General features: G+C 45.6%; 3 protein-coding genes, 1 long non-coding RNA gene and 1 pseudogene across 14 annotated transcripts; 1 reads left to right on the top strand and 4 right to left on the bottom strand.

The window, feature by feature from the left end:
- Positions 1–10,547: 10,547 nt before the first annotated feature.
- On the bottom strand, positions 10,548–11,917 carry LOC148182493 (syncytin-A-like). Its single transcript, XM_088067907.1, has 2 exons — positions 11,868–11,917; positions 10,548–11,382 (listed from the first exon to the last, which is right to left on the bottom strand). Exons 1-2 carry the CDS (start codon positions 11,915–11,917, stop codon positions 10,548–10,550), a joined length of 885 nt encoding a protein of 294 aa, XP_087924033.1.
- Positions 11,918–15,768: 3,851 nt separating this feature from the next.
- On the bottom strand, positions 15,769–16,562 carry LOC148182492 (endogenous retrovirus group K member 8 Gag polyprotein-like; annotated as a pseudogene).
- A 40,735-nt stretch (positions 16,563–57,297) lies between these two features.
- MRC2 (mannose receptor C-type 2) lies at positions 57,298–87,485 on the bottom strand. Of its 3 annotated transcripts, none has more exons than XM_014261107.2 (30): positions 87,319–87,485; positions 74,680–75,078; positions 74,229–74,402; positions 73,878–74,042; positions 73,591–73,704; positions 72,779–72,922; positions 72,075–72,263; positions 71,153–71,307; positions 70,779–70,886; positions 68,349–68,464; positions 68,081–68,229; positions 67,753–67,970; positions 67,393–67,535; positions 66,878–66,980; positions 66,650–66,788; positions 66,375–66,410; positions 65,757–65,917; positions 65,378–65,445; positions 64,997–65,097; positions 64,755–64,897; positions 64,247–64,361; positions 64,003–64,166; positions 63,682–63,790; positions 62,989–63,227; positions 62,734–62,902; positions 62,411–62,560; positions 62,018–62,137; positions 61,360–61,539; positions 60,928–60,954; positions 57,298–60,057 (listed from the first exon to the last, which is right to left on the bottom strand). In XM_014261107.2, the coding sequence occupies exons 1-30, from the start codon at positions 87,431–87,433 to the stop codon at positions 59,837–59,839; spliced, it is 4,434 nt and encodes a 1,477-aa protein (XP_014116582.2). In that variant the 5' UTR covers positions 87,434–87,485; the 3' UTR covers positions 57,298–59,836. The 3 variants fall into 3 exon arrangements, with proteins under 3 accessions (XP_014116582.2, XP_014116581.2, XP_087924051.1); XM_014261106.2 differs by having other exon boundaries at positions 57,299–60,057; positions 64,755–64,900; XM_088067925.1 differs by having other exon boundaries at positions 59,755–60,057; positions 61,394–61,539; positions 64,755–64,900.
- A 6,592-nt stretch (positions 87,486–94,077) lies between these two features.
- On the bottom strand, positions 94,078–137,057 carry TLK2 (tousled like kinase 2). 7 transcript variants are annotated; one of them, XM_014261096.2, is made up of 23 exons: positions 136,756–137,056; positions 134,805–134,890; positions 132,989–133,054; positions 126,289–126,360; positions 123,857–123,926; positions 122,785–122,828; positions 121,605–121,700; positions 118,790–118,957; positions 118,135–118,230; positions 115,195–115,287; positions 113,542–113,652; positions 112,254–112,390; positions 110,691–110,843; positions 106,858–106,924; positions 104,932–105,029; positions 104,467–104,548; positions 102,714–102,805; positions 101,578–101,667; positions 100,934–101,103; positions 99,390–99,528; positions 98,222–98,333; positions 97,194–97,301; positions 94,078–96,718 (listed from the first exon to the last, which is right to left on the bottom strand). In XM_014261096.2, the coding sequence occupies exons 2-23, from the start codon at positions 134,883–134,885 to the stop codon at positions 96,545–96,547; spliced, it is 2,319 nt and encodes a 772-aa protein (XP_014116571.1). In that variant the 5' UTR covers positions 134,886–134,890; positions 136,756–137,056; the 3' UTR covers positions 94,078–96,544. The 7 variants fall into 7 exon arrangements, with proteins under 7 accessions (XP_014116571.1, XP_014116570.1, XP_014116572.1 ...); XM_014261095.2 differs by having other exon boundaries at positions 134,805–134,893; positions 136,756–137,055; XM_014261097.2 differs by lacking the exon at positions 136,756–137,056 and adding an exon at positions 135,290–135,309 and having other exon boundaries at positions 134,805–134,893.
- LOC106628687 (uncharacterized) lies at positions 137,010–142,048 on the top strand. 3 transcript variants are annotated; one of them, XR_015774658.1, is made up of 6 exons: positions 137,010–137,108; positions 138,721–138,864; positions 139,898–140,071; positions 140,159–140,525; positions 140,639–140,751; positions 140,990–141,125. It is a non-coding gene; the product is annotated as an uncharacterized LOC106628687 (long non-coding RNA). The 3 variants fall into 3 exon arrangements; XR_015774660.1 differs by lacking the exon at positions 137,010–137,108 and adding an exon at positions 141,913–142,048 and having other exon boundaries at positions 137,954–138,864; positions 140,990–141,144; XR_015774659.1 differs by lacking the exon at positions 137,010–137,108 and adding an exon at positions 141,913–142,004 and having other exon boundaries at positions 137,954–138,864; positions 140,990–141,757.
- The last annotated feature ends 1,225 nt before the right edge of the window (positions 142,049–143,273 follow it).

Here is a 143,273-nt window from a genome sequence, read left to right as displayed (position 1 = left end):
TAGAATTCCACGTAGGAAATCCCCTAAACTTCGATGCTTGATTAGTCCATGTGACTCAACTTTCCCCCACTACCTCCCTCATTGGATGATGACTTTGTGAAACCTGCCCTTTACCCTCCCCAGGACATCTCTGATTAGCTGATGCTTTGTACCCTCCCTTTGAACCGCCTCCCTATTTCAGCTGTTGCACGCTCGCATTTTCTGTCTTTCGCCCCCAATATACCCCAGAGCAATAAATCCTTTGTTATCCCATGCGAAAGACCTCCCTCTCGTCCTTGTCTCCTCAGAGCACAGACAGAGAGCCAAAAAGTTGTAGAGCAAGTGCTCTAGTCACACCTCGGGTCATCCTGCTCCTGGGGTGTGACCCACTCCTGTCGCAGGCCGAAGTGATAGAGCCAGATAAGCTCTGGCAAGATGCGATACGCCTCCATCTCAACAACCATAAGCACTTTAAAGATACATAAAGTCCCTCTTGAGGCCCAGGGGCCCATCAGGAGGGGATTGAGTGCACCACTGATCGGGAGATCCACTTTACAAGGTAACTTCATACACCCAAGAGTTATAGATGCTGATTTTACAGGACAATTAGGTGTCATGGTATCAGCCCTTACTCCACTCATGACTATCCATGCTAAAACCTGAAGTGCTGAACTCATCCCTTTTAAGTCTTCTGTCCCAAAAACGGATCTTAAGGTGTGAGGAGACCAAGGCTTCAGGTCGACAAGAGAACCCCAGGTACATTGGACCCAGGTCATGTGTGATCAAAGACCTAATATGCTGTGTACCATCACAATGCCTCGGGCAAAGCCCTTGCAAATACAAGTCAGTGGGATGATTGACACAGGGGCAGACGTCACTATCATCTCTGCCAACACTTGGCCTTCATCGTGGCCCACCACTACTGCGGGATCTGCTGTTGCTGGCCTCAGAGTAGCAGATCTGTGTTGGTCAGAAATACGGAGGGTCAGATAGCCACGATTTGGCCATATATATGACTGCTGCACCACTTAACCTATGGGGGAGAGATGTTCTATCAGCATTGGGAGTCCACGTACGGACAGCTTTTTAACGGGCACCACTCTACTGAAGGACATAAAATAAATAACCTATGCTAGCCCTAAAATGGTTTTACAATTCAGCTTGTGTGGGTACCACAGTGGTCCCTAGAGAAAGAGAAAATTCACACCCTTAAATCCTTAGTAAACAAACAACTAACTCAAGGGCACATAAAAACCATCCACAAGCTCTTGGAACACTGTGCTGGTTTTGCATTAATTGATATTTGGTAAGGTGTCAGGAAAATTAATCCATAAACACCAGAGGTTTATGTCCAAAAAGGAGACAGAGGAGTCCTTTTTCTTTATTCGAATAAAGGGAGAGGCCATGGGGCATTCCCCTAGCATCTCTCAAATTTTTGGAGGGCGCAGCCTCCTTTTTATCCTAACTCCCTGCCGCTTGTCCCTTCTCTCTTTCCCCATAGGCTGAAGTACTTGAGAGGTACAGGCTTCCCGGAACGCTTGATACCTGGGAGATCTTTCGCCCCTCCATGCATAATCCCTTCTTAATTCTTTGGGGAATTCATGGTGCTCTTTCAGTGCATCTTTGATCTTTTAGTGGAATCCATGCCATTGTTTCTGTTGTCTCTCACTGATAGCTGCATCTTATCAGCAGACCCACAGCTTGTTTGTAAAGACAAACCCATCATTCCTCTCAGAGGGAAGAAGCCACCCATGGAAATGATTTTTCTGAGAGAAACTGCTAAGAGCTTCCTCTATGCCTGGCAGAAACCAATAGCTGGCTAGCTCTGAGAATTGGCAACTTATTGAACTATGAAGAAGCTAGGTCTCCCTCTGTGACATTCACCTTTTAAAGACAGGCAAGCCTGGGAAATCTTTCTCTTGCTTCTGGGTTTTTAAGAGGTAACTGGCCATCCTGGCCCTGAGCGGCTTGCACAGCTGGGCCAGACCAGCCCCTTGCAGCTGAGATTTTCTGCCCTCTGAAGGGTGCTGAGAGGGCTGCTGAGCACCTTCAGCAGGGAATATACTGGGCCCCGTCCCGGCAGGCAGTTGGGGCCCTTCCCAGCTGGGCCAGATCCCTTCCAGTGGAACCCACCAGTACTTTCTTTCATGGGACTGCTGGGCCATGCTGGGCAGAGGCTCTGTCAGCACTGGGATTGGCCCCGAGGTTAGGACCAGTTAAGGGCTAGGAGTGGCCACCATCAGCTTGGTCCAAGAGTGGCCACGTTGCTGGGACTGCATGGCCAAAAAAATCAGTGCTACCGGGACAATGGCGTGCAGCTGTTGCTGCTTCAGCATGGCTCACAATGAACTTTTGAGTGTTTAGCTGCTTTTGGCCAGCTGCAGAGAGGACAGAAGTGGAAGTAGCAGCTTTTCTTATTTTTGGCGCTCAACATGAAGAAAAGTGTTGAGTAGAGCAGGCATCGTGTTGGCGAACACTATGTGACCAGCAGCGAGAAGAACAGCAAGCAATCTCCCTGATGCACAGCCTGGATGAGATCAAATTTTCAGCGTTGCAGAACTCTATAGAAACTGTTTCAATTGATAAAGATTGAGAGCAAATGAACCTATGAATACCAATTATCTCCCAAATCAGGAAAAGGAAAGGGTGAAGACAAGTAAGGAAAATAACATGGGACACTGAGGTCAGTAAAGGAGTCAAATTCTAGTTAGGAGGGAATTGAGGAGATGCCTTGGTCTTGGGCTGAAATTCTCTTTGTAAGGCTATGGCGAAGGTATATTTTTGATCTATCAGACCTCTTTTTTTCTTTGTAATTAATGAACTGCATGAAGGTGTCAGGAAAATTAATCCACAAACACCAGAGGTTTATGTCTAAAAAGGAGACAGAGGAGTCCTTTTACTTTATTCGAATAAAGGGAGAGGCCATGGGGCATTCCCTTGGTATCTCTCAAATTTTTGGAGGGCGCAGCCTCCTTTTTATTCTAATTCCCGGCCGCTTGTCCCTTCTCTCTTTCCCCATAGACTGCGGTACTTGAGAGGTACAGGCTTCCCGGAACGCCTGATACCTGGGATACCTTCCCCCCCCCACCCCCAATGCATAATCCCTTCTTAACTTTTATGGAATTCATAGAGTTCTTTCAGTGCCTCTTTGATCTTCTACTGGAATCCATCTCATTGTTTCTGTTGTCTCTCACTGATAGCTACATCTTATCAACTGACCCACAGCTTGTTTGTAAAGACAAGCTCATCATTCCTCTCAATCCCTCCTCTTTTAATTTTTGTTAATAATTGTCTTTACAAACTTTAGTTATCATTGCAAACAGCAGTTCGAGTCATTAAATTTTCCACACACTCTCCCTTCTTCTGCTAATAAATAGTCTAACACCATCCGATGTTGAAATATTGCATTTCTCATCTGAGTAGACTAGTCAGCAAGAAGGTCAAGAGCTGTAGTTGTCTGGTTGACTATTATACCCAGATAATATCCCAAAATTTGCTTTCACAGTGCCATCCATTAATAACGCTGCACCAGTAAAACATTATCAATGGAAAGTTTTGCCACAAAGTATGAAAAACAGCCCCACAATTTATCAATGGTATGTCACAGAGCCAGTATCATCAGTAAGAGAACAATTTCCAGGGGCGTACTGTTACCATTACACAGATGATATCTTAATAGCAACCCCAACTGAAAAGACCTTTCACAGATTCAGCCAAACCTGATGCAAACATTAAAAACGTTTGGGCTGCAAGTAGCATTGGGAAATGTGCAACAGCAATGACCCTGGAAATGATAGTAAAAGGTCTTAAAATCCTAGAAAATTTGAGGAGTTAGAAAGAAAGTTAGGTTTGGAAAGCCCTGGGAAAGGTAGGCCCTGAGAAATGTTAGGCCTTGTGCTTGCTAAAGATCAGGTCAAACTGCACCTGTGTAATCAGTATATGATAAATTATACAATTGTTAGATGTGATTAGATATAATTATAGATAAAAGAACATGAGGAACAATGTTAGGGGGCTAGGGGTGATCGTGAGAAATCCATGCTTGGGTAAAAACAATGCTTACAATAGAACAATGTAAGTTTAATAATTAATATGTAAGTTGTATAACGATAGAGTATACGATATGTTCAACTCAAAACCAAATCGGGTCAGATTTGGGTCTGTGTACCCCTGACACCCAGAGCTCTTTAAATAAAGAACTTTTATATAATCATTCGTGATTGTGTTCCTGAACTCTAAAATTTTGGCGACCCAGATGGGACCTTGTGAATGCTGCTGAGCCAGCTCGCGACCCGATCCTGCTCCAGTCGGCACCCAGGGATTCTCGGGGAGCCCATCCGGCTGCAACCGTCTCCGCTGCTCACAACGTCCCCAGGAGAGAAAGGTAAGGCGCTTTATTTTGGTTTGGGTGCCTCCCAGTTAGACGCAGCAAAAGCTGCGCGTGGTTGGGCTAAAGGAATTCCTGTTGGTAATGCCTAGGCGCCGTCCGTCAGATGACTGCTGATCGCAGGTTCGGCATTTGGTGTGTTGCAGTTGCAACATGGAGAAAGGTTTTGGGCTGCTATGCTCCCATACCGGGTACTTCTCTTTTGGGGTGCTTATTAGCACATTGGAAACAAGGTAACTTTGGGGAAGAATTACATAATTTCAGCCAGATCTCCCACAGAAGAAGACCCCAGTGACCCCGTCTCGTCTGTTGGTAGCTATAACCTCTTCTCTCTTTCTTTACTTTGTTTTCCTTATCTCTCTCTCTCTCTCTAATAATGTTACATTATTGTTGTTATGATTTAAACTGAAATCCCTTTGTGTCCTTTTGCACCCTGAGATCAAACGAACCTCTCACGAGTCCCATTCGTGTTATTGAATCATGACATCTAAATTGGAATCACGGATGGGATTTCTGACAGACAGAAGGGGCTGCAGGTTTGTTGTGCAGTCTGTATTAGGGGAAAGACGTTTTGCTCCAGCCGCACCCAGCCTGACACTCCCAAAAGAGTGAGCGGTGTCTAGAAAGCAAGGGGGGCGACTCGAATTTCCCACAAACTGCACACGCCGAGGTGAAAAGCACCCCACACTCACTTGAGGGCTCTGTCTGCATAATTTTGCAAAAGATCTCTTAGTGCAAAAGGGCGGGAATATTTTTGTTGTTGTGTGTATGAATTTTGACTGCTTGGTGTAGCAGAGACAAACAGAATTTTAAACTGAAGGAGTGACTCCCAAGCAGATTTGGTCTTTTTACCCATACAGGGAAGCAAAAAGTTGTGTTTGTGTGTATAATTTAAGTATATACCTCCCTGTAGTGGTTTTTCCCTTTGTAAAAATGACTGAAAACGGCAGTGCAGAAGTTAAAGCTGCATTTTATGCATGTTATGCTCTGTTAGCAAAACACAATGCCAGACCTTGTCCAGGAGGGAAAAGTCGGTGCTTAATAATTGGTTTAGTTTGGAAAATGTGATTGATAGAGTATGTTCTTTACAACATGAAACAAAATTTAAACTGGGCAAAAATAAACTATACTCTGCTCAGTTTTGGGAGCTTATCTTACAGCAGCTATAGAAACTCGCTGTAAGTAAAGAAGTGAGGAAAAAACTACAATAGACTCCCTCCAAAACCTAGTTAAAACTTTGCAAAAACAATTGGATGAAGAAAGAAGTAAGATCAATCTGTTGCAAGCAGCTCTCCATGATAAAAATTCAAAAAGGCTGACTTGCTAGAAGAGACAAGAGAGGGAAACCCCTCTCATTAATCAAATTTACCCTCAAAAAGAGCTAACTTGGATAAAATTGTGGGGAACACTGCTGTCCTAGTTTGAAACCGCTAATTAAAACAGAATATATCAATGATAAGGATCTTGATCCACACATAACCACTAAAAATAGAAAAAAATTAAAAAAAAAAAGAAAAAAAAAGAAAAAAGAGAAAGGAAAAAAAAGAGAAAAGAAAAAGAGAGTATGGGCATCTCCCTCACGAGTCAGAGACAGAATACGTATCCCGAGTGTCTGACTGGAGGTGATCAAATTCGATTGAGAGACCAGGAATCCAGTGGGTACTGAGAACATGGAAGAAACAGACATAACCCATGGTCCCTAACTCAGCACGCAGCTTACTGGGCAGAGGAGCTTAACCCCTTGGAATGGGGGGACTTTATTGCTATAGTTTGTACCCCCAACCAACTACTGAAAAATATTTAGAAATCTGCCTGCTTACAAATGATACACAAAAGGAAATTAATTGCTGGTTATGAATCACCAATGTTGTTACCTGTGAAAACAGAAATTATGACCCCTTTAATTCAAGGCCTTCCAAAATCACTTAAACCTACAGCATTTCCTCCAAAAACATAGCGACTATAACCCCTGTGGATACACTAAATGGATTTCTTGGGAACCCAACTAATCGACTGGGTTCCACTGGTCCTGGGTTTACTCCCTTCACCACCCCCACTCAGCCAACAGTTTCACAACTGCATTCTCCCACTAGAAACCATAAAATTTAGACATGGAGCAAAGTTGCAAAAGAGCTAATTAACTACAGTAGTGTCGTGGTTTTAAACCAATAACTAAGAAAATTACTTATTTCTTGCTGTGAGATATGGATTAGAACAAGAGCAAAACAAGCACAAAACTTAAAAGGAAAAAAAAGAAAGTTTATTGACAAACTACAAGAATTTGAACACCAGAACAACTTCCAGAAAAACCTTTTCATCCCCTGTCTACCCAGTATTCCCTTGTTCACATGACAAAAGAGACAAAAACTTTGGAACTTTGATGGTTAAAACAGTCCCAATTCTTGCTACAGTCTTTTCACAAGTCTTTGTAGAGAAACAGAAGTTTCTTCCTGTTAATTTATGGAGTTTCTCACAAGAAAAACTATGTTTGTTATACTTTTCCATTGCTCTAATGTTAGCTGCCCAGAGCTGCTGTTATTAGAGCCCACTCCTCCCATTTTCACACCACTCTCAAGTGTGTATGGGCCATGAGTCTAGGGATGGGATTTTTAAGGATAAGTTATTCAAAGGCAAAAAGTCTTCATCATCTGTTTCTGTGAGATTCACTAGAATACATAGGTATTTGTAGGGTTTTGTTGGGATTTTGAAAAGATGTAGTGTTTTTTTGGGATTTTTTTTGGAATTTGTGTGGTTTTTCTGGCATTTTGTTGGATATTGAGGAGAATTTGTGACATGTTTCTGAAATTTTTTGTTGTTATTGTGGAATTTGTATGGTTAGTGAGGGACTTTGAGGTATCTTCTAGTGTTTTGTGGGATTTTTCTCAGATTTTGTGGAAATTGGTGGAGATTTTGTGAGACGCTGCCGGAAAATTGTTGGGTTTTGAGAAGATTTCGGGAATTTTGTGAAATTTTTCTGGAATTTTCTGGTGCTTTTCCAGAATTTTGTGGGATTTGGAGGAGACTTGAAGGAGGGATTGTTATTGAATTTAGTGGAAATCTGTGGATATTTTGTGAGATGTTTCAGGAATTGGGTCAGGTTTTGAGAAGATTTCAGGAATTTTGTGGCATTTTTTGGAAATTTGTGGAATTTTCCTGGAATTTTGAGGGAATTTCTCTAGAATTTTATGATATTTGGGGGAGACTTGAAAAAATTTGAGGGATTTTTCTTTGTTTTTGTGGAAACTGGTGGAGATATTGTGAGATGTTGCCAGAAAATGGTTGGGTTTTGAGAAGATTTCGGGAATTTTGTGGGATGTTTCTGGAATGTTGGGGGATATTGAGAAAATATCTTTTATTTTAATATTTTTAATATAACAATATAAATACTAAAAAATAATTAATATAAATTTAATAAATTTAATAAAAATAAATATTTTTATTATCTATTTCTACAATGTTGATCTTCTATATTTATACACATAGATATATTGCATAATAAATATTAAAATTTATTATATTAACATTTATCCGTATAGTCTCCATACGGAATATTAATCTATTTGTCTAGATTAGATTACTTGGATTTATTTGTTTTTTATAGCTATATATAAGTATATGTATATCTCCCCATATTTATTTCTTTATTATAGATGTGTATATTTTCTTTTCTATATTATTTATTCAAAAGACCTGCTTCTAACAAAATAAAAAAAAAAATTCCACTTGATTTCAATATTTTTAATATCTATTTCTATCATATTGAACTTCTTTATTTATACACATAGATATACAACATAACAAATATTAAAATATATTATATTAGCATCCATCATTATATTTTTCATACTGAATATAAATCTACTTGTCTAGATTTGTACTACTTGTATTTATTTCTTTTTTATGGCTATATATATATATATATGTCCTTATATATTTTTCTTTATTATAGATTTCTATATTTTCATTTCTATAGCGATCATTTAAAAGCCCTGCCTTTTAGCCTCTAACCGAATGAAAAACAAAAAGCACCTTCATTAAAAGCACTTTCACACTGCTTCTAACAAAATAAAAAACAAAAAAATCCTCTTGACTTCAATATTTTTAATATCCATTACTGTCATATGGAACTTCTTTATTTACACACAGATATAATAGAGAACAGATATTAAATTATGATATTAGCATCTATCCATATAGTTTTCATCCTGAATTGTCGGGATTTACCGGAGTCGCGGAAGACAAGCCTCATGCTCTCATGATCAGCAAGTCTCGTTTATTAGCAACTCTAAAACCACTTATATAGCGTCAGTAATTAGGCTCATACATAGTGCAAAAGAAAGCTCATTATTGGATAATTCATTTAAGGTCAACTCCACTTAATTCTACATTCCTGTGATCGCTCATCTATGCTGAATTCACATTCTTCTGATCACAGCATCCTGTTCTCAGTTAACAGTTATCATTAAGGCCTTCCTGACTTTGCAACATCTCACACCAGCTGTACTCCATTGTCTAACTCTTTCCCAGCTAACTGCTGCATGGGAATATGACCTTTGCTCTCTAGCCATTCTTCCACAGCTCCTTGGTTCCATGAGCTTCCATCTTATCCCAATGGTCTCCTTGGTTTCAAGAGGTACCGCTGTGTCACAATGTGCTCTCAGTTACATGAGGTTCTGGACTGTCACAATGGCCCCTGGCTTCCACGAGCTACTGCAATGTCCCAGTGGCCCCTTGGCTGTAGGAGCGGGTGGCTGAGAGCTCCTTTCCCCTTATCACCTGGAGGAGAGGCCACAGGGAAAGTGTGCAGATGGTGCCATGGCCTCTTCTGTCACCACACCCAGTCCAGCCCCATCCATGTCCCTGTCCCTGCCACATACTTGGTGGTAAACGCCCCAATTGCTTACATGTGCAGGTGGTGTCATGCCACCCTGAAAACTCAGCTTCTGAGCTTGCTGACATAGTTTTCTAGAGACTTTCCCGGGACAGTAACTGTAAACATAGATATGTGTACATATTTTTCTGATATATATCTTTTGATGGACACCTCTCACAGCCAGTGCGGTTGGGAAAGTGTTATCCTGACCATCCAAGCCCTGGCTGTGATCAGAAACTTATAAATTCTGGAAGAATAAATAAAGCTCTCTTCCTTTCACCACACCTCGAGCTGGGTTAGTGTGTTCCTGTTCATCTCCAGCAGCAACATCTGGTGGCCCCTGATGTGTATTGCAGGTGACACTCTCTGGCCCTGGGCTATGGCTGCTTTTAGAATTTCTCCTGCAGAGGCCCTGGTTGTGGTTGTGTGGCGTGCTCTTTTTGGTCAGAAATGGATTGATGGCACAGATGCTGACTTTCGGCAATTGTATACTTATGGAAGAGCTGAGGGACTTTCCCTGTTGTTGAAGTGGTTTTTTAGAAACCAGCTTGGGACGCATTAGGCAATTGCCTGATCGGGGCTATGGTGGTAGCTTACCACCCACACCTGGCTCAGTTGCTGAAGATCTGGCAGGAGTGTGATCATGTTCTGAACACCTGTGCATCCACTTGTGCCCAATCAATAGCTGCTTTCTCTGCCCTGGATGAGAGGTCTGGCTCTGACTCCAACTCCAGATGTGGGAGCAGGGCTGAGCTCTCCCTCTCCCCCGGCGGAGCCGGGGGGCAGCTCTGTCTCGGGTCCCGAGGCTGGCTCCCCCGGGATCGCCAGGGCCCCCAGTGGGTTGAACGGGGGTGCCACGGAACCTGTAGGCGTAACCTGTGCCCCGGCGGCGTTAGCCGAGGGCAGGGTCGCCTCCTTCGTGTGCCCTCCTGGCACAGACCAATGAGGGGCTGCCTGAACAGGGGGCAGCACCGCCCCTGGGGGATGCCTCAAGGATAGTCCCATGTCCCTGTTGTAGCTGGGCTGTGCTGTACTGATGAGTACGGTGGGAGAAAATGCAGCACTCAATATGAATGATCAGCAAGTCTCATTTTTTAGCAACTCTAAAGCCACTTATATAGCGTCAGTAATTAGGCTCATACGTAGTGCAAAAGAAAGCTCATTATTGGACATTTCATTTAAGGTTAACTCCACCTAATTCTACATTCCTGTGATCGCTCATCTATGCTGAATTCACATTCTTCTGATCACAGCATCCTGTTCTCAGTTAACAGTTATCACTAAGGCCTTCCTGAACTTTGCAACATCTCACACCAGCTGTACTCCATTTTCTAACTCTTTCCCAGCTAACTGCTGCATGGGAATATGACCTTTGCTCTCTAGCCATTCCTCCACAATTCCTCTGTTTTCTTTTTGTACTAACAAAACTGTAGAAGTAGCTTTTTTTACCATGTTTTGCAAGCATTGCAGTATGCAAGGAATAAACAGTAACACAATTACAATGATCAATATAACAACAATTGCCATTTGTGCTAAATTTTTTAACCATCCTGTGAGACCAAGGGATTGAAACCACTCTTCTAATAGATTTGTTTCCATGGTTAATTTTTTCATATTATTCTGTATTTGTTGAAGACGAGCATGAATAGACACTGAATGGTCAGAGAGATTCATGCAACACATCTCATCAAACTCTTCACAGCTATGGCCCTGTGCTAATAGCAAAAAATCAATAGCAGCTCTATTTTGCAATACAGCATGCCTAACACTATTCATATCCAAAAGCAAGTCAGATAAAACCTTTGATGTAATGTTAAACTGTTTTCCTGTCCAACATGCCAGTCGTCGTAACTGTGTTAAGGCTTGAGCACTAGATACTCCGGGTGTAAAAATAGATGACACAATCACTGTAGGATGTTCCCAAAGCTCAACCTGATCTTTGCATTCTGGTCCCAACTGAAACGCACTTCTCCTTTTTCGTAACCTGGTTCTATTGGCTCCTAATAGTTGTTGAATAGTGGGTGCAAACAATGTCAATTTCCCAAAATAACAAGGTCCTCCATTAATGTTTGCTGGCAGTCCTTGCCATGCACGATCTCCACAAATTAGAAAAATACCAGGTGGTAATTGTAGAACTGTACTGCTAGAATTTAATTTACGAGTCCAATTGCCACAATATACATTATTATTTTGCAAGTATAACAAATTTTGTGGAGAAACATTTGTGCCATTTGGCCCATGAGACTTTTCTGCATAATTATTCCTAGCCCAATTGACAAAAGTTAAACAGTAACTGCTAGGGGCTGGACATAATAGTCTTAACTCTTGTGGTTCTGACCCAGTAACATTTAAACCTGTAGCAATGTACCGATTTTGAGCTCCAATGGGATTTGCCTGAATTAAGCCTCTGTCACAGATATTGATTCTGAATCTACCTGATGGAATTTCACATAATGTTTTGTTTGCTTCCTTGGGGGTTTTCAATTGTTTGTCCAGTTTTTAAACATTGTGGCCTTGAGTGAATCATCTAAAGGTGCACCAACTAAACAAGTTCGAAAAGGATCCGAAGGGGTAGCCATTGAAAGGTAAAAATTATTTTGTCCAGTTTGATTAGCCCATGTTACCCACATATTTTGTCTCTCATCCATGTCAATCAAAAACCCTTCATTTTCCCTCATCATGGTAAACCACAACAACAACCTGATCAGGGGTAGTCCCTTAAGGACTTAAAAAGGATTGCAGCAGTTCAGCCAGCATCTTGGCTGGATCCCATGTGAGATCTTGCTTCCCTTTTCTTTTACCCCTCTGCCTCGCCCGTCGATTCGGTTGTTTCGAACAACGGGGTGTTCCATCTTCTCAGCAGCAGGGATAACTTTCAAGGAAAGACCTTTTCTCTCGAGACTGCCGTTTTAAAAATTGCCCCCAATTTTTATTTTTTACCCCTGGGATATCACACCTGATTTGTGTAAGTGTCTTACGACAACGTATTGTGGTTATTTCAAGAATATATGGTAAAGGGATATTGGGATGATAACAATAATATTCTGGATTTATCCCAGAAACAAAAATCTCTCACCATTTATCAGATCCTTTCTCAAATTGTCTCGTTTGTACACCTTCCTGTAATACAATCTCAGTTAAAGTTCTTTCAAAATTGTAACACTCTGTACAAATCCCTCTTGGGGACCGACCCCACTTAGAATGTATCCACCACTTTTCCTTACACACATTACAAATGTAACATACAAAAGATAACATTCACAATTTGGTATTGTACACAAAATTTTCATGTGAGACTTCATCAGATCCTGTCTCTATGTTGATGATAGAGAACAAGAAGTATCTGCTAAATTTTCTGGATCAGCTGAAGGTAAATCACTGGGATCAGCAGGTTTAGTCCATCGGCTCAGCACCCAGACAGGCCCTGTGGGGGTAGACACACAAAGATAACTACGTCCACAGTACAGTACCTTGCTAGGTCCTCCCCACAGTCCTGTTTTTGGATCCCTATAGCCAACCCATATTGGACTTTGAGTTTTCTCTGCTTCAGGCGCACTATGACGTACTGCTGCAGGCAAATCACTGTTTCCAAAAATATATAAAAAGTTTAGAACAAATAAACAACGCAATAATCGTTCTTGTGTATCTTTAATCTCCCTAAATTTGTTCAGATATTGTTTTAAGGTACCATTAGTTCGTTCTACTATTGCCTGACTCGTGGGGGAATGTGGAATCCCTGTTATGTGTTTGATTCCCCATGATTGCATCACCTGCTTAATTCTACTACTACAATAAGCAGGCCCATTGTCTGTTTTAATAGATCGTGGAACTCCCATAACTGCAAAACAACTTACTAAATGTCGCTCAACATTCCGTGCTTTCTTACCAGACTGAGCTGCAGCCAAGATGTAATGACTGTAAGTACCAATGGTGACATGAGTAATATCCATTTGCCACAACTCATTAGCCTGTAATCCTCTAGGGTTTACCCCAAGACGCAATCCACTGCCTTGATTGTGAAAACTACAAATAGGACATGGTTTGACAATAGCCCGAGCCTCTTCTAAAGGTATCTGAAACTCCCTATGGAGACCTTTTGCATTTTGGAGAAAGATGGTATGAGCTTCTCTAGCTAATGTCTGTGGTGGGACAGGACTATTTTGTGTCAATGAAACCAATCGATCTGCCCTAGCATTTCCGTCTCCTAGACCCACATCCCATTTATGGCTACGAATATGGATAATAGCAAAGGCAGAAGTCCTCAGCTTTACTGCTCTTTGAAGCTGCAAAAACAGTTCATATAAACGAGGGTTTTTTACTTCTTTAATGTCTGCATTTTCAATACGTTCACTCACTCCTGCAACATATAAAGAATCAGTTACCACATTAACAGGACCCTTAAACTACACCAAAACCCAAACAACAGCAACTAATTCCAGAGTCTATAATGTATCCTCCTTTTCAAGCTGGAATAATATGAAGATTCCATTGTCCTTCTGAATTTTGACATGTAGCAGCAGCTGTACAAGATTTCTTTCCAGCATCAGTGAACACACAACAACCACTCTAATACCCATATCTCCCCTGTTTTCTTTTATTGCTGCGTTAAGGCACTGATGAGATGTTGAGGTCCAAACCATACAGTAAGATTAATGTCCAAGTCTGGATCTCGTCTATGAACAACACCTGTCTGGATACAGTCCATTATTTTATTGAGAGCTTCTTGTTGTTCACTGGTAACATGTATAGGTGCTGTAGGATCAGTACCTTTTAACAAAGGTCGTAAGGATTGTAAGAGTTCATTAGGAATACCCACAACAGGTTTAAGCCATGGGTAAATCTCCCAGCAATCGCTGAGCATCATGAACAGTATGAAGTGACATGTTTAATGACAGTTTCTGAGGGGCAACATATTCCTCTGTTAAAGTCCACCCGAGATCTTTCCATGGAGATGACTGCTGTATTTCCTTAGGTGCAACAACCAGTCCATTCTGAAATAGTTGTGTTTGAATGTCCTTAACTTGTTTATCTGCAAAAGGTTGTGACTGAGCAAAAAGAATATCATCCATATAGTGATAAATAATAGTTGTAGGCCATCGAAGACTTAGTGGCTGCAAAGCATTATCAACATAAAGCTGGCACAACGTAGGAGAATTATGTATACCTTGTAGTAATACTGTCCAAATCTTTTGTCTGGTTCTGCTCGATTTAATGAAGGCAAGGTAAAAGCAAATGTGCAAGTATCCTGTTCATGCAGTGAGATAGTGAAAAAACAGTTTTTACATCAATTATTAACAAGGGCCAGTCTTTAGGCAACATTGCAGGATTGGGCAAACCAGGTTGTAGCGCCCCCATTGGCTCCATTTGTTCATTTACTGCACGTAAGTCATGCAGCAATCGATATTTTCCAGATTTCTTTTTAATAACAAAAATAGGAGTATTCCAAGGGCTTGTTGACAACTTTAAATGCCCTTGTTGATATTGTTCCAGCACTAATTGGTGAGCTTGTTGGAGACTTTCCCTTTTTAAAGGCCACTGTTCACCCCATACTGGTTCCTGAATTATCCATTTAAGTGGGAGTGGGAAAGTCCAAACAATGGCCTCTATTCTAAAGGGTGCTCATTGGTCAAAACATCACCAAGTTGTGACAAAATATCTCGTCCAATTAGACATTGAACCTTGTCTGGTAATGGAACAATTGACAAAACAGGATTGATGACCTTTCCATCTAATTGAATCTGGACTTGTGGAGACCTTTTTGCTAAAGTTAAGCCTCCCACCCCCGTTACAGTAACCATACTAGGCAACAAAGGCCATTCTTGGGACCAATATTGTGGAGCAACAATACTTGAGTCCGCCCCAGTATCTAATAGTCCTTCTAATTGGTGGGATTCTCAATTATAATTGAGAAAAACTGTTCGCTTGGGTCGAGTGTTTAAGTCCAGGGTAAGCAATGTAAGTCCTCCTGTAGAACCAAATCCACTCGTTCCCCGTGATTGATTTTTCAATGGTGTCAATTGATGGGTATATTGTGGCAGCGGCACCAATTGTGCAATTCGCTGTCCCTTATCAATTCTGGCTGGTGGTGCCAGTGTATATGCAATGATATATATTTCACCAGAATAGTCCACATCAATTACTCCAGGTAAAATAAATAGTCCCATTAGACTAGCAGATGAACGTCCCAACACTATTGCACCCATAGCTTTTCCATTTATTATCACTGGTCCAATAATTCCAGTAGGAATCTTGTAGGGCTGTGATGTTAATAAATCCACAGTCACTGAGGCTGCCAGGTCCAGGCCAAGGCTCTCCGATGTAGCAGGCTGGAGGGAAGTTGCACTGATGTTCCAGCAGCTGCTATTTGTGTCCTGGCGCGGCAGCTTCTCGCGCTGGCCTTCCCGTTTCCCGATCTCCGGCGGCAGACATTATCAGCGTGGGTATTGGACCGACACTGATTGCACGAAACAAATGGTACAATACATTCCTTCCGAATGTGTCCAAGGTTGCCACAGCGAAAACATTTGAATCAGAAGGCTGGAATCCTGCCATGGTTAGTTGTAGCCGCTTGTAGGGGTGCAAGAGCTGCTAAAACTTGACTCTGATTAGATGCAGCCTGCTTTTCTAACCCTCGTGCTAGTTCTTTAATTGCTTGGACTAACATTGCCTATGAGCCCACCGGTATATTAGACATTCTCTCTAATGCTTCCTCAATAGTCCAATTAGCATTTAGGGAATTTAAAATTGACCTGGTTGCTGGATTACAATTTTGTAATGCACATTGTTTTAATAATGCTCCCCTCATATATTCAGGAACACCTGCTCTCTCTATAGCATTAGCCACTTTATCAATAAATGTTATATATATGGCTCATCTTGCCCCTGTTTAATGCCCATATAAGATGGAATACCTCCTGGCTCCTTGATCCCATCAAACGCAGGTCGCGCCAACGGCATACCTTCTCTCAACTTATCTGGTCCCAAAATAGCTTGTGCTTCCGCTTGACTATATGCTCCTAAGCCCATAAGTTCTTCCAAAGTTAATCCATACAGTGGATCACCTGCCTGCCTTTGCACATTTACACTTTCTTGACAATAAGCTTGCCAGTGTGCATTAAACTATATCTGCTGATGCTGACTAAGAATCAATTTCATAATAATCCTACAATCTCCAGGCAACAAAATCTGTGTACCCCACAAATAATCAATCATCCGTCTAACCAGTTCACTGGTCACTCCAAACTGACTGACTGTAGCTCTCAACTGTGATAACCACTTCCAATCCAAAGCTGTAATTTGAGCTTGTATTCCTCCCCCTTGCATAGGTGCAAACGTTACGGGACATGCTACTTCCAATACAGCGTCTACTAATTCCTGATCTCCCTCTTGCAAAATATTCCGTGCTAACGTAGCCCATGTCTCTCTTCTTTCCCGGTGCAATAACTTCACCTAACTCACGCCCTACCTCTTGGACAGATTTATTTCCCATAGGGGAGGATGGTAACGGTGCCGAAGGCTCTGTTCCAGAATAAACGTTAGTAGGTGAAGGAATTTGAGATGACACAAAAGGATTAGCAGCTGCAGCAAGGGTCAGTGACTGCGTGGTGGGGTTTAAGATTACTGTGTTCGTGGTTGGTGGCAGCGGACACTCATTAATTCCCTCTAATAATCTATTTTTTGACATAGCTGCAGATGCCTTTGTGGCAGCTCCCTGTTCAGCCTGATACTGCAAAAGAACATTATGAACTGTCCGCCACAGTTTTCCTAATTTTTTAGCAGTTTTATCGTCATCTAAAGTAGCTTCCCACAATTTATCTCCAAATTTTCGCCACTCACTTAATTCATAGACTGTATGGGGATTCTGAAAAAAACCCTGAGCATACCCATAAGCAAGAAGTACGGGAAGCTCCTTGCGCAAATAAAAATCTTTAACCTGTCGCTTTTCTAAAAAGCAGGTAAATAAATCATATGCTGCTTGCCTTTCCATCTTACCGTCAGCGCGCGCTGTTGCAGCCCCTACAAGGTTTCGGCAGCACGTTACGGCAGGACTCTCTTCTGAGGTCGCCTGGGCGCGGCAACCCTACTGTGCGATCAGGACCTTCCTCCGAGGTTGCCTGGAATGCAGCACAGCCGTTGCTTTTTTGCCGTCCTTTCTGCAAAGGACCCGTCCCCTGTCGCCGACTCCCTTGGCCAACTCCGACTGCTATTAAAAGTCCTTAAGGTTCCAAAGGTTCCAAAGGTCTCTAAGGTCCCAAAGGTCTCTAGTGTCCCAAAAGTCTCAAAGGTCCCTGTTGATCGGGCGCCATTTGATGAGTTCGGCGGGAGAAAATGCAGCACTCAATATGAATGATCAGCAAGTCTCGTTTATTAGCAACTCTAAAACCACTTATATAGCGTCAGTAATTAGGCTCATACATAGTGCAAAAGAAAGCTCATTATTGGACATTTCATTTAAGGTCAACCCCACCTAATTCTACATTCCTGTGATCGCTCATCTATGCTGAATTCAAATTCTTCTGATCACAGCATCCTGTTCTCAGTTAACAGTTATCATTAAGGCCCTCCTGAACTTTGCGACATCTCGCACCAACTGTACTCCATTGTCTAACTCTTTCCCAGCTAACTGCTGCATGGGAATATGATCTTTGCTCTCTAGCCATTCCTCTACACTGTACCCCACAATGGGGGGCCACGCATGCGCACACTGTTCCTGTGGAGGAGTGGCAGGTGCCATTTTTGGACCTTTCACCCCTGAAGAAACGCTGTTAGGGGTGATTCCGAGTGCTGCTCCTCCCACGCCGCATTCATTGGGCGTGGGGACGGGTGCTGCTAGTGGTGTGGACGCCGGGCCGGGTTCTGCCAGCCCCATGCTGCGGGTTTCCCCTCCTGCGAGCCTGGGATGTCCCCTGAGAGTGGAGAGTGACGGTGCTGCAGCTCCGCAGGTCCTGCCTCTACCAGTACCATGGTCCCCACCAGGAGGTGAAGGCGGACTATGCCGAGCTGGCTGCACCCCACCCCGCCTCGGGTTCCCGGGCATCGCCCGAGCCTGTGACTGGGCAAGAGACTCCCCTGCTGCTTCCTACAGCTACGGCGGATCGGGGTCCTGAGCTGGTTATTGTTGGCTCGGGTGGTGATGCCGCAAGGGCGAAGCCGGTGGTCTCCACGGACGAAGGGTCCCAGGCTGCTGGAGCCTCTTTGACTGGCCTGTGGACTTTGCCCCCATCAGATGACTGTGCAGCCATGGTATCAGACATTCCCTGTGCTTCAGGATGCTTTTGGCCCATTGGGTGAGGGCATGAGTGCTGTTCTTGTGGGGGAGTCGAGTTCCACTGCTCAAGGCATCATTGTTGTACACCTAGGGAATATTGATTAAGATTTCCTGGGGCACATTTATGCCATGGGTTCCATGCTCAGCCCTCCTGTTCCTATTCCTGCGAGACTCAGACTTGCTCAACTTGTGCCTTTTGAGTCCTGTGTTCACAGAGCAGAAGATCAGATGCGGGGAGATGGTGGCTTCGGGTTCCCTGTGCCACCCTGGGTTCACTGGACTGCTGCTCTGATGACCAAGGATCGTCCTAAATGGGTCTGCACCCTGTCCATCCTTGGTGAGATGCCGTCAGAAGTTAGCCTCTGCAGGCTTCTTGACACTGGCATGGATATCACGATTGTCTGGTTTGCCGACTGGCCCCCAGAGTGACCCTTGGACCCTATGCTGACACATTCAACACAAAGAAGAAATTGAAACTGATTCTTTGTTCAGCAGTTTCTGTAGCCCTCCCTCATGATAAATTAGTCATCCTCCATGAATTGGTGCAGCAACAGTTCGACCAGGGGCATCTGGAGCCTTTGACCAGTCCTTGGAACACTCCTGTTTTCTGTATCAAGAAGAAGTCTGGGAAATGGAGGTTGCTACAAGACCTCCAGAAAGTTACTGCTATGATGGAAAGCATGGCACATTGCAGGCTAGCATGCCTTCACCTACCATGCTTCCTGCTGATTGGCTAGTCCTCATAGTGGATCTAAAGGATTGTTTCTTAACTATTCCTTTGCATCTCAATGACACACCCAAATTTGCCTTCTCGGTGCCAGCTGTCAATAATGCTGAGCCTGCACAGAGATATCAATGGAGGGTTTTGCCGCAAGGCATGCGAAATTCACTGGCCATTTGTCGATGGTATGGGGCTCTAGCCCTATCTGGAGTTTGCAAGCAGTTTCCTGATGCTTGTCTCTATCTATATATGGATGACAATTTGGTGGCTGCACCCACCCAGGATGAGCTGCAGCGGATACAGCCTCAGCTGTTCCCTGTCTTGCCTTCTCATGGGCTGCAAGTGGCTTCAGATAAGGTTCAACAACAACCTCCCTGGAAGTATTTGAGGGTCAAAAAATTTTGGGACGGACAGTCCAACGTCAGGAGGTGCGATTTTGTGCATTCAGTGAAGACACTGAATGATGTCGAGAAATTGGTGGGTGCTGTCACATGGTTATGTCCCTATTTGGGACTGACCACGACACAATTGTCTCTCTTGTTTGGTCTGTTAAATGGGGACTCTGATTTAAAGTCACCTTGGACACTGACCCCAGAGACACAGCAGGTGCTGGAGGAGGTTTGGCAAGCAGTTTCTGCTTGTCAGATTTATCGCATTGATCCTTCCATTGATGTCGTTATTTTTATTACCACTGCATATTTGCATCCCACAAGTATCATTGGCCAATGAAATGATGTCTGGTCCGACCCCTTGCATGTCCTAGAATGGGTTTTTCCTGTCCCATCAGCCGCAGAAGACAGCAACTGCACTGCTTGAGCTGATAACTCATTTTGATAATCAACTGTCAGCAATGGTGTTGCAATTGATGAGTGCAGATCCTGTAAAGATTGTGCTGCCGGTAACACAGGAGGACTTTGACTGGAGATTTGTGAACAATATTTCCATGAAATGTGCTCTGGAAATTTTTCTGGGCCGATCACCTATCATCTGCCCAGTCACAAGCTATTGCAAGTGGCGAACTTCACTGAACTTTCTTTGCGGCCCAAACATAGTCAGGAGCCTATGCAAGGATCTTTACTGACAGTTCGGGGAGGACTTGGAAAGGTCATTGCTACCTGGAAGGATGGATCTGAGTGGCAGGTTTTCGAGAGTCGTGAGGCTGGGTCAGCCCAATTGGTGGAATTACAGGCTGCTGTCATGGCATTTCAGAAGTTTTCCCAGGCACCTTTCAATTTGGTCACGGATTCTGCCTCTGTGACCAAATTGAAATTCATCGAACGGATGGGCCATCGGATGATGACTCAGATGCAGATGACGTAGGTGATCATCCCAATGGCCCATCCACAAGCAGGTGTTGATGTTAGACACACTTTCACTTTTATTTTTTTTTTGTAATAACAAAAGGGAGAGATTTCACCCTGAAATTTCAGCCTTCTGATTGTATGGAGCATTGTTTATTTTTCCTATTATTTTTCTTTTTGATTGTTTAGAATGTTGTTAGCTTCTTTGTTCATTTTCTTTTCTTTTTCTTTTTTTAAAAACAAAAAGGGTGAGATGTCGTCCTGAAAACTTAGTTTTTCGATCCCGTTGACATAGTTTCTAAAGACTTTCCCAGGACAGTGACTGTAAACATAGATATGTATACATTCTTTCTGATACATGTCTTTTGATGGACATCTCTCATGGCCAGTGTGGTTGGGAAGGTGTTAACCTGACTATCCAATCCCTGGCCGTGGTCAGAAAGTTATAAATATTGAGAAAAGAAAATAAAGGTCTCTTCTTTTCACCACTCCTCGAGCTGTGTCGATGTAACTCATTTAGTGTCCAGCAGCAACAGACAGGCTCAGCTCCAATACTGCATCTAAGACTTAGCCTCTGTTGGGCATGCCCACTTGCCACCACGATTTGTGGGCAGACCCTGGAGACATGTCATCACAGATGCTCGAGTGCCAAGCCAACATTACACGTGGGAGTAGCGGCAAGATGGAGAATCCCCAAGTTGCAGTGCTATGAGCATTGTCACCACCACTACCATGGTCAGAGTAGCCCCTGGGAAATATATTGACTAGGGATTTGAAGGACACACATGGAGAAAACTGGGGCCATTGCCCCTCTGCAGAACCCTAAGAGAATGCTGCTGCTGTGCTGCCGACAACTATGCCCGACCCAACCAGTGTCTCAGAACAGGAAAAGTGACCTGCGGTTGCAGGCAAGGTTTTCAAGGGAGCAGACAAAATTGACATGCTGGGATACTTGAAGTATACCCAGTACTAAGGCAGTAGAACTGCGCCTGATAAATATACACCCTTCTAGTGTCCAGTTCTTTCCAAACTATGACAGCTTATTGCCAAGCATAGACTAGGGTCTCCTGCCATTGCTAACATACTGAAATTTTTAACCACTGAAGAAGTTAACACTTTTTGATATGTAGCAGCTGGCAAAATTGATCTATATCCCAGTTCAATACATGGTTTTTGAATCAACATGGCTACACAGTGCAGAACAGTAGGAGCTAAGAAACCTATAGGTCTCACAACAAGACCTACACTTTGGGGCAGGGGTTCCTCAATTCCTAGGACTACCACCATTGGAGGACCCACAACTTCAAGCGTTGTTAAATCCATTGCTGCTGGCACTCATAAAAGATTTGGAGATGCAGGCATTATTCGAGATGGCAAACATGGCTAACTTGACCCAAAGGTATTCAAAGATAAGACAGGGGGTCAAAGAACCATAATTACAATTCATGGAGAGACTGCAGGATGCCATGGAAAAACAAATCGTGAATACTGAGGCCAGAAACCAATTATTTTTACAATTGGCAAGGGACAATGCTAATGAAGATTGCCGGAAAACCATAGAACTGCTGCCAAATGAAAATCCATTGTTAGATGAGATGAAAAATGCCACTGCCAAGGTTGGATCTGATTGATGTCCCCATCATGTCCTTACTAGCAGATTTCATTGCAGCTGATATAAAACTGACATCCCAGTGTTGCAGATGTTGACAAAAAGGCCCCCTGACAGCAAACTGTCCCCACAAGCCCGCTCTAATGGAGAAATTTCAAGGACAGAGGCATGTAAACATCAATAGTAACTGGTGTTACAGACTGGGGGAAACCAAATCATACAGTCATACAATGCAAATACAATGTTATATTAACAGATAATCTTATAAGGACCAGGGAAATGGAAGACCAAGCAGGAGGGTGAGATGCGCGACAGCACAAGCATCTTCCCACCTTCCTGTGCAAGCCTATGTGACCAGCTTACAGGAAGAACTAGAGGATCAGCTGGAATGGAAGTTTCCACCTCTGTTGTAGTGTGTTTCTTGTTAATGGTATGTTCTGTTATTACTTAAGTTGATGGTTTGGTCCAAATGAGACCATCCCACCCAATGTTGTCAATCTACCCTGAGTCTCCTGTCAATCTGTCTTAGGCCCACAACATGCTTAGAATTCCACGTAGGAAATCCCCTAAACTTCGATGCTTGATTAGTCCATGTGACTCAACTTTCCCCCACTACCTCCCTCATTGGATGATGACTTTGTGAAACCTGCCCTTTACCCTCCCCAGGACATCTCTGATTAGCTGATGCTTTGTACCCTCCCTTTGAACCGCCTCCCTATTTCAGCTGTTGCACGCTCGCATTTTCTGTCTTTCGCCCCCAATATACCCCAGAGCAATAAATCCTTTGTTATCCCATGCGAAAGACCTCCCTCTCGTCCTTGTCTCCTCAGAGCACAGACAGAGAGCCAAAAAGTTGTAGAGCAAGTGCTCTAGTCACACCTCGGGTCATCCTGCTCCTGGGGTGTGACCCACTCCTGTCGCAGGCCGAAGTGATAGAGCCAGATAAGCTCTGGCAAGATGCGATACGCCTCCATCTCAACAACCATAAGCACTTTAAAGATACATAAAGTCCCTCTTGAGGCCCAGGGGCCCATCAGGAGGGGATTGAGTGCACCACTGATCGGGAGATCCACTTTACAAGGTAACTTCATACACCCAAGAGTTATAGATGCTGATTTTACAGGACAATTAGGTGTCATGGTATCAGCCCTTACTCCACTCATGACTATCCATGCTAAAACCTGAAGTGCTGAACTCATCCCTTTTAAGTCTTCTGTCCCAAAAACGGATCTTAAGGTGTGAGGAGACCAAGGCTTCAGGTCGACAAGAGAACCCCAGGTACATTGGACCCAGGTCATGTGTGATCAAAGACCTAATATGCTGTGTACCATCACAATGCCTCGGGCAAAGCCCTTGCAAATACAAGTCAGTGGGATGATTGACACAGGGGCAGACGTCACTATCATCTCTGCCAACACTTGGCCTTCATCGTGGCCCACCACTACTGCGGGATCTGCTGTTGCTGGCCTCAGAGTAGCAGATCTGTGTTGGTCAGAAATACGGAGGGTCAGATAGCCACGATTTGGCCATATATATGACTGCTGCACCACTTAACCTATGGGGGAGAGATGTTCTATCAGCATTGGGAGTCCACGTACGGACAGCTTTTTAACGGGCACCACTCTACTGAAGGACATAAAATAAATAACCTATGCTAGCCCTAAAATGGTTTACAATTCAGCTTGTGTGGGTACCACAGTGGTCCCTAGAGAAAGAGAAAATTCACACCCTTAAATCCTTAGTAAACAAACAACTAACTCAAGGGCACATAAAAACCATCCACAAGCTCTTGGAACACTGTGCTGGTTTTGCATTAATTGATATTTGGTAAGGTGTCAGGAAAATTAATCCATAAACACCAGAGGTTTATGTCCAAAAAGGAGACAGAGGAGTCCTTTTTCTTTATTCGAATAAAGGGAGAGGCCATGGGGCATTCCCCTAGCATCTCTCAAATTTTTGGAGGGCGCAGCCTCCTTTTTATCCTAACTCCCTGCCGCTTGTCCCTTCTCTCTTTCCCCATAGGCTGAAGTACTTGAGAGGTACAGGCTTCCCGGAACGCTTGATACCTGGGAGATCTTTCGCCCCTCCATGCATAATCCCTTCTTAATTCTTTGGGGAATTCATGGTGCTCTTTCAGTGCATCTTTGATCTTTTAGTGGAATCCATGCCATTGTTTCTGTTGTCTCTCACTGATAGCTGCATCTTATCAGCAGACCCACAGCTTGTTTGTAAAGACAAACCCATCATTCCTCTCAGAGGGAAGAAGCCACCCATGGAAATGATTTTTCTGAGAGAAACTGCTAAGAGCTTCCTCTATGCCTGGCAGAAACCAATAGCTGGCTAGCTCTGAGAATTGGCAACTTATTGAACTATGAAGAAGCTAGGTCTCCCTCTGTGACATTCACCTTTTAAAGACAGGCAAGCCTGGGAAATCTTTCTCTTGCTTCTGGGTTTTTAAGAGGTAACTGGCCATCCTGGCCCTGAGCGGCTTGCACAGCTGGGCCAGACCAGCCCCTTGCAGCTGAGATTTTCTGCCCTCTGAAGGGTGCTGAGAGGGCTGCTGAGCACCTTCAGCAGGGAATATACTGGGCCCCGTCCCGGCAGGCAGTTGGGGCCCTTCCCAGCTGGGCCAGATCCCTTCCAGTGGAACCCACCAGTACTTTCTTTCATGGGACTGCTGGGCCATGCTGGGCAGAGGCTCTGTCAGCACTGGGATTGGCCCCGAGGTTAGGACCAGTTAAGGGCTAGGAGTGGCCACCATCAGCTTGGTCCAAGAGTGGCCACGTTGCTGGGACTGCATGGCCAAAAAAATCAGTGCTACCGGGACAATGGCGTGCAGCTGTTGCTGCTTCAGCATGGCTCACAATGAACTTTTGAGTGTTTAGCTGCTTTTGGCCAGCTGCAGAGAGGACAGAAGTGGAAGTAGCAGCTTTTCTTATTTTTGGCGCTCAACATGAAGAAAAGTGTTGAGTAGAGCAGGCATCGTGTTGGCGAACACTATGTGACCAGCAGCGAGAAGAACAGCAAGCAATCTCCCTGATGCACAGCCTGGATGAGATCAAATTTTCAGCGTTGCAGAACTCTATAGAAACTGTTTCAATTGATAAAGATTGAGAGCAAATGAACCTATGAATACCAATTATCTCCCAAATCAGGAAAAGGAAAGGGTGAAGACAAGTAAGGAAAATAACATGGGACACTGAGGTCAGTAAAGGAGTCAAATTCTAGTTAGGAGGGAATTGAGGAGATGCCTTGGTCTTGGGCTGAAATTCTCTTTGTAAGGCTATGGCGAAGGTATATTTTTGATCTATCAGACCTCTTTTTTTCTTTGTAATTAATGAACTGCATGAAGGTGTCAGGAAAATTAATCCACAAACACCAGAGGTTTATGTCTAAAAAGGAGACAGAGGAGTCCTTTTACTTTATTCGAATAAAGGGAGAGGCCATGGGGCATTCCCTTGGTATCTCTCAAATTTTTGGAGGGCGCAGCCTCCTTTTTATTCTAATTCCCGGCCGCTTGTCCCTTCTCTCTTTCCCCATAGACTGCGGTACTTGAGAGGTACAGGCTTCCCGGAACGCCTGATACCTGGGATACCTTCCCCCCCCCACCCCCAATGCATAATCCCTTCTTAACTTTTATGGAATTCATAGAGTTCTTTCAGTGCCTCTTTGATCTTCTACTGGAATCCATCTCATTGTTTCTGTTGTCTCTCACTGATAGCTACATCTTATCAACTGACCCACAGCTTGTTTGTAAAGACAAGCTCATCATTCCTCTCAATCCCTCCTCTTTTAATTTTTGTTAATAATTGTCTTTACAAACTTTAGTTATCATTGCAAACAGCAGTTCGAGTCATTAAATTTTCCACACACTCTCCCTTCTTCTGCTAATAAATAGTCTAACACCATCCGATGTTGAAATATTGCATTTCTCATCTGAGTAGACTAGTCAGCAAGAAGGTCAAGAGCTGTAGTTGTCTGGTTGACTATTATACCCAGATAATATCCCAAAATTTGCTTTCACAGTGCCATCCATTAATAACGCTGCACCAGTAAAACATTATCAATGGAAAGTTTTGCCACAAAGTATGAAAAACAGCCCCACAATTTATCAATGGTATGTCACAGAGCCAGTATCATCAGTAAGAGAACAATTTCCAGGGGCGTACTGTTACCATTACACAGATGATATCTTAATAGCAACCCCAACTGAAAAGACCTTTCACAGATTCAGCCAAACCTGATGCAAACATTAAAAACGTTTGGGCTGCAAGTAGCATTGGGAAATGTGCAACAGCAATGACCCTGGAAATGATAGTAAAAGGTCTTAAAATCCTAGAAAATTTGAGGAGTTAGAAAGAAAGTTAGGTTTGGAAAGCCCTGGGAAAGGTAGGCCCTGAGAAATGTTAGGCCTTGTGCTTGCTAAAGATCAGGTCAAACTGCACCTGTGTAATCAGTATATGATAAATTATACAATTGTTAGATGTGATTAGATATAATTATAGATAAAAGAACATGAGGAACAATGTTAGGGGGCTAGGGGTGATCGTGAGAAATCCATGCTTGGGTAAAAACAATGCTTACAATAGAACAATGTAAGTTTAATAATTAATATGTAAGTTGTATAACGATAGAGTATACGATATGTTCAACTCAAAACCAAATCGGGTCAGATTTGGGTCTGTGTACCCCTGACACCCAGAGCTCTTTAAATAAAGAACTTTTATATAATCATTCGTGATTGTGTTCCTGAACTCTAAAATTTTGGCGACCCAGATGGGACCTTGTGAATGCTGCTGAGCCAGCTCGCGACCCGATCCTGCTCCAGTCGGCACCCAGGGATTCTCGGGGAGCCCATCCGGCTGCAACCGTCTCCGCTGCTCACAACGTCCCCAGGAGAGAAAGGTAAGGCGCTTTATTTTGGTTTGGGTGCCTCCCAGTTAGACGCAGCAAAAGCTGCGCGTGGTTGGGCTAAAGGAATTCCTGTTGGTAATGCCTAGGCGCCGTCCGTCAGATGACTGCTGATCGCAGGTTCGGCATTTGGTGTGTTGCAGTTGCAACATGGAGAAAGGTTTTGGGCTGCTATGCTCCCATACCGGGTACTTCTCTTTTGGGGTGCTTATTAGCACATTGGAAACAAGGTAACTTTGGGGAAGAATTACATAATTTCAGCCAGATCTCCCACAGAAGAAGACCCCAGTGACCCCGTCTCGTCTGTTGGTAGCTATAACCTCTTCTCTCTTTCTTTACTTTGTTTTCCTTATCTCTCTCTCTCTCTCTAATAATGTTACATTATTGTTGTTATGATTTAAACTGAAATCCCTTTGTGTCCTTTTGCACCCTGAGATCAAACGAACCTCTCACGAGTCCCATTCGTGTTATTGAATCATGACATCTAAATTGGAATCACGGATGGGATTTCTGACAGACAGAAGGGGCTGCAGGTTTGTTGTGCAGTCTGTATTAGGGGAAAGACGTTTTGCTCCAGCCGCACCCAGCCTGACACTCCCAAAAGAGTGAGCGGTGTCTAGAAAGCAAGGGGGGCGACTCGAATTTCCCACAAACTGCACACGCCGAGGTGAAAAGCACCCCACACTCACTTGAGGGCTCTGTCTGCATAATTTTGCAAAAGATCTCTTAGTGCAAAAGGGCGGGAATATTTTTGTTGTTGTGTGTATGAATTTTGACTGCTTGGTGTAGCAGAGACAAACAGAATTTTAAACTGAAGGAGTGACTCCCAAGCAGATTTGGTCTTTTTACCCATACAGGGAAGCAAAAAGTTGTGTTTGTGTGTATAATTTAAGTATATACCTCCCTGTAGTTGTTTTTCCCTTTGTAAAAATGACTGAAAACGGCAGTGCAGAAGTTAAAGCTGCATTTTATGCATGTTATGCTCTGTTAGCAAAACACAATGCCAGACCTTGTCCAGGAGGGAAAAGTCGGTGCTTAATAATTGGTTTAGTTTGGAAAATGTGATTGATAGAGTATGTTCTTTACAACATGAAACAAAATTTAAACTGGGCAAAAATAAACTATACTCTGCTCAGTTTTGGGAGCTTATCTTACAGCAGCTATAGAAACTCGCTGTAAGTAAAGAAGTGAGGAAAAAACTACAATAGACTCCCTCCAAAACCTAGTTAAAACTTTGCAAAAACAATTGGATGAAGAAAGAAGTAAGATCAATCTGTTGCAAGCAGCTCTCCATGATAAAAATTCAAAAAGGCTGACTTGCTAGAAGAGACAAGAGAGGGAAACCCCTCTCATTAATCAAATTTACCCTCAAAAAGAGCTAACTTGGATAAAATTGTGGGGAACACTGCTGTCCTAGTTTGAAACCGCTAATTAAAACAGAATATATCAATGATAAGGATCTTGATCCACACATAACCACTAAAAATAGAAAAAAATTAAAAAAAAAAAAGAAAAAAAAAGAAAAAAGAGAAAGGAAAAAAAAGAGAAAAGAAAAAGAGAGTATGGGCGTCTCCCTCACGAGTCAGAGACAGAATACGTATCCCGAGTGTCTGACTGGAGGTGATCAAATTCGATTGAGAGACCAGGAATCCAGTGGGTACTGAGAACATGGAAGAAACAGACATAACCCATGGTCCCTAACTCAGCACGCAGCTTACTGGGCAGAGGAGCTTAACCCCTTGGAATGGGGGGACTTTATTGCTATAGTTTGTACCCCCAACCAACTACTGAAAAATATTTAGAAATCTGCCTGCTTACAAATGATACACAAAAGGAAATTAATTGCTGGTTATGAATCACCAATGTTGTTACCTGTGAAAACAGAAATTATGACCCCTTTAATTCAAGGCCTTCCAAAATCACTTAAACCTACAGCATTTCCTCCAAAAACATAGCGACTATAACCCCTGTGGATACACTAAATGGATTTCTTGGGAACCCAACTAATCGACTGGGTTCCACTGGTCCTGGGTTTACTCCCTTCACCACCCCCACTCAGCCAACAGTTTCACAACTGCATTCTCCCACTAGAAACCATAAAATTTAGACATGGAGCAAAGTTGCAAAAGAGCTAATTAACTACAGTAGTGTCGTGGTTTTAAACCAATAACTAAGAAAATTACTTATTTCTTGCTGTGAGATATGGATTAGAACAAGAGCAAAACAAGCACAAAACTTAAAAGGAAAAAAAAGAAAGTTTATTGACAAACTACAAGAATTTGAACACCAGAACAACTTCCAGAAAAACCTTTTCATCCCCTGTCTACCCAGTATTCCCTTGTTCACATGACAAAAGAGACAAAAACTTTGGAACTTTGATGGTTAAAACAGTCCCAATTCTTGCTACAGTCTTTTCACAAGTCTTTGTAGAGAAACAGAAGTTTCTTCCTGTTAATTTATGGAGTTTCTCACAAGAAAAACTATGTTTGTTATACTTTTCCATTGCTCTAATGTTAGCTGCCCAGAGCTGCTGTTATTAGAGCCCACTCCTCCCATTTTCACACCACTCTCAAGTGTGTATGGGCCATGAGTCTAGGGATGGGATTTTTAAGGATAAGTTATTCAAAGGCAAAAAGTCTTCATCATCTGTTTCTGTGAGATTCACTAGAAAACAGTTTTCTCATTGCCTTTCAAGGCTTCAAATCTTCCAGCACTTCACTGTACCATAATTACTCTACTTTTTACTCAAAATTTACACTTTGAACACTCTATTCCTCCCTATATACAGTCATGAATTAAAGGAGAGTTTTCAAGACCTTATTGTCCATTTCCATAGTTTTAACAGAAAGATATTTCAGCTTAATTAAAGCATCTTCTTAATTCTCTACCTTTTCTGAAGCTTCTTTTCTTTCCTGTCACTAGTAGTTTATAAAGTCTCTTTTCATGTTGATCACTCTCTTTTCTCTGTCTGGATAAAAAGATTAATCCGCAAGTCTCATCTGGGTAATGAAAGAGTTAAAATCTTGCCCAGGCTGTTGTAGGTAGTTCTGTGGCCTCGGCCGGTGCAGGAGCTGGAGCCGTCTGCGATGGAAGATTCCTCATGGCTGCTCTGGAGAGTGTAGTCGCCTCGCCCAGCACGCTGCAGGTCTAGAGCCTCTCTCTTTTTTCACTCAGCAGTTTCTAGTGAATTTAGTTACAGCAAAAACCTGCAGCCGAGCCTGAGATCGGCTCGTCCCTGCCCGGCCAGAGTCCGGAGAAAACCTTCCGCAGGGCCCGCATCTCCCGGCCGGGAGACGCTGGGCCCAGCCCAGTCCCCGCCCGGCCGAATGGCCAGGGCAGGGAACGGGAGGCCTGGAGCTCTGCCACCCTTCCCAGCCAGGAAACAAAGAGAACCAAGAGAGCTCTGCTTTTACACTTTAAGGTAGGGTTCACAAGTTGATCTCACTTTTCAATGGCCTGAACTGCTGTCAATTCTCAGCAATGACTGATAATTGGTCAGGAGAAAAGACTCCAGGCAGTTCCCAGCAACTTAAACTTTCTTAAAGGTAAAGTAACTCCATGACAAGTAACAATTATGGACCTGTAAAAATCCCCGAAGGAAAAAATCAGAGAAAGCAAAGGGTGTTAGATACATTGGTTCTCTTAACAAAAACCCAGAAAAAACTAATCTCTAACCACCAGTATTGGTGGTCACTACAGACAAAGAAAGGGGTCCCCAAAAACATAATGGATGGCTTATCACTTAAAAGTTGAGTAAAGTTGTTTCTAATTGGCACTGTCCCAAGTTCATTGTATCGAATTCCCCTTTGTATATCCCAGCACACCTCCACAGGCTCTGGGCTGTGAGCCAAAGCAGTCTCCTTCTCAGCTTCTGGGAATGGAGCCCAAACAGTTTTAGAATCAGGGAAACTGGTAACTCTGCCTCTCATGGGTGAGCAGAGAGGTGGAAGTTAGTTGTATTTAAAATGCTCACTAGAAATAACAAAACTGGAGACATACTGATAATAGCAATAGTGGGTCCTAAACACGCAAGTATTACTTCTGTAGTTAACACTAGAGACCACATTTCTGTGTTGAGCAACACAGACTAGTACAGGATTTAAGAGCAATAATAGAATAACTAAAGATATTTACCCAGTGGTAGCTAATTCTTGCACATTGTTAACATCTGTAAAAGAGAAATACAAATGGCTTAAAGTAATTGATTTAAAAGAGGTCTTTCTCTGCATACCCCTTGACAAAGATAGTAGGAAACTGTTTGCCTTTGAATGGGAAAGTCCAGAAAATGGAAGGAAAACTCACCTCACCTGAACACGACTCCCACAAAGATACAAGAACTGTCCAACCCTATTTGGAAGCCAGCTGGCTAAGGAGCTGGAGATTTGGACCGAGAATAAGGAAGTACCGAGAGAACAATACCTGTTGTTACAGTATGTTGGTGATACACTGACAACTACAGAAGAGAAAACAACCTGCATAAAGGTAATGACTGAAATTTTAAATCAACTGGGAATGGGAGGATATAAGGTGTCTAAAGAAAAGGTACAAATTGCCCCACAAACTGTGATTTACTTGGGATATGAAATCTCACAAGGGCAATGTAATCTGGATACTAATTGTATTCAAGTTATTTGTGCCATTCCAGAATCCCAGAAACCTACATGAGCTACAAGTTTTCCTTGAGATGACAGAGTGGTGCCACCTGTGGATCATGGACTATGGACTAATTACAAAACCCCTGTATGAAGCCCAAAAGACGCAGCCATTTGCCTTGGACAAACCACAGATGGAGGCCTTCCTCAAACTGAAGGAGGCATTGACAACTGCTCCGGCGTTAAGACTGTCTGATTCATCCAAGGATTTTCACCTGTTTGTGCATGAAAGACTACACCTAGCACTGGGAGTGCTGACCCAACATTTGGGAAGCTGGAAAAGGCTGGTAGGCTGCTTTTCCAAACAACTTGACTACGTGAGTGCTGGATGGCCTTCGGGCCTGTGGGCAGTTGCAGCCACTGTGATGTTGACACAGGAAGCTAGAAAACTCATGATAAGTAGACACATAAATGTCTACATGCCACACATGGTGACCACTGCTTCAGAACAAAAGGGGGGCCATTGGCTATCTCCCAGCAGGAGGATGAAATTCCAGGTAATCCTGACTGGGCAGGATGATGTCACACTAAAGACAACTGACCTCTTGAATCCAGCTTTGTTCCTAGGTACCACAACTGAAGAAGGCCCATTAGAGGACAACTGTAAATTGGTTAGGCAAAATCTTCAAAGGGTTAGCGTGGAATGTGAGTTCATGGATTAAATCTATCATTGAGAGTGTGGTAATCTTACTAATTGTATTCTTAGCAATTTGGTTAGTTTACAGCATATTAAAAGGAGAAATACAGAAAAAAACGTCCTGGAACCAGAAAATAATAAAGGCACTGGCGTGAGATCCACACCCACCATCTTCTAGTTCTCCAGTTCCTGACAGCATCCAGGACAACTTTTGCATCAATCAAGGATTTGAAGAACATCAAGTTTAAACTCAGAAACAAAGGACTCTATCATGTGAAAACATTTGCACTTATAGTGAAGTGAAAATGCTTTCAAAGGGGGAATGATAGTAAAAGATCGTAAAATCTTAGAAAATTTGAGGACTTAGAAAGAAAGATAAGTTTGGAAAGCCCTGGGAAAAGTAGGCCCTGAGAAATGTTAAGCCTTGTGCTTGCTAAAGATCAGGTCAAACTGCACCTGTGTAATCAGTATATGATAAATTATACAATTGTTAGATGTGATTAGATATAATTATAGTTAAAAGAACATGAGGAACAATGTTAGGGGGCTAGGGGGGATCACGAGAAATCCATGCTTGGGTAAAAACAATGCTTACAATAGAACAATGTGAGTTCAATAATTAATATGTAAGTTGTATAACGATAGAGTATACAACATGTTCAACTCAAAACCAAATCGGGTCAGATTTGGGTCTGTGTACCCCTGACACCCAGAGCTCTTTAAATAAAGAACCTTCATATAATCATTCGTGATTATGTGTGTTCCTGAACGCTAACAGAAGTACCTTGGACCCAAAATAATGGATTGGACCATACAGCCACAATCAATTCGACTCTCAACAAAAATTCAAATTTAAACAATGCTCGAAAACTTCTGGGTACCATAAACTGGCTCAGACCCTATCTAAGATTGACCACCTCACAAGTGGTATCCTTATTTAACATCCTAAAAGATAATCCTGATCTGAATTCTCCCAGAAAGTTAACCCCAGAGGCAAAAGCTGCTCTTGAAATAGTAGAGCAGGATATCATAAACAGACATGCTCACTGGATATGCCCAGAGGTGTGCATTACTCTATTTATTTTCATAGTCAGTTTTCATCCTACTGGGATTATCAGACAGTGGGATTTAGTACTCTGGGGAATCTTGGGGGCAAAAGACAGAAAATGCGAGTGTGCAACCAGTGAAATATGGAGGCGGTTCAAAGGGAGGGTACAGAGCATCAGCTAATCAGCTAAGAGATATCCTGCAGAGGGGTAAAAGGCAGGGTTCACAAAATCATCGTCCAATGAAGGAGGTGGGGGGGGGCGGAAATTGGGTCACATGGAATAATCAAACATCGAATTTTAGGGGATTTCCTAAGTGGAATTCCAAGCATGTGGTGGGCCTAATATAGGATTGACAGGAGACTCAGGGTAGATTGACAACGTGGGGTGGGAGGGTCTCATTTGGACCAAATCATCAACTTGGGTAATAACAGAACATACCATTAACAAGAAACACACTGCAACATTCTTCCACTACAATTATCCTTGAATGAGAAATGTTCAGTCACAGACTGTACAATGAGACACAATTCCTGAAACAGAAATTCCATGGAAAAAGCAAAGGTGATGTGTTGCCTTTTCGGAAGGAGCAGCGACCTGGTACAGGAACGGCACGGTGACCACCCCCAGGTTACTCGGTCCATCTGCTCGCTGACACCAGTGTGGTAGACGGCAAAATGGCGTTAATTGCTGAAGAATTAGACACTTTATAACCTGGGTTTACAATGTCACTCCCATCTGCTTTCATCACAGCTAGGTGCCATTGGCTAATTAAGGGGGTAATTACTATAAACTATTGAGGGGGTGATTCTGTCTTCCTGTACATCGTGACATCTTCTGGCTGCCGGCCTCTAGCTACCTACAGTGATGTGTGAATAGCTGGCACCCCAGGAAACTGAGCTGAAGGTGGAGAACAAGCAGACAGCGAACAGCTTCCACTGCTTCTTGCTCCAGCCACTACTGCAAATGAAGCTTCCCTGAAATTTCATGTCCAGTGTGTCTCTTCCAAGTCCAAGATGTGAATAAACAGTTACTCCAGGATTTATTTCCTTTGTACTTTGGGCACCACAGACACACCGTGAGGAGCTGGAACTCAAGGTCAAATCTAAAAATAGTCCTTCCTACTTCCTCCCACTTATTGCTCTAATCTTTTGATTATTTCTGACTTTTCCAGTGCTATACTTTCAATTATCCTTTAGGCACCCTAAGTACACATCCAATTCAGGGAACACCAAGTTAGCCCTAGGCTGAGAAACATAAGACAAGAAGTATTAAAAAATCATCGGTTGCCTTGAGGGTGTCCAGGCCTGGGAACAAGCCCTTCCCACCACCCTCTTGGCCTTTTCCCAATCGGAGTAACTCTGGAAATGTACTTCCAATGTACTGCCCAAGTTAGACACACTGGAGTGTGTTCTGCACCACAGCCCCAAGCACCAGGAGTCTGAATATGCTCTGGATGGCAATAAACAACCTCAGTATACTTTACATGCAAAAGCCTCCTCCAAGAGATGAAAACACATGACAGCAGGGGCTGTCCTAGCTGATCCAGCCGTTGTGGCAGCTGCGTCCCTGAATGAGGTAATGCGTTGGGTCTCACTCTGCTATTGTAAAATATTACAAACACTGTGGTTCTGGGATTTAAAAGGTCCTTTTAAGTCAACAGAAAGGTCTATGGCTGGGACAATTTGCTGAATTCACTGCTAGATCCCAAAATCTGTTTCCAGGTACATAAAAACCTACATGAAAAGAACACAAAGCTTCCCACATGCATTTTATTGTATTTCCAGCACATATTTCAAGACAGTTCACATCAGGATGAGGTTACTGGTACCATCACAGCGCTAGAACAGGCACATCAGGAGACTCACCTGGCAATATTCAGTACAGATTCTCCATTCCCATCAATCCATCTGCAGCATCTTAATTTCTCAGAGACATTCAATTGAATCCCATTAGGAAATGGATTACTGTTCCCACATGCAAATCCCCAGTGTTATTTTTCCTGCAAACAGCAGGAATGGCTCAGGACAGCTGCTGTCATAGGGAAAAAAAAAAAAAAAAAGAAGATTGTTGTGGTCAGACATCTTTAGCTGTGCAGGCTTTAGTTTCTACCTGCCATCCCTAAGCAGCTCTGCCTTGGTACTGTCCATCTGCTTCAAAATGCCTCCATGGGGTTCAACTCCATCTCTCTGGATGTACCACATTCCCGCTCTGACAGGAAGCACTGACACCACAGCAGGTGTCACCACATGAACAGGTACGGACAGGGACACACAAACTCCACCTGGTTTTACAGCAGAGCTTATTGTGTTTCATGGCTTCAGGTTTTTGGTACAGGTTCACTGTAATATAACCTAACCAAAAACATCTGGCAAGACTTAATAATAATCCAGAGAATCCAGTGAACCACTTGTGTTATCTCAGTCAGCTCAGCTGAGTTTTGTGGGAGAAAAACTCTGTGTTTGAACCTCTATACAGCCTTATTCCTGTGATTTTTGCTTTTGTTTTTCTCCATGACAGTGTGGGGGCTATTGGTTTCTGGCTGCATAAATCCCAGATGGTTTTTGGCTGCAAAAATTCCAGGCAGTATCTGAAAGAAACTTCACAGTTTGGGACTTCTGGGAAAGACAAATCTGCCTGGATTTAGAGATTTAGCCAGAAAGCAAAACCTTTCCCCAAGACTCTTTTATATATTCCTAAAATTATTTTCTATAAATATAAACATGTAAATAAATGTAATATAAATATTAAAAATATATTAGAATATACTATATATAAAATCTATAATAATTATAAATATATAGATAATTTATATATACTCATCTATTTAGACTATGTCTATGCGCACTTACTATATAGAATACCTATTTATACTTAGAGATCTATTGGTATGTATCTGTTTAACTTATATTAACACATACAGAGCATATATTTGGACTGTTTAGGCTTGTGTATTTTAAAACTTCAGTGTCAGACTTCTCTGTTTTGATTTAGGTATCTACTTACATCTCCCTGCTGACGCTGAAATGGATGATCTCCTCAAAGAACTACCACAGCATCTGGGAATCGCACCTGGTGTTCCCAAGCTGCTCCTGAGCACTGCACATGCACCAGGGCCAGTTGGGAGGTAGTGGCAGCCACTGAAAGCACCACCAAAGCTCTCTGACTCACAGTACTGTATGTTCCCTACTGGGCAGCAGCATAAATGTAAAAAGCCATGTCAAATGCATAGCCACCGTCAACTCACTGCGCATCCACACATTTCTTAGCTGCAGTGCTACTTTTAGTCTGCAGGTGACACTACAGAGTCATTAAAAATAGTGTACATGCATAATACCTCGTGGTTATCACCAGGTGGCAGCAGCGATTTAAGTCCCAGCCAAAATATCAGACGGTGTTTCAGTGACTCAAAAAATCATTGAATACACAGAGCAATTTCTGTTGTCTTCACAGAGATCATATTTTCTCCTGTTTTCAAGCTCTTTATTATTTAATTTATACATACAAAAGTTATATTTGCATTTTCAAAACCTATATACCTGTATTTAGAATTTCTTATTCTCTAAGATCCTGCATATAAAGCAATAGATATGTGGTTGTATTTGGAAATCAAAATGTTGTTTTTATACCAAAAAACCCCAAACAAACAACAAAAAACCAACAAAAAAAATCCCTCTCTCTATAAAAAAGATGTTACCATTTTTAACTGCCCTAACCGCTACTGCTAAACATTACCCCTGACCACTACCTTAGCCACTGCTCTTAACCACTACCCCTGATCACTGCCCCAGCCACTACCCTAACCATTTCCTCTCACAACTACACCCAATTGAGCAGCCCAGTGTCTTGTGGGCAGTTCAGGTGTCCCCCAGGAGTCCAAGGTCAGCTGGAGCCATAGCTCCTGGAAGCTTTCTTCTGGGAGAAGTCTTCATTGTTTCACGGTTCTAGGAGGCAGAATCCCAGTTTCAGCCACAGGCACCTGGCCATTCAGTGCAGGTCTTTTCCCAGCAAGAAAAGCCTAATGCCTAAGTGTCTTTGGGGCTGCTGAAATACAGCCCTTTAGAGACCAAGGCCAGTGAGACCCATCAGTCTTGTCAGCTTCCATGCCTGAAAGTGGGGGTTAGGGTTAGGGTTAGGGTTAGGGTTTAGGGTTAAGCTGCAAACATATGAAGATTGCTTCCTGACGGACGCTCCACAACCAAAAAAGGACTTATTGGTAAGATTGCAAAACACTATTCTTGGGTTTTAATGCACAAATTCTATTCTTTCATTGTTACTCTCAAGTTTCCTTGACCCAAGGGAGTTCAAGTCATGGACAGGACTTCACTCTGCAAGCTAAACTAAGATATTAAAACTAGCCATTTTAGCAAAACTGCAAATAGGAATTACCTTCTCCACAGTCTTTCCAACGTCTTGGCATTCCTCTGAATTCCTGGTAGGAGTCTGAATCCCCACTTCTACACATTACAGCTTCCTGGTACTGGCAGCCAAGTAACAAGGTTTGCATGTGAATCCCATCCACAGAGTTTGGTTTTGGAGCATTCAATTGGAACTTATACCTGTATTCAAGGCTCATTTCGTAACTCACAACATCCTGCTTACACATTCCACACAAGGAGAAGTTGCAAGGCTCCCTCCCTCCCCCACATTTTAAAACCAGGATGAATTCCAAGTGTGCATGATTGCTAGATTATTTAGAGTAATTAAGATTGTGTTATTTCTTGAGGTGTTTTATATCATGTTATACTACTGTAATTTTAGGGTATTATTTGTGATATATTCCTAGTGATGCCAAAAGCACCTAAAACATATGATTAGGTGCTCTTTTCAGCATTTCTATTCCTATAAATAAATAAATAAATAAATAAACAAACAAACAAATAAATAAATGTGTCCTTCCTTAACTAGAGAAGATGCACAATCTTGTAGAAGTGTCTTTTTCAAATCATTTGCAGTAAACAGTGTATATTCTGAATCTGCATGCCTTCTAGCATTATTAATAAAAGAAAATTATTTCCCAGAATACTCCAATGAAAGTGTTCACCAGCAAACTATTTTCTAGATGGTTGATTTTCCACTATGTTGTAAAATACACATGAACACAAAGTCTTTTACTTAGGCTGAAACTGGTTGACAATCACTGAAAGCCTGAAGAACATCATCATGGCTTGAGAAGAAAAGAATACAGAGAGCTGAGGGGAAAGGGTGGGGAAAGAGACAACAGTTAAAAGAACAATCTAAGGAACACTCATAAGCACACTAAAGCATAGAATAATATAGCACAAAGAATACGCCAATCCAGTTATAGCCTCTCCTAGGGGTACCAGTATAGCTGACCCATGAGAGGGACACTCCAGCACTCCCAAACTACCTAAACAAAAATCAGAGGTGTTTTGTTCAAAGTCCCGTGTCAGATAAATTCACAGTTAAGGGTGACATTGCTTCCATTCATAGGCTAGCTGGTCCTGCCTCTTCCTACTTATAATTTTCAAAAAAGAATATGGTAGTTTTCAGAAACACCATTAGTAGCCTTAAAGTAGATTTTATCAAGACTGAATTTACTTTTAACATCCAGTGTGCGCATTCTGTAAGTGCATATGTACAAAAATCCCTCCTGTCAGCTGTTCTCCCTCTTACCCTGCTTCAGCTCCCCACTCCCCCACCCCTCCCCAAATGTACACAGCATTTTTTGTCCCTAATCAGTGGAATAGAGCCATCTCTGTCTTAGAATAAGGGTTATTCTTCCATGACAGAAATAACGTACAGTGTATTTACAGGGGAAATTATTAATTTCTATCGATCATTTCACTATTGGCAGCTGTGACTTTAATTACAGAGGCAAATACAAACAAAACACTTGTTTGTCAAGAGTGAGACAAAATAAATGTTTTGCCCTGACGATTGATCAGATTCACTATTTTAAGAAAAAGTATTGAATTAGAAGAGTAGAGTAGAAAACTGGGGAGGCAAAATCAATTACCCCTCATGAAACATTTCCAGGGTGCTGCCTTTTATTTTGTGATAGTTACAAGTACCATGAAATCTTCACTACCTGAAGGTGGTCAAGATCTCTTGCTGTATCTCCCTGCGAACTGGCACTTCTAGAAGCAGCTCACACCTCTTTTGTGATCTGTTTCAGGAAAGCTTAACACCATCTAATTCTGCATCTGGCTTCCCACTGTGCTAGGATTTTCCTTAGAGACCTTCCATCTAGGAATGGAGAAAATTAATTCCTTGTTTTTCATATCAGTGATTATTATCTACATTATAGCTGAATTAGATTAAAAAAGAAACAGCCACCTCCTTCCAAAAACCATACACATCCACTCTCTCCCATTTCTGGATTTTACATCTGTAGTTTCAATTGCATCATCACTTTGTTCCTTTTAATTGATGCTTGGTAGTTGTCATTGCTCTTGTCTAATCAGTATCTGACATTTGCTTTCTTCCTGATCTTCACAAATATTCACGGGGCCAGACCTGTATCTCTGATGCCTTTTAGTCATTTAATGTAAGAGATGTCAATAAAACACAGGGTTAAATATCTACCCAGCCATGAAACAGGTCATTACTACTGCAACATGGCCTGAGTGTAGTCATTTCTACCATCCTTATGTAGTTCAGCACAAAGCAGTCACCAAGAAAGGAAGCACTGATTTGGGATTTACATACAGGCACAGCACAAACTTACAAATTCAGGCTTCCCTCCTGGACTGCATCACCTTTATTTTTAAAGACTTACAGAATTCTGAGACCGAGTGTTGCGGTGCATTGTTGTTCATTATATTTGATTCACTTACCTTCTGTATTGTTAATCTGTACCCCCTCCTTGTTAATACTCTAATCCCAGTTGTGCACCCCTACCCCGGTTGCCAATCCACCCTGATACCTGCCCCTTGTTCCTGAATGTTCCCTGTTCTCCCTCCCATTAAGTTGTCAATCCTCCCTTGTGCCAGCCCCCTCCCTGGACCACCCCCTTTGGAATTCCCCTATTCCTCCAAGTCCCATTGGACCATGTGCCCCATTCTCTTCCCCTTCTATTTCCCATTGGTTTATGCCTTATGTAACCCCGCCTTGTGCTCCTCCCCTAAGTCTTCCCTATTGGTTTATTATTTGCTCCTCCCCCATATATAAATTGCTTCAGTCTTTCGTCCCTGGAACCTTCAAGAGTATAAATCCTTTTTTGGAAGCCACATGGAAGACGTCTCCCTCATCTTTGCTCCTGCCTTTGATGCTGGACAGCCAGTGCTGTAGAGCATAAGCCCTAAGCTGCCCTGCTTTCCAGGAGCAGCCCACTACTGGATCAGTGCCAGGAGCTGACTGAGGAAAAATCCGGCACCACGTCAACCAAGTGTCCTGGGGTGACTTGCCCTAAACCACGGCACCAACCTACATGCTGATTATCAGAAAAAGAGTAAAAAAAGTGGCAAAAATACAGAATTTCTAGTTATCTTCTAGGTAAAGGGATACAAGAGTTACAGGATCACATCACCACTTCTTTCTTGTGAGTGTTACAGCATTTTACCAGTTCTCTTTTGTTGTTGAGCTCTTTTTACTGGGAATGACAAAGAAATGAGACTTATAAGGACTTTTTTGACACTGCTGATTTACATGAGTAGAGATACATCCCCTTCAGGTTCTCTGGCCAATGCTAACAAGTCACTAACTCTCTTCAGTAGTTTTGGCAGCAATGAATAAGGGCATCTTAATTAAACTAAGGGTGAAAATGAGGGTTTGGATGAGGTCTTTTTCCAGCACTTGTTCATATGATAAGCATCCCAATCCATGTGAAAGCTTTTCTTGGCTTGGTGAATATAATTTCCATCTTGAGAGATCCCTCATTATTCTGCTTATTTCAGGCATACACACAGAAAGAGTTAAGATCCATTTGTGGTGCTGTCATTTGTGACCAAGTCAGAGGGTCAACACTGTGGTATGTCAAATGAGAACCCATTTCCCCTCTCTTAGCTTGTTACAAGCTAAACAGCATGAAACAAGCAAATCAGTGCATGAAACTGTCCCATTAATTTGCAGTCAAACTCTGCATAGAACTGTGTTCTGTACCTTGCAAAGCTCTCTGGAATGACATTTTTGATGTTTTTAAATCCATAGAATATATTTTCACTGAAGCATTAGGGCTGTAGTTGAGCTGCTCAAAAAAAAAAGGTCACATCAGCTGATCAAGTGGCTGTTTGTGATTTGAAGTCTTTCATCAGTCATCCTGAAACTACAGGGATAGTGACTTCCTGTCCTGACTGTCTTGAGGTTGGAAGGGATTTTAATCAGAACCTAGACTATGAGATGCATGATTTTTATGAATCTTTTGTAGTCTTGTCATTTTGAGATGCCCAGTTTAAAATACCACTGTGATAAGAATAATTATTTTATTTAATTGTTATTGCTGTTAAATGTACACCTTTAAAATTAGTGGGTTTTTGGGCTTAGCTATGCCTGAACATAGTTAAAAACAAGACAACATCTCTCAAAAAAACCCCAAAGAACTAAGTAACCACACCATTTTCTCCTGAGAAATCACTGATTCATAATAAAAAGTGAAGTAACACTTTGAGATGAAGCACATAAGCCACCTGTCTGTGGTGTATTAGGTCTTGGCAGTGCCACAAATTCTCACTTGAAATCTCATTTTGACTGTCTATTATAATAATGTTAAAAACCTTCTATTTGCCATTCAGAAAGCTCAATGCACTGCCAGTGCCAGCTAAACTCAGCAAAGAATTCAACACTCCCAAAAACTGGGCAAAAGAAGAGAGATTAATTTGAGATATCCCCAGTACAAAGCCAATATCAGCTGGTCAGTTTTCTTAAGGTCTGTGTAGAGTCTAAGATATAGAAATATTCTCTTCTAGATGTGGTTCATCTTAAGTAGCAAAAGATAACTTAAACTGGTTACAGGAACCTCACAGTGGAAAATACAATCTTTTTAACACATACTGAGGTAATCCAGAAATACCTCTGAAATGCTGGGTTCAGGTGAGATACCAAGTAACAGGTGAGAGGACTAGGTGTAGAACCTGGTCTGTTGGGTAGGACTTTTACAGCAGTATAGTGAAATCAGAAAACACCTTGGACTTGATTAGCATAAGAGATCTGATAGCCAGGATGCCTTGGCAGGAACAAACAGAGCTTTGAAGATTGCAAGAAGATTGAATCAAGCCTGGCAACAGGGAGAAGATTGAATCAATGTTGAAATACACATGTATGCCTGTATGTTTGTATGACATTTAACCCAATCATTGTAGTAAAATATTACTAGCTTTCCTAGAATGATATATAAGCTTATGTAGTCCACAGTAAAATCGGATTCTGATCACCGGGTCAGATGTCCCTGTCTCTCTTCATTGCCTATACAGCAGCAGAATTATAGCCAGAATGAATCTGGTTTCTGAGCAGACTCAATTATTAGTTAATGCCTCAGCATTACATGGTCAAATGTGCTCTCAATTAGTCCAAGTCCCTCTCCTGTAACATAAGCCCAGTTCATACATGTGGTACACTTACTGCAAGCAGAAGAAACAGTACAAAATGCTAAATATTTTGATTTGCCATCATTTTCCTAAAATAATCAGGAATTTAAATGACAGCTTTAGTGTCAAATGATGCAATGTTGCAGCCAGAGATTACAGATGGCCTTGCTGAAAACTCTTCTGAGGAGGCTGTGGGCAGGACTTCCCAGGACTTCCCAGGGCTGGGAGCAAAGGGATTTCGACACATTTGTACTCCAAAGTTTGAGTGGTATTATTTAATAATGAAATCATTATTAAATCCATAAAAATATCTGAGGGTCTGGTTGTTTTTCCCCATGTATAAAGTTAATTCCAAAAGCCAACATATCTTAAGAAAAAAAAAAAATCATAAAAATGTACAACTTTAGATTCATCTTAGTACCAGATGTTTAAATTACAAAAATCTTTTAAGTATGAAGTAAATATGGGTAAAATTTAATGGCAAACCAGTCATGTCTGTTTACAAGTCATTTTGATATTGAAAGTAATCCAAAGCTTTACCACATCTTAAGTATTTCCACACTTGTCCTGTTTTTTAGGCATTTCCATACTTTATTTTCTTACAAAGCATTCTCTTCAGTTTTAGTAGCTATATTAAATTGTATGTCTAATCAGTGTTAAAATGGTAAACCTTTATTAATCTTGGCTGCCTTTCTCCAAGTGCTCAAGACAGCCTAAAACAGAGGAAAATGAAAGTCAGCTTTGTAGCTTAGAACTCCAAAAGGTCTTAAAATATTTCAAAATTCTCATTTAATTGTTCCTATTAAATATGAACAATCTCATGAATAGTTGAGAGTGATGTTATATATAAATGAAACATATTAGACATCAAAAAAAAAGAAGGAAAAAAAATTCAGGAAATGCAAATTTCAGAAATTAGGAAAGTTTACATGGTATGAAATGTGAAGTAAAGATATTTAATTGAAGTTGTCCACAAAAACAATAAACAATGACAAGAAAAAAACCAAACCCCACAGCATGCGAGTTCTGGCTGTTGGGCTTTAGCTCTTTAATTCTTTAAAAGTTTTAAAAGTGCTGCAGTAGAATTCAATTGGTTATGTGTTTTATGTACTGGCCATCCTCTGATTATTCGTTTCAATAGGATGGGAAATTGCCTGTACCAGCACTTATGAGCTTTTTCTGGAACATTTAGAAAGAATGCTGGCATCTCCTTAAAGACTTTTTTCATTTAATAAGGCTTTGTTCTCATCTAATTCTAACAAAGTCACTGTGTTTTCTTTCTTTTGAGCTAATCTGCAAATTCTACATGCCCACCCTGTTTACCAGAGCATTGCTAACAGTAAGGCACTGACATATGCAAACCAGGGCCAGGAGCTGGGTTACTTTTTAAGGTGCAATGACAAATTAAGTGAATTTCTAACTTCTTACATTTTCTGTAAGAAAATGCTCTGCTTTTACTTGAAAGATGACTTTGGATTCTGTGTGTTAGAGCATTGAGCATTTACTCATACAGCTGTGATATCAAAGAGCAGTGCTACATCAAACAGAGGAGGAGCCCCAGGCTGTTTTCCACACCAGGTTCAGTGTCTGAACAAAGACCATCTGAAGCCTCATCCTTTGAGGAAACTTCCTAGATTGTTTCTTCTCTCAGGGTTCAAGACCTACAACTACATTAACCCATTGAATTTTTAGGTGCCCATCCCTGCTGAATTCAGAAGAATGTTGAGACTTGTAGTAACCTGCTAAAACATATCTGCAATTTTAATTTTTTTTTTTCACTTTGCATTCCAGACAGGAATTTTAAAGACGTGCTGGTATTACAGATTAAAAAAAAAATAAAAATATTCAGCAGTCTTTGTTGTTAAACAAACACTTCCAGTCTGTGCTCTATTTCTCTCCCTTCAAACTCTGTTTTGCCTCACAGCTTTTCCTGAATGTGACAGTTACTCCGGTAAAAAAAGTCATCGTCAATCCTGCAGTACATCTTAGCCAAAGCAATGCCTGCCCTGGAACATCTTTTGTGAACAAGGGGTTTTTTAATTGAATCAATGAGAAGTAAAGGAAAAAAAAATAAAATGTAGTTATAAAACTTGCTTATTCTTTTGTTGATACTTCTATCACCTGGATCACTCCTCATGTCTGAGTGTAACACAGTTTAACTTTTGCTCTTTGCCTTTTAATTGTAAATCTGCTCCCTCCAAAGTTTCTACTCACAATCTTTACTTTGATCTTGGAGTTAAACTATCCATTGCACAGGTAATTTATCTATTTTCCATTACAGAGATATTTTTCTTTGTCACAATTCTGATTTTTTAAATGGCTATTTAGGCAAAGTAAACTTCATATCTAACCAAGTTTTGTAGGCAATTATTATTGGCTAAAAAGAGATTAACTCCTTGTTCCTGACGTAACACTGCTGAATTGCGTTACAGAACAGGGACTCCTGTCCCTCAGCTGAGATAAGGGTTTGAAATAAAATGCAAATACAAGTGTAAGAAAAATTTTTCTATAGTAAATAATGCTACTATGCTATTACCGTAGCATAATAATATTCTTCAGGGTGTGAATTTGCCTTCTTTGACCAAACCAGATACTTTTCTGTAACGTGCCGGTCGTGGGTGGGGAGATGAAAATCCACAACTCATGCTCCAGGTGCTCATGAGACAACAGCCTGGTTTATTATTCAGAACTCACTTAAATATCCAATTCAAATCTCCCAGGCTGAGACCTCTCTCCCTGCCCAGCATTCTGGCCAGTGGTGTGCTTGCTTTTCACCTTGAATGGGGCTGGCCAAAGGTCTTCTATAACTTATCCAGGGACATGCTCAGGCATAAACTAGGCTAGCTGAATTGGATTTATCATCGAGTGGATCTTCACACACAATCAACCCACCAAAACTATCACAACTCCCCAGGAAATCATGGCTGAACTCATTAAAAAAGCAAGAGCCCGTCTCCTCACTCTTGCAGGGTGTGAGTTCACATGCATTTTCCTTCCATTGACAACTGGGGATTTGGAGCCTTTGCTCCAAACCAACGAGAGCCTTCAGTTCACTCTCAATAGCTATTCAGGCCAAATTTCTATACACCCACCTGGCCACAAATTATTTAAATCCACATTTAATTTGGTCCCCAAATTATTACTTAGCAAAACACCACTCAAGGCTCTGACAGTTTTTACTGACGGCTCAGAGAAATCTCACAAGTCAGTAATGACTTGGAAGGACCCCAGGACACAGAAGTGGGAGTCTGATGTTCAAGTGGTTGAGGGATCACCACAGATTGCTGAGTTAGCAGCCGTCGTCAGAGCTTTTGAGAAATTCCAAGAACCCTTCAATCTGGTGACCGATTTGGCTTATGTGGCTGGGATAGCTATAAGAGCTGAACACGCATTTTTAAAAGAAGTCTCTAACCCAAATTTATACAAATTGCTTTCTGAATTAATATATCTCATCTCCCACAGAAAGCAACCATACTATATGAGGCATGTGAGGTCACACACTGACCTCCCAGATGCCATCGTGGAGGCTAACAAGAGAGCGGACACCTTAGCCATGCCTGCTGGAGTGGCCATAGTCCCGGACATTTTTGCACAAGTAAAATTTTCTCACCAATTTTAGCATCAGAACGTCCCCAATGTCCTGGGTTGATTATGATGTTAAATTGTATCCCCATTCGTCCACCTAACCCAGACACAGGTTTTGTATTCTTAAAATTTCATCTAAGAGTAAAAGTGAGTGGAAAAGAAGCACAGAGTCTGTTATCAGAGACTGTACTTGCTCCCCCCGCATCAGGAGTTTTGACTACAGCACAGACAGACAACAAGACACAGATCGCCTTGGCTTTCCAACTAGCCGGAGCAGAGAGATCTTCCTGGACTGTTTTCTTTCCCTTTTCCTTGAACGGATCCAACCTGCTCTGGACTGGGGACTCGGGGGAGCACCGGGAGCTTGCACCCGTGGACTACCGGGAGCCCAGCCTGGGCAGCGGCATTTTCCAGCGCCAGAGGGAGTGATAACAGAGCAAACATCCACAGGAAAGAGACCCTCTGAAGTTTGTCATCTCTTCGGAACATCAAGAGGTTTTGTAATTTGATATCGTTCATTCTTGTGCTGGTAGTGCTGTGCCTGTGAAATAAACAGGTTTTTTCCACTTCTCTCAGAGAAATCTCTTCCCGAACCAGTTGGAGGGTGAGGGAAAGGGGCCAAGTGGGTTTGCCTCCTGGCGGGGGGGGGCCCATTGGAGGTTTTCTCCCAAATTTGCCCTAAACCAGGACACCCACCCTGATGAGGATGTTCAAGTTACCCAGGGATCAGGCCAGGGCAATAGTTGCCTCCTGTCCCAGTTGTCAATCTTTTCAAGTTCCAGCGATGAATTCTGGGGTTAACCCCCGAGGACTCAACAGCTGGCAAATTTGGCAGACTGATGTTACCCACGTCCTGTCCTTCGGGAGAGTTAAGTATGTTCATGTTTCGGTGGACACTTTTTCTGGTGCAGTGTTTGCCTCAGCCCACACAGGAGAAAATGCCAAACATACCATTCGACATTTTCTCCTTGCGTTTGCTACCCTGGGAGTCCCCCAACAAATAGAAACAGATAATGGACCCGCTTACACCTCTCACAAGTTGAGAGATTTCTTCAGCCAGTGGGGGGTGAGGCACACCACAGGCATACCTCACTCTCTTACAGGGCAATCAATTGTGGAAAGGACACATCAAAATCTGAAAAGAGTCCTTGATCAGCAGCAGGGAGGAACAGAGATCATTCCTCCTATTGAGAGGCTCTGTAAAGCTCTGTATGTTATGAATTTTCTGAATTGTTCACCTACAGAGCCTGACCCCCCCTGTAATATGGCACTTCTCCAATTCGACCCATGCCAAACTCATGGAGAAGCCGCCGGTGCTGATCAAAGACCCAGAATCACAACAAACACTTTCCCACTGATTACCTGGGGGAGAGGGTATGCTTGTGTGTCAACACCATCTGGTCCTAGGTGGCTCCCAGGGAAAAATATAAAACCATACTTAGGCCCTGCAAACCCTGCACCAGAACCAGATAAATCAGAATCTCCTGAGACCCACACAGATTCTCAAAAACAACAAGCCACCGCAGCCTGGAGACGGAGATGTCGCCGGAGTCCACCGAGCCGGCCTGCCACCAGACCATCGATCAGACGGCGACCGACACAGCTTACCGCCAGACCACCCACTTCATATAAGCCAAATCGTCGTGCCACCAGGACCACAAAAAGACAAGAGCCAACGTCCACCCTGATGTTGTGAAACACACAAGTTCCTCTAACTCCTTTCCTTTCCCTTTTCCCTTCCCCCCTTCCCTTTCTCACCTTAAATACCTACCCTTAAACTACCCACTTGCTAATTTGCACTAGACGCACCTTAATGCTGCTGCTGCTGGTGTCTGGTCATGTGTCCCCTATGCACAGAATGACGCCACCAGCAAACCACTACCTCATCCCCGATACCCATTCCCCACTTATATTTTCTTTTTTCTTTTTTCAGAAAAAAAAGGGGGGAGGCAGGAGAGAAAGGAGAAAAGAAAATAGCTCCCCCCCCCCAAAGTCAGAGCTAATCATTTTATGTTCTGTTATAGAAAATGGAGAGCAAAACCATCCTCGAGTTCCTGACCATCTGGATGCTCCCGAAAACATCAGCTGTGGATGCCTGGCTAGTAGCACAGCCCCAGGATTCGATGGACTGTGCTGCTTCAACCTATCAAGTCACAGTGAAGGCATCCACACTTGCATCCAGAGACTCCAACATGTGGTTCAGGAACTCAAGACTGAAAAGGAGCCCCAATGGTTTGAGGATCTTTTGGGCAGCTGGGGACTCAGGGGATGGGTTGCTTCCATTTTAAAAAACATTTTTTGGATTCCTTTAATTATTTTCATTTTCCTGCGTATGTTTTCATGTTGTAAGAAACTGTTGACAAGGTCTCTGGGGGCTGCCTTTTTATTAAAAAAAGAAGGGGGAGTTCTGGAGGCCAAAGAACCAGCCAACGTCAAAATTGTGTCTCTCCCCTGGGGAGCTTCTCCTTAGGCAAGACACTTTTATCTCATGAAGAGAAAAAGTGTCACTCCCAGAGGCCTTTGAGTTGAACATGTTAATTTGTTACACCCCATTGGTTTCCCTCCCTATCAATCCACCCTGATACATGTATCCAAGTTTCCCCCTCCCCTCTCCTTCCCTAGAAATACACTGGTTTTTCCCCAGTTGGCTCAGCTGCTGTCACTGGCTCCTTCCACTGAGGGCTCTGCTTTAATAAAGGCTGTTTCTCAGTGGAATGCTATACAGCTCTCTAGTCTCTCTCTCCGCATTGCCTGTACGCTGCTGCTGAGCTGAGATCACTTGCTGGGCAGAGGACGTGCCTGTGCCCCTGGGCAGTCCTTTTCAGGACGGCTTCTTTCAGGGTAGTCGCAGCACCCCTGCCATTGACACTGCCGCAGCATATAAACAGGATTTAAAAGGCTTGCAATGACTGGGAACAATGGGAAATGCCAGGTGAGTGGAGCAAGGCTTCAGTTCCTGTGTCCATAACACAACTCATGTTCTCAGCAAAGCTCGAAGAGCTGGAGTGAGTCTTTTTTCTTTGATGGATTTGCTTCTCTTTCCATGGGTTTTGGCCACAGGAGAGCTCTTCTGGTTCTGTTGGCTGGGGCTGCAAAGACTTCTAGTAACTGCCTGGCTAATTATAGCTGGGACTTTCACAGGCTCTATCACATTAACTCGAGCAGTGAGGAATTCCTACAGCAGGACTTGCCTTTATCACTTCCAGCATATCGCCTTCCACCAGAGTATGGGGGAAAACATTCTCAAATACAGATAGACAAAAAGTTACTTGCTCATGCTGACACATTCCTTAGAATATAAAATCATCTTTTGAATTAAATTTTAATTAAGTTGTAATTATGTCTCTTCTAAATAGACCTTCCTGCTTCTTTTTTTAACATGTTCTCCATCTATCCACTATACCAAAAGAACTACGTCTGGTAGTTACTGAATGGACTAAATTTACTTCTTTTATAATACTGAAGAGTTAACAATGCTATAGATATGACAAACCCATCAAAAAGAAAACTGCTTTTTCAGCTGTATGTGGAGTGCCCCTGCCTAAAGAGCCAGGGATTTGATTTTAGATGGGCAGTGTTAGGGTGAGGGGCAATAAGATAAGGTAAGTCCCAGGAAGAGTGGACTCTGCCCCTCATCTTGGGGGATGTGTTCTGTGGGCCTGGGGGGAGTTGCTCTGCGCCCAGGTCCCTTGTAAAGTACCAGCTGGGAATGTTCTACCCTTCCTGTGTTACTGGTGTATGCTGCATTTATTTTGGTGGCCCCAACTGTTGTGTCCCTATTGGTTTGTGCCCCTGAGACTTCTTTGGTCCCTATTGCACCCAGACCCTAAAATCCACTCTTGCTCTATCCCATTGTGATGGATTGGTATTTAAGAAAACAAAGAGAAACACCTAAGGAAGTAAATGCTGCTAGAGGCTGATGGGAATTTTTCTCCTGGCCAATAACTGGCCATTTCTGAGAACTGACAGTACTTTTGACCATTGAAAAGTGAGATCAACCTGTGAACACCACCCTTTAAAACCTAAGCCCAGGAATTTCTCTCTGTTTTTGGTTTCTGGCTGTGAAAGGTAACAGAGCTCCAGCTGGGCCCCCGTCCCCTGCCCAGGCCATGCAGCCCAGGCAGGGGCTGGGCTGGGCCTGCCGTGGCTCCCGGCTGGGAGATGGGGCCTGCGGGGGCTTCTCCTGGGCCCAGGCCGGGCTGAGCTCTGCTGCAGCTCCCGGGAAGCCTCCGGGGTGGCTGAAGCTTTTCCCAGGGGGGTCCCCAGCTCTGAGCGCCACTGAGCTGAAACCTGACAGCATGAACACCTGCAGCTGGAGCAAGACTTTAACTCTTTTACTACCCAGATGAAATTTGCAGATTTAATCCTTTTTCCAGGAAGAAGGCAAGAGAGAGTGATCAACAGGTAAAGAGATAACATAAAATATCAAAAACAGTGAAGAAAGGAATTAAGCTTCAGATGGGGAGAGAAATAAGGAGATGCTTTAATAAGCTGAAATATTCTTTTGCTAAAACTATAGAGAAGGACAGTAGTGTTCTGGAAAACTCCTTTAATTCATGAAAGAGTATTTTGGGGGAATAGAGTATTTCAAAGTGTAGATTTAAGCAAATGGTGTAGTTGTGATCTTACGTGATGCTGGAATAGAAACAGAGAAGTGAGAGTTGTTGAAAATTTGTGGCCTTTAAGAGGCAAAGAGAAAACTTCTGTTTCCAGAGATGTTCACAGAGACAGATGAAGAGAACTTTTGCCTTTGAATAACTCATCCTTAAAATGACACCCCTTGACTCATGACCCGTAACACACCTCAGAGTGATGTGAAATGGGAGGAGAGAACTGATGACAGAGTTTTCTGGGTGGCTGGCATCAGAGAAATAGAAAACTATAGGAAAATGGTTTTCATGTGAAAAACTCCATAGATTAGCAGAAGAGAACTTCTTTTTCTCTACAAAGACTGATGAAGAGACTATAGCAAAGGTGGGACTGTTTTAACCACCAAAGTTTTTTGTCTCTATGTTATCATGTGAATGAGAGAATGGTTGGGTAGAGGGGGAAAAGGAGTTCTGGAAGTTTTATTCTGGTTTCTTTTTCTTGTAGTTTTAATAAACTTTCTTTGTTCCTTTTAAGTTTTATGTCTGTTTTACTCTTGTTCTAATCCATATCTCACAGCAAGAAATGAGTAAGTTTTCTAGTGATTTTTAGCTAATGCTTTAAAATCACAACACCCATAAAATCCACCAACCTGCCTTTGTTCAGGGTTCTTAGTCTCTGGTTTATGCTGGGTTAATTCCTGTGTTGGTGACGCCCCAGTAAAAGGATTCCCAAGTTTAACCAAATGGAGACCTATCTTGTTGACTTCCCATGCTGGTCACTGGTGGCTGCAACCTCCCTGGACATGACTCTGTTGCAACATGATGCAACAACTATATTGTAAATAATAGCTAACCTAAGCAAGCAGGACACTGAAGGTTTTGCATGATTTGCAACCAGTGGCTTGAAAATATTTTCTACATGTTAAAACTTAACAACACTACTGTAAGGATTACAAAATTCACATTTCAAGCAAAAAGACACTGAGGCACTGGAGCTCTTAGAAGTTTATGTGTAATGAGAAAACCTTATTTACAGCTTATACTTTCTCACAGTAAGTCAAACTGTATAAATGAAGGCTACATCAATTTTCAGCCTTTGATAAACAGACTTTGAATGCTGAGGAAGCTGTTATACCCTCAGATGAGCAGCAGAACCAAGTTTAGAAGGAGTTGTGCCTTGGAGAGCAGAACAGAGAGATAACTGTGCGGATAACTGGCAATCAAGAGAATTATTCAGTAATTGTTGTCTAGCTCCAAGCTTAAGAGAAAGCAATGGCTTTTCATCTCCTTAGCTTCACTTAAGTTTTTTCCTTGTTGACAAAAGGAATTCTAAACCACTCTTCATTCTTCCTTTACAGATCCTGACTCTGAGAAAAAACTCTCATGACCTTGGAATTCCACCAAGAAGACTTTGAATCAAGTACCCTTTCCACTGTTTTTTTATACTCTTACTTTTCTCCTACTTTAACTAAAACCAAAACAAGTGGGTTCATGTCACACAGTCCTTTTTGAACTTCTACTGCTGTCTTTTAATGCCCAAATACTGACAGCTAATTACTTTCAAAGACCACAGGTCAAGGTAACTAGTAGGGAAGTCAAAGGCATTTTTCTTGATTACATCCCAAAACTGCTCACCTAATTGGGAACAGTTGGCTAGTAAATTGTGTTTTGAAGTAACCTCCTTTAACCTTTAAAATCACAAAATGTGGAGATGCCTGTGGTCCCCTGATGTGCATCTGGAGTCATGTTTAACACTGACATTCTTTGCTTCTGAGGTTTCTTCTGATTAGAGTTTGAGCTTATAAAGTGATGTGATCCTGTCCACAGCTTCCAGCCAAAGGGACCAGAGCACACTTTTACATCTTCGAACACATAGAGTGTTTTATCTCAGCTGGAGTGGGATGAACTTTCAGGAAAGTTCTTGTATTTAACATTCTCTAAAACTACCATGGCCTCAATAAAGTGAGGATATTCCTTTGTTTTATAAGGGAGAATGTAGGCAGAAGGAAAACAATTGCTCAGATTTTGACTTGAATGCTGACACACAGAGTGGTGTTATAAATGAAATTAGAATTTTGACAACTAGGTCCCTTGAGTTAATAACAGTTTAATTAAAAATGGATACAATTTAGTAAATTGAATAGTAATTTGGTATAAAAGAATACCGTTTAGTAAAATAATGCAATTTTGTAAAAAATTACGATTCATATATGTAATTTGCTAGTAATTTAAGTATGATTAAGGCATAAGCAAAATCGACCAGGATATGGAGAGGGCTTATCACTCCACCTCACATACAAAACCGACTAGGGTACGGACGGGGTTTCTTACCCTGCGTCACATACAAAACAAAGCACTTCAAGCTAAATTTATATACTGCATGCTTATACGTATTCATTAATGTTTCCCGTAACTTTCCTCCTATTTCCGATTTTTCTGACTTTACGTCATTTTTCTTCATGGCACATGACTCACTTCTTGTTAAGGGGTCTCCAGTCTTCTTTTGGGGGTCTTTTGGTGGAGGCTTCTCCTCTTCCTTGTTGTCCTTTGGATAACCTTACAGGTTTCCGCATGCGTACTAAACGTTATATAAGTCTACTAATTAGTCTTATATTTACTGATTTTTAGGCCCAATGCCTAAAGTCATTCTAATTTTGTCCATCTTAAGGCCGTTTTGGTCTTGGGACATCACTTATCTTCCAAACTACATCCTGTACCTCAATTGTAACATCTGGGAAGGGGTGCATCTACCTTGTATCACTGATTCTTTTGATTGCTTCTAATAATAACTTTAATAACAGTTAGAATTTAGTTAGTACGAATCACTTCCATTTATTACAGTTGAATCCATGGAAAGCAACTAGGAAATACAGATATTGTTTGGAAATGCAGCTAGGAAAGAGCCTGAAGGCTTCACTGCACTGCATTGTACAGTAAGAAGCCTGGAGCATTTGCATCTCAGCAAAAGAATTATCAGTACAAATTTGCTGTATGTATTCTTTTAAGCTTCTTTTTAAGGCTCAGATTTGTACATGAACTTTCTGAATTCTTGCCTGATTTACACATTTTCTGAATTACATGAACTTAAACATATTGCTTAATACATTATAATTCTTTTTACTCTGTGATGAGATGGTAAAATTTTGTAAATTTTGTAAATTTTAAGACACTTAATATCCCCTATTGTGAGAAATGACTCCTCACTTTCTTTCTTTTTAAAGTTTAAAGGTTTATTAAACTGTAAACCTTAACAAAATACAACAAAGGACCAAATAAGGAAAAAGGAGCAGTGTGCTGGGAGCTCATGACCATCTGCCACATGCTCACTCCCAAAATGGCTGCTCTGCATTTTATAACCCTGGGGGTTGCGTCAGGCAACCCTGGCCCCTCCCAACACCTGTCAGTCAACTCTTCTTTGCTGTTCATTGGTAGACACTGCTTTCTTGCAACTTGATTGGAGGTCAGGTGTTGTCATGCCACACCTCCTAGTAACAAGGCTTCCCGCCTCCCAGAAGCCCCATGCAAGGGGCACAGGTACATGCCCCCCCTGCATGTGTCCCTGACAAATAAAACCATCCAGTGGCAGCAATATGCAGGGGGAAGGGGACTATGGAGAGAACAGAGAACAGCAACAAACCATAATAACATAACCATACATCAATAAACCTTCTCTTAACATATACACAATAATCATGCCTTCATCACATGACTTATCTATAACACCTATGATGATGGTTAACACCATACTGGTTATTGTCCATTACTGGAAACTCGATCCATAAGTGGGACTGCACTCACATATGTTCACATTGGGCCTTACAAACTGTGTATTGACTGCATGAATTAGAAGGTAACAATTAAGCATGAACTCTACATGATAATTTGACTGGTAAACATCCCAAATGAGGAGCACCCAGCATATTTGATTATTCCTGAACAAAATTACTAAGCAGACACAGAACATTGGATTCCTCCTTTATCCCACACAGATTAATACCTTCTGAGTGAGGTTTATGCCTGGCTTCTGGGAATGAGGAAACAAAGGTCTTAGGGTGATTCATTTTGCACGAACTGGTTGTTTTCAGAGTAGTGGTTTTTACCACAGGGTGAAATGAAAACAGCTGCGAAATGCAATTTGATTTAAAAAGGCCGTGGCCACTGGTCACAGCCCAGACACATCCATGGCTCTGCAAAGCCCCGACATCTGCTGTGCTGCAGCCCCTCTGGACATTCATGTTCCTGAACATTTAACACTGAATTGTGACCTTTACAAGCACCACTGTGTTGGATCCAAGTGGCAAAGAACAGCTCAGCCAAGCAGGCTCCTCATCCTCTCTACACTCTGCTAGCTACAACTTGTAGACAAACCCACCTCATGCCTTTAGTCGAGCTGAGTGTGGCACGCTGGATTCTGCACTGCCCATGCTGTAGGGCTCACAAATATATTAGAGTGCTTCCCACACACTGGATATTGGGACCATCTCAGTTCATAGCTACAAGTATTCAATGCAGATAATGAGTAGGTCCTTAGGTCTGTTTTTACTTATTGAGAGATTTAGCCTCAGAGGGCAGGATTCTGTGCACCTGCCATCAGGTGCAATGTAGACACTGCAGCTCACCAAGCTGCCCCAGCCTCCTGTTTTTATTCAGAACAGGGAACTTTAGGTCACTGTTCACCTGACCCAGTTTAGATCTGCCAGTGCCTAGTGAGTGCACCAGAGCTGACACAGTGGGAGGCTCAGGCTGTGCAAACACCCTGAGCTGACTCGGGTTTATCAGATGAAGCCCAGCCTCGGGTCTGGGTGTGGTGTGCTGCAATTACATGTGCTACAAACAGCTTCTGAAAATAAAAGGGACATTTCCTTTCTACACCCTCACACTAGCCCATGATCCAGGGTTGATCTGTGGGCTGATTGGCAGCTCACCTGCCAGGGACTAGTTTAGAATGTCCTAGTTGCCTGCTTTGGAGGTGCTGCCTTCCCTCTGTCTGATACCTTGGCATTCAGCAAGGAAATTAAACGTGACTAAAATAACTAGGCTATTTTGTAACCTCAAATTACTTTAATTAGTTATTTCATCTGTGTTCTCCAGATGAACCCAGTCTGAATCAGATCTTATGGAATTATCTACTGAGTTTTTAAAATGGGCATGCTCAGTTCAAGTTTAGAAGAGTTGATAAAAGACAGGCATTATTTATGCCCATGAGAAAGAGCCTCTGGTTACTACAAATTGCACTTTTCCCCAAAGGTCACATTTCTTTTAGATTAAAATATAAATAAATAAACCACATTCTGGTCTTCAGTGTTTCACATCAGTACTACAAGTTTTGCTGAGCTTCTTTGAATAGAAAACACCTGAATTCAGGTCAGGTCAGGTCACCCTGAGAGGGCTTAAGCTCCAGAAGGAACGTGACTCCAGTCTCCTTTTCTCTCCTGCAGTGCAGTGTCACTCTGTTATTTCTGCTGCCGTTTGCAATTACGCAAAGCAGCAGTTCCTGAGATGCTCTCACCTCTTGGGTGAATAACAATAGAAGAGAAAATTAATTTCTTCCTTCAAAGTGTCCTCGAAGTTTCTTATTCAGGTGCCTGCCCTGTGCTCTTCACCCAATCAGACAAAACCAAATGGCCCCAGTAAACCCAAACGAAACCTCATGGAAATTTAAAAGCTGTGTGGATGAGGCAACTGGAGACATGGGTTAGGGGTGGGCTTGACAGTGCTGGGGAACACAGTTGAACTTGATGAGCTTAGAAGACTTTCCCAACCTAAACAATTATGTGATTATGTGATTCTGTGATTATGAAATCGCATTTCTCCCCAGCAAAGTGGGCGAGTAGGGCCAGTGCTGGTTGTAGCTCCAGGGAAGGGAGCAGTGGGTATGGACAGCCCCAGGCTACTGAAGGGATGGGGAAGCCCCCAGAGAAGAGGGAGGTGAAGAAACAGCACTAGTGACCAGTGCAAGCAGGGAAAGCCTGGTGTGTGGGAGTGCTCCAGCCAACACTTCCAAACAACCAGTGGAGCAGAGACATCATATCCATGGCACATGCAACCAAAAAACACAAGAAATCAATACAACATCCCCCTCACCTGGGCACCTTGTAACCTTCTCTGCTGCAGGCAGGTAAGTGTCATTTCAGCTTTATATTCATTACTTGTTGGGGACATAGGGAAAGACAAGTTTTACTTTTCCCAATTAAAAGGCAGGGAAAAAAAAATAAAAGGAAGAAGTGGGGAAGGAAATTTTATTTCCAAGCTTCTAAAAGGATCTTACAAACCACAGAGAGTAAAAAAAAAAAAAAATATATATATATATATGTGTGTATGTGTATATATATATACATATATATATGTGTGTGTGTGTATAGGTGTGTATATATATATATATATATATATGAAAGGTTCCTGTTAAGCAATTTTTAACATTATCTAATGGTGATAGGCGATACCACGTAACCATATATGTGTTTCCCCATAATCTTGATCACTGCTGACAGTTCACAAACTCTTCTCAGACATTACTCCTAGACTGTTCAGATTTCTTTTCTCAAAAGCAAAGGAGAAGGAAAAAGTACAAAGTAATCCAGAGGAAAGAAAAAAGAAAACTCTCTTAAGCAAGGTCTTCCAGGTTGGGCTGGGTGAGAGCCAAGTTTAACATCTCCTGCATGGCTATGGGAGCTCCTTCCCAGCCTCTCCATGGCACAGAATTTCCTCCAGCACCTATTACTCCACAGCATCCCACACATAAAGCCCTGTGTTACCCTGCTCCCACCCTGCCCAGGGTCTCACAACTTCAAAGGAGTCCCAACACTGCCCAGCTGCACCCTCAGTACTGCTCTTCCCTCACACCTGCCCATCAATCCTAAACTCAGTCTTTATTTGTTAGGACTTCCTAACATCTCTGCCCATCCAGAAGGAGTTAATCCTAGACCTCCACCCCCACCAGCTCAGTATGCTGTTCCAAGCACCCCTGCAGCAGGAATTCCAGCTGCTGGGGATGAGAATGGATTCACATCTAGCTTTTCAGGATCTAGTTCCCACATCAGAAGGTCATGAGGCCATGAACAGAACCAACTGCTCCAAACCAGAAAGGACTTCAGGAAATAAAGGCAGAGAAAGCTGAGAGAGATAAATGGAGCTGGGGCAGGTCCATGTGCTCCAGATTCTTCCTCACCCTGAAATGTCATGGCAGCTTTTGTAGGTTGCCAGAAAGTAAACAAAAACCAGTGGTACCTGGTTCCCCCATCCCACCCCCAACAGTTTTTAAACACTTAATGTCCAGCTTAAGTGAAATCAACAGACTTTAAAATCCACACAGGTGTCAAAAAAAGAGACTTTAAAAAATTTGCTTATTCTTTTTTGCAGCAAAACCAACCTCAATTCAAGCCTCAGAGGCAGAAAGCTAAAGGCAACATCTCTTGTAGGGCTGTGTCACCCCACTTCAGAGGTCCAAGGGGCTCTTTGGATCCCATTCCTAGATGGGAACCCTCGCTGGGGACCTAACAACTCTTGCTGTCTCCAGGCATCCTGCATCCCAGGGATGCTGATGCATGTAGCTGATAGAGGATGGCTCAGTCCCAGGCACCCCCACTCCTTCCTGCACAGCTCAAAAGCCAGGCAGGAGATTAGTCACACGCTGCCTTCGTCGTTCACCTCCACCTCCTCCTCTGCTACACCCTACATGGGAAACAGGCAACCACACACACCCCAGCCAGCTGACTGAAAAAAATGTATATATTCAGCACAAACTCAGTACAGTATAGCAACAAAAGCTACCATCATTTCCTTAAAAAAACCAACAAACTACCAACTTCAAAACAACCACCAAAACTTCCAAATCCTCCCCACCCTACAGCACTGATCCTTGGCCTTCTGGGCCCAGCAAGGCACCAATGACAAGTGACCCCAGCCCCATGCCATCCCTTCCTGGCAAGGCACAGAGGGTGGCCCTGGATCTCTGGCAACATTTCCTGCCTCAGGACCCAACTTCTCCTGTGGGATCTGGGGTGTTGAGGGTGCTCCCACCAGAGGGGCTGAGCCAGCAGTTTGCTGTGGTGCTCTCCTGTGCAGTTATTTGGGGGACACACCCACCAAAGAAAATGGGACAAGCTCTGGCTTACAGAACAGAGAAGCTGCCACAGCCTCACTGGCGCTGGGCACAGCCCTAGGAATGTGCCAAGGGGGAGAGGGGGTTTCCATCGCTGATCCTGGGAGGGGTCTATGCTCGGATCGCTGCAACAGTGTCTCTGCTTTCTGCTGGAGGTGGGGAATGAGGCTGAAGAGGGAAGGAGTGGCACAGTGGTGGGGCTGGGAGCTGGCAGGGCCCTTGCTGCTGCACACAGAGGCGAGGTAGATCAACTTTGGAGACCTCTTGTCCGGGAGGATGTCTTTATGGACACCAGCTCGGTTCCTAGGGGGGGAAGATCCTGCTGCAGGGCCCTGAATGCCTGTGCCTGCCTTCTCCCAAGGCAAAGGTGTCTTGAAGCCTGTTCATGCCACTGGAAAACTCTCATACTTGTGCAGCAACTTCCCTCAAAACCTTTTAGCCCTGAAACTGCCTCCACAGCTACTGCAGGCAAAACACTGGCAGCTGGGGACACACCCAGATGTGATGGCAGTGACATAGGGGCAGGAGGGACCCTGGCTGCCTCCTCTTGCCCACCTGCTTGCTCCCCAACCCCGACCCCAGCCCCTCTCCCTGCCCTGCCAACCCCTGCCCTGTGCGCCATGGGGATAGCGTGTGTGATGCTCTCTGTCCCCCCCCTCCCCAGATCCCCATCCCCAGCGTCTCCTCTGCCATTAGTCTTGCTGCTCGTTCATCTCCATGTCGGACACCAGGATGTTTTTCTCGGCAGATTCACTGGGGTTGGAAGTGGTGCGACTGTAGCGAGCACTCTCAAAGGCGCCACGCTCCACACTCTGTCGGCGCTTGTACAGGAAGAGGACGACCCCCAGCACAGCACACAGCGCCAGCGTTGACAGCACGACCACTGCAATGGCTGTCGCATTTTCCGGCAGAGCTGCAGGGAAGAAAGGCTGTTGAGAAGCAGACAGATGGGTCCTGTTTCTTCCTCAGCCTGCAGGAGAGGCTGGGACTGGTGGGGCTCCAGCCAGGCCCGTGTTTCTGAGCAGGGTCATTTAATCATAGAATTTCCTGAGTTGGAAGGAACCCACAAAGGCCACTAAGTCCAACTCCTGGACCTGCCCAGGACACCCCAAAAATCCCACCCTGTGCCTTAGAGTGCTGACCAAACACTTCTTGAGCTCTGGCAGTCTTGGGGCTGACCACTGCCCTGGGTAGCCTGTTTCCCCTGTGGTGGGTAAGAGCAGGACTGGAATGATATTAGCTCAGTTGGTTGAGCATGATGCTAATAACACCAAGGTTGTGGATTTGATTCCTGTACAAGTCTTTCACTTAAAAGAGTTGAACTCAATGATGCTTGTGGGTGCCTTCCAGCTCAGCATATTCTGTGACTCTTGTGAATCTGCTTTGGTTGCTTTGGGGACATCTTGCCCCTGGCAGACCTCCTGCAGTTGGGCAGACTCCCTGGGTCTTTCCTAGTATATGCATGAACATATGTATCCCAGCAGATGCCTGGGATGGATCTTTGGGATCCTGCCAGCAGCTGTGCTGGCCATCCCCCAGACTGACCAGGCAGTGTGGGCACAGGAAGGAGAGTCTGGCAAGTGGCTGGGCAGACACATACCTTCATGGAAGGATGGCTTCTGCTGCTAAGGAGTCTTAATTCAAGGCCAAAGTCACTTGGGAATGGCATTCCCTACCCACGAACCCCATTCCTTTGGTTATTTACACAAGCCAGACTGTGGCACAGGTTCCTAGTCCTGGTTTCCAGGCCCAGTACTGTGCCCAGGCTGATGGTGCCACTCACCTGCCCTGGAAAAGCTGCTCTCCTCCACTGCAATTGCAACACAGACAAGTGAGTGCATGATGCCCTCCCATCTTACCACCACCAGCCCCACTGGACCCACATCCTGCACTGCTCCCAGTGCCACACCACACAAGCAATGGGCGGTAAACAGCTGGGGTGGTCCTCTGGCTCTGCTCCACCACTGTCCCACTGGCCTCATCCTGTCCCAAGGAGCTGACCCAGCCACTAAGACATGCACAGCCCATCACCAAGCCCAAAGAGGACCTGCAGACCCCAACAGCAACCCATACAAGCCTGGGCACTGGAATTACTCAAAACATGTGGTTGGTGCTGCCAGTGTGACAGCCATGTGACAGCCATGCAGCACCCTTCTCAGAGCCCCAGTACACCCTATGTAAGCCCAGAAGCCTTGGGCAGCAGAGGGGGTCCTACCTCGGGGGATCTTGCAAATGACCCCCATAGTTACGTTTGCGCAGGAGCCTAGATGCCACACGCCGTTGCTGCTCTGGATCCAGTAGCAGCTGTTCTGGCTAAGCATGCTGGGCCCCGTGTCGTGCTGGCCCCAGTTAGAATAGTTTACAGCAGTGTTGTCATGCCAAACCAAGGTGCCACCTAGGAATTGTGAAAATTAGGCTTGAGGAGGCTGAAGAGGGCACCCCACTTTTGTCCCAGTTCAGAAAATACAAGGAGGTGTGACAGTGCTCTGGGCAACCTGGTCTAGTGGAAGGTGGCCCTGCCCATGGCAGGGGGTGGGACTGGATGGGCTTTAAGGTCTCTTCCAACCCAAACCATTCTATGATTCTGTGATTCTATGGTGGGGAGGTGTGATGGGGAGGACCAGGGGCTACAATGCACCTTCCTGAATCTTCAAGCTCCGGTGCCTTGGAGAAGGCTTTGGGCTTCCTATCCTACCAAGCCAGAGGAGGACATACACAATAAGTCCAGCATGGCCTGAGACACTGGTCACACTATGGCATGAGCCCTCCTCAGTGGTACCACCACCAAGGGCTTCCTCTGCTCACCACAGAATTGGTGGGAATTCATGACGGTGCCTGGGGGAGTATCTCAAACTTCATTCCTTCCTTTGTACCTTTGGGGTTGAAGGTCATGCCCAACCAGGCCCCCTTGGCAAAGTCCTCGTATGCCTGGAGATGCTCCCACACAAAGACGTTCTCCATCTCATCCTGGATGGACAACACTGTGCCGCCAACTGCAGAGGGAAGACTGTCATGGAGGAGCCCAGGACTGAAAGGATTAAGTTAGGGAGCAGCAGTACCCAAGAGGACAAAGTTGAGGACTCATCCAAAAACCACATGATGATTGGGGAACCCAAACATGGAATAGCAAGGAGATGATGGCTGAAAAAGGCTAGACACGGCCACAGGGACAATGTGGGCTGCACCCACAAATGTCCTGGGGATCCCACCCTCTTCCATTTCCAAGGATGCACGACCCCACCTTTACCACCCCAGCTCCCTCATACCTTTCTGGCACCTCCTCATGGCATCCTTCTGCCCAAGGGTGATCTCCATGTGGAAGGTGTAGCAGTGGTCCCGGAAGGGGATCCAGGACGAGTCCTCCAGCGATTTGGGGCAGCTGCCACTGTAGCTCCACTTGTGAGTGTGGGGGTGACCTGGGGAGCACATGGTACATTAAAGGTGTGGTGGGGCACAGGATGTTGGGGTCTCACAGCACACTGGGGCACCGAGACCCACAAGGACATGCTGCAGAAGGTCCCTGGTGGGATGCCATCTCCAACCCTTGGTCACACCCCACTCAGACTACCCTAGACCCCCTGGCCAACACCTGTTTGGAGCTGGCAGATGGCCCCCTGCAGCTTGGTGTCACAGCCAGCTGTGCGCCAGCTCCCATCCATGTCCATGTAGGAGCAGCCAGTGATCTGCTGGGGCTCCCCATCCTGCCAGTTGGTGTAGATGAGGTTCTCCTCTGCCAGCCATGAGTAGCTCCGGCCTCCCTGGAAGACCACAGGGAGAAGATGCCTGGGGGGCAGCTGCAATCCCTCTGGGAACTGTGCCCTGGGTGCCTGCCCCCTTCCCTCACCTCATCATTGACCAACCCAATCCAGAGTGGAGCTTGCAGGCTGCTGATGGCCTGTGTGAGGAAGGCCTGGCTGTAGGGATTGGGGATGGTGGCCAGGGTGGCATTGAGGGTTTCGCAGAGCAGCAGTGCCTCGTGCCACCTAAGAGGTTTCTGCAGGATGCGGTAAGTGCTGTTGTGGTAAAAAAGGGTGCCAGTAGGAGAAGGGGGGAACGGTGCCTGCACAGGGCTCAGGGACGGGTCTGGAGGAGCAAAGAGACATGGTCAGAGGGCACAGAGGACACTCCTGCATCCCAGGTGGGTCACCCCCATATCCATCCCTACCCAGGCTGTCCCTGGCAGTATTGTGCTGGTTGCACCTGGCAACATCCTGGTGCAACTGTGGAGGGCAGAGGGACATACCCAGGGATAACAAGCAGTGACACCCTAGCACCATCTCCACCTGGAAGCTGTCCACTAGGATGCAGGTCTCTGTGGGATGCACTGAGCCAAGCTGCTGTGCACAGGTTTGGGGATGCCCCACAAAAAGCTGGGACCAGGGACCCACCTGCCCAAGTTAAGTCTGTCTCCGCAACTCTCCCCAAGCTAAACCCATTGCCACAAGCTCCTCAGTCCCACCACAGCATGGGGCACCAGGGTGGCAGTGGCACATCCCCAGCCAAGAGGGCTGAGGCTGTTCCCCAGCTACCTTCCTACCTATGCTCCGCTGGCAGACATAGCCATGTTTCTCCTCCAGGCAGCTCCGGTCATCCCAGCGTCCCGTGAAGAGAGGGGGTGAGCTATGCCACACCACAACACAGTTGGTCTGCACAGCCAAGCCACAAGGTCAGTACTGCCCTTAGCACTGTTGTCCTACACCACAGTGATCCCCATGCCAGAGACCCCCACCCTGAAGGGCTGCATCCTGCGCTACCCTTGGAGAGACACCCCAGCCCACTAAATCCTTCCTTATCAAAGTCTGGGCCTGATGCTGAGACCTTCCTGAGGGATGGGGGTACTATGGGGAATCTCCCTCACCGGCTTGTCACGGGGGCTGGAGGAGCTGCAGCCTGAAGGCTCTCCAGGTGCCCAGCTCACGTGCTGCAGTGGCTCCCCCTCCAACCACAGGAACTCCCCCTGGGCATCGTGCAGGCCAATCCAGAGGTCAAAAGAGATGTTGGGCAGCATGGATGTGATGAAGGCTGCAAGTGACAGGTGAGACGCTGAGGACCACCCGTGGCAGGTAGAACCCTGGTGCGGTGGTGTGGCAGAGGAAACCTACCCTGCTCCAGGGGGCTGGCAATGGTGGCCAGGATGGCGCCCTGGCTCTCACATACTTGCTTTGCCTCTGGCCACTTCACTGTCTCGCCTTTGTTGTGACCATTGAAGCTGAAACACTGCACAGGCAGGGGCACAGGATGGGTCAGGAGATACAGCTGCCCCCAACCCTGAGCCATGCACCCTCCCCACCCAGCCACCCTCTGCAGCCTCATTCTTCCCCAGTGGTCCTTCTCCCCTTCACACCCCCATGCCTGCCACTCCTCAAGCTCTCTGGCCCTCCCACATCTCTCCTGGTAAACCTGTGCACGCACCTCACCTTCGCCATCCCACAGCACGTCACCCAGCATCCCTGTAAATTCATGCCACAGCACTCCCCACAAAATATGTAGGCATCCCTCTCCATCCTGCCATTTTGCAGCCACCCCCTCTTTGTCTCTGCAGGGCTGGTGGAAGACCTGGAAGTAGCCATCACCTCTCCACCCTGCCACCCCCTCTCCCTCCAGGAGTACCTTGCTGAGGAAGGGCAGCCAGCCTTGGGGACAGCCCCCACTTGTGGCAGCAGGTACGGGAGAGAGGGACGGCTTCACAGCTGTCCCGTTGCTCCGCTTGCAGATATAAGGCAGAGCTGTCATGCACTTCTGGTCCCCCCAGTCTTCTGTGGGGAGGGACATGTTGGGCATGATGCCCCTCTGCACCGGTACTGGTGCCCCAGCCAGAAAGCCCCATGCAGAAAGCCCTGCCCTGCCCTCACCTCGGCTGGCTGTCATGTACACACACTTCCTGTCCTTGCTGATGGGCCGAGGCTTGCCTGGTGCCCAAGAGACAAAGTTGAGGAGGGACCCATCAGACCACCTGGAACAGCATCAGGAGGAGCACAAGGCTGAGCAGTGACTTGGTGAATGGGACCATTTGAATACCCTAACTGGAAGCATGTCCCACCACTGCCCTCTTGAGTGAGGAACTTCCAGCCCAGCACCCCAGGATGAGACCCCTGAGATGCAGTTGCTGAGTCACAGCACTCTGAGAGGTGGGGACAGTAGTTTAAGGACATGCAGGAACATAGTGGTGTGGGAATGTGATGGGGACTGTAGTGTGGGGACATCCAGGGATACAGTGGGTGTCTGTGACTTACCTGAACCTCCCATCATTCTCATAGGTGTGCAGCCCAATCCACCAGTGCTGCTCCTGGCCCCTGGAGAACTGCATGCCCAGAGAGGACGTATCAGTGCCCTTCAGGGACTGGGGGGGTCTTTGGAGGCAGCTGAGGCTGCCATGGGGATCAGACACCCTTCCCCAGCTTGCAAAAGCAAGGCAAAAAACATCACTTTGATGAGCCCCAGCCCACCCCCAGGCATCAGGACCTGCCACCACATAAGTCCATCATGATCCCAGCAAAGCCCAGTGCTCCCAAGTATTTTCCCTCCAGAAAAGGGTGAAACAAGACAAGGAAGAGCAGCTCACAAGGCAGCAGAGCCCACCAGAGGCCTGGGAAATTCCTGTTCCCTTGGTACCTTCTTCAGGTTCTGGCCCAGGAAGTGCAGCTCAGCCTTGCTGTGCACTGATGTCAGCTCAGCCTGGAACCAGCTACAGATGCGCTGTGCCTGAAGCCATGTTGAGTGGTGTTCAAAGAACTTGTATTCGGCCTCCTGGTACTTCACCCATTCTTTGCTGCCTGCAGGCAGAGACTGGTGTCACACTGAGGCTGACACCCTTGGTTCTTGCCTTGGTGCTCTTGGGCTGCTTTCCTTTTGCCCTCTCCTGCAGCAGAGCCCCAGCAGGATGCCTGGGTTCCCCTCCCTCCCACAACCCTGCCCAGGATCCATCCTTCTCTGAATAACACTGCAGCAGACACCCACTGAAGACCTCAGGTGGTCTATGCCTGACATGAGGTTGAGGTTGAATAGGAAAAGGTTCTTCACCCAGAGGATGGTCAGGCACTGAACAGGCTCCCCAGGGCAGTAACTATGGCTCCATGGCTGACAGAGGTCAAGGAGCATTTGGACAACACTCTAAAGCAATCAGGGTGGGACTGCTGGGGTGCAGGGCCAGGAGCTGGACTCAGTGGTCATTGTGGGTCCTGTCCAATTTAGAATAGTCTGTGACTGTGCCAAAAGCTGTGGCCAACACACCTTGGGTTGTGATCTCTGGCTCCTTCACATCAGCACCTGGAGAAAGGGCAAGAAGAAGTTGTCAGTGGGGTGCAGACTGGGATGCTTCTCTGCAAACCATACATGGACTACAATGGCAGGATGCCCCTCCTGAATTCCCCCAAAAATGACAGCACCTTTCCCAGTGCCTGATTTAGGAATCACCCTCCCTCCTCCCAAGGATTCCACCACCCCACAGCCCACACTCCTCCAGGTCAGTCATAGCTGATGGGTTTGGGGACCCCTTTGCCAGTTACCTTTGGGCAGTTTGCAGATCCAGTCCAGCTGGGCTTCACACTGCATAGGCATCCACTGCAGGGAGGCCAGATCCAGCACTGCACAGCTCCGTATGTCATCGTCATCATAGTTACTGCGGTCAAAGTTGTGGTAGAAAAACTGGGGGTTGAGAGAGATGGGCAGTGTTGGGCATTTCCACAAGCACCAGATTTGTCCCTCCCAGAACCCAAATGCTGCCCCGGACTCACCCCCAGCCCATCGCTCCACCTCCAGCTCAGGTCCCCAGCAGGGTCCCGCCGGTTCAGGCCGATCCAGAACCAGTGCTGCTCGTGAAGCTCTGGTTCTGACTCCCTATGGGGAGCCAGAGCAACAGGTGACTACATGACCCCCTTCAAACCACAGGGGTTCATATTTATTTAATATATATATATAAATACAAATTTATAATCAGAGTTTTTTCTGTTTCTGTTTTCAAAGCCTGACATCCCCACATACTTGAAGTTAGGTACTAGGATAACAGGCATCCTGTGTCAGGGCTGGAGTCGCTTTAAACCCAAGCTCCATCCCCAGATTACACTGAACTTCCTGCACATCTCCCACATCAGCCACGCCAATTGATGCACCTTCTGTACACCAGTCTGTGTTCACAGAGATCCATCCATCCATCCATCCATCCACATGTGCCAGAGCACCAAGAGGGCTGTGGGCTTGTGGCAAGCACACTCTGGCAGTGGGACACACACCAATGCCACCAGCCTCTCACCCAAAAATCTTGTTGAGGGTGTTGGTGATAAAGTGCTCCTCCTCATAGCTGCCTAGGCTGAGCAGCTGAGCCCCCAGATCCTGGCAGAATTCCTGCGCAGCGATCCACGTCTTCTTTTCTTGCAGCTTTTCGAAGTTGAATATCTGGGAAAGAACCCACAGCATGGATGGGCTCAGCAGCAGAACAGGAGCAGAGCACTGTTCCCACCCACAGGCAGCCACATCCCAGGGCACAGTGCTGCCATCCAGCCCCAGCCAGGGTTGTAGGGTGCCTCCTGCAAGCACCAAAATGTTCCCCTTCATTCCCCTGCACTGGGGAGGCACGTGTATCCCCACACCAACCTATCCAACCCCCCTTCACCTTGTAGCAGTGACGGAGTTTGGGGTCGGAGCTCCATCCTGGGGGACAGGCGGCAGTAATGCTGGGTGTAGGGAAAGGACCGGGCAGTTCAGGATTGACTGGGGTGCCCAAGTTCTGCCGACAGATGTACTTGGCCTTGAAGGTGCTGCAGTTCTTCACCTCCCACAGCCCCATGGAGCTGCCGGTGGCCAAGGCCACGCAGCCACCCTTGTTGTAACCTGGAGCGCTCACAGGGGAGATGCCAGCCTTAGGGTTGGACTGTGCTGGGGGGCAGTGCCAGCCCCGCCCTCCATAAAGGGGAAGTCCACATCCCACCCCCATCCCTTACCGGGCTGGTTGCGGTTCCAGTGAGTGTACATCACCTCATCACCGCTCAGCCAGTGGAAGGCACCTGTACCATTGATGTCCTGCAGAGCTGTCCAAAAATACTCCCCATCCCAGCCATAGATGAGGCTGCTCACATATGCCTGCTCGAACCTGGAGGGACAGCAAGTGGGCGATGCAGCCTGACCATGATGCTCCAGCCTTTGGAAGTCACTCTCCACCTTGCAGGGCTTGTTTAGGGGCAAACCCACCACCACTGGCATGGCACTGACCTGTTGGTGATGGTAACCAGCGTGGAGCTGTAGTCAGAGCACGTCTTGCGAGCGTCGCTGTAGAGGACACGATCCTCACCCAGCCAAAAGCAGGACGGACTGTGCCACTTCCAGCCCTGGGGATGGGTGACAGGGATCATCCAGCACTGTCCACCTGGACCTCCCCCGAAGGATAGGAGCAATCCCAGGGCACGAGCAACATCCCAAGTTCCCTACCACTGCCTCTGCCTTCTCCTGGGAGGTTTCCTGCCCCCAGCTACCCCAGCTTGATCCCGCTCAGCTTTGAGCTCTAACAAGCCCCTGGCCTCAGAGGACATGGCTACAGGGAAAGCACCCAGGCAGCTTCAAAGCTGGGGAAACAGCTGTCCCTGCTAGCGTCCATTCCTGGCCAGGGTGCAGGCAGGGGAACACAATCCTACTCTTTACACTGCAGGGCTGAATCCAAAGCGAGCACCACTGCAGCCAGCTTTAATCTCCTGCCTTGTTGATGTTGGAGTCTCTCTGGGGTTGGAGACACAACAGTGACTGTTTTCTGCCAGAGCAGGGAGCAGGGTGGCCCTGGGGCTGGCAGTGGTGGTGGCAAAGTGGGGAGGGACATGGGGGCTCATCTGCAAGAGGGTACACACATCCTTCACAAGGGTAAAGTGGCTCAGCCATGGAGCCAAGTGGCCCCAGGCTCAGGGACCCCCTGGAAGGGGAAGCATCACTAGGGTTCTACTGCTGGGTCCCCTGGGCACTGGAAAGATAGTGGGGGGCACATGCCAGAGGAAGTGTCATCAGCATAGTGGGGAGGGAAGCAGGAAAGCAGCTTTGGGAAATTAAAACAACAGCAAATCCCACTTTTTTCCCAAAGTTCCTGCTCCTACAGCCTTTCTCCAAAGCTGGCAAATCCAGGCACAGACCCATAAGCTGGGTTCCTCTGAAACAGCATGGATGCAACTGAGCAGCCAAGAAAGGGGCCTGCCCTGGGTCAGTGCAATGTCCCCAGCCAGCACCAGCCGCAGCACCCTTAATACCCTAATAAGAGCGTGCACTCCCACACACTGAGCACTACAGCAAGTCCCTGTTATCCAAAAGAAGACCAGAACAGGATCCCCAACCCCATCTATTTCCTCCAGCATCTAATTCCTAAGTATGCCCTCACATCCCTCTCCTGATCTGCCTTTCCCATTGCCCAAACCTCTATCTTTCATTGCTTCCTTTAAGGCTGTTCCTAACATAAAGGAAATTTTTAAAGGGGAGGAAAAACCAGCAAGGCCACCATGAAAAACCAGCAGAGAGGCTGGAGTGGATAGGACCAAACCCCTGAGCAAGATGTGCTTCCTCTCCACCAGCTTCTGCCTCTGGGTGGCAAAAGTCCTCATTGAGAATGAGTAAGTAGAGGAAGGATGGTTCTTGCTTCATTTGTCCCTTGCATTGGTTCATTGGTTCATTTGTCCCTCACAGTTTGTTTGCCAGTGCATGTCTGCTGGGCACCCAGGGTCAGGATAAGACTGTGGCTGGAGAGCCAGGAGGGAGTTAAATCTGCATACGGAGACTCCAGGAGTGCTTTGGGGACACAGAGATATGTGGTATCAGAACTTTGCTACCAAATGTCTCATCTCCAGCACCTGCAGACACTGGGGCACTTCCAGCTATATCTGGCAGCCTGCCAGGCCTAAATCTGGCACTGCATGGCAGCTTTCCTAGCTGCTGTGCTCCCTCAAGCTCTGGCAGAGCCAAGCAGCTGCTGGAAATGGGGCAAGGATACAGGAAGAGCCCAGCAGCACTTCTGGGAGCTGGCCTGGAGCAGCTGCCTGCTAGTCAGGTTCCAAGAACATTGGCCAGCTCTGAAAGGCTGTGAGAGTTTGAAGAGCCACAGTGCTGCCAGACTCAGTGCTTGGAGGCTTTGCAGAGAACCACAAAAGCCACTTCCCAGCAAGCGTGGGAACGGGGTGGCTTCAGCCCCATGTGGCAGCTGGGGAAACTGAGGCAGGGCATGGGCTGAGTGAGAATCCACTGGTTTGGTGTCCCCAGAATGCTTATGCCCTGCCCGGAGGAAACCTGCCATCATGTCAAAGCATAGGGCTGGCAGGCACTTCCATCCTGCCAGGCTCCCATGTGCTCCTGTATTTTGGCACAAAGAGAGGTAAGGGGGGAAAAATTAACATCCCTGCTGGTAGCCAAAGCTGTCTGATAGGGAGGATCTTGGACAATGCACAAACATATGTGCTTTGTGTCCCAATTTCTTCCCATGGACTCCTCCACCATGGCAGTGAGGGGCTCAGCAGGCCCAGAAAGCTTCAGCTCAGCAGCTCTCAGGCACAGACCAGCTGCTCTCGGTGCTGCTCACTGGAGCTCCCCAAAATGGTTTCAAGGAAAGGTGAAGCCTCGAGCACCATGCAGAGATGTGGAGCAGCCAGAGCCACTGCCACCCCAGGTGCCCCTCACCTTTCGGCATCCATGGTCTTCCTCCTCCTTCTCCTGGCTCACCCGACCAGGCTTTTTGCAGATGGATGGCAGGGTCTGGTTGCAGGGGCTGTCATTCCACCTCCCTTCCTGCAGGGTGGGAGGAGGAGTGGCAATGAGCCTGTCTGACAGCCTGGGGAATGTCCCCACCCCTATCTTGGGTGCAAAGACTTTCCTTCCCTACACCAAATACCCAAGGATGATGAGATGGATTCCTCTCATCCCAATGACTCAGATGAACTAGGTTGAACCCAGCTGGAGACACTCCCGAGGAATGCCTTCCTCAACAATGAGGATACTGCGATGCTCCCTGCAGAGGTGCAGGATAACCCCCCCCATCCCATCCAGCTTCTCACTGGTCCCCAGATGGTCACACAGTCCTCCAGGCTGTCACGGAAGTTGTTGGGCTCGAAGGGGTGCCAGTATGTGAATCTCACAGGTGTCCCATCTGACCACTCGAAGTTCATCTGCAGTTTCAGGTCATTTAGGCCAATCCAGAGCTCCTCCACATCTGTCAGGACAGAAAGGGAGGGAGTAAAATTCACTCCTCCTGGCTGACCCTGTGCAGAATCCCCTGGTGACCTCAGCCCTCATGAGAGTCAGAGACTGTTCTCTGCACATCATCTGCCAAAACCCACTCAGGGCTCAGCCCTGATCTCCTTGTGTCAGTGGGCAGGACAGGACAGGACAGGACAGGACAGGTCAGGGCAGGTCCTGTCTGCAAAGGATGGACTCCCAGGGTGGGAAATACAAGGACATGCACCCCCAGAGTGGGAAACACAGGGACATCTGCCTGCAGCTTTCAGAGTGGGGCTAGCAGTATGGGAGTAAAAGCCTACAGGTTCAGGTCCAGTGAACTAATAGTTTTCAAGCATTCCTTTCCAGCACATCCCAGTTTGCTCCCAGCCTAGGGGCAGAACTACTTCCTCTCCTTCCTCCAGTCTCCTATACCTCCTTGCTGGCCTCCTCCAGCAAGTCCAGCAGGAATTTTTCTCCCATCTTTTCCTACATTAACCAGCTGAGAACAGCACCACTCCCAGCTGCAGCTGTGTAGTTTTGACTCAGCACACTGTAGGCTGCAGAACAGCTTTTAGATTTGTTGGATGGAGGATGCACCAAGATTATGGGGTCCTCCAAGGAACACAGCAACTCCCAGCCTGGGACCTCCACTCCCTGCACAACCACAAAGTCAGCTCTGCAGCCTCCAGTACATCCAGGGAGTTTTCCATGAACCATAAGACAGGAAAGGGGCTGCTGGCACAGCAAGCTCCTCCTTACCTTGCTTGATCTCCTTGGTGACAAATTCCAGCTCAGAGAAGGTGTGGATGCTGACCAGATCACCCCCACTCCGCAGGCAGGTCTTCTTTGCCTCCTGCCAGCTCTTCTTCTCTCCTACCAGCCGGTAGCAGTTGGACTGGAAGGGCTGCCAGCTGGGCTCACAGTCCACCTTCACTTCTGACCATGAGTCTGGCAGGACACAAGGTAGCCTGAGGGCTCATGCCCAGCTATCCAGCCCTCTCCTTGGCAGGGAAAGGACTGGAGTCCTGTGGGTCCTCAGCAGACCAAGCCAAAGCCACGGTGGGAAAGCCACGGCCAAAATATAACAAGCAGTGCAAGGTGTGGGAATGGTGGCTTCTGAGCTCCAGGGACAAAAAAAAAAATCCCTTCTGACCGCAGAGAAATGAGGGCAGAGCAGAGCAGAGAGCATCCCCTCCTCTGGGGACCACAGGGACCTGTTGCTCTCCATCCCTCCATTATCACCAAACCTGGAATGGCACCAAGCACTTCTTGGAAATGTTCCTTGGGGATGACTTTTCCTAAATCTAGGGAGCTCAAGCCCTGCTCTGCACACCTAGGACACCAGCAAGCTGAGAACACAATGGGCACCTGTCAGGCAGCATCCCCTGACCATGCTGGAGTGGGAGCATGCCTAGACGGGTTACAGAGCTGCCCATTCCCAATTCTGGTCATCCCCTGCTCACCTGTCAGGAAGGGGTCAGTTGTGGCATTGGGCTTCTTCTTGCAGACGTAGGGGAGGGCGATGCCACAGTCGCGGTTCTGCCATCCCCCAGATGACTCAGTGCGAATCACCCCGCAGTTCTCCTCACTGGGGTTGTCAGGCTGGTCTGGAGAGTGGGATAAGGAGGGAACATGCTACTGAGAAGCCAGGGAAGAGCCATCAATGCAGCTCTCCTTGTTTCAACACCAGTAAAACCCCTTTAATTTTGTTATTTTGCATGATGAAGACATGGCCCCAGCATGTCCAGGATTATTTATAGTGCCTCAATGCGTCAGAACCTAAAGGTCACTGTTTTACCTGGAAATGTTGATAGCAGTCAGGGGGTCAAAGTACCAGACCTGAACTGCTCCCACCTGTCCTCAAACCTCCTTTGAGGGTATAACTATATTCCCCCAAGTGCAAGGCATGACCAATGGGCCCTCTTCCCTCTGAGTACCGGGGTTAGGGATGGGTGTCTGCAGCTGGGGACCATTCCTCAGCCACACTCCAGCAATAAGCAGGGATGCAGCAACCCACCAAACAAGGAAAGCCAACCCAGGTTATCCACAGGGTCAACAAGTGTTTGCAGAGGACCAATTCCCCCTTAGCACCCTGTATCCCTGCTCTAGCTCCACAGATGTCCCAGGCTGTTACACAGGCCCCTGGGGCTCTCTGTCCCCACGCAGCAAGGGGATACCCTGCAGCAGCCCGAACCACCTCCCCTGCCATGGGGCCATCTCTAGTGGTCACAGTGTTCCTCAGGCCCCATCACCACCACAACTTCCCCTGTCTTACCACTCTCCCAGTTGAGGTACTTGAGGGGCGAGTTGTCTGACCACTGCCAGCCTCCATTGATATCCAGGTCATTCAGCCCAATCCAGAGCGTGGAGCTGTATCCAGTCAACAGACCTGGAGCCAACACAGCCAGAGGGGTAGAATCAGTCCCTCTAGCCCAGCTCAGTCCCCAGCTTGTCATCCCCCCAAACCTGGGGCAGGCGGAGCAAACTGGCAGCGGCAATGCCCACAGTGCCATCAGCTCTGCCCCACATGAGGAGTGCACAGCCAGGCTGACAGAATCTCACCATTGATGTAGGTCTGCTCATGGATCTCTGTGATGCTCAGCAGGTTAGCCCCTTGCTGCTCACAGCTGTTCCAGGCTTCCCGCCACGACAGTGTTGACTGGAAGTTGAACTGGTAGCAGCTGTTCGTGAGGTGGTCCTTGTCCCAGAAGGTCTCACAGTCATTGCCTGTGGGGATGAGCATGGTGAGCACCCAACACCAGACACAAACACCCTCCCAATTACCCAGTAAATGCCAATAACTTGCTGCTCTGGCAGCACTGCTTGCAGGGGGAAAGGAGAAGCCTGGAAGTCCCCAAGAGGGATTGGCATGGAGTTTTTGCTTTTTCCCATGGGATGTGTCCCCCTACTTACTCTTTATGGGGCAGAAGCCCCACCGCTCGTCCTTGCCATAGTCCTGGGTGGTGGCACACCAGAGGTGCCCATCCTCTCGCCCCGTGCTGGTGCACTCGTGAAACCACTGGTTGTCATACTTGAAGGGGATGGTGCAGGGCTTCCCATGTGAATTGCCCTGGATGGTGTAAATCTCTGAGGGAAAAGAGGAGCCCTTGCTTGAGGATACGTCTACAGGGACTGGAGAGAGATCTGGGGTGAGGGGTGCGGGTTGGCCCAGTGTGGGTGGTTATGGGGCACCCAGTGGTTTCCCACTCCCCATCGCCCTGATCCTGCCTGGTTCTGTAGCCCCAGCAAGGTGGGACTGAGCTTCCCAGGCAGAACCCAATTGCTGTAGCACCACAGCGCCTCAACTCATGTTTTGGGGCTGGTCTGGGATACAGGATAACAATAATGCCCAAGGAAGCGTTACCAGAGTAGGGCATGGAGCACAGATCCTCCTCGGTGCCATATGTCCTCCACTGTGAGCCATGCACCTGATCCCCCCTGTCCAGGGAAGAATTGCCCAAGCGGGCACCTAGATGCTGCGAGAGCTGCTCCCCGAGCCCACGGCAGCTCCAGCGCATGTTGACTGACTCGCGGTCACACTCATAGGTGGCCAAGAGGTGCAACCCCGCCGTGGTGTTGGCCCCATGCCATGACACCCCCAGGCACTGCATGGCCCCTACACTGAAGAGGCGATTTCGGGAGACCCATTTCCACTGCTGGGCTGGGGCACTGGCATTGCAGCCCTTGGCCAGTCGCACCAGCGAGTCCTTGGCCTCCAGGCAGTCCTGTGCGCCAGTGTTGTAGATAAGAAAAACTTTGGAATCTGGGGAGAGAACAAATGGAAAGGGTAAAAGCATCATTGGGGATTCAGTATGTACCATGCATGGTCCTGAGCCCTGACAGAACATCCTGGCTCTGTGCAAAACAAATTTTGGCAAGTATCCCTGAGTACAGCACCTGGGATGCTGGGGACCACCACTTCCCTTCAGCACTGACTCAGGGTTTGCCCCAGTGCCCATCCCCAGTGGTGGGCTCTGGGCAGAATGACATGGGTGGGTGTCTGTATCAAGCGTGGTATCACCAAGGGTGGCTTGGAACTAGCACGAAGTGCTCACCCTTTCTAACTGTAACGTTAGAGCTGTTCAAGACTGACATGGGCAGCACTTGGCTGCAGCATTCCCAGGCATTGCAATGATGCCAGCACTGGAGAAGCCAGTGGCTTCAGCTCCATCCATCTGTTCCAGGTGGAGAAAAACAGAGCAGGGAAACAGCGCATCTGTCACTGCTATGTGCATTTGGTGACCTGCTAAAAACTGCGGAGCAAACAGGAACTGCTGGGGAAGGTCTCCCAACCTGTGAAGGAAAATGCCTGCACAGCCCCAGCCCCAGCAGATACAAAATGTCATGTCAGGACCCTTTGGAATCCCAGCCCAGGAACCGGGAGGTGGAAGCAAAGTAAGGAGAATCATTACCAGCAGACAGAGGTACAGCCCGTTGAAGGAAGACAGGCCGAGATCAATCCGAAATCCACACATGTTCCACAATCCTGCCTGCTGCCACGGGCCAGACATGCATCCCCAAGGAAATTCCCTAACCCCCAGCATCACTGGGACCACCCCACCCTATGACTTTATCCCAAAACCTGTATAAACCAGTAAATCCCAGAACCCAGAAATTATGCTGGGACACGCTGCTCCAGCTGATGTGTCATGTTTAAAAGACACTTTATTTCTTCAAATTAATGTTTCTGAGCTGAAAAGCTACCTCAGGGCTTCTCACTGTCTCTTCTTGCCCCAACAGCCCAGCAAGAATCTTCCCAAAGCACCACATCAACATCACCACTTTTGTTGTTCTTTTTTTGTTATAAAACATCCCATTTTTTCCACCACAAACATTCACCAGAAGTCCAAGTGAACTCACAGACCCCATTATATTTGGCTTTGGTTTGCTTTGGTTTTTTGCCATTGTATGAATGTTTTGGGCTGAAAAGGTTTTCATTTCCTACTTCCCCTTTCCTACTTTCCTCACCCTGCCCCAGCTCTGTTGTTACAGGCAGCTCTGGCACATTCAAGCAACAAACATCTTGGCTCACAGAACTTCTCTGTCCTATGCATGAAAGAGAAAAAGAAGTGGAGGAAGACAGACATTCCCATTTCTTCTGGGAGTTCTAGCATTGACCTAGCTCTGGGACAGAAATTATATCAGAGGCCCCTTCCCCAGCCCAGATGACATTTATTTCATTATGTCAAATAAACAGAAGTGAAGCCTGTTTGCAGGGCTTTATTTAATTTAAGGGAAACATTTCATTTCACTGAAAGTATTTTAAAAACCATGGCAAGTGAGAAAATAAGCAAAAATCTAGACAGGGCTGATTCTGGCTGGCTGAAGCTCAGGTTCCTCAAGCTGATGCTGGTGTTTCTCCAGTTGGAGCTGGCCTGCTCCCGACCTGGACAGTGGGAGACCAGCTCATCCCCCACCAAACACCTTCTCCCCATGCCAGCACCACCCATGCCACACCCAGCCCATTGCTCTCCCCCTCCTGCCTACAGTGAGGACAGTGCAGCCCCTCCAGGACCAGATATATGGGGGTCTTTAAGCAGGTTTGGGTATGTAGCTGTGACCCACTGGAGCAAGATGAGACCTCCCAGGGGCACAATCTGATGCCAGAGTGGCTCCTCTGCAAGGGGCCAAACACCAGTGCTTTGCTCCTTAGAAGAGAAAAAGCTGCTCTACCATGAGCATCACCACAGGGAGCATGAGCAACAGGACACCCTTCACTGTTACCTGTGAACCCTGTTTTGCAAGAAAAAATTAAAATCAGGTTGGAAAAGACCAGGAGTAGCTCAAGAATCGGTGCCAGGGTGTTCAGTGCCATGCTGGGGCTGGCAGCACCACACTCACCGGTGGCCCTGCAGTGGCACCATGTTCAAGGAAGCCATCCAGACTGGAGGGGGCAGGCCCAGGGCCAGAGAAGCACAAAATACCATTTTACTCTAAAAAGAGAAGAGCTAGAGGCAGGAAATTATAGGCTATGGGATTTGGACAGCCCCTGCATGCTGCAAGCAGCTCAGTCCCTTGGCTCGAAAAAGGCAGGAGAGGCCACGCATTGTGAGTCCCCAGAGTCTGCTGGGCCATGGAGGAATGGGAAAGCTCCAGCACCAGCTCAGCCATGCCATCCCCCCAGCTCTTCCAGCAAAACTGCTGTGCAAAACTGCTTGCTGTGCACTGCTGGGAAGGAGTTGGGGGGTGACCTGCATGAGCTCAACACAAGGCAGCAAAGCTGTGCTTCACCAAAAATACACCTTTCTTTCCCTTATTTCTATGGAATTTGGGGTTGACTGGGTCCATGGTGTCCATTATATTGGCTGTGGTGCTTGGATAGGCTCCTGGGCACTGAAAGGAGCATTCAGTATTCCTGACCCCAGGACAGATGTGGAGTTGTGAGGGAGGAAACAAGTTTGGATCAATGAATCCCTTTTCCCAAGCTGGTATTCCACAGAGTAAACCAAATCCTCGCAGGAGGCTGCTCTAGAGGAGGATCCCAGAGGGACTGGAAATGTCCCCATCCTTTCCAGGGCCCGCTCTCCTGCATTGCCCTCAGTAGCCATGGCACAGCTATGGCTGACTCCTTTCAGAGATGTTCCTCAGGTTTTGGTACCCACCCACCTGTGGACCTGAAATCACACAGGCAGAGCTTTCCAATCACCCCCAGTTATGGAAACCCAACAACAGATTCTTCCCAAAGAGGAGCTGTCCTCTGGCACAGGACAAAGAGCACTGGAAAACACAATCCTGCTGGATGCTCTGCTCTGGATTCTTTGGAATCACCAAAATTAAACCAGGGCTGGGATTAGCATGCTCTGTTTCTCCCTCCTGCGTCCTCCCACTTTTGAGCAGGGTCAGCTCTAACCCAACACATCCTGGTCCTGCTCCTCCTCTGTGGAGGACTTGTGAAAGCAAAGCAAAATCCCATACACTTCCATCAAGGATTGTGTCTTGTCCCAGCCATGCAGCCACTGGGATGCTGCCTTCAGCCAACTGGTGGGATCACAGAAAGTAGCTGGTGATACAAGGTGGTGTGATGGTGGGCACGGAGGGAGCTAGGACTGAAAGCAGGACACTGTCTCTGCCAGCAGAAACACTCTCCTCTCCCACTTGGGAAATACTGGGCTGCTCATGCCCAAGTAGCGTGGGAGAAATTTGCCTTGGCACTGGTGATTGAACACTGCAGGGATGGAGAAGTTGCCATCTTTTGAGGCTTGAGCTTTTGAGCTCAAGGGAGCTTTTACACCCTGTGCTGGCTCAAGGTTCTTTTTCTTAATCAAAAAAAGCAAGTTCTTGGCCAGCAGAAAACCTGAACTGAAGGAACTCAACCCTTCCCACAACAGCTTTACCACCCCCAAGCAAATATGGAAAGCTTCACAACCAGCAGTTTTGGGGACTGTGGGCAGCACCGGATGAGAGAGGCCACAGGAACAGTAGACAGAGAAAGCCCTGCAGCACAACATGGATGGGCATCCTTCGCACCTCCCCGCCCCAAGCACATTTCAGCTCAGCCACCCACAACAGACACCCAGAGCATCCCTTCTCCATTGCATTTGTCACCCTCCCATCACCAGCAACAAATGCAGGAAGCAAATTCAAGAAAGGACTGAAGCTACAGCTGGACCCCAGTCCCAGTCATCCTGGACTGGGGCAACTCCAGGGCTCTGCTGCAAATGCAAATGGCTGAAAGCAAATGCCATCCCCAGCATGTCAGCACTGAGGCTCTGTTACCAGATCCCTGCCAGCCCTTAGCCCCTGCCACCTACTTAGCTCCTCTGTGAGGGCGATTATGGCACCATGTGATGCCAGAGCCCCTCGCAAACCTCTGGAACTCAGCCCTGTCCTGCAGTTGCCCTAGCGAAAGTGCTCCCTGCCCTTGTTCTCACTCAAGGTTTCCCTTTATGTGGGATGTCCCAAAAAACACAGCTCCAAGTTGCTTGTGCAGGAGGGTGAGCACCCCTGGAGCCACAGGGATGATCCTTCTCAGAGGTTCCTGTGCTGCAGATACACTGTTTGCTCCAAACCATCTGGTAAAGGCAGCAAAGCCTTTAAGCCCACAAGGTGCCCCAGCCATGCCAGCAAACAGGGGCTCCATTGGAGCTCCAAGACTCATGAGCTCCCTCAGGGGCTGCAGCCTCCTGTGCTAATGCTTTCATTTGGGTTTGTGAGCCCAGGAAAAAGTTTTACCTGTAATGTCTTGCAGCAAGAAACCCACCTTTCACTCGCACGGTGCAGAAAGGAATCCCTGTTTCAGCCTGAATCTCCTCATGTAATGTGTCTCACCTGCCAGCAAACAGGGCACAGCAGTTCCAAGCCACCTACTCCAAACCACCATCTTTGCAGCCCAAGGGTAAGCAGTAACTCTGAAACCCACACGGCACCAGTGGGTGAAAAATGACAGGAAATGGGAATTCATTCACGATAAACAGGGTGGGGAGGCACCAAGTATGAGGGAAAGATGAGCAACAGAGAAGAAAAATCCCCCTGAAATTAAAAAAAAAACATAGAAAAAGATGACCAAAAAAAATGCAGACAGGGAGAGCTGGGGATGTTCAGCCTGGAGAAGTCTCCAGTGAGACCTTAGAGTCCTTTCCAGTGCCTAAAGGGGCTCAAAGGAGCTGGACAGGGACTTTGGACAAGGGCCTGGAGTGACAGAACAGTGGCTTTAAGCTGGAGGAGGGCAGGGTTAGATGGCATACTGGGAAGAAATTCTTCCCTGTGAGGGTGGAGTGCCTCTGGCACAAGTTGCTCAGAGAAGCTGAGGCTGTCCCGTCCCTGGGAATGTCCAAGGCCAGGTTGGATGGGGCTTGGAGCAGCCTGGGATAGTGGAAGGTGTCCCTGCCCATGGCAGGGGGTGGAAGGAGATGGTCTTTAAGGACCCTTTCAACCCAAGCCATTTTGGGACTCCACAAAGAACCAAAAATTGTTGCTCATGGAACACAGGAAAGTTTCATCTGACAAAGCCTCAACTGGGCTCAGGCTGCATGGCCCTGAGGAGGAGAGAGAACTTCTGAAAGGGGGAGAGACCAGCCTGACCACTCACCTTCCAGTGATATTTGGGAGGGCAGGACCCCAGGACTGCCCTCCTGACCATGCCCAGCCAGCTCTGCTAAAGGATGCAGCAGGGTCACAGAAAAGCCCCAACTCCACCTTGAATTTCATATTACTGGTCAAATTATTCCTCTGGAGGAAAATCCCCTTCCTGGAGAGAAGTTCCCATAAAAGCCCAGCTCCAGCAGTCAGTCCAGGCATGGCTGATGCCATCCTTACGGTCTTGGTGTGGAGAAGAGCAAAAAGCATTGCCATTGCCATGAAGAGCACCAATTTTTGCCCCAAAGGAGCCTGTGCATCTTTCTGTGGGCTGGAAGTGGGAAACAGTGATAAAAGCATCAGCTGTGTCCATGGGAGCTCCCAACAGCAGAGCTAGAGCATCCCTGCTGCCAGTGATCACACAATACAAGAGCATTCCCAGCCTGCAGGAAGGAGGTCACCGCTCTACCTCCCCCCCAGCTGGTTTTGGCATTAGCAACTCTATGCAGCTCCTTAGAGAAGAACTTCAGACTAAAAAAAAATAAAAGGGAAGGAAATGCAACCATACTGGCAGCCCCAGGGCACGTCTGGGTCTGCTGCACTGATGCGGTCTGCTGCAGAGCTGAGAGCAGACACAACCCCCACCCCTGATGCTCCTAAATTAGAGATTTGTAGCAAATGAGCAATGATGCCCAACATCCCACATACTCATCCAGCACAACACAACCCTGAGGCTCAGCTGGGGCCAGACTTACCAGAAGCAGCTCTGGGTGCTCCAAGCCACTCTCCAGAATAAAAGGGGATGGTTGTTTTGTTTTTTATAAACAGACCTCAGGGAGTTAAGGACCTCTTGCTACAAAGAAGAAAGTGAAGCTTCCGATAGTCTGGTTTGGGATGTGGAGCAGCAGGATGTACGCTTGGAGCTGAGAAACTCCTCTTGCCTGCCCCAGCAGCCAGAGAGAAGCTGCTGTTTATATGGTGGGGGCTATATGAGATGAGCTCCTTACTTGGCTGCGACGATGATGGCTCCCTACCACCCTGCTCACTCCTGTTGTCTCATAAAGGTTTTGGAAGGGGGCCACATACTTCACTTCAGCCTCTCTGCAGACATTAAGAAGCCCATTCTCCCAGAATCCTGCCTGGGACACAGACAAATGAATGCATTCCAGAAGGGATGCTTGTCCCTGGGCAGCCCAAGGGACTCACCACAGCAGTGGCCACAAGGGATACAAGAGCCCCAGAATCTGCCCTCTGGTACCGAGCAAAGCATAGAAAAATGGAAATTTTCCCCAATTTCTCCCTAGACTTGGCCCAGGCTCCAGCCCTGCAGCAGCTGCATTCATCCAGAGGCTCTGACTCCCCAGGAATGCACACAGATGAAGGCAGCACCCCCACTTGTCATGGGGTGACTTTACCTTTAAGATAGTTTTGAGAGCTAAGGAAGTTGAAACTGCTGGTGACTGATGGGAGTCTTTCCTCCTGACCAATTATCGGTCATTTCTAAGAACTGACAGCAGTTTTGACCATTGAAAAGTGAGATCAAGCTGTGAACACCACCTTAAGCCCTAAGGCTGGGAATTTCTTTGTCTCTTGGTTTCCTGGCTGTGAAAGGTAACAGAGCTCCAGCTGGCTTCCCGTCCCCGGCCCAGCCCATGCGGCCCGGGCAGGGGCTGGGCTGGGCCTGCCGCGGCTCCCGGCCGGGAGATGGGGCCTGCGGGGCTTGCCCCGGGCTCTGGCCGGGCCAGGCTGGTCCCTGGCTCGGCTGCAGCTTTTGCTGGGACTGAATTCACCACAGACTGCCGAGGAAAGAAAGAAAAAGCTCTTGAGCTGCGGCGGGCTGAGACAGTGACCACACTCTCCAGAGCAGCCATGAAGAATCTTCCATCGCAGACAGCTCCAGCCGCTGCTCCGGCAGAGATCACAGAACCAGCTACAAAGCCTGGGCAAGATTTTAACTCTTTCATTACCCAGATAAGACTTGCAGATTAATCCTTTTTACCAGAGAGAGAAAGAGAGAGTAAACAACATGTAAAGAGACTTTATAAACTATCAGAGACAGTAAAGAAAAGAAGCTTCAGAAAAGGTAGAGAATAAGGAGATGCTTTATAAGCTGAAATATTTTTCTGTTAAAGCTATGGAGATGGACAATAAGGTCTTGAAAAAAACTCCTTTAATTCATGACAGAGTATATTGGGAGGAATGGAGTGTTCAAAGTGTGGATTTTGAGTAAAAAGTAGAGTAATTGTGATACAGTGAATTGCTGGAACAGAGTGAAGCGAAGATTTGAAGCCTTGGGGGGCAATGAGAAAACTGTTTTCCAGAGAAGCTCACAGAGACAGATGAAGAGAACTTTTGCCTTTGAATAACTCATCCTTAAAATGACATCCCTAGACTCCTCAGACCCATAGACACCTCAGAGTGATGTGAAATGGGAGGAGTGAACTGATGACAGATTCTCAGGCAGCTGGCATCAGAAAAATAGAAAGCTATAACAGAAATAGTTTTCTTGTGAGAAACTCCATAGATTAGCAGAAAGAGACTTCTGTTTCTCTACAAAGACCGATGAAAAGACTCTAGCAGGAATTGGGTCTGTTTTAAACACCAAAGTTCCAAAGCTTTTGTCTCTATGTAGTCACATGTACAAGAGAATGGTTTAGTAAGAGATAAAAGGGTTTTCTGGAAGTTTGTTCTGGTGTTTTTTTGTTCTTGTAGTCTTGTTAATAAACTTTCTTTATTCCTTTTAAGTTTTAAGCCTGTTTTGCAAGTTTTAAGTACGTTTTGCTCTTGTTCTAATCCATATCTCATAGCAAGAAATAAGTAATTTTTTTTAGTTACTGCTTTAAAACCACAACACCACTGAATGGGCTCCAGCTGCAATGGAGGAGTGCAATGGACCCACCAAGAGCACAGTGGGAGAGGCAAAGGCTCTCTCCCATGACACAGTGTCCAAATACTCATCCCTGAGCACTATTTTGGCCCCAGATCCTCTGACTGTCCCCATTCCCCCACCCACCAGCACCCCAGACCCCCTGGCCAGCAAACTGGCCAGTGGTGTGATGTGACCTGACATGTCCCTGTAGACAAGGTGCTTCCAGCAAAGTTGGCTGAAGACTTACCAAATTTTTCAAAACTACTAAAGAAACTCAAAATGATGAAAGATCCATAGATTTCTCCTTCTTTGTTTCTCCAGTACCAGTCCTAATGTTATTTCCCTGAGCAGTGGTATCACTGTCTCTGAAACAGGAACCACCACCCCCCCCCTTATTCACCAAACCCAAGAACATTCACACTACCAGGGACAGCCTTTGGTGTCCCACATATATATATATACATTTTTAAATTAAAATTATATTTACCATGAAGCTTCCTACCAGGTGCCCTTCACCTGCCTCATGCCCATCACTCTTAGACCAGGCATTACTGGGGTAATTGTTTATTATTACAGAGCCTGAAATTGCCGTGTCTGGATTCAGGTGAACAAATGGGAAAAGCTCAATCTGTCCATTTCACCTCTGCACCATCCTGCAAACAAGGCTGTTTCACATGGAAAATCCTATATGTGTCCCTATTGTGACAGCATGAGGTGCAGTGCAGGACTGAGCAGTGGGATGAAGATGATATTGGAAAATACACTGTGCCTCCTCTAACAGTTAAACCTTTGCTCCCAGACTAAAGAGTGCTCCCAAGAATTTGCAAGTCAACCCACTAATAATTTTCTAATCCTTAAGAAATTGCAATGGGTTCTTTAAGAACAAGAGCATCTGTATGGGTCTCTTTTGGGCTCCAAGCAATCTTAGGAATGAGAAAAATGTCGATGCTCTGCGAGCTGTGCACAGTTCAGATTAATTAAAATCCTGCTCTTCACTGCACGTGAAGAACCAAATTTTACAAATTGCTTAAACAATCCTTCAGGAAATACTGGGTTAGGATGGGCTGAAGTGGGTAGGAAGGCTGCCACCACTCTCACTCCCACCCAACATCCAGCTGCATTCATAGAGCTGAGCAGGGCATGATGATCCAGTGGGTAACACTGGGACCTCTGGCAGAGCTGGACTAAATCCTTCCCTTCCCTGCTCCAAGTGCCCACCGAGGCAATGAGACCAGAGCCCCTTCTGATGGATTTATTATCTGGAAAAAATTATTTAGTACAGAGGGATGATAACACCCTCAGCACACATTTGCTTTGATTTGGGGCAAAATGTTTATTTGGAAAATACTTAAGGAAGTAATACTTAAGGAAGTAATACTTAAGGAGAGTGCCTCTGCCTGCAGGGAAAGGTGCAAAATCCATCCAGAGAGAAAATTAAGCCAGAGAGAAAAATTTGCAACATGGCTTTAACCACCACCAAGACCTCATGCCTGAAAATGCCTTTGGACATACTGGCAAGGAGCACCTTCCTATGGGAAACCTCCTGGGGTCCCCACACCAGCTGGGTGGCTTTAGGGGAAGGGGACAGTTTTGCATGGAAGGTTAAATTAAATCTCTTTTCACTCTTGTCATGCTTGCAAAAGCACTATCCCCAGCCCTGCTGCCACACCTCGGTGGCTGCTGTGGCTGCAGAGATAGTGGGGAGGTGAGGTCTCCACTGTCCCTTGTGCCCCGCCAGGCTTAGCAGCAAAGTTAACACCTCTGACCCTTTTTCCTGCTCCCAAACAGTCCATAGAAGATTGAGATACATGACACGCAACAAGCTATTTCCATTAGGAAGGGGAAAATGGGGGTGGGGGGGAAGAAATTAATGCAGAGGCTGCTCTGTTTGCTCTGCAGGCTGTAAATTCTTTCCAGGTCCCTTTTGTGTTCTCTCTTGCCGCACAGCTGACATGGCAGGACCTACACTGAGCAGTGGATAGATGGGAAGTTGATCCAGCACCAAGTCCTGTCGTTGAGACAAGGACCTTGTCCTGCCTGCAGCCATGGCAGGATGGGAGCTGCTGCCTCAATTTCCCTGGAAAGGCATATGTGACCACATAATGCTGCACAGATGGGTCAGCTGGAGGAGATATCCCAGCAAGGAGCCCCAGACCTCCTGCCAAGAGCTCTGCTCCACTTTCTGTCTTTCCCAGAGGTGAGGGTTTCCTCTCATGCAAGCAAGAGTTCCCCAGGGGAATCAATGCTTGTCTGCTGGGCTGGCCCCCACTGAAAGTGTCCTTGGAAACAAGGAACTCTGGGGACTATTCCATCCTGATCCCAGACTCCCAGTGAGGATCCTCTCTGAGCTCCAAACCAGCCCGGTGCTGGGGGATCTTAGATGTAGCACCTCCACTGGCACCATCCCCTGCCCCCTTCATCCATGGGTCCAAACCACGACTGATGCAGGGCAGGAGCAGCTGAAGTGGAGATGGGGAGGAGAAAGAGCTGAGGCAGCACCAGCAAGGCACAAGTGACACAGCTCTGCGGGCTGGCAGCTGCTGAAAGCTGCCTTGTTCCTCACCCATGCCCAGCATGGGGTTGGGCTACCACCATGCTCCCGCCCCACAGCTGGGACAGAGGTGCCTCTGTCCTCTGAATCACCAGACCTGGATCTCACTGACATTTTTTGGGATGAAACAGCCAGAATCATCCTGTAAAGTAGCAAAACCTTGCTGAAATTAAATAACCTCCTTAAAGCCCACAGAAGGAGGAATTCATGGCCCTCAAGTAAATTATGGGGAGATCTAACAGGAATTCATCTGTGGAAAGTCCAGCTGAGACTCTTACCAACAGCAGCAAACCCTGACCGCTCTTCCAAATGCCCCAGGGTACAGCGGTCTCCTTTCTCATTGCTTCCTACTTTCTCCATCTCACAGCCAAGCAGTTTTTCCTCTGATCCCAGAACTGAGCCCTTGCTTGCCATGGGATTGCTGCCCACAGTCATCATGTCCATGACCCCATGTCTGCCCCTTAAGCAAGGCAGCTCAGCCCCAGGCACTGTCAAACTGGAGACAGTGGGGGAGAGGGGAAAGCAAAGGGATAAGGGGAGGTTGGGGCTGGGGATCAGTGTGTTCCTATGCTGCCACTTCCAAATCTGCTTTGGATTTGCTAAATGTTCTCTGATAAAATAGGCCAAGGGCTTGCAGTTGTTATTTTCAGGCAATTAAAAAAGTAGCCAATTTTTCTTTTTTTTGAAAGTTCACGGTTTCATCAATACGGCCAAAATAATTCAAAGACGCCCCAAAAGCAGTTCCTTAGTTCTAAGATAGACTATCCTGGGATAAAAAGGGTCTCAAACGGCAATTTCAGGGGCCGTGCAGAGGAGCCTCCAGTGTCCGGCTCATGGAAGGTTAAAAAAAGATAAAATACAACCCGTTGACTTCATTGTGAGGGGTTACTAGGAAAAAAAAGTTTGCAAATACCCACTCGGGCACCGATCCCGGGAGACACTTTTTCATAAGATTAACACGTCGGGAGTGTGGAGAGGGTCAAGATGGGAGAGGGCGGCAAGTTCCAACAAACCCCTTCGGCCCCTTCCCGACCTCTCGCTCCGCGAACTGCCCTCCCCGGAGAGACAAAGGGCCGGAGCGGGGCTGCGGAGCGCAGAGGGCCGGCGGCCGCCCCCCCGGCCCTGGCCCCCCCTCCGCGGCTGGGGAAGCGTTTCCGCCGGCCTTGGCCGGCGCTGCGTGGCCACTTGGCGCGGCGAGTTGAGTGATAAAAGGGAGTGAAAACGCGGCGGAACGGGAAGAAAACACGGCGCGACCAAACTGGAGAAAACAAAATGCTTTAGAAGGCACCGCGACCCGAGAGGGAGGGAGCAAAACAAACCGTAGTAAAAGCAAATAAAACACTCCGCGAGGAAATAAGCCACAGCGATGTAATCCGCGTTAGAGCGAGCCGGCCTCCCCCCACCCTGCGCGCCCCAACCGGGGTCCCGCCGCCCCCTCCCCGGGAAGCCTGGCTAGGGGGGTCCCCCAGCCCTGGTTTGGCTCCTCGATGTGGTTTGGCTCCTCGCCCCCCCTTCTCCCTCCGACAAGAAAACTCGGAAAAGTGGAGGGAGGGAAAGCGCGGTCCCACCTGGGTGCGCAGCGCCGAGCACCAGCTGGAGCCCGAGGAGGCAGCACAGGGGGCCGCGGAGGGGGGGGCACAGGGGGGAGCAGACGAGCCGCGGTCCCGCTGAGCCGCGTCCCATCCCCGGCGCTGCCCGCTCCGCTCCGCTCGGGCCCCTCCTGCCGCTCCTGCCGGGCCCGGGTGGGGGGAGGGGGGGGGGAGAGAAGGGGGAGGAGGAGGAGGAGGAGGAGGAGGAGGAGGAGGAGGAGGAGGAGGGACGAGAGCGGGAGGGGGAGGGAAAGAAGGGGGGGAAAAAATGTTACAAAATAAGAAAAAACTCGAAGCGTGCGCGCCGGGTTCAGACACTGCGTCAGCAGATAGGGGCCCGGCCCAGCGGCGGCGAGAGAGCGGGGCGCGGCCCGAGCCTGGGGGGGCTCCGCCCGCTGCAGCGCATCGCTGGGGCAGGGGGTCCGGGGGTGAAGCGGGGGAGTGGCAGAAGCGAAGCCCAGCCTGGCCAGGGCATCCCTGCAGACGTCGGGAGATGGCTGGCTCCCCCAGCAGAGTACCCCACGCAGTCCTCTCCACACCACGGGTGGTCGCGATGCCCCGGTACGGGCCGGAGGGTGTGGGGGTGATGCCCGCGGTGCCGCCAGTCCCGCGTCGGGTCTCGCTGCGGGTCCTCAGCCTGGGATCCCACCTCGTCGGGGAGAGCAGCCAGTGGCTGCCGTGAGCTCCCACCACACATCGTTGCTTGCTGCACCTCTGGGTGCCCGGCAAAGTTATCTCATCCCAAGCACAGCCAGCCCAGCTGGATTCTTCTCTATCGACCCCTGTGGCACGGAGCTGGGCAACTCCCAGTCCGACTGTGGATGCTGAAGTTGGACACGGCTCACTGCACCTTCCGTTACAAGCCCAGTCCCTCCAGCCGTGGGGTGCTGGTGCAGCTCTGGTGCTCTGCCGAGAGCATGGGACAAAGAACATCCACAATATCCAGTGTAGGTATATCCCACATCCAGGATCTGAACACAAAAGGCTTTTAAAAACTTCTAAAGAACTTTTAAATCTTTATTTTCACACCTCCACTCCAGCAGGACTGCCTATGGCCCCAAAAGCCATCCAAAGAAGGCAGAATACATGGAAAACACTGGAAGTTTGCATATTCCTGGCTTTCTATATCCATTTGGTGCATTTGGGTGATGCTCATGGTGCCCATTCTTGTGGGAGCATCCCTGAGGATCTGGAAGCCTCACCTCATCGCGCTCTTCTGGGATTTGAGCAGTTCAAAGTCAGACAGTCAGTCCTTGACACACAGACTCTGCCATACAAATTATGAGGTGATGATGAGACCAAGCTGATGGCAGAGCTCCCTTGAGCAGGGAGCAGGATCTGGCCCCAAGATGGCACAAAAACCTGAGGGGTTGAGGAACAGGTGTGAGCCAGCCACAGTTTGGCTGTTCTTCAGAAAATAAAGGAATCCATTGTTTCCCAGTGAGGCAAGAAGGACCTTCAGGCTGGTGCCAGGATGGACTTCGGGGATGCAAACCCTCTGGTGGGGCTAATTAAGCACATCAGCATCTGGTCTATTGTTTTTTTTAAAGCAGGAATTATTTTTTAATTGCAGCAGCACTGAGAGAAAGGCCTTGCTGGCCTCCATGGCTGCTACACGAAACAAGCCCAGAGGAGAGGAAGGAATCATCCGGATCCTTGTTCCTATTCTGAAAACTTGGAGACTTGGAACTCCAGGGGGATGTCACCCACTGGGACACCAGTGGCTGGACATGATGGGGCTGTGAAGTCCTGTGAATGGGATCCTCCACCCATCCCAGACAAACCTGACATCCCTTTCAAGGAAGTTGAACCCATCCGAAAGAAGGAACATAGCAGAGTCAAAAGGCTTTGGATCCCATGGAGCATTGCCACTTCCTGGCCTGGTTCACCCTGTGTTTTGGAGGCCCCTATGCTGCATGTGATTAGCAGATAAATAGGACTTCTTAATTAATTTCTTCAACACAAGCCAACAACTCCTTACCTACTCTCATCCTAATCTGGTTTAGTACCAGTTGAGTTGCTACTCGACAGAGTGGATCAGGAGGAAATGTATTTTTCCTTTGGGACATTTCCAGGCTGTCTGACCCCTCTGGCCTTAATGAGTTGCTGCCAGACAAGGAGAAGGGTACATAGCTTTGTGCAGGGGACAGCCAACTGCACCTCTGGCCACAATCTCAGGAGAGCTCCTTGCCTGGGGAGATTGGCTAGGAGCAATGGGTTTATCCCAGGATTACCCAGAACGTGGGATATTCAGTGTCAGTAGCTGATTCCCACAGTTGAAGCATCCGTATCTGTCATTTAATTGGAAAAATAAATTCTGGGTTTTGGCCAAAGCAACGTCCCATGTAGGGAGTGGTCACAGTGGAGGGACTGCAGTGAGATGGGGTGAAACAGCATTGGCAAGAGTGAAAGTCATCCTGCAGAAAGTTTGCAGGATTTCTGGAGATATATCCAAACCACTCGCCCACCTTTGGCTGGAGGTCTGACCTGGTCAGGAACACTTGGGAGAAAACAGGTCAGTCAGGATGCTCAGCAGGTTGCAAAATATGTCACCAACATGGAGTGGGACCCAACCATAGGGGTGGGGGAGAAACCCCATATTTGGAGCTGGGGTGCTCAGTGGCAGTGAGTCACCCCATGACTTACAAAGTTTGGGGCTGTCATGGGACATGTTTGATGTTTGCTTGTACCAGAGGCATTAGAGGAAATTATTTGGGGACCTGTGGACAGCATCTGTAGCCTTCAGATTTTCTGAAGGAAGGGTCTGGCCACTTCTAAGGACTGGCAGGTTCTAAGGGTCTATTTACTGTATGAGCGGGAAGGCAGCATATCCTACTCTGTTGTGCCCTTCTAAGGGTATTCCCCCCAGCCCATGGCTCTCTGCAGGACTGAGGGCTCCAGAAGAGCAAAGCCCTACCTGTGGGCAGCAACTGTCGGGGGACTCTGGTGTCAGGGGCTTTGCTTTGCTGGGGACCAGCAGCACCTGCCAGGTTCTGCCAAGAGCTCAGCGCTGCCTCGGCCTTACCTTGGCCCCAAATAGGACTGGTCTGGCCAAGATCAACACCCACCTGGCAGACGCTGTGCACTGAGGTCACTGCTTGGGGAAGAGGCCGTCTTGGTGTCTTCCTGGCTCCTTCTCCCTCGTGCTGGCAGCAACAGCAGCAGGAGGGAATGGCCACGTTGCTCTCTCTGTTGGAGACAGGCAGGAACAGCCAGTCCAGCTCCCTCTCCAAGCTTCAGGCTTTGCACTGCAGGCAGCGAGGGTGATTGGTATACTCTTGCTGGGATGTGGGGTTTGGTGGGGAACCCCATGGGGGTACAGCAAGGGACTCATCCCCGAGCTTTGCATTTGCACCCTTCCCTTAGGGTACAAGCCTGGGGACACTGTGTGGGGGTTCAGCTCCTCCACAGCCCCAGGCATGTTGTTTGTCATTGAGCATCCCCCATTCTAATGCTCCTGAGGGTTTTATTTTCTCATTAGGGTTCAACACCGCGAGGGCAGTCTTGGTGCTGGTAGCTGAGGCTCCACCAAGCAGGGGGTGTCAGGGAGGCACCTCCTGTTTGGTTCCCGTACTCCTCCCCCAGGAGCTGAAATACGTTGTCAGCTCTGCTCAACACTCAGTTGCGGGTAGAGGGATCTTGGCCAAAATGAAGGGCCCTTTCCCTGCCTCCAGCAAACGTGCTTGGTCAGCTCCATTCCCTGCGACCTCCTTCCCAGCTTCGCAGTCTCCCAGCACTGCAAAGGGGGTCCCTTTGTGGGTGCCGCACATGGCAGCTCTCAGAGCTCTTTGCTGCTCTGTCTTCCGCAGCACTGAAAAGTCAGGCAAGTTCAAGCTGCAAATAATTTATTAAAACCAGATGTGCTTGCTTGGAACTGCCATGAGGAATTTCAGGGCGCTCCAGCCTTGTGAGGGCCAGCGCCAATATCCTGGCCTTCCGTTGCGGGGGCGAGACAGGGCTGGGGGCTGCCCAAGAAGTGCTGCCTTCTGAGCCTGTTGCCACTCCTTCCTGCCTGGCTTCCCCTGGAGGGCTCCTGGAGAGGGGCTGAGAGGGAATTCCAGCCATTTACAAGAAATTCACCTTTTAGAAAAACACTTTCTCTGCATGACTCAAGAGCAAATTGGCGAGCAGTGGGGAGGGAAAGCAGCTGGAGAATGGTGGAGGACAGCACACCCTGAATGGCACCTTCCTCCTGCCGGAAGTGGATATGAGACCACAGAGCAGAGATCTCACCCTGTTCCCTGGCCCTTGCCATAAAGACCAGTAGGGTCCAATTGGCCCCAAGCACTTCATTTCCACCTTTGCCACTGCCTTACCTCATAGCCATGGGCATGTCCCCTTCCACTTCCATTCCTCACCAGTTCCTTTAGCCTGGAGGGGTTTTGGGATCAATCCCAGCCAGCCTCCTGGGTTTGGGCACGAGTGTGTGGATTTTCAGAATTAGCGGGAGCTGCGATGAGCCAATGCTGAACAAAGCAGGTTTGGAGTGCTGATCCTGATGTGGAGCTGAGCCAAGAGCAAGGCAGTTGCCAACAGGGCTGTGTGTGCTCGTGGCTTCCACACAGCCAGCGCCTTCAGTTGGGAGAGGACAGGGCTGAGCAGAGCTCTGGATTTTTTCTTCCCCTGAATGCAAAGCAGAGCCAATCACCTTATAACTTTGCTGCTGGCATTCCCCAGGGCAGCCCAGGTGGGAATGGGAGATCTGGCCTGAACATGAGGCTGAATCTCCCTGTTGCTGCTCAAAACATCCTTGCATTTTTACCTTCATTCCTGCGTTTTTATTTCCGTCCTTGTACTTTAATTCCATTTGGACCATGGCACTGCTCTGCACCATCCCTGCAGCCCAAGCAACAGAGGATGGGAAAGCAGCTCCTGGCCAGGGCTGCCTGGGAGCTGGTGAGGCTCATCCCACACTGGTGGGGCAGAGGTGGATAACCTCTATTTTCAGGCTTTCTGAATCAGCTTGAAGCACTTGAGCCTCCCTTCAGTGAATGTGTTTGGAAATGAGTAGCAACAGAGTGAGCGAAACACAATCTGCAGGTGAAGGTGGAAGAAGAAAGACTACAGTAACCCATCCCAGGAGATACAGGCTGGGAGCACAGAGGAGCAGGGAAGAGCACATGGAGCTGGTGGCAGCATGCAGCTCCTCACCATCAGCACATGCCAGCAACTTCTGGCTGTCACACCCTCATGCAGCTAAAGCATGGAATGGGAGTGTGTCTCAGGCCTGCTCCCAGAATAGACAATAGTGTCCTTGTGGCCAAGAGACTGCTACTGGGTGTGAATGTAGAGAAGGGAGGCAGAGCTGTGTTGTGTTTGTTTGGCCTTTTGCCCCCACCCAGGGTGATGGCCAGGGGGCCACTCAGCTGCCCCTGAGGGCAGTGCTGGGACCAGGGAGAAGTAGAGACCACAGGCAGAGCCATGTGCAGCTGTGAAAAATCTGTGCAAAGATTCATCAGCATGTGGTAGCTAAGGTTAGGTCCAGGCTGGGTGGGAGTCAGGGCTGTGCCTAATTATGCTCCCACACACTCCAAAAGTCTCCTTTTCTCCATGTTGGGAGTAGGAAGGTTTAGGTTAAGGCTGCCCGAGCCAAGCTTGTGTAGCATCCAGAAAACAACATCCTCCAGCAGCAGACCCCAGGCAGACGCTGGCAGCAGTTGCAAAGCTCACATTGTGGGTTTGCCAGGTCACAAAATAAACTGGGATTGGCTCATTTAGAAGAGGGAAGCTCATTTATAGCATGACTCCCAACCATGAATGTAGAAGGCAAGGCATCCAGTGAGGCAGCCCCTTGGTGCATCTTGATCCTGCAGGTATCGAGGTGTGTTCCTCGCACATGTCCCTGCCTGTGTGGGCACCTGTCTACCTGCTGCAGGACAATGCTGCTGATGCTACTGAAGCACCATTGCTGCCTCTCCTGGCCCAAATCCGCGTCACATCATCTGCACTGGAACAGGGGGCTGAAAAATGATCAGTTGCAGCAGCATGGAGGGAGCCAAGCTCTCTGTGTTTGGTTTTCACTTGCACTCACAGTTTGACTTCAGGCACAGTGAAGGTCAGGTCAAGTCTGGTTTGCTGAGTAACCTGGAGCCTGGTGGCTGTCCACCTGAGGAAGCAGCTCTGAAGGCAGGTATGGCCCTGACTCCTAGGGGATGCCCAGCACAGTGGCTCCACATGTGCCAAGGGCCTCAGCGCTCCTCAGTCCAGATACATACTCCAGATACAGACTCAACATCTTCAGCTGCCAATGTCCTTTTTCATTTTCTGTTGTTTATTTTTGCAAAGCTGACAAGGCCCAGCCCCAAGAAATTAAAGGAGTTTCATCACTGCTCAGTGTGGTTATTGTGGGTGACTGAGAGGGGAGACTTGGGTGTCCACAGGCTGGGGAGTGGATGGGGGGTCTACAGATGGGGACCCACAGCTTTTCATCAACAGGAAAGGTATTTTTTATGTCCTCAACATATATGGCTTCTAAAGGCAGCTGCTATTCTACAGGAAATGAGAGACAAACCCACCTCAGCTTTCTAATTTAAGTTCCAGGACAAGATCAACACCATTAATTAAGTTACTCGATAATTTCAGCAATTCCCCCTCTGATGCAAAGATTACACTGCTCTGAGCTATGGAATGCACCCTTCCTCCATCCTTCCTCATCCTCTCCTATGTCATCTTTGTGCAGCCATTGCAAGAGAGCTCATGCCACTGCCAAGAGCAGAAAAACAGTAAAAGCCAAGCACATCAGTTTCTTAAAACTTATTTTAATATCCATGTCTCATCTGTTGGGTAGAGCCAAAACAGTCTGGCCTGGTTTAAGTTACAAATTTTTCATACACTTTAAGTAAATGAACAGTGTGGCAATAGGGTCTGTTATTAGAAGTGAAACCCATCTTAACAAGGGAAGTGTTGCAGCCAGAATTCTACCAGGGTTCTTCCACACTATCAGCTCCAAAAGGCCATCACTGTCCCCTGGCCGTGGATGGGTGCTGTAGAGCAGGAATAAATGCTTCTGACACAAAACTAAACACACCCACACAGACGCACACACTGGATGGCCAAGAAACAATGGAACCGGGATAGAAAAAACCCTTTTAGAATTCTCCCCGATTTGGACAGATATCAAATCACCAGTTTCAGCAAATGGGATGAAGCACCAACCCTGATGTCTCCTGACAGAGGCTGAATAAACACATTGAAGCTGCTTGCTGGACAATTAACTTCTGGCTTAGAGCAGCAGGCATGGAAAGGGCTAAGAGAGAATGGCTGAGGATTTGAAGATGCAGTATTTCTGTTCTTTGTCTAAAACACTGCAGCAGTTTAGACACCACCTTAATGCAGCTGCAAGGGAGTAAATCCAATTAAAAGCCCAGGAGTCACTACAAAAATAGTAGGAAAAAGCTAAGCAGCAGAGTTCTCCACTTCCCTGGCCTGTTGTTTAATTCCAACAGACTGCTCCATTTCTCAGTTAACAAGTTCCTGATCAGGTTTAAGCACAGTATTTGCAGATGATGGCTTACAATAAGGCAGACAAGTGGCAGTTCTAAGTGCATGATGGAGAACAGCACTTGGCAGGAGATGCCACTGGGTAACAGAGCCACCCAAACAGCCCACAGGCTGCCACAGCTGTGGGTACAATGCTGGAGATGCTCCACAAAGGATGCCCCAGCCCACAGTGGTCCAGGTACTGGGCTGGGAAGTACGCACAGGGTGGTTTTTAACCACCATCCTCAATTGCAGTAGTGCAGCGCTTGTCTCCCCCCAGGACAAACCCTGCACCTCAACACTGCATCTTTAAATATTTCTGTCTAAGAACTCTTGCCACATGCTAGGAGCACTCCAACCTGGCTGTCACATGTTCAATTGCTGCATTTTTTGTGTTTTCAGTTTTCCTTCAATGTGGGAGGGAAAAGGAAGCTGAGTGGGAGGTGCCCATTTCACAGCAGGCAGATCCAGCTGAAGGTACAAGACTCTGCCAGGCAGATTGCAGGAGGGAGACAGTAATTAGGGTGTTTGCTCCTTTCAAGAACATTGTATCATTCCCTGCAATCTGAAATCTGGTGCAGTGATGGCAGCAAGTTTCATGAGTCAGCAAGTCTACAAAGTGTTACGGGAGAGAGAGGAAGCTCTGCTGCCAAGTCACCCAACAGAGAGGAGTAGACAAGGCTTCAGCTTTGGAATGCTCTAACATGAACCGGATCAGTAGAGAGCTGTGTGGGTACAGATCACATCTGTGACACCTGAGCTGTGCTCCAATCCCTGTTTACTCTCTGCCTCCCAGCCAGCCAAGATCAGGCTCTTAAGTGTGGAGAGCTCAGTATGAGCATGAGGGGCTAGGTCTGCAAAAACAACAGCACTTCAACACATTAAAAAGATGCAACTATTTTGAGAGCAGCTGAGACCTTGTGGCAGCCTGAGCTGTGACCCACTCTGATCACAGAGTGATGCAGGCCTGTTCTCCCAGGGCTTCACCACCCTCCTGAGAAGGTGAATCCTTCCTAATAAGCCACTCCAAAGGAGCAGAAAGCTGCACCAGTTGCAGAATGGACACTGCCACAAACCTGCTAATACGGGTTTCACTGAGACCAGAAAACTGTTTTCTTCCAAAAAATTGTTATTTTTAAAAAATTGAAATTAATTAGGGGTAAAACACTAACTCTAGTGCCATGAACAGGCAGGATCAACTTTTTTCCCCTCCAAAGGGCAAAGAGTCATATACCATCCCCAGCTGAACCTTGGTGCTTCGAGCTTTTCAGGAGATGTTACCTAAACTTTATTAAAAGAAAAAGAACAATGTTTAAATATCAACACTGGACTAGCCCAGTCTTTTTTCCAAAGTCCACATTCTTCATATGAAGCACACACGGCGTCCTGGATTCCCCAAGGCTGCATGTTCAGAAGTTCACAGTACATGGAACCATGTCTTTTTGTATTTTTTCTTGAGTTTCTCCTCCTTGCTCAGAGCAGCCACCCTTTTTGTGGTCACTGACTGGATAAACCTCAAGCCATCTCCTATCCACATGGCTTGGGCTAGATGCCGAAGGCTTTCTAGATGAGTTGATGTTGTCATGCTCTATGGATGGAAAAAAAGCAAGAGAAAAAAGCACCTGGTACAGGCTTCTTGAGACCTTTATGGATTCCTCTGTTTCAAAGGTGTTTCTGAAAATCTTTTTGCCGGTTTCTCAAGCAGTTTTTGGCCTATTACTCTGTCTCAGTTTGAAGAGCTGTTATTAGATGATCCAGAGGTTGATGCAATTGCAGCTCCAGCTGGGCTGCTTGTGGATACAGATTTGCGGATGTGAGGCAGCAAGTAGGGGTCACAGGCCAGCTGCTGGACATCTATCCGGTCCTCCTTTCGATAGGCGAGACACCGCCTGATGAATGCCTGCAGCACCCCAAAGCCAAAGCAATAATTAGTTTTTTATGACAGAAACAGGAAGCTTTTGACTCTGGGAGCGGGGCCAATGTGACAACTGCAGTGCTGAAATTCCTTCCCTAGAGACAGTCCAGCTCTTGCACTAAAGCTCATTTTGTACCAGGAGAAGCATGGCCAGAGGCACCCAGTGTTCAGTGCTCAGCCTGACAGCTGCAGTTATCATGAAATCACAGAATGGTTTGGGTTGGAAGGACCTTAAAGATCGTATCATTCCAAGCTCCCTGCCATGAACAGGGCCACCTTTTCACAGGACCAGGCTGCTCAGAGTTCCATCCAGCCTGACCTTGAACACCTCCAAAAATGGGACACACAAAGCCACTGATCACGGTATGACAGGTGAGCATTAAACACAGGATTCCTGCTGGTTTTTATAGAAATTTAGAGGCTGGAACTGCCTGTGCTCCTGACCCTCGAGCAGATTTACCTTTGCTTCTGGTGTGACTACTGGCTTTGGAGGGAACTGCACCTCAGTAGCTTTCAGGATTGTGTTCTCCTGCAAAATATCCTGTTGTGACTGGTTGTGACCGAAGGGCTACCAAAAGAAAGAAAAAAAGTTGTTAAAGGTGACAGGCATAAAAACCCTGTACTGCTACTGTTTATCATTGCCTGACAGCATTTTTTCAGGCAAGCAGCCTGAAACTGCTGGGAAGGTGCTGTGGATACCAGAGGACCAGGATGCATTTCTCCCACACTCAACTGAACAAAAGGGATCAAGCTGGAACATGTATGGCTTGGCCAGTAGAGATCTCCACCTGGTTCCAGTCTTTTTGTGTCTGTTACAGCATTTGTCATCCATCTGAGCTGGCAGAGATCTGCTGGGCTGGTTCCATGTGTCTGGCTGACAGCACTGAGCAGCACATGTGTGTCAGCCCCAGCTTTCACTACACTTGGTTACCAGGAACTCCTGAAAACAAGAGCCCATGGAATCCTTTCCCTTCTCCATCCTATCTCTCCTGCTGTCATAAAGCAAACTATCTTTTCTCATGACAAATCACCTTTTCCTGATCCACGCTCTTCCTGTCCAAAAGCCATCCTAAAAACTTCTAAAGTGGGTCTTTGTACCTACTTTTTTCCCCCCTCCCTAAGCACCTGCAGCCATCAAGACTAACAAAGACTCAGGGCATTGAAAGTGTCACAAACAAGACTAGACCAAAAACCTCAGACCACAAATGACACACCTGTCCTGCCCAAAACAGCCTCACTGGGAACATGCCCAGGGGAAAGAGATGTGCTGCAGAATGTCTTTTCTGAAGCAAATGTTAAAGGTAGAGCACAACACAGACTAGTCTATGCTCCACATTTCCATTAGTATGGACTCTGCTCTGGAACTCAGTGCAAGAGACATGGATCTCATGTGAGAAGACAAGGGATAGAGAAGGAAGCAGAAGCCTGGGTTGCCTCCCAAAAGGTTTGGGAAACACCACTAAGAAAAGGAATTAGATGCTTTCTTACCTTTCTGCCATATAGACACTGATAGAAGATGACTCCCACTGACCAGACATCAACTTTATTTGAAATCTTTGGAGGTTCTTTCCCAACCACAAAACATTCTGGTGGCAAATACCTGATTAGAAGGAAGTGTTAAGAAGTTATATGAGAGCAGCTTCAAGTATTTTGCATAATTTCCTTTAGAACGGAAAATTCTATGATCAGATACTGGCTTGAGACTCAGGGGTCCCATTTCATTCCTGTGCATCTCTGGGCAAAGACTGCCACTCCTTCTGGGAGCAGTGATCCCAAGGACTCTTCAGACACTCATGTTCTGAGTTAGTCAGTACAGTCAGTTTCTTTCCACCACAGCACAGAAAACAATCCCACTCTCTTTTATCTTCAGAACTGGTATTTGCTGTTGAAAGGGCTTGGCCAGCAATTCCACAATGAAAGCACACAGCCAAAATACATATTTTTAGAAATACAATCCCAGATGCCATGTCCCAGTCAAAGATACTCGGCTCCACTGATGGTACGATTAGTTTCGTTTTTAGGAACAGAACAATGCTGTACAACACAGAATGGCCAAAAAAAGTTCTGTTGCCCATGGTGACAGTTTGCAGCTTAGGTGACATGTAACAGTTACACTCGGTGGCACTCACCAAGGGTGATACAGTGACAGTTGGCACAGAAGATAAAGAATTGCTGAAAACACGACATTCAAGTGAAGCTCTGGCTATAGACAACACCAGGAGTTTTACATCTTTTTCAAGAGCCAACTATGGATTTTCACCTCATTTCAGAGGAATACTCTTTTCATCTCCCTGATGCACCTGAATTTCTAATTAGGTAGAGTATTTCCATCATTCTTGCTTAAGATGTGAGATGAAGCCACACTGGACTGTGAAAGAGCAGCCAAGCCCCACTCTGGAGCTTGCTGTCTCAGCAGCATATGCAGCTTTTCACCAGACTTTTGAATATGAGCTGGTTTTCAAACACTGACCTATTGAACAGTGAAAAGCTGCCAGCCTCAACAGGAGCTGTGTGACAACAAGAGCAGCTTCCAGGATCTCAAACTTCCAGTGTCAAGCTGTCACAGCCAATGGCAGCACACAGAGATGACACACTTCCAAAGCTGTTTATAAACTGTTCTTGATCTTAAACTGCAAGTGCCTCAGGCATAGCTTACCAGTAGGTACCAGCCCCCTGCGATGTCAGCTCCATGCCATCAACTGAGTTGTAGCTGTCATCATCCATGATTTTGGAAAGTCCAAAATCGGTGATTTTTATTTCTCCACATGCAGTACCATTCACTAGAAGAATGTTACCTAGACAGAGGAAGGAAACAGACCTTAAGATACACATTTAGCAAGAATAAAATTGCATTGAGCCCTGCACTGCACAAGGACAAGGGACCTACAGTGAGCTGCACCATATGTTTTAACTCTCAAAACCCTGAACTTCAGAGACAATTTGGGGACCACCAAGTGCTAGAGCTGATCTGCCCATCTTAAATGACCTAGTGACCTCATATTGCTTGAAGCCTGATAGCCAAATGAGCTTCAAGCCCAGGTTGTTTTGCCCCTCTCAAAGGTCCTGTTGGAAGGGCAGGTCAAAAAGAAGGATTAAGGAGAGAAGTACACATACATGTGTTATGACTCATTCTGCCCAGAAGTTCTGACTTGCCCTGTCTTCTCAACATGCCAGAAACGTTCTCCTTCCCGACAGTGCTCCCCAGTGAGTTTCTAAGCTCAAAAAGGCCAATTACTGCTTAGGCAAGAATCTTTCGTAAACCCATCAAGATGTCAGATCATCACTGTTTTTCTCCAAGCCTACAATAAAGTAGCAGAATGTGTGTGATGGCAGTGGATGAATCACAGCTCTAGGCAGCTGCAGGCAGAGCTCAGACAACTTGGGAACAGCCAGGGAAGAAATGGGGTCACTACAACCAGCGCAACAGCACCATCTCCTGTACACATTCCTCCTGCTGATGCAATATACCACATCACAAACCAGTTACACAATGCTGAAGAGGTGCCACCAATACAGGGAGACAAGACAGGGTTATCTCCCCAAAGAGATGGGTGAACTTACTGGACTGGGGAAAAAAGCTATGCAGCCAATATGCATCATCCCAAAACAGAGCATTTCCATTTTCCCCCTTGTGGCTCTGCCCCAGTGGTAGAAGGAAAATATACAACACCATTTGGGGAGGATCTTCTCCACGGCAGATGTAACTGAATTAACTCAAAGACAAACCTGAGAAGTCTGTGTGTCCTTAGCTTTGGGAGCTGACACACAATAGGAAAAAACAAACATTTCAAAATTAGCTTCTGTCATCAAATTTTCAGCTAGATGATTACAGAAAGAATAAGCCAGAAGAATAGGAACATGAAGCACACCAGTAATTGTGGGAACCTTTATGAAGCAGTAACAGAAGCGCTCAACAGCAGAATACAGGCAGGACATTAAGAAAACAAACACAGCCACTTGGTGGTTCAAGGCCTCATTCTTGAAAATGTTACACCTCCTTGTTTTATGTTGCAGTTCTGGGAGACAAAACCCTTTACACGTATTTCAAATGTTCTATGCGTTTTATGTTTTCTTCTTGTTGCAAGTTAGCTTTCCCAGACAGCCCCGTCTTTTCTGCTGTCTGACCAAAGGAAACTTCATTGTATTACCTGTAACCCATTCCATTTCCTTAGCATCCTTAAGCATGTCATCAAAGCATACCTGGTTTAAGGTCATAGTGTATGATGGGAGGTTTGATTTCATTTAAGTATTTCAAAGCATTCACAATCTGCATGATAATGGATCGTGCCTCTTTCTCTGACATTAGCTTGTGCTGTTTCAGGTAGAAGTCCAGATCGTTCCCCTCACAGTATTCTAACACTGTACAAAACCTGAAAGAAAAACAGGAGTTGTTGCAATTAAGGCACCTGATAGAAATCAGAATACTTTGTTACTGCTTGTCTATAACTCACCTATATGACCAATATATTAAATTAAGAGTCCTTCAGCCTATTAATCCCTTTCTAAAAGTAAGCTACCAGGAGCACAGGCCTCAATGCTCAGCAGTACAGAGATCCCCCATTAAAGACCCAGAGGCTGAAACTGGGTCAACTGTAGCATTTGCCCAGGGTCAAGAACAGGATTTACCAGTAAAGCACCACATCTGACAGAATACACCATATTGCTTTGTAAGCTGGAGTCTCTAGAGTCTCAGTGTATGCTGGAAGTACACCTTGATTATTCTTGCAGTGAAGTCTAACATTGGTGCAGACACCTTCTGGATTGGATGCTCCTGGAAAGTTTTAAATACTTTGCCTTTAGCGAATAGGTCAAACAATGGGAAAGGACAGAGCAACACAACTTACGAGTCAGTATCCAGGGAGAAGTAGTCATATAGTTTAACTATTCGAGGATGATCCAGTTCTTTGTGAATTCTGTACTCTCTACATGCATGTCTGAAAACAGCGAAGTCTGAGCATTAGTCATACAAGTGACTTAATTCTAATTTCTCCAGACAGTGAATCCAGACATACCACACAGCATCCAGCTTCAATCAAACCCATCCACGATCCTCAGGCAGCTTCAGAAAAATTAAGTGAAGGAGGAACTGCACAGAAAGAGCTCTTGGAAACCACAGAACCACTGTGCAGCTCCAACCCTGGCAATGCTACAAAATAACTCATCTTGATTAATGGTAGTGCTTGCCAAAATAGAATAACCTCATAAATTCTCAAGAGATCCAAGATAGCTGAATAAAAAAATCAGCAAGTTCTAGGAGAATTCCATGATGCTTAACAGCCTAATTTCCAGGCTTCAAATCCAGCTTAGTTTTTCCCAGTGACTTGCCGGGGAATTAAGAACACAGCTTTATCTTGGAAGTCCTATGGAGAAGGCTTGGCTGCCACTCTGCAGTTATCTAACCCACGACATTAGGGAGCAAGGGTCACCAACAGTGAAAGGCTTCCAGTAAAGAATTTCCTCCTAATATTTAATTTAACCCTGCTCTCTGTCAGGCTGAGGTCATTCCTTCCTTGTCCTGTCACTCCAGGCCTTTGTAAATAGTCTCTTCTAATTTTTCTTGTAGCATCCCTTCAGGTAGTGGTAAGCCACAGTTAGGAACACTTATTCTAGGAAACAAAAGGAAGGGGGAGGCTTCCAGGGAGCACAGTGCAGATATGTACCTGAAAGATGGCCAGGAAGAACTATTTCCCATGGAACTGCTTGAACATTTCAGAGAGAAGCCATTTCAGCACTTTCCTCACAGAGCACTGGTGCTTTAAATTGTGGAGGCACATGGCTTATACAAAACTCTTGTGTGTGTATGCACACATTTAAAACATTTCTAATCTGACCAGAACTTTTGCAAGTAGCTACTGGGACAGAGATGGCTTTTGAAATGTGGCAAACACAGGAAAAAATTTGCAGCCTGCTCACAGGCACTGGATAACTAAATGCAGGAAGAATTGGGAAACATGGCTGGCTGCTTTACAAACTCACTTACTTGTGATAGTTTTCTTTCTTCTCATCCCTCCAGTTTTTATTTAACTGGTGTATTTTCACAGCTACATATCTCTGTTCTGTTAAATCAAATGCCTGCAGAAAGAAGAGCTGAAAATCAGTAGGAATCACATGCTCCAGTTAATACTGCAAAAGCAGACAAGGTCTAACAAACCAATATCCCCATCAGGAAATCAGCATTAAGACACAGTAAGGGAAAAGCAAACCCACATTTTGATGTAGTAAGTTGCACTAATGAATTCAAGCAACTCTGAAAACAATTGAATATTCTGTGCTTTGATCTGACCCTCCTCATGGAATCTAACTCATGCGGGATTGATTTTGGCATTTTACTACCAGAGTTACAAAGTGACCAGGAAGGCAAAATTACCAAAATATAGACAGCTTTTATACTGGGAAAGACCCCACTATTATCCCCCCAAGTCCAAAATTAATTTTCTACACTTGGGTTAGCAAAAATACCCCAGCAAAATACAGAAGATTTTTCAATACTTTGTTTCACATTGGTAGCTCAGCTCTCCAAACTGAAGCATAATGTTTCAGCACATATAAAGGCTGGAGAATTCAATGGCAGCGCTGTGTGATCTTGTGTATCCTTCCCTCCACTTTTTTATTATTTAAACAGTCCTTAAAGGACGAACCTTTGAAATTCCACTCACAGAGCAAAGCAGAAATCTACCTTGCCTGAGAGCAACAACAATAATATAATGATTTCCAGGACAGGACAAAATGCTGTGGTAAGCAAACAGGCATAATGTATGTGCATCTCAAAAGTTGGCCACTAAATTCCTAATACTTAATAGGTTGGCCAAGACCCTGGAGAAGAAGGGCAAAGCACTTCTTTGTTTTAATAACAGTTACAGCTCCTAAGAACAGGCAGGTAGGAAACATTCATACCCTCTTCTGTCATCTGTGGAGCCAAAACTTTCTCCTCCATCAGCAAAGCAGATCAAAGTAATTACACACAGCTCACACTCCTTTTCCCCCCTATCTGAGCAGTCCAGTCCCCTTAATTTAGGTACTTATTGTTGTGCTGTATCAAAATAATAAAGCACAACGAAGTTTCCAATATGTGCAATGGGACAATTACTTCCCTTCTAGCCAAATTCAGCATGAATTCCAAACTTCTAAATACAAATGGGGAATACTGAGAACCAGAATACCTCTAGTGTAATAGTCAAATAGCAAGCACCAAAGCATCCCAGGTCTTGGCTGTTAAGAAAGCTGACATACCAGGAATCCTCAGGTCTAAGGAAGTCCCAAAACTACACATGCACACACACACTGCCCCCAGTCTGCTATTTCAGAGGGTAAAATGAAGGCACAAGAAACAAATCCTTATACCCCCAGGAAGTACAGGCTTTGCTCTTATTGTTGGAGCTATTTTCTCTTATTTACAGAGATGTTCAGACTTGCTGCGCCATCTCAGTAAGGCTTAGCCACTGCAGATATTTGTGCATAGCATTTGAAGAAACAAGTGGTTTGCTTCTCTGTCTTAACAAAAATTGAAGACTTGGTGCAACATTTTTTGACACATATTTGAAGGAAATCTGACCCCTGAGGACAAGGCCAGTACCTGAAAATCTCAACTCTGATGTCTAATGCAAGCCAGATGCACGATGAGCATTGCCCCCCCCCCTTCTTCCCTCCATAACTCACACAGCACTGAGAAAACAAGTGTAAAAACTCTGCTTCCTGCAGATCCAGATTACACCAGACTGCCACTTCCAAGTTACCTTATATACTTCACTGAAGCCACCTCTACCCAGAAGATGTAACAACAAATATCTATCATTTAGCGTTGGATGGTCTTTAAATCTGGTGAGAAAGACACAGTTTAAGAAGACAGAAATAATGATGTCCTCTACACAATAAATTACAGCTACTGCACAGCTAAGAAACAACATTTTCACTTTCAGACAGGGAAATATAATTGTGCAAATGACTGACAAATTTGATGCTATTTGATCACTCTGCACCAATGCAAGACTACTTAATGGTACCTTGATGCACTTGGAAGCCTTTGTCTTAGATGAACTTCAAGCTATAACCGTACCAGCCCACAATCACGTGGCTACTGAGTTATAACATCAATTTAAAAAGAATTAAGTGTTTTCCATTGTGAAAAGACTATTTTTCATTATGAGGAGAACAAATAAAAAATTACTTTAAGTTCTTATGCCTGAATCCCATGTGCTTACTGTGAATTATCTTCATTGTGTATCCTTTTCAATTCCCTGATGTGCAGATTTCTAACCCTCTCTAGCCGTTCCAGCTCTGCCTGGATCTCTGCTTCTTCCTGCACAAGGATAAACAAAAAGAAAAACACAACAGTCTGCAAGGTACTACAGGTAGTGTTTCAACCTGATTTATGGAAACACAAATGCAATCCCACTTCTGGAGAGAAGTTATTGGCATAACTTGTCTGGGAGATCAGAGAGATGGTCAGAGTCAATTTGCAGTCAAGTAACAGGAATGAAAGCTGTCTGGGCAGTTCTGTTCACACCTATGCAGACAGAAGGAGACATATATTTACAACTCCTTGTTTATAATACTTTCTGTGATTAAGAAACCTTGTTGCTGTGGTTTTTCTCCTTCCCTAAATAAGTGCTATGCAACTGTTTTTGAAGGAATTTCAGTGCTGGTGGGACATGAGAAAGAAGACAGCCCCTAGCAGTAAGAGCAGGGATTTCATGATGTCACATGGGATGAGACAGCACCTGGACAGGACAGGAAGTGTGGGAGAATGACATTATGTTCTGCTAGTGGTAACTGCTCAAACACGTCAGAGTGTTCCTCAATGCCATGTGGAAGTTCTGACATAGTGTTTGTTTAGCTGGAAGTTCTGATGCCCTCAAAAACAACATGAGAATTCATATCACTGTGGCCAGGGCCACAAACCTCAACTCAAACGTGCTCCCTGAGCAGCACAATTTGTGTATGTGACTCAGGGGACATAGTATTGTGACTATTGTGACTCTGCTCCTTCCCTTTCCAACTGCTTCTATTTTTAGACATAAAGAATAAGCCCGTTTCCAAAAGTGGAGAAGGATAAGCACAGCTTCAGACAATGCCACAATCCCAACACGTTACTTCATTTTCCATTAAGGTCCATTTCCAAATGGATTCCTCCATTTGCCAGGGGTGGCAATGTTACATGCCAGGAAAGATGGACCTGCAGTTAATCCCCTGGAGCAATGTGGGAGCTGTAGAGCCAGCATGGCTGCAGCATTCTCACTTTTCTTTGTTCACAGGACAATCAAGCATAATGGGCAGACTGCCAGCAGATTCTGGGTGTGCAGTAATTTTCCCTTCCACAGAAAATAACAAGGAGTATGGATGCATTAATGAGGCCTTGCATTCAGCTTGTGTGTCAAGTTACAGGAAAACAACTACACATAGAGCTCAAGCACCACCTGAAAAAGGAAGGTGCACTCCAGCAAGACACTTGCTGCTTCTTTGGTTCATTTCCAAAAGACTCTTTGGCCTTCACAGAGATCACACCTAACCAGGAAATGGCATCTATTTTTTTTCCCAGTATTTCACCTGTTGAAGTGTCCCAGAAAACTTATTTATAGGTCACTGCAATCACTTTTAAGGTAACCAAGAGCTTATCTAAATATAACCTCACTTGCAGGTACAGTTCCTACTGAGGCCAAGGTATTTGAGAACAAATGTGCATTGCAGCAGCCTGAACATGACTGGTTTGCAACCCATGAGATTTTACTGGACTGAAAACGTTGGTTACTCAATATTGCAAAGAACTGGAAAAGTCAATGACTGCTATTCTTACAATTTTCTTCCCTTGGTCCATTCCTTGTTGTTCCCCCATGTTATACACTATACACATTCAGAGTCCAGCACCAGGCAGATCACAGTGACAGAAGATGTATCAAAAAAGTGGAACTCTGCATGAAATCCTAACTGTAAGGACACAGGAATCTATTTACTGAAGCAAAGAACATCTTCTGTGAATACCACTGCCCCAAAAAAATGATTACAAAATCCTGGCTATCCCTTTCAAGTGCAAAACCCTCCTGATTATCAAACAAGTAGTGACCTCTACAGAGAAATGCTCTTGTTCACAGAACACTGCACAAAAAGCCTTAATTGCAACTAGTTCTTACCTTTTTAAGATGACCTAGACGAAGTTTGAAGATTTCCTCCTGCTCATGGTATTCTGCTAATGTTAACCTGCATAAAAAAGAAAGACTCAACCAACATATTAGGTTTCCAAACGGGATAAAGCGAACGATCTGAAAAATGCACACTGCCAGTGGAAGTAACAACTCCAGAGAGTACATCAACAGCCAGCACAAAATTTTTTAGATAAACTCTTCAACCTATATTTTTAAATTGTCAGTCTAAAGGAGAACAAAACCTTAAACCCCAACAATATCCATTAATTTCAAATTCAAGTCCCGAGTAACACCTATCTAGGCTACTGACTGACTTCTAATAAAGACAGTTAAACCATAATCTAAATATAGAAAAGTGAAGCCCAAATACTCCACATCTTATTTTTCTATGTAAAGTTTGCTTTACTGACTAATTTTCAAATTTTTCTTTGTAATAGAAGCTGAATAATTCAAGATAGCTATTCACTCTGAGACTAGAAGCACACCTGGCCACACAGCCACTGCAAACAGAACAATGACCTGGGATTCAGAACTTTTTCCTGTTTCAGGTTTTGCCCAGTGGCTTCCAGGGAAACCTTGGGAAATTTACTTTATCATATTTTTGACCTCACGTGTAGTTAGGAGAAGCAATGGGATAAGGTGGATAACCCCTATATTATTGATAGCAAATGATGTGCAAAGTTTCTGCTCTAGGTGGTTGGTCAAAAGAAGTTTCATAATGTTTTCAAAGTCTTTTCCATGCCAAGCATGCCACGTAGGTCAAAGCACAGCCTTTCACTAAAACAGTGACAGAGCCCATCACTAGTGAAATGCTAAGACATGCTGAGATCTTTAGGATTAGAAAAATGAATCACTATATTAACTGTCTCATTACTACCAACAAGGAATTTGGTAAAAGCATCACATGTGAACATAAAGTTATGATGCCCTTATCAACTTCATCTGTTCACTCTGTATGCAAGACATGCATGTGACAGCATACTAATATCTTTTTTTAAACCTAAATTGAGTTAAAAGCATATCCCAGGAGGATTTCTGCAACAGCAGTTATGCTCTACACATTACTTCACACAATGTTAGTGCAGGACGCATCCAAAGCATCGACACCTCAGCTTCTTTCAAGGTGGGACCGAGTCCTACATCTGTGCAGGGAGACCTTACTCTTACTTAAACTGAGAGGCGAGAGCATTCAGCTCATCAACTGCTCATCTTGAAATGTCCCAACTTCCTTCTGTCGATAATGCAGAGCCCAGGTATTGAAACAAGGCCTCAAGCAGTTGTTACTGGATAAATTTAATCACACACTCATAAGCCAAGTTCCCTATGAAAGAATCTTGAGCAGAAGGAACTGCTTATTACAAAATAAAGACACATATAAGACAAAGACAGTACCAAAAATGGTCACATGTTGTCTCATTTCATATGAATCTGCTGAAGGCCCTGAGCTGGACCTGATGATCCTTGGGAGTCCATAGAACAGGATAGTCTGTGATTCTATGATTCTAATTCACACAAACAGCTTGAATTTTAAGGTAGTCCAAAAGACCATCCCAAGAGTTTAGGTCTTTGCAATTCTGTGATTGATTGGTTGCTGTTGCTATGTAAGGAATAAAGAGAAAAATGAATAAACCAGCACCCAAGGTTTGCACATATGTTTGTGCACAAACACCACCAGTCTGCTCATTAGGGCAGAGATATAACAAGCACCATCAAGCTAACACTGCCCAAAACAGCTGTCACAGCAACCATCACAAAAATCAAGGGGGCTCTGAGACAAAAACTGCCCTGTTTCACAGAAACATATTGGAAACACCCTACCTACACCTCTAGCACAGCTGAAGGCTGCCCAAGCTGCCCTAATGAATCTCAACCAGCCCCAGTGGATTAATCTTCCTAAATGAAAACTCTTTTCTCATTCACAGGCTAGAAAACTCATTTTAGGAGAGCTTGTGTTTAAATTTGCATCACAGGACCTTCCTCTCCTTTTTAAGACACAACAACAACCATGGACCAAAGAGGAACCAAAAATCAAAGAGGAATTTGTCTGTCTGATTCTCATTCTACTTTTAGAAACACCTATATTTAAATTGCCTAAAAGTCAGCCTCTGAAAGAGTTCCACAGTGAAAAGCCTCCCTCCAGAAGTCATAAAACTTTGTTCCTGATACACAATGACCCAACAAATCCACTTCCTGGATAACTAATGATTAAGCAAGTAGTCAGTCAGTCCAGTTGCTACAGCTGACTTGCAAAAACCCAGTGTTTTCACATAAGCTACAACACTCCACATGAACCATATCCATACACCCTGGGGAAAGCATTTTTTATCAAGTACACAACAAGAAGCTTTTCTAAACCATGAAGATATCACCCTAAAATGTATCAGTGAAAAATGATAAACCAGCAAGAAATGGAGAAAAAGACCTGGGAGCCCAAGAGGCTTCCTAGCAGAGCATGGTAAAGTTGGATTATGCCAAGGCAGGCTCACAGCACAAGTAGAAGCATCACAGACATGATGAGGATTCCCAGGGCACATCAGGACCCGTGCTGCTGTATCTCCAGAATAAGCACCAGACTGCTAGTGAAAAAGAATCCCACAAAAATGGGGAAAGCTCATTCTGCCCTTTGGAAGTGAAAGGTTGCCACAGTGAATAGCAATATTTCAAAATATTAATGTACAGACATTCCATTTGCTTATCCCAGCTCAAACCTGGCGGTACAGAATGATGACTTCGAAGTTTTATTTAGTTCTTTTCAGGCTCCCTCGGCCAGAATGACAGGGAAATGTCTCTAGCCAACTTAGTTATTTGCACAGGAAGCACACAGTGTTCTCCAACACAACCCACCTGATATGCAGGTACCTATAACCCCATTTTGGGGGCACAGCCATGGAGCTGAGAACAGCCTGAATATCAGGATTCACCCAGCCTTGTCCCCCATCTCTACAGAGACTGCAAAGGCAGTGGGAGCTTCTGCTTCCCATGTCCTTTTAAAGATTAAGACCAAGAATTCAAAGGGCTTCTAGAACTTTGAGGTCAAGTCAAGCCCAGGAGATTTAATAATGAAAGATGAAAAGTGTCAATGAGGTTTATGGTACTAGCCTACAGCAATATAATGAAGTCTATAAAGGGAACTAGAAGAAGGTAGGGCTAAGTCTCTGACTAAATATATTTCTAACTCACAAAAACTTCTGAAAAAAGAATGTTTTAATTTTCTTTTGAGCCCCAGCTTTACTCTAGAAGAATATCAAGTCTCTTAGAGCACAAGTAACTTCAAAAGAGGCAGGGGAAAACAAAAGTCAACGAGAAAAGTAGCACTTCCACCATTGCCCTGAGTCATGTGTGAACATGTCATGTTTTGATAAACACCCCAAATGAACTGTTTCAAAACTCCTAACTCAGAATTCTCCACAGTAAATACATAGAAATCAAGGTTTCTAAATGTGTACAATTTTGTTTTCCTTACAAAAAAGCACCGCGTATACCCTGATACCAGTATCAATTCTGGATTTGTAACGCTAAAGTCAGAGCCCACTTTTCAAACATGACCACAACAGGAATACTGAAAAAATTACTGGACTCATAAAAAAATCAAGTTAAGCTCATACAAAGTCTGGACTCAGCAACGATCCTTGTTTTACTTCAATGAAAACTGTTTAGAACTGAAGCCAGATACTGCCGAATGCCAGGCTAATTCCACAACATTCATTTGTGCATGGAGTGAAACCTGAAGGCAAGGGCAAGATTCCATTTCCCAGGAGATATTTTGTGCTCTAATCAAAGCATGTGGCTTTGTCACGCACCAAGAAGGCCACAGAACCTACGTTTCGTTTTCTGCTCCGTTGGTCTTGTTCTTGCGCTGCTTCTGCTCAGTGCTGGCTGGAGGGGTCTGCCCCATTGCTGGTGGCTTCCGCTTTGCTAACATTTTTCGTTGTCTTTCTATTTCTTCCCTCTGGGAATTTATCCTTTCCTGTTGCCTGAAAAGCACAGAGCAGAAAAAACATGACACAGATAACTAAGGGTGTGCATTTTGTTGTCTTCAGCATCTGTTCTTACCAGATTGGAGCCATGAATTTTAAATCAGCTATACTTTTAAGATTCGTAACAAAATATTTTTGTACAGAAATGGAGGATGTGCCAAACATGGTGAGTCAGAGTTTTAAAGGTATTTTTACACAAAATGGGGATTCTTTTCCTGGCTCACAGTAATCTCTCAGAAAGTGAAAGGTTTAATCCATACAGGGGACATCCAAAGGAGCCCCACGGAAACCTAGGATCCATGGCAAGTCACTAACTTTGCACACTTTCCTAGAAGCCTCTGTTCAGAATCTCAGATCTTCCTGTTAAAACTATTCCTGAAGTCTGGCACTGTCTGACAAAGTATCCTTACACTGGAGAAGTACAGTTAAGCAATCCTAAATTCTCTGGACTATAGCCAAAACTATTCCTGATTTCACTAAGGAACTGTCTCTCCTCCAAGATAAAAAGACTGTCTTCAAACATTTCACAGTGACAAAATCACTCTTGAAATTTCAAGTCTAAATGACCCAAGCATTTGCATACCTAATTCCCTTTTAAAAAGGGACTGAGACTGTAGGTAACTATTCCACAAGTATTTTTTCCATGTCTTACAGCACAAACTAAGGAAGAATTATAAAATCCTTAATCTGTCCTTAACATATAGTTCTTAACAAGAGCTGCACCTCTCCATCAGACTACAGAGAAGTGATGTGATTTTAAAGGATCACACATAGCTTTCTAGTGCAATTAATTTGCCAAGTCCTACTTAAAGGTCTAGGCCAGGTGGGAATTGACTGGATATTTCCATTAACATCCTGCATAAAGGGTCTCTGATCTTCATTTCCAGGTTTCTGCAGTCCCTTTCATCACTATTACCAGAAGGCAAAACAAGTTAAATAGTATGGATTTTCTCTTTCAAGCTTCTCCACTTTCTAACTTAAGGGGAACAAACAAAAAAACCCCAAAACACAAAACAAAACAAAAAAACAGCAAGCTAATTAGCCTTCTTTGACTAATATATGCAAGGATGCAAATCAAATTGACTGACTCATGACATATGTAAGATTTTGGTCCACCCCTCCACCCCAAGCACTACACAGCTGGGTGGGTGCACTGAGGATTCCTGACAGGTAGCAACAGTTGGCCCAGAGGCCAACTCAAACCGTTTCATTCTAGTTCAAGTCTCTGGAAGTTTCAGTGGAAATAGATTTCTCACTTCAGTGTTAAAAATGTTCCCCATTGTCAGGAGTTCCTATCTGATCCTTCCATGCATCAGTCACACCATTCTCAACATTCTGACATGCAACTGCTAGGGTTTTTTTCCCACTTCTGCCTCTGAGGTTAAAGACAATCCTGTTTATCCTCACTTGATGAGGTTTTGGAAGGCATAGCCATCTGTCCACTGCTCAGTGAAGGACGCGCCGTGCCGCACCGTGGTGAAGTGCCCCAGCCTCAGTCGATCCTGCATGCTCTTATCTCGGCATGCCATCTTCTCCTGCTTTGACTGAAAGCAAAATAAAGCCATGTAAAAATACAAGCCATAAATTACTACCTAAGGGCTGCATTTTATAACACCACCAATTCTTACCACTTTTTATTATTTCAGTTCTGCTTATCTGAAACTCAGCTGAATATCATTGATCGATTTATTGCTGGTGCTTTGCATTGGCAGGCATTTGTTCACCTTCATCATGACATTTCAGCCTCACTCTTCCCTTCTGATGACTGCCTGGGCAGCTCACCCATCCTATGATCAGCTGAGATCTACATGGCAGTAGGATTAAAACTATCCCTTTGTACCAATAGCTTAGCTAGACTGCAGGCCTGGCTCTGACCAGGCCCTTATTGAGGAAATCAAGAAAGAAAATGTACCTTGAATCACTATTAAGACTAAGATACAGTGATCAGCCAGTCTTGTACCATGTCCAGAAAGTGACACAATCTCAGCTAGGTCACTACTTTGGAGAGGGAAGCCCTGCTCAGCCAAGAACAATCAGCTTTATGACAAAAGCAACTCAAACAGACAATATGTCCCAGCCAGCATATAAACTGGGTATATAAATATAAAAACTGGGTAGTTTTGCCCATCCAGTGCCCACAAACAATAGGAGTAACTGACCAACAGGTGAAAGAGCAAATAAACCCCCCGCACCATTTAACCATCAGGAAAGCCAGAAATCTTTCAGTACTGAACCAGGCTGGATGCTGGTGAACCTGGCACTGTTGCCAGTGTGTGGTTTTCAGTGTTGTGCAAAGCAACAATCTCTAACTTTGCCATTTAAGAAGGAAATTCATGTGCCTATGTCCCAGAGTGTATCTGCAGTTCCACTGTACAATGGGACACTGCTCCTGCATTCCCAGAGCTGCACAGAGTTGCTTTTCAATGTATGGGTTTCCAAATCAAGCAGTGCCTGCTGCATTTACAGCTCCTTCATTTAAGGAAGAGATCACTCTGCCACTGTACAAAGTGACCAAATCTGAATGTTCTGAACCACTTCAGTCTTTGGATTACATTCCTGTTTGCAGAGAAATAATTCAAGACAGAATTCCAATTCTCTTTTATCACTAAAGCAACAGGAGCAGGTTTTTACTGCTAAGAAGATAGAGATGCTTTCAAGGACATGAACTGTGACTGCAGAGATGTTCCCTGCTCACCTTTTCTATAAGAAGCTTTTTGCTCATTGTTACACATCGATTCAACCGCTCCTTGTACTTCTCCAGCATCTTTTGCTGCTCATCTATCTGCCGTCTCAAATCACAGTTGGCCTAAAAGTGAACAGAGGACAAAGCCTGTGACTTTAAACCACTTAGAAGAAACAAACTAAGCATCACTTAAGAAGAAGTTTCTCCAGCTAGCTGTGGGGATCAGACTTAAAGTCAGCAAACCAGTGGGACAAAAGAACAGGTTTTGTTTAGCAAAACATCCAAGACAAACTCTTAAGTTTTTAACTCACATCTTAACACCCCTTTAGAACAGGGAAGTTCTGCTGTCCTGGCTTACATGTAAGGAACTAAGATACAAAGAGACTAAAGACAAGCTAAAGTATTTTAATGTTTTTTTTTAAAAAGAAAAATTTAAGACCTTGCCACAGCTACGAAATCTCAAAATAGCTTAGTCACTGCTGGTCTATCCTCCCTCTTTAGCCACAATATCAGCAGAGGAAAAGGATGGAGGAACTCTGTATTTTCACTTAAATTCTTGTTCGAGTCACTTTCCATCAGCCCTTCTACAAGAGACTGCTCCTAGTGGCAGCTACTGCTTCATACCACCACAGCATGCAGCAGGGCATGTGCAACCACTTTTATTAACAGATTTATATTTAACCATTTCCCTTCCAATGAGTAGTCTGGTAAAAACAAAAAAAACCACTAATAATTAAAAAAAAAAAAAATCTATTTCCTGCTTTATGGATTGTTTCCCACAAGCTCACATGTGCCCCATGTTGCCAATGAGCCAGACTGAGCTCTTTCAGGTGCTGAGACCAGACACACACAACTACTACTTTTAATGTGCTTTTTAATGTTTTTCAACACTTCACAAGAGCTGCCTCTCCAGCTCATGAAAGCTAAGTCAATTAGAACTTCTCCATTAAGACAAGATCCTTGATTTGAAGGTATTTATCTTTTACTGAAGAGTGTTAATAGGTTAAGAGCTTTATACTTTTGGTTTGGCCAAAGAATGTTGTCATCTCTAAACATGTCTCTGATTCTCCTGAATGAGCATTTCAAAACATGGCTTCCCAGGCTACTGAGAGGTTACTGGACATCCTGCCAAACAAAAGGCAGAGTCAGCACCTCAAGACTTAGAAGAGGGGAGTAACTTGATGGAGGGAAAATAGAATCACCATCCCTGGAAGCGTTCAAAAAATGTGCGGATGTGGCACTTGAGGATGTAGTTTTGTGAGAACATGGTGGTGGTGCTACACTTATGGCTGGACTTGGTGATCTTCAAGGTCTTTTCCAACCTTAATGATTACACCATTCTGTGAATTCTGCAGAGAAGCCTACTAGGTTAGCCAGCAAAATACACAAGTGTGCAACAGATCACTACTGAGGACACAAACAATTGAGCTACAATTGAGCTACTCTGCACTGTACGTCCCCAGACATCACTTAGGTTCAAGCAGGCCCAAACAGCGTCCACAGGCCAGACAATTATCCCACTGGTAAAGGATCACTGGATTTGTTTTACCTTGCAAGTGTTGGTTCTACAGCTGGTATACAAGCTCTGCAGCCTGTCTGGCACAAGCATTCTAAATACCTTTAAATAGCAGCTTTTGGAAGAGTTGTCCCACTTTAAATACTTACTCTTAGTAAGTCATCTATCCTCCCCTCCTTCTTCTCCAAGTCAGAGTTCTTACTGTTTTCTAGTGCAGATATTTTTTCCATTGTGAGGTCAGACTGTAGGGAAAAATCACCATAGACCATGTTTAAGACAAATGGATAATGTTTCAAATAGTCAACACTAACATCCCGGTGTAACCCCCTCTGATGTGAACTGCTGGGTCTCAGAAGAACTGATCCCCTACATCCTGGCATTCACAGGAAGAATATTCTCCATTATTCATTTTGTTGTTGCATGGAGGGCTTCTCCAGCACAGCAGGTGCAGTGAGCTAGCACCTCTGAACAGCACAAACCAGTAACTCTCAACAGCCTGAAATATCCTCTGTGTCCCGTGAATTTTACATTTATAGTTGAGTTTTGCATACACTTTGGTGATCTATGTGCAGGAGAGCTTGTACAGAAAAAAGGCCTAAGAAAAAAAACCCACATCAAATCCCAGCCCTTAGCTGGAATATCAAATTTATGATCTTTCATCAGCACAGATAACCACCTGCAGACAACACCACCACCTGTGGGCTCTAAAGTGGTCCTGACAGAAAACACATGTATTAATTTTAAAATATTGTAACTGACTGACAGCAAGAGTATTGGGCACAAGCTTTTGCTTCTGATAAACTGATGTATTAGTACCCACTAATAAAGCTCCACAGGAGCTTTATAGCTCTTGAGTGAAAACTATCTGGAAAGTTTTATGGGGTGCAGAACAAGTACCTTCAGTGGAGCAGTGAAGTGAGATTTATACCCAGGAACAGAAGACACACTGAAATATTCTTTGAGTATTTCAGATTCAGCACTCCAATTAAAGGGTGGGGAAGAAAAGGGAAAGGAGTCAGCATATACATAAACACAGAACCTAAAACAGCCAAGCTGACACAGAGGAAAACTCTCCAGGACTGCACACACAGATTTCACACTTCTGGTTAGCAGGCACCTATTCCGTTTCTGAGAACAGATTGCAGAGACTTACCTGTGGTGTTATTATATAACTGTTCTCCAAATTTCAAGCTTGCCTGGAAGCCAGCACCATGGAGTAAGAGACAAACCTAGCTGACTGTCGCTTTCCCAATATGTGCCTGGTATAGAAAAGCTCAAACAGAGCTCCTGCCAGCATGGCACATCAAGCAAGATGGGCCTAAATCCCAAGAGACAAAGAGGCAGGGCAGGTCACCTTACCTCTGACTCAACTTGGTTCATGCTTGCTTGCCTGCAGGAAAAACTTTGCCATGGGAAGCACCATACAGGATATCTGTGGAGAACCTGGTGCAGCTGGTGGCCAAACAGCAGAAAGCTGCTTTAGTAAGTGACTGCTATTTCAGTTAGGCAAGTGCACAGACATGCTTGCCCTGTGTCAGATGAACTCAGGATACATACTTCTACATGTGACTTCACACCAAGTCACCTCAGAGCACTTGGGCCCCAGCACTAACTGAAAACACTGAGGAAAACACATCATGCTGATTTGCTTTTGGCACTGCCACAAGTGACTCAAGCTGGGAATCACTGAAGTTTATCTGTTTTTTAACTCTATCAACTCCAAACAGGCTTGGAAGGGAAAAACCAAGAATGTCTATGTGTCCTCATCATGCAACCAAACATCTTCCTAGATTATTTCCTGAACATATATGCTCCACCTAGACCTCTGGGGAATATGATGAAGCTGAACACTGGCAGAAAGCTTGCTCAGATAATGTCTTGCTAAGAACATAGACCTTTGTGGGCATGTTAAGCACAGAAGAAAATAAAAACACCTTGTTTCCCTCCAGGCGGGACCACGGTTTTAAGCATGGGTGTTGAGACAGCGAAGATTGACATAATCTCTGTCAGGTTCTTGAGTTGTGACATCATTCTCACACAGATCTCTCCATGCACTGTCAGGAAACAAGGATCTTCCCAGACCAGTATTTTAACAATACAGACAACGAATGTGACCCTAGTGACACAACAGAGCCCAGACTTGAGCAAGTGAGTACTCCCAGGGGGAGGATTGCTGTCCTTGGTGAACAGAGAACTTGTACCACCTGCAGGGTTAATGGAGAATGGACCATCCCAGCAACAAAATCATCTCTGACAGATGATGACAAATCATCACAGACTGGTGTGAGGAAATGATTGTTTAAAAATTGCTCAAGGGAAGATGCAGAGAGATCTGAGATGAAAATCCAAAGAAGATTAAAAGCAGACTTGGAGAAGAAATTAACCAGGTGCACTGCAGATAAAGCTGGGCACCATGGTAAGCAACAGAAGATGACACAGCTAAAAGAATCTCAGTAACTTAAAAGCTACCAAAAAGATAGCAGTGCAGTCAGAAGAGATAGAGATACTCCTTTTCTTGATCCCAGGTCAGTGAAGTTGCTGGGAAGCACTTTCAGGAATACACCATGTTCCACCTTGACAGGACAAACTATTCCATGAGTGGATTCTGCAGAGGTCAAAGAGCTGCCAGCCAGATTGTTGGTTATTTGTACTGTAAGCAATGTGATGCACCCATGACCCAGCGCTTGAACAGAGACATTCACAACTATCACTCAGGCTTCCTTCTCACCTTCACTTCCAGAGTGAGGAAGAACATTGAGAATAAAACAGAGCAGAAACAGACAGAGCTGAGGTGTTCCTCTCCCAAGCACAATCACACACAGGTGACAAACTGGCCACAGCACTGACACAGAAAAGCCTCAGCAGCAGATTGGACAAACTCCAGCAGCAGCAACTGAAAACATTATTCACAGGATGAGAAACAAAGCCCCAAGCAAATAACTTCACTCAGTAGTTACAGATGGAGTTGGGAATACTGGCTCTTCTCACTGGAAACATGTCCCCTATCAGTGACACCCTCTAGCACAGCAGATAAGCTGCATCAAGCTTCAACCTCACACCCAAGAGCTATGTTGTCTAGTGAGCTATACCTGTGACTGTTTGTGCTGGATGGAAATCTGTTTTTGAGAGGTGCAGGAATGCTCAGTGTTCCCTGATCCAGTAGAAGATGGGCTGCCTTGCTGGGCCTGTAAAAGAAAGTTGTGTATTGTTACATGTCCCTCAGCACGACCACCAGTGCCTCTGCAGATACATTCATCTCCACACTGAAGCTGCAGCTTGGCCTACACCACACTTTCATGTTCAGGTTTAAGGATGCTTTAGAGATTCAGTTCAGAAAAAGCAGTCAGTTTCTTCCAAGAAGCCTGGCCCAACCTGCTGAAGACAATGCTTTTAAAAGCCTGATATAATTCACGGCAGCTGAGATTAAGCAAGGCCAAACCAAATGTTTCTCACAGGAAGACTATACTTCAATCTTTTGCCTTTCTGCATCTATCAGATTATCCTCTCAGATGACATCATTTTGATCTATGTAAGATTTTGAGCTGTTAACTTAAAACTGACACCATTTTATTAAACAAGCAAAGCCAGGGAGCTACAACTCTTCACAACAAAGGTGAACTTACCAGAAGATGACAGACTGGGGTCAGCAAAAAAACAAGGCTGCACTTGGGCAGAAAAGCTTCAAATCCCCATCCGTTAACTAGACATATGCCTTAAGATTCAAATCTTTTCAGAGCTGCTCACCGAGACAAAAGTAAAACAGAGGCCACCTCCCCTCTGTGCCAGCTGCTCATTCTCTAGCCGCTGCTTCGCCAGCATCACCGACATCAGCGTTGGCAAAGCAGAGTGTTCCTCCTGCGGCTCCTTGGCTGCGCTGCCGTCTACCCCATACAGCGGCTGCTCCACTCGCCGCTGCAACACAGTCAAAAAAAAGACAATGAACTACTTTTTTTTTTTAATTACAAAAAAAAGTGATTCTCTGACTCTGCCAAAACCGTTGTCAGCAAAGCAGCAGCTCAGGAATGAGCAGGCAGCATGGGGAGGATCTGATAACTCAAACAGAACTCCTGCAGTGATTGTTCCAATGGCAGACAGCAACAAGGGAATGAAGTTAGCAACTGAAAAAAACTCTAACAAATGAACACACAGGACAGAATTCCTTGTCAGTTAAAACATCCCCTTTCTTTGCAAATACATGTGCTTCAGTATCAGTGGGGCAAAACAGATTGCAGGTCTAAAACTCTGCACTGGGAATTTGGTCAAAGCAGTCACAATTATATTATCTGAGATTTCTTAAGGACTCATTTTCAAACAGCCAATTTCACGATACATTGCTAGTCTGGTAAAGTAAACTGAGTCAGAAGTGCTAAATGGTAGGAACCTAACCATGTCTAGGACCCAGACATCAGGATAATCTCACTTCTGTCATTACAGCTGGGGCCTGTCTCCTGCAAGGTAAGCAAAGTACTAATTAATTCCCAAAATCCTTTAAAGGTACATTACATCTCTCAAGGGCCAGCTCCTTCCTCCTGTAGTATATTAGTTTTCCAACTGTGGTGGAGGAACTGGTTTAACAACAAGAATCATCTGAGCTACACTGATTACGGCACACAGCATCTCAGTGCCCCAGCTTCCAAAGCCACACCATCACTGCTAAAATTTTGCAATCTAGGTAATAATCATCCAAGTCCTTCCAAGCTGTAACTCCAGGCCAGGCAAATGCCTCCAAGAAAGCAAACAGTCAGGTCAGGCTTCAGTTTTTCTTAAAAACTTAAATTGCAACCTGTTTTCTGGTTAATATCACCAATATCAAGAGTGTGCTTCCTTCCCAAAAGAATGCTTGTGCCTGAGAGCAGCCTTGCAAGAGCGTCAAGACCTGCATATCATTCTAATCAAATGAGAAGTGAGGCAATTCAAATCGGCCAAGAGATTTGAAGAGAAGTAGTAACAACCTGAGGCCATTACAATTCATCTGAAAGTTCTGAATGCAGAAATTTTCCAGTACAGTACAGATTAAGTCAGGTCTGGAGGAGGTTTGTGTCATGTGAAAGACATTTTAACACTCTGCTTTCCTTCCAAGATCACACTGGCACCTCTAATGGTTAAGACACTCAATGTCCTCCAATTTTACTCATCCCCCCGTTTTTGGGGGCGGGGGGGGATTAGATCAAACTATTGACATTCAATCTGTAAGAAGAGGACAGATCTTGCAAAGGCCCAGAATGGTTTGTTATGAATAAACAAACATCACAGGTTCAACTACAAGAGTAAAGAACAGAAGATAAGTACTTGTGTAAGGAGAGAGAAACTGGCCTAGCTGAAACTAACTGTGACATCAATATTCAACCAGAAACACTGCCCAACTTTTACCTACTCAAAACGTAGAAGAAGAAAACCAAAGGAAGAATCCACTTGTCCCATTGTGGGTTATCTAATCTGCTGGAATAAAGAATTGTCCCTAATCCCTCACACATCTACAACATTCGGAGATGATATTTCTTGATTAACTTCTCTTTAAAGAGATGTATTAGTGAATTGATACATGATAGGATGAAAGTTCATTCAATTAATAAGATGTACTTTAGTTTTTAGAAACATTAAAAAGTATCTAGAAGCGTATGCGAAGCTCTCCCTTCAAGCACTATTGCAAAGCTTCTGAAATCTAGCAACACATGTAATTCTGAGCAGTGTTCAGTGCCGGGGTTTAGTTCAGTACTTTCAGGAACTGCACAAAGGTCTTTGAAGAATAATGTAATCAGTAAAGACTCTGCATTTCGCTTAGACAATGCCAACCTTTCCCACAACGTCTCCAGACTTTTGTGACACTCAACAAGTGCTGAAAATTTTTAAAGAGGGGTCCAGCCAATGGTTAAAACTGAAGCTCAGACGACAGTGCCTCTGAATACTGCTTTGCTAGCTGCAACAATTTTTTTTAGCCGCTCTGTCCTAAAATGGCTCAAAACATTTTGACCTTGCAGAAATGCTGCAAGTAAAGTGGAATTACATGCCAAAAACCAGCACCAGCTGTGCATGTATACACACTTCTCTGCAAGCTTTTGTTAATGCCCCTTGCAAGTCATGTGCATACGAACAGAAGTAAAAGGCCTTCCCAAAATAATTGTGGTGGGCACATTGTTCAAGATACCCAAGGGGTCCAATCAAGATCAGAAAATCCCTGACTAGTGCCACACAAACATGCAACACACTCCCAACTCCATGGAGAAGTTCATGTGCTGCAACAGAATACAGGGTAACTAATGGATCAGTTCCACCTTTATTAAGGACCACCATCCTGCTGTACCCACACAGCATGTTAGAAACATTCATCCTGTATGATTTAAGCTCAGATATTCACATCAGCTATGGATGGACTAGCCACCGTCCCAGGGTCCTAGACATGGCCTCACTCTCAGAGCCCAGTTTCAGATTTAAAATGGAGAAAAGCCAAATCACTCACCAAGAGACACTTCCCTGTCTAGAACCTTCTATTACCTGTCTGAAGCACAGCCACCAAGTTAACTGATGCCAGGCCACCAGCTGTGTCCTCAAGAACACTCACCGGCAAAGGGTTGGACAGGGAATGCTGTGGAGAGGATCTGGCGACAGGCGGCACACTTCTACCGGGACTGGTTCCTGGGCCACTGCCCCCAGCAAACTGGGCATGAAAACAAGATTTGATCATCAGAAATTCCACAGAGATACTACATTTAACAAAATTTTACACAGGCAGAAGAAATACCTTTTTCTTAAAAATGAAGCTTTATAGGCTTCAGGGAATAATTTACATAAACTGAACATAAATTAAGAGGAAAACCTTAACAGTTAATGGAGTTTTCAAAAGAACATAAGTATCTAAGACAAACATTTGTATTTGCACCAAGGACATCTTCCTTTGTGACACAAAAAGGTATAAACCTGCATGCTTGGCCATAGATCAGTTATTTATTTACTCTCTGGAATTAGGAAGCCCATTCCCTGTGAGGAGATGCATCTGATGTACACCACAGGAGTGCAGGGAACGTTCACCTCCACTGAAGTACCTGTGCCAGTCACTGTTAAGGGGCAGGACAGATAAGGAGCTGGGGAACCACTCCAGTTGGTACAGAAACCCCTACAGTCTACCACTTATAAAAAAATTTACCCAGCAAAGAGGTAAGCACTAATAAGCATTAATTTCTGTGAGTTACTCCATAAAATAAAGAACAAACTTAAGAGAAAAGCTACAGCTCTGGATTGTGCAGACCTAGAAAAACTTCAGATATTATACACTGAAAAAAGAATACTGATTTTTAGAATGTCCTTCACTGTTTTGGGGAGGAGTTTGTCCCCTATAGTGCCAGCCTCCCAAGGGAAGCTTTTGGTAAGAGAGAACTCTGTAAACAACTTCCCACTCCAATCAGCAGGTAGATTGTGCAGGTGGGCCCTTTTGCAACACTGGACCTTTATCAAAATTGTTTGCAAACCTAGAGCTATCCTCAGCTGAGATACAGGTTTCGATGGAAATCAACCTCAAACCTATACTTCAGTGAAAAAAATGCCCTATCAACTGTTCAACTAAATCTTAATTTAAAGAAACAACTTCCTCATCCTCTGTCTAATCAGATCTTAGCATATCAGGCTGACATCATCAATCAGTGATCCCAATGACAGACCAGTAACACATGTCACATCACAAACTTCTTTCTACAGATTTTGCAAAATGTGAATTAAGGCGGATTTGTCAATGAAAAGGTTCTTACCTCAAAATAATCACTAATTTTATGTCCTCTAGGAGTGCCTTTCCCTAAAATGAAAGCAAAGGATTAAAGTAAGAGATGTACTTTTAAGAAGAGAAGTTACCATGTTATTCTAAAAAACTCCTCCTACATTTTGACACTCCTTTTCCCGTTCAGTGCAACACCTATCACAACAAAGCTTCTGCACAACAAAAGCCCGCCCCAGGGTTACAGCCCTTGTGCTGTTTTTGGGAAGCTCTACAGTTGACAATTCAATTGACTCTCAGTTCCAAACATGTCAGATCCAATCAAAGAGCATTTGCACTTGCTTAAGTACTTAGAAAACACTAAAGGTCCTGACTGTTGCATAGGTTTTTCAAAATTTCCTTCAAGATAAGCAGAGAGCAAATGGTACTTTTACTCCTCCGCTTTCAAATAAATTACTTCATATTAGATCTTTCACAAGCATTCCTGTAAGAGTTTGAGAGATAATTAGCAGTGGCTTAACATCAGTTCATTAAATCTTAATCCTTTTTTCTTACTATTATGTTATCAAAGCAGTTCCGTCAACACAATTCTCATTACTTTCTTGTTGAAGAATGAAAGAAATCAAAATCTGCCCCTCTGCTGGAAAATCTGAACTCGGATTGAACGTGCCAGGTTTTCCACAGCACTCAGGACACCACTGCCTGCTTGGGCACAGCTTGTTCCTGATTTGTCATGGCGAGAACTTGCTCTAACAAGGCAGGGACTCATCTTGGAAAGCAAGGAAGAGAGTATAGGCTGTTGTCTGAAGTCTGGCTGCTGTATATGTAGCAACACAGGAGCAAAACAACACTTCAGAGCAGCATATGAAGCCTCTGGACAGCCTGTCCCATAAAAATGCAAGAGTTTGTGTGAATAAGCCAAGTATTTTCCTGCCAATAAGGATAACAAGGCTCCCAGAAAAGAATACACCATCATGGAGTAGTTTATAACAAGCTGCCTGACACACCCTTGAGAAGAGCCATTAGTTTCCTAGGACACTGCCTGTGCAAACTGTGCCTGAGTTACCAAGCATGCAGCAATCCTGTGGCAGGGCTGGAACATGGATTACCTTGACTGGTCTCATAGGATTCTGCTTTCCTCTTCCTATTCCGCTGGTCATTCTGCTTTTTCTCAGGAGTCTATTAAACAATACTTCAAAATTAACGTTACTGCAGTTATTTCAAGATTTAAAGAAAATGCCCAAACACAATGATCTGTTCCATATCCCCAGTGGCCGTTTCATTTCTCTGGTGTATTTGTTTCTGCAATTAGTACTTAAAGAAACAACTGCTCTCAAAGAGTTGCTACCTTCTTGTAGATGTGCAGCAGGAGGGAGAGAATGTGGTTAACAAGGAGGTAAATTTATTTTTTTCTATTTCAGCTGCTGCAAGCCAGCCTCTACTGTCCAGTGATGTCACAAGGTTAGCAGAGCAAGCTCAAACATTTATAAAAACCTACGTAAACCCTTCTAGGTGATCACAGTACTGGTACAAGGGGAATAACGATGAGAGGTTTAAGTACTGACATTAAAATCTGCAATCCAATCACAGTCTCTTATGTCAATTCACTTTGCCTGCAGGTAATGCTTCTTCTCAAAGCCCACTGCAGATGGCTACAAGAACTATCCCAGGACAGCAGCCAGAACAAAGGTATTACTGATGCAGCAATTCACCTAGACTTCTGTTTGCTCCTCACCTGCTCTCATTTAAGTCAAGGGTCAGTTGCATGTGCCATTTCTGTGAGCACCCAGAGACCAGATGGGCAGCTGATCAGTGGATTTATGCACGATCAGTTTATATATGTACAGGCACAACATAGAGCACAGCTGACAGGCCTGTGGGCTCCAGAAGTGTCATGCCTATCTGTCTGCACAAGGCTAGCAAACCTAAACATTTGAGAATGGAGTAGACCTGGGCACAGTGCTTTCCCCATCACCAGGGTCACATCTGTGGTCAAACCTGACGAAGACATTTGGAAGCACTGCTGGAAAGCTCACTGAGGTTGCTGGAAAGAGATGCCTTGTCATTCCCATTACCATTGTCATTTTAAAAACATCTCTTATCCCAAATTGCCCCAAACAATTCCCAAACTCTAAGTTCTCCAATCACTGCAGCCACCACCAAACTACAGACTGGGGGCAGGGAAAAAAACACTGCAGACCACAGCTCTGGGGGAGGGAAAGCCATGGCCAGAGAGTCTGTAGTAAACCTAAGTTTCATGCTGTTTGGAAACACAAATCCCAAGTACCCTCTTTAAAGATCTCTACCAAAAGACTTACAGATACTAAGCACAGAAATACATCTCCCACCTTTAGTAGCATAAAAAGGATAAAGCTGAATAAAAACCTGGCACCAGTGGGTGCTGGACATCTACAGCCCCATGTTACCAGCTGGGCACTCATTGACGGAGTGCTGTTTTGGTAAGAGGATGGAGGGGCTAAGACAAAAGGGAGTTATTGTGTCTGCAAGGTAGAGGGGACTGAAAATTCCAAAACTACCTAGAGGCCTGCTGCTCCAGCCCCTGTATGTGTAAAAGTCAGTGACATTGCCTCCTCAGTGTGTAGTGAAGAACAGCTCCTGAACAGCGTTCGTGTGACTAACACCACAGGCTCCATTACAGCCTCCATGGAGCTGTGAGCATATTGATGAGATTCAGTTTTAAGTTGTTTTTCCATTCAAGTACTTACAAATAAGTACTTGACACACAACATTATCTGTTACAAGACTGAAAAAGCAAGGAATGGGAGATTCAAGTACATCGAAAGCTTAGTCAATTTACATCTCTCCACAAAAATTCATTAAAAAAACAATTAGAAGAATGCTCAGATTTTCACTATTAACTACACTTACTTTATGGTATTTAAGATACTGCATTCTCAAAAGCCCCTCATATCAGTACTGCCATATAATAGAGGGAAATATGATCCAAAACTTACCTGGTAACTATGGGGGAAGTTTGTAAGAAATGCATAAGAAAATGCACTTAAATTTGAGATTTAGGTTTATTAACATAGAATTTTAGAATAAAAATCCAACTACAATTAATTTTGCTGCTTTGATGAGCATTTTGAAATAGTTAATCCTAAAGAAGTGAGACTAACCAGGGACAAAGCATCAATTTTCACCTCCCCACACTTCCAGAGAGCAACCCACAAAAGGCTCTGCCTTGTATAGGCTTAGGCAAACTCAAATATTTGATAGATATGGCAAACTTTTCCATTAATGCTCTCTGGCTTTTTATGTGTATCCAAAAACGCGTCCCAATGAACTGAAAACAGCTAAGCCTTATGACCGCTGTGTTTGGGATTGCGTAAAACCTGCCTGGAATGGTGGGAAGCTTCAAGGAGGAGATTCACAGAGAGGCTGAAAGCCTGCAGGGTCAAGCTAAATACTTCCCTGATCCCTTTCATTCTCCAAACTAAGTTGACTGTCATTGACTTTCACACAATTTCTTCCATGCTTTGAGATCGATTGGCTACCCCGAGCAGTTGTGCCTGCTTACCTCCAATTCTTTATCACTCAGAGAGCCCACGCTGCACAAGCTCTGGTTGGAAGACTCACTATTTAATGGACCCTAGTGAAAAGCAAGCAAAGACTGTTAGAAACAACTTCCCTACAAGGCAGACCCATCCTAATAAACACTCAATCTCTGGGCTAACTACAATTACAATAGCACCATGGGTCAGACTTCCAGACACAGGATGGGGCACTAAGAGGCTTCAGAAGCCATTTCCAGTATGAAAGTTGGATTGTTCATCAATTTTTTTCTCAGGATAATGATCCAGCCTTTGGAGTATTTCAGCATCAGTTCATATCCTAACTGGTCTATTTACCCACATCCACAAAACAGCCAAGGTGGTATTTATAGAAGCCTAAGGTTTGAGGAAGAAAAATGATTTATTGAGTACCAGGATTTCCAAGCTCAGCTCTCCAGGCAAGCATCTGCTTGATCCTGAGCTAAGCATTCAGACGCATCTTTATCTGATAAGCAAACTAATACTGTTATCAGATGCTGGCTGTACCACTGATTTAAGTGTGTCATTTTATGCTTTTTTAACACTAGGAAAGTGAACAAAACTTCTGTTAACAGCAGTACAAACACAGTACAACTGGTCCTCATAACACAGTCTTTCCCACTTAGCTATTTTATGGACCCATGTGTAACCTGCCCACAGAGCAGCTGGTGCTACCAGGCCAAAGCAGAAACTCAAGGCTGGAACAGATTTACCAAAATTGTAACCAGGTACCTCAAGAGTCTGCTGCATCTTTGCAGGCTCTACTGGATACACATCTGCATTTTTACATATCCAAGCAGTTTGAAAATTAAGTTCTCTAATAAAACAGGTCTTAAAAGGAAAAAGTGAATCATGCTAAGTCACTGTGTTTTATCCTGGCATAAAAGCATCCTCCTACACATCTAACTTAAGAAATGAAGACCAATTTGACAAAGATGTAAAAACAAGATTCACAATTAATGATGGAATGTATTAACAGGAAGAATGACATGATAAAGCCAGTTCTCCATTAATAACTTGTAAGCATCTTTTCCTGAAGATGCATTCTACTTTAGCATTTTTAACTTTGCAGTAACCACATCCCACCAATCCATTTTTCCTCAAAGCAAAGCCACTTCTCATTATACACTTGAGCAGAAGACTCAAGTGGTGGAGTAGGAGAGAAGCCTTAACACCACAGAGAAACCCTACAGAACGTAATTTTTGAACAGACCAGATCTCCCTCCCCAGTTTAAGGGACAAAACACCAGTATCAAATTGTGACATAATCTAGCTATTACTAACTCCAATTCCCAAGCAGGCATGTGCTGAAAGTAGGAGATCACCTTCTGTGTTCACTATGAGTGTTAAATATCAAATTCATTTCTCCTAAAACAACATGCTCAATTGCTTCAACTAAACAAAATAAATCAAAACCAAACCCCCCCACCCCAAAAAACCAAACAACAACAAAAAAGAAAACCCAACACCTGAATAGTTCAAGAAGCTAAACGTTTAGGATTCCTTTAAGAAAAAATTGCAGGTTTCTTTAAGCTGTACCATTATTCCTTCAAGGGATCGCACAAATAGCTCAGTACCAGAAGAACATTTCACCTTATCTCTTCAGCAATACTTTCTTTGAAGCAAAGCAACAAGCTCCTCGCTACCCAATGTGATGGTTCAGAAATGTTATAGGTACAACTCTTGGTTATTCCAGGAATTTACTCCTGGGCCAACAGGACTTCACAGAAGTGCCAACACTAACCTTAGCTATATCCACGTGAAAGTGTCACTGCTAAAAAAATTGTAATATCTTATGGCAAGCGGCAACAGAAAGTGAATCCTTTCACCCATGAAAAAATCTTACTTATAAACTGTACTAATGCTGCCCTCGAAAGTCTTTCCGTTCTCTCAGCAAGTCCAATCCCAACAGCACATCTGAGGCACCAATCAACCTCCTGTGCCAGGTGAGAACTCTGTGAGCATCTCTCCAAACAAGCATTTGTGGGTCTCACACTGGGGTTCTGACATGATGAAGATGAAAGTGAAAATTGTTTCCACATTTGCTTAAATCTCTCTGCCTCCATTTTGCAGATGGATAGCAAATGACAGGAGCAGCTGCTCCAGAAACGCCACATTTCCATGAACATTATGTTTGAAGGAGAATGTCAGTGGCTTACACAGGACAATTCTTCTGCAAGGCCCCTGTATTCTGGGATCACCTGGAGAATTAACTGATGGAACCACTTATAGGTAAAAATGCTACTAACATTTTTTTGCAGAAATACAAGTTTATCTTGTCCAGTACAAGAAATACACTCAGTTTGCACCTGAATGTAAAGTTCTGGGATGCAAGCAGCTGGAAAAATGCCCCATACAAAATCCACAGTGTTCTTCTTACTTTCAGTACTACAACTACCTGCACTGACTACCCTGTATGGGAATTTTTTAGCTCTACCAGCTGGTATCAAAATTATTTATTATATCAATAAAATAGGAGTTCGATGCTGGTCAGATTCTTGAACAGAAAAAAAAAAACAACCAACATTTGTTTTCTTTATTTTAAACCTTCCTCTAGAATCTGAACTGAGGATGTGGTAAAATTCAACTCAGTGCAGTAGCAGAAAGGGTGAGAAGGAACCAACCTTTTCATTATGGAACTGGAACAGAACAGCTTGTCATTGTCTACAGGTATCCAGAAATTTCACCATCACACATACTGCTTTGTGAACAACAGCATAATTAATTCTTTGTAGACATTTTTTGACCCATGCAGAGGATCAAATGCATGACTTTCCCTTTCCCCTGCTTACATTTGAGAGGACCTTATTCCACTGACACTTTTCTTACTCTAAAGGATTAGACCTTTATAGACATGAGCTGAACTTGGTAAAGTTGGCAAAAAGTCTTGTTTTGAGGCATTCTGGCTATGAAAACTCAAGTTGCTCACTAGAATGTGCTGTACTCAAAGCAACGAAGATGCAATACCTAGGATATTTCAGAAACGTGACCTTGTGCTCAGCTGTGCCTCTTCTCATGTAGTGAGTCAAGAGAAAGGAAAGCATTCCTGATTATCCAGATAACATGAAGTTATCTGTGAAATTAGGTATCAACGGCTTATAGCAACAAGTTTAGGCATGGATGTGAGAAACCATATATCCAAGTATCTCCCCTCAGCTAACAGTCAGTGAGTGTGTGTATAAAAAAATGCTTCAAATTTATATTTTATCATTCCTGACTGTTTATATTTAACTCGGAAACTGACTTGGGGTAAATGTTCAGTACTTAATTTAGCATATCATTTTTAAGTGGATATGACACAAAAGGAACAAAAGGAATGAATGTGAATTTTGAAAAAAAAAAAACCAAAACAAAGTAAGAACATTAACATGAGTATATTGCCAGGGAAATAGCAGTGGGGAATAATAAAGATGCAATAGTTTACACAGGAAGGGCTTATGAATTTTGGTTATCTGACTTTTCTAGCATAGACCACTTTGGAATAATACTGCACTTCTCTGTTCATACTTCCAGCCCACTCATCTACTGTGCCCTGTCAAGGCAATTGGTGATGGGGCTCAGCAAAAATTCAAGATACGTGGGTCATCTGAAACAAGCTAATAGTTCCTATAGTGTTTACCCAAATTACAAGCACAAGAACAGCACACACTTCCTCCTCCACAAGGAATTTCTCTCCAAGATAAGCTGGCATGCTTTCTTCCCTTGTGATTCACCTATCAAATGCTGCTTCGAAGACCGTGACCTACCCATGCACAATAAAGCCTCCATGTTGAGAACTGGATTCAACAGCAGCAGGTGCTTTGAAGACTCCTACTCAAAAGGCAAGAATTTAAAATCTGGCCACTCACAGGAACTGGTTAGTCATTTCTTCCTTTGCCAGAGCTCCTGGAAAGCCCACAGTGAGGCTTCAATGGCTGAGACTTCAAAAGAAACAACTTATCCTGCGAATAGCTGCCACCAGATCATCTAGAACAACTCCAAGCTGACTCAGCCCCCTTTACGATCTCCTGCCTCCCATGACTTGTGCATTTCCACAGCCTCCCCAAGTTCCCAGAGATGATCCATCACTCCACAACTCAAACTGGGCAGTCTCCATTTTGTGCTCTCCAATTCCTTGTACTGAAAGGAAGCTCTAGGAATTCCCGCCTAGCCAGTTTCCAACACAGGCTTACAGCAAAATGCACTTCAAAATATTCTTGCTGTCTAAATGAAGGTGACATGGAGATAGACATGCTTCATTACCTCAAGTCAGGACAATCCAAGTTCCTCTGAATTCTGTAGCAGATCAAGTGATTTCAAAGGCATGGAGTCAATCCTTGGTTCCACTACAGGTTAGTGCTGATTCCACACAAGTTTACACCAAAGTGAAATGGTCAAATGGTTTTACAGTTACTCTGGTCCAGTGCTACTGTGTCAGGTTTAATTAACATATTCTTATCTTATTTCAAGCATTACTTAAGTATGAAAATTAGAACCTGCTTCTTAATTGGACTTTTAGAAAAGCTCAGTATTGCTGCTGATAATGAAATCCCTGAATCACTGAGGTCTTTTTGCCACGAGAAGTTAATCTATTCACAGATGTCCAAAGGTAACCCCCACTCTATCAGATGGGCAAGCAGATTTGCAGCAGGATTTGTTTGGCTTCCATTATGCCGCAGGAGTTCTCTCCTGCGACATAATGGAAATATGGTATTTTTATTTTAGTGATGGTAAATTGGACAGAAGGGTCACACAACTCACCCTAACCCTCAGCTCATGAGCAGAAACAGGACTGAGATCTGACAACTATTTCTGGGCTTTAGCAGCCAGACAACACATTTGAAGTAATGTTGCACACAGAAGCATCCAAACAATTTTCAAGTATCTGGCAAAAAGTCCTGGCACATTCTGTAGCAGCTGCTAAATTCAAATCTAAGTTTTAAAACTCGTATTAACTGGTTCTTCTCATGGCCTATGACACCTGTTGGGGACCACCATTGTGAAGTACCACTTCACTCCAAGGAGGACATGATTATCCTCAAATGCAAAATCTCAACATGGTAACTTTGCTGCTAGAACTGTTGCTGAGTCCATCACAGAACTTGAGTTGCTAAAGTGAAGAAGACTTCAAAAGTTACAGAGAATAAGTAAAAACCAAGCTAATACAGGCAAATACTGTTCTTCATCAACAATTATTTTGGCAGCATACATTCTGCATTACCTCAAAGCAGGAGGAAAGGGAGCACTAGCTACCACCAAGACCAACACTTGTTCAATTGTGGCACAGTCAGATGAATCTACAAGATTCCTACAGCCCAGCTACTTTCCCCAGAAGTACTCCAGTCATTTTAGTTTAACTATAAAAGTGGCACACAGAGCTTAGTTCAGAGATCTTTTGAAAACCAAACTTGTAGAAGATACATCTGCTGCTGTGAGAACCCACACTGATTAAGCCCAAGACAAGCTGTGTGCAAACACAGATTCACCCATCATAATTACTTATCCAAATTCTTATCCAGTAAAAGTCTCTGGGAATGACACAAATCCCTTCAGGTTAACCCACCTGCTATCTTAAAGGCAGCACCCAAATAGGAGGAAGGGAGGCAGAAGATGAGAACAGACTAAATTAAACAGTATTACCTAGAAAAACCACTCACATTTTGTCTCCTGGGCCTCTTGACCCAAGGATGATGTCTAGTCAGGATAATGCCTTATGGGAATGCACTTAGGTTTTCCCAGTAAGTAAATATAAACAGGAGACAAATAAGCAGGAACAGTCAGTATCAGAGTGTCATGTGTTAATTCAAGGACTTGCTCTGGGAATTTGGGGAAGAATGGCACTTCACCATATGGCAAGAATAGACATCTAAAGCATCACCAGCTTTTTGAAACTATCTAGTGACATGGGTGAAGCACAGGAGTGTAACAGTTGCCTAGAAACATTCCTTGCTCATAAATTTGATTAAATGAATTAACTCCAAGCTTCTAGTGAAATACATTCTTCAGCTACTACATAAGAAACTTCACGACAGACTTGGAACAGAATTTTGAGGCTTTTGGGGCTGCAAACAACCTTGGTCATTGGGTTGTGCCTTCAGCTACCACAGGAAATGACAAGCAGACAGGTATTTCCAAAACAGTTTAGCATTTCTGTCCTCTACTGCTTTACTGGAAAGCTCTTCCAGAATCCCATTACTCTGATGGCTAGAAGCTTTTTTCTAGTTTCCAGCCCAAAAACTTATTCTAGATCAGCTTGCTCTCATTCATATCTCAAAACACCTATAGGTGCTCTTTAATAACACAAAGGAACCGTGGGCTTGAAGCTTAAGTTCTATTACGGGATCAACTAATGCTTTCATTTTATACAAGTCCAAACATTGTGTTTCCAAACATTAAAGAAAAAAGCCATACACAGCAAGATACACCCAATGGGAAGAAGGCAGGAAGCTCAGTACAACTGCCTGCTGCCTTTACCCAATCACATCTGAGCATCTAAGATGACATTTCTTCCTTTTATGCAATAAACGGCACCAGATATCTTCTATCCCAGGAGGATGAACCAGGCCCTGTCCCACTAGATGGCACTCACTTTCTCCATGGTTCTTTCCTTAAAACATTTCATTGGAGCCAGCTAAAAACCTTAGCTGAATCACACAAAAAATTGTATCACAGCTTTCCCAATATATTCCCTTTAAGACAGTGACCTACCAATGCCAGTGCGGAGCATGACGGACGGAGGCTTGGGGGGGTAGGGAGGGAATTTGAAGCACCAACCTGGGAGGGAACGTAGTAGCTGAAATTAATATTGCAACCAAGATTTGCTGCAACATAGTAGAGTCATGCTAATTTATATCAATGGTTGGCTGATCTATTGCAAATTAGCAAGAATGCAAGTAAATAAATAAATATATTGTTTGCAATAAGTGTAATGCACTTTAACAGTTTACTGACTAGTATAAGGTATAACTGCTTAATAATAGGTACAACTCAGTGACAGAACAGCTTTGATCAAAGTGAGGCCTCCAACAAATGAGGCTTTTTTCTTTGGATTGTTTTAGAAATGAATTTTCAATATTCACCCCTACAGAAAAGGGCATGTACCTTCTGCTCCAAACATATCAGAAACATAATTAAGATTTGCTTTCCTGTATCTCTCAAAAGTTATTCCTTTAAAAGGAAGAGTTCCTAACATTCTTTGTGAACACTGAGTACATTGGCACTGCTTTAAAGCTATACCTGTGTCTAAGCTTTTAGCTCTTTTAGTAAGATGTTTATCTGTACTGGTACAGCTAAAGATTCTGAAGTGGCAAAATGGGACAAAAGAGGAAAGAAACAGGTGATAAAGTACACGAAAAGTTGTAATGTTGCATGAAATAAGATCACAGTACAGTAAATGCCATCAACTGTTATGCAAGAAAAATAACTTTATATTTTAAAAGTCTTTAGAGTAGGGGAAAAGATAAAAAAATCCCCACACTCTTACTTCAGCAACCGAAATTGTTACCTCTTAAGTTCTAGTGTAAATCTTCCTTACTACACTTTCTTACAGCTAAGCATTTGGCTTCCTCGTGCTCTCTTCCCAGACTCAACTTTGTCTGAGAGGCAGAGCAGAAAGAAAAGTTAGAATTCAACCAAAACTCTTTCAAGTTTTGAATCACTTTGTGTTTTTCTGAGAAATGTGGAATCTACAATGTTTTTTCTCAAAATAATTCTAAGTGGCTTCAGAAAATCATCTAGCCATGCGCTGCTTTACCATCTACCTTGATGTTATTCAAAACTCAGTATCTCCTACAAAAATTAACTCATTATCCCTGACCTAGTTTAAAATGAGTTCTGTCACCATTTCATTGCTCAGAAAGACTGACATTAACAGTACTCACACCTGGAGAACTCACAGCTTAATGCCAGGACACCAAGCAACCACACAAGGTTGTTATTCAGGTGTCTTGCTTTAGATAGCTCCTGACCAAGTGGAAGCTGTGCATGAGGATAAAGATGGGATTTTATTGGCAGGTTGTGGGTCAGACACAGGACAGCTGCCCTGCAAACACTTTTTGTGTGTGTTCTATGTGATGGGGTAGACGATTTTAGCTCCTGCACCCCAAAGAAGAGAACTCAATGCTTCAGTCTGGTTATGTGTTGTATACAACACACAACACTTGAAACTGTATCCCACCAGTAGCTCTCAAACGTATTCTTGGAGAAAGGAAGAGCCAGATAAGATTCCCACTTCTACTAAGTTGTTATGGAGTTTTCTGGGCATACAGGCTGCCTTAAGATGGAACAACTCCTAAGAACTTAATTAGAGCCCAAAATCTTCTGTATAGCAAATCATCTGCTCACAGAGATCCCATTTTCATTCCTCTCGAACATACTTCACACAAATAAGAGGTCAAAACACAACAAGTGATATAGAATTTGTTTGCAAACCAAAATTATCCATGCAGAAATTAAAAAACCCAACCAAAGCGCAAGGCAGAATGACTAAGAAGTGTTACCTGTCACCACAGGTACTCACACTCACCTTGGCAACCCCAACCCCAGTGAACCTGGCCTCCAGGAGCTCCTGCCTGCGTGGGTCCAGGCTATGCAATTCTTCCATCATTTCTGCTGCTATGGAAGAATAACACTCAGATTATGCAAAGCAAGGAAAGGAGAGAGATGTTTAATATTCCGTGCCACTGACGAGACTTAAAAGTGCTTGTTCTGCAGCACAACCGCGTAGAGAGCATTTTCTTGCAAGAGAAATGTGAGATTACCATGTAGTAACACCATGACTTTGCCACCATATTATAGTATTTAAGCCATAACCCTGCTGGAATTTCCTCTCGTCTCCTCTGTTGTACCAGCCATTTCAAGATCTCTAAATCCAAGAAACCAATTATGTCACATTCTCCCACTGGATGCTTTATTAAAAGGAAAACATGGGACCAGAGTGTTATGACTAAAAGCTTCAGAGCTTTTCATCTGTGCTGCATGACTAGGAGAAAAAAAAGCAACATTCTTTACCCCATAATTTATTTTTGGCCAATCCTGGAAATACTCGATCTCCACAAACTCCAGATTTCACTGATAACAGCTTTGCTTCTTCCAAGCAGAGTGGGATTACAAGAAGAAAATAATGCACAATTAAACCTTTTCATTTATAAGGTAAAGTATCAGATATTCAAAAATAACAGCAGCTTCTACATCCTGGATGTACCTGGGGTATCTCTTGGCAATCTAACACTACGAATACCTTATTTGAAGGGTTAAAAATCTAGCCAGCATAACTGTGTAAACAGGTTAAAAATCAGGAAATACATAATTCAAATACTGAACTGAGAAAAAAATGGGACAAAATTCACTGTTCATTATAACTCTGAATCACATCTTCCCAACTGCACCAATCAAGTTCATTTCCAGAAATGTCTGTTCTAGTTTCATTTTCTGGACTAAGGTAGGAAAAAAAAGGCCAAAAACAGAAGATAAAGATTTGCTGTGTAAAGAGCATATGTGATGAGGAAAGTTCTTGAAGGGCAGCAAGTGCCCTCTAGAACAGGCAATGCACAATTGTTCTTTTTATGAACTGTCCATTTTGTCCCTGCCGCTTCCTCCAAATGCTGCGGCTACAAGTCACAGGGGCAAAGTGAATCCATCCGGGGGCATTCTCAACTGCTCTCCCCAATCAGTCCCAAGCCTCAAAAACTAATAGGACCCTAAACATGATTATTAAACAACCGTATTTCAGCCACGGGCTCAAAAAGCCCAACAAAGCTCTCAGCCCAATTTTCAAAACAGGAAATCTAAGCAGCGAAGAAAATGAAAGACAAGCCGCAAACACCAAGATGTTCAAGTGCTCCCAGGGCTCTCGCCCATCAAGGGGCCACCATCCGCAGGGAATCGCATCCCCACACCAGGATGCGGCTCTGGGGAAGGGGGCTGACACACGTTCCTCCCGCCGGGGGGCTGCCCCGGGACCCGCTGCACCCCTCCAGGCAGGGCTGGCATTCCCTTCTGTCCTCCCGGGAGGGGATTTCCAGCACCCCTCTCCCACCCACTCGGGACGCAGAGGCATCAGCCGCCGAGCGAGCAGCCTTGCCCCGCTGCCAGCTGCTGCACCGCCTCGGCCTCTTCCTCCTCCTCCCCTCCAGCACCGGCTCAACCCTCAGCCCGAGGCTCCGCAGGCCATACCCACCCTCCGCCGCCCCCCCCCCCCCCCACCGCTGCCCCAAACTCTCACCCCCAGCCGCCAGACCGGGCCGGGCCGCGGGGCCTGCGCCGCTCCGTGCCCGGCGAGGGGCCCAGGCCGCGCTGCCGCCGCCGCCGCCCTGGGGCCCAGACCGCGGCCCTCTCGCCGTGACCCGGCCCGGCCCGCGGTACCAGCCCCCGCCACTGCCTCCCCCGTGGCCGCCCCCACCCACTCTTGGACCGGGCGGGGACGAGGCGAGAAGTGTCCCCGTGCTGCCCCCGCCGCCCCTGGGGGGGGGTCTCACCTGGCGCTGCCGCTCCTGCCGCCGCCGCCCGGCCCAGTGCTCCCCGGGCACCGCGCGGATCCCACCACCGCCGGGGGCAGGAGCAGCAGCAGCAGGAGGAGGAGGAGGAGGGAGGGAGGGAACCTGCTGCGGCGGCGGCACGGGCGGGAAGAGAAGGCCGGGGGCGGCTCCGCGGCCTCCACCACGGGCACCGGGGCTGAGAAGGGCGGAAGGGAAAGGTGGCGGGGAGTGAAGAGGGAGGGCTTCGGGTAGGCCGCGGATCCCCGGTCTTGCGTGAGGGGCCTAGCCGGACCGGAGTGCGCGCGGGCCGGCGGCGACAGGACAAAGGCCTCGCGGGAGGACCCGGCGGCCAGGTGTGGCGGGCGGGCGGGGCGGGGGGTGCACGGGGCCGGCGGGCGCGGCGGGGCCGGGGCAGGTGCGGCCCCTCGTCCCTCCCGCCCCGCGGCGCTGGGCCCGGCCCGGCCGATGGGGGCACACGCGCTGGGGAAACCGCGCCGCGTCTCGCGAGACTTGCGCGGAGGGAGGGGGAGGGGGTCAGAGGGCGTGGCTTGAGGAGGGGAGGGGCCTAAGGGGGCGGAAGGAGGGGCGGGGGCAGCAGGTGGCGGGGGGGGGCCAGTGGGGCCTGGGGGGTCAGTGCGGGTCGGAGAGGGCAGGAGGAATGGGGAGGGTCAGAAAGGGCGGGGGGGGGGGGAGGGCAGCAGGGGGTCAGAGTCCTATGGGATCGGGGGGGAGTTTTGCCCATCATTAGGACCTAGGGGTCAGAGCAGGTATGAGGGGGTAGGGGGCATGGCAGGTGTCACACAGGTCTGGGGGAGCAGCAAGGGCTCAGGATGGACCATGGGGCTCAGGGGGCTGAGAGAGCAGCAGGCTCAAGGGCAGGTCAGATCAAGCTTCAGGATGGGGACAGGTTTGGGGGGCATTGGGAGGGGTCACACATGTGGGGAAGAAGCAGAGGGTCAGAGTCCCATGTGTGGGGGCTGAGGGTGGTAGGCACAAGGCGATGTCAGAAGGCCTGGGGGTCAGGGCAGGCTGGGGGGCGCAGGAGGTATGGAGGGTGGTCACACAGGCCTGGGGCATAAGAGAATGTCAAGATGGACTATGGGGGTTGTGGAGGGATGAGGGGGCAGGCACAAGGTGGAGGTCGAATCCAGCCTTGGGTTGAGGTCAAGGCTGAGGGTTAGCAAGACCAGGGCAGGGGGTGATAACAGGTGGTGGGGCAGCAAGGGTCAGGGTCCTAGGGAGGCCAGTGGGTGCTGGGGAGTGACTAGCACAAGGAGGGGGTCAGATCTCACCAGGGCTCGGGGATGGGGGCAAGGCAGTCCTAGGGACATGTCACCACCAGGGGAGCAGAGGTTGACCTACCCTCTGCCCCAGGATGCCCCAGAGGGGAGGTGCAGGTATGACATCCATGCACCCCCTAGTTCTTCACCTTCTCTCCAGTCTCCATCTTACACACCCATGAGCAATCTCATCCCCCAAACCACTCTCATTCCCCTGACGGAGGCTGCAAGGGCACCTCAGCACCCCCAACGCGCCCCCACTCCATCCCTACCACCTGGAATGGGCTAGGCCCCTGGTTAGGAGCTGATCCAACATGGGTATCGTGAGAAACAACTCGGGCACCTCAAAAGCCCTCATGACACACAGTCCACTCTCACCTTCCAAGGCCAAGCTGCCAACACAGTTGGGAAAACAGCCCCCAAAATTAAGACAGGGCTTGTCCTGGTTGGAATGAAGCAATTCCATCACAGTTCACTTGGCTGGCTCATTGCAGGCAGCGGGGGCAGGACCCAAAGCACTGTGGGTGTTGCACCCACTCGCTGCAAGGCTGAATCAGCTTTCCAAAAAGCAAACAAGCAGGAGAGGATTGTTGGGAAAGGAAGTGACCAGGCCTGTCCAAGGGGAGGCAGGCGTGGATTAGCAATGGAGGTGGAGGTTCCTAGAGCTCAATAAAGGATTCGCCAGGGCTGGGAACACTGGAGGACATCCGTCACCTCCCCTTTACTGCATGACATCGAGCGATTTATGACCGAACTGGAACTGACTAGTTTGGCAAAAGGGATACAGAGAGGAGCCGACACAGCATCACAGCAAAACCGCTCCTGCAAGGTGAGGGGGGAAGTTGTGTTATTTTAAAATTGCTAATTTATCATACTTTGTTAAGTCAGTGCAGCAAATGGCTTTGGGAGTGCTGCCTGCTTGTGCAAGCTGCTTTTCCTATGCTTTAATCTGTTTTTTTTACAGTACAAGAGCCACTCCGGTTTCAGCTCCTGCTCTGTAAGGCACATTTTCAGCACGACCAGTGGCAGGAATTTGTAACATAAATAATTAGATAAATAGTGTTTTGTGCCTGTGTTGGGCTGTGGGTTTTTGGTTTTTTTTAAGAAAAAATCCTGGAGTAAATATTCCATCAGCTGGTAGCTAATTACAGCCATTTAGGGAACGTTAATTAGGACCACTTGCAGTGAACATTGTTCAAGGAGGTTTAAATTTAATTTGTGCACTTCAGTTTGATTTTGGGTGGAGAGAGGAGAAGTTGTGGGGACTTTTACACCCAATAAAGGGACTGATTTACTGAACCCCCCAGCTCTTCTGGACTCCCCTTCACAGCCCTTAGAAACACCCTAGGACACAAACACAAACAAAGGGAGCAGTTCTCCCCCTCAGAGTGCCGGGCAGGAACTGGACACCAGTAATACCCAATCTATGATACTGTACCCCACCTTTGTGTTTTAGGGGAGATGGAGGACACTTCAGTCTAATTTTTCCTGTGCTTTTTGGACAGTGCTGGATGAGGCACTTCTTCCTCCTTCTCCATGCATTGCCAGGGACTGCAATGGCAGGTATCACAATGCCATCAGTATTTCCATGTAAGCCACCAGAAGAAACTTTTGCTGTCATAGAATTACAGAATGGTTTGTGTTGGAAGGGACCCCAAAGCCCATCACATCCCACCTCCTACCATGGGCAGAGACATCTTCCACCAGACCTAGTTGCTCTAAGCCCCATCCAACCTGGCCTTGGACACTTTCAGGGATGGGGCAACCAGCCACAACCTCTGTCATTTCCCAATGGTTGTTTGCTCACTGTCATTTTCACTGAAATCACAGACCAATGCCCCTCTTCTCCTTCCTTCTGGCAGGACCAAATTCCCAGGGAGAACCTCCTGAAGAATCCACTGCAGCCAGGAATGTTTTCCAAGACATCCCTTGAGGTACCACTGAGTTCCAGGCCTGTCAGAGGACCTGTGGCCACAGTCCTGGGCTCTGCCAGGAACAGGAGCTGGTGACATCTGATAAGGAACAGATAGACTGAGGTTGCACCATCCTCCTCCTGACTCCCCCTCTCCTGCCCTGCATTCCTCTGGAATAACTGAGATTTCTCTTCTCACTTTCAAATTCAGGACTGGGGCACATCCACTTCAGCACATTCTGGAAGGGCAGCCCTTGTGTTTTGCAGTCCAAGGGCTCTGCTCCTGGATGTCCAGCAGCTCATCCTCTGCTGTAGTCATACCCTTCCTGACGCTCATCTGCTGCACACTGAACTATGGTCCTCTCCACCTTCATCCTCTGAGAAACAGCTCAGAGCAACACTTCCAGATGAAGTTTCCTTTCCAAGATGCCAAAATTGCACCTCACACCAGACATGGCAGCTGGTCCCTTTGTGGCACAGAGAGGGAAGGAATCAACAAGTTTCAACTGTATTTCTGGCTGTAAGCAGGAATTTCAGAGCAGCCTTTAAGGATTCCACTTGTTGTCAGCAGAGTAGAGGTAGGTACAAGGGATTTTAGACAACTTTGTCAGATAACAGTAGGAAGGAAGTTACTGGATAAATTTCCCAGTGATCAGTGATCTCAGAACTTTCTCCTCCTACATTCCATCAGGACACAGCTCTGAAAGGGGATGCACTGCACAGCCCAGCCTGGTACAACACTTCCAACTGTGCTGTGCCAGAGCATCTGAGATTGGGCTCCCTGGAACAGCAAAGATCTCTCAGGTAAAAATATAATTATCAGTGTTGACACATCACACTTGGACTATTTTTTTATTATCTTCTCTGCCTGGGAGCTGATCCCCCAGGTTTGGACTCAGCAGAGAATTGGTGGACTGTTTGTTTTTTTTTAATTGTTAGGTGTGGGTTGGTTTTCTTTTTTGGGTTTTTTTAAAATAAGAAAAGCCAACTTATCGGAATGTGCTTCTGGTCAGAAACAGTCAGCTTGTTTCTGTTCTTACAGGAAAGGTTTGCTCTTCGAAGTGGCTGGAATGTGGAAATAGTTCATCACTTCCTACAGGAAATTTTTTGATCCGATTAAAAATTCTAATGTCAACTTCCAAGACACTACTTCTAAAAGCTTATAAAGCTTCAAAACTCAAGGTGTTGAGGTACAAGGTTAGAAATCAAGACTCTGTTGACCTCAATTTGATTTCCCCATTGTATTACAGTTAGGGAACAACTTCTGTGTGTTTCATGTTCTGGCCCAGCAAGAGAAAAGACTATTTGGGCCTCCAAGAATTCTCATGCAGGAAAACTCCTCCTTCCAACCCACACCTGGAGCGATGCATGAAACTATTCTGTTTTCTTTAACTTTTTCAGAGGCCCTGAGCTCTGGTACCCCTCCTCCCTTCAGAGGAGCTGGTTATGAGCAACAGAGTATGTACATGGCTGACCAAATATTATCTCATCCATGGGGACAAGCCAGCTCTCCTCCACCATCAGCTCTGCCAAATTGCTCCTGTGCACATCCTGCTCTCCAGCGTTAATGCCTCTGCATTGCTGTGGTAGCTCTCTTCTTATCTCAGCCTCCTCAGATGTCAGTAATATCCCTAGTACACAGCACTTGTATCATGTTTTGAAGAACAACTCCACTGCCACAGCCATTTTCTTTGTCCCTGGATTTGACTGGAGCATGGAGCTCCCCCCCACAGGCACAGGACACTCAACAAAACAGCAGCAAGTTTTGCTTGCACCCTGCCTTCACACCATAGCCTCTGCTAACCCACAGGTTAGATTAGACCAAAATTGGGTAAGATTTTTTAGAGATTTTAACAGAGCAGATAACAAATTCCTTCTGCCTTCAATTTTGAAAAGATAAAATGTCAGAAGTCAAGATTCTGATCTTTTTAATGTGTTTTTGGTGACTTTGTCTCTGCTTTCCAGGCTTGTGGAATACACTAACTGCATTTTCCCAAGTATTTCTGTACTGCCACAAGGTCGGAAATCTACTGATACAAGGTACACAAAAGAAGAGCTGAGATTCCTCAGTGATACTTTGACACAGGCAGCTGAGGACTGGAGAAAAAAAACAAATAGCCTGAACCTTTAAAAGGTAAAAGTTGGCATGAGTGATCTCAAATCCAAACATTTTACAACACTGGGGGGAAAAAAAAACCCAAACCAAAACCCACAAGAAGAATACAACACTCAACAGGCTTTTTAAGATTTTAGCACCAGGGGATGATGTCAGCTCCAGGCATCACATCCTGAAGAGGTCAACCCTTGTCTGCAAAAAAGGTTCTGTTAGACCTAATGAGGCACAAGCTGCCAATGAAGATTTTTCTAGGCTTGGGGCATTGAAAACATGTCACCCTTGTGCAGATTCTTGCCTATTAAGGGTAGGGTTTCTGCCACACTAAGAACATTAGTGTCTTTCCTCATTTTCCTTAGGGAGAAAACTGGTATTTGAGTACCTCAAAGATAACATGCCATTGCCTGACTCCTTCCTGAGGCCATTCCGAGAGCCTCCACCCTCCCACACAATGGAAGTTGTTCCTGCCCCTCCCTCTGTCTACACCTTCAGGTATCCCACTAGGGAGGCTCTGATACCCAAACCCAGTAGGAAAGCATCCAGGTCTCTCAGCCTGCAAAGAAGCATCAAGCCACGTGCAGCCTCAGAGCCCTGATCCAAGAACGCGTGTCCTGCTGCTGGAGGAGGAAGGCAGCTGTGTGCAGGCACCTGGAATTGTGCAGCCACCTGCAACGGTCCAGCCGAGGGAACGAAATCTCACAAGTAGGAAAGGAACACCTCTGCGATCCCAAAGCACACAGTACGGGAAACATCTGCTAGTTCTGCAAGCACATGAACCAATGTGATTCTCCTGGAAGTGCCAGCAAATCCTTCCCTGCCCTCGCTCACTCTTGGATTCCTAGAATACAAGAGGACTTTATTTTCAACCTGGTTTGCCACTTGCTTCTCTTTCTCCTGCATAAAACGGGCATAATTGTGGGAAGAGATGGGATGGAGTTGAGCTGCAGGCTGTGGCATGCACTTGCAGAAGCACATCGGAGCACAAAGAAGCACATGGCAGCAGAGAGGCTTGTCTCTGCCTGACCTTGGGGACAGCAGGTGCCACGTGGCAGAGCCCTGCAGAGAGGAGCCTGCCCAAAGCTGACAGACAGGTGAACAGTGCGTGATCCCAGAGAAGGATATGAAGAAAGCGTGTTGCTGATGTGTGAGGTGTGATAGGTCGCTTAGTGAGAATTACCATGTAAGGAAATACTGTGCCTTGAAAACGTGAATA

Source organism: Pseudopodoces humilis, chromosome 29 (assembly GCF_049639895.1).
Source record: "Pseudopodoces humilis isolate 2021_Gansu_Grassland_sample_001 chromosome 29, ASM4963989v1, whole genome shotgun sequence".
NCBI lineage: Eukaryota > Metazoa > Chordata > Aves > Passeriformes > Paridae > Pseudopodoces > Pseudopodoces humilis.
The sequence above is the reverse complement of the archived record's forward strand: the minus strand, read 5'-3'. Positions and strand labels throughout refer to the sequence as shown.

Excerpts from the sequence above, each read along its gene's own strand:
- LOC148182493 (XM_088067907.1), bottom strand. The coding sequence starts at position 11,917 with ATGAGGGAAAATGAAGGGTTTTTGATTGACATGGATGAGAGACAAAAT. Across the intron at positions 11,383-11,867 it reads ATGGATGAGAGACAAAATAT|CAGTACAGTTCTACAATTAC; the intron begins GTGGGTAACATG and ends ATTAAATTCTAG.
- MRC2 (XM_014261106.2), bottom strand. The coding sequence starts at position 87,433 with ATGGGACGCGGCTCAGCGGGACCGCGGCTCGTCTGCTCCCCCCTGTGC. Across the intron at positions 65,098-65,377 it reads GAGAATGATGGGAGGTTCAG|GTGGTCTGATGGGTCCCTCC; the intron begins GTAAGTCACAGA and ends ATGCTGTTCCAG. Across the intron at positions 63,228-63,681 it reads TGTCTGCCAGCGGAGCATAG|ACCCGTCCCTGAGCCCTGTG; the intron begins GTAGGAAGGTAG and ends TTGCTCCTCCAG.
- TLK2 (XM_014261096.2), bottom strand. The coding sequence starts at position 134,885 with ATGATGGAAGAATTGCATAGCCTGGACCCACGCAGGCAGGAGCTCCTG. Across the intron at positions 118,231-118,789 it reads TCTGTTTTACTTTTGTCTCG|GCCCAGCAAGGCAGCCCATC; the intron begins GTGAGCAGCTCT and ends TTTCTTTTACAG. Across the intron at positions 97,302-98,221 it reads AGTGTCTATATGGCAGAAAG|CCCTTCGGTCACAACCAGTC; the intron begins GTAAGAAAGCAT and ends TTCTTTTGGTAG.